The 105,555-nt window shown below is 43.4% G+C and overlaps 1 protein-coding gene across 2 annotated transcripts; it reads right to left on the reverse strand.

Annotated features, from left to right (window-relative positions):
* Positions 1–250: 250 nt before the first annotated feature.
* On the reverse strand, positions 251–89,469 carry cntn5 (contactin 5). 2 transcript variants are annotated; one of them, XM_040186206.2, is made up of 24 exons: positions 88,944–89,469; positions 62,053–62,169; positions 50,332–50,538; positions 46,093–46,216; positions 45,815–45,990; positions 39,473–39,568; positions 35,662–35,865; positions 31,116–31,218; positions 26,583–26,764; positions 23,625–23,761; positions 23,337–23,466; positions 20,127–20,271; positions 15,974–16,101; positions 15,400–15,575; positions 13,956–14,073; positions 12,566–12,724; positions 10,143–10,292; positions 9,075–9,145; positions 3,513–3,747; positions 3,306–3,415; positions 3,030–3,216; positions 2,762–2,874; positions 1,576–1,744; positions 251–1,159 (listed from the first exon to the last, which is right to left on the reverse strand). In XM_040186206.2, exons 2-24 carry the CDS (start codon positions 62,105–62,107, stop codon positions 1,056–1,058), a joined length of 3,279 nt encoding a protein of 1,092 aa, XP_040042140.2. In that variant the 5' UTR covers positions 62,108–62,169; positions 88,944–89,469; the 3' UTR covers positions 251–1,055. The 2 variants fall into 2 exon arrangements, with proteins under 2 accessions (XP_040042140.2, XP_040042122.2); XM_040186188.2 differs by having other exon boundaries at positions 13,956–14,076.
* Positions 89,470–105,555: the final 16,086 nt, after the last annotated feature.

The raw sequence follows: 105,555 nt of genomic DNA on the forward strand, positions 1-105,555 counted from the left end.
AGCGCAGAACTGTCTGATGAACATTTAGAGATAAAGTTTTCTCCATCAATTTATCACCAGACAGTCTCCACCTTGTCAAATTTGGGAATTTGATCCTTTCTTTGTTGCATTTAATTAGAAATTGGACTTCTGGTCAGACAAAGTAAGCAGTTTAGAGATTTGGGAGAGGCTGTATGGACACAATGATTATAAAATAAGCCTTTATGTGATGCCCGAAAAAAAAGAAGAAGGAAAAAATACAAACGGGCGGTTGAAAAATATACATCACATTTATTTGTACTGACACCAAGAGTCCGTACAGAGTTGTCTTTGTCTATCGATGTGTTAAGAACCCGTTTCCTATCTCCTTACATCCAACAGTATCACCAAGCGTTGCTTAATCACTACCAAGAAACAGAGAGTTTGACATAGCTGACACACACATTGTTTTTTTTGCTGTTGTTGTTTTGCTCTAAACGTAACACAATGTACAAAAAGCAAGTCTGGAAATATTCAGATTCTCAGTTCCATAAAAAACTTTTTCCTCAATGTGTGAATAAGAAAACAATGCACTTATCTCTACAGAGCTTCTGCTGCATTGCTTGTTAGGCAGCCAAGGGGCAAATTGACGCAGATAAGTAATGAAAAGAAACAGGCCGGCTGATCCCTGTATTACTACCAAAGCAGCTTTTCGAGGAATTGTTCATGCTCTGTGGAGCCACGGAGCCGTGGGAGCCGCCTGGAAGTGGTTTCGACGCCAGTCAATGAGAGGAGCACTCGTTAAAGTAAACGATTAAAACAAATCTTTCCACGCAATGTACACCACAGCTCCGCACTGTCGTGACGTCGGAAAGAGCCGCGCAAATCAAACACCCGGCGGGGGGGGGGGGCCTCTAAAATATCAGGGAACTTGAATGGATGACCGCGGCAGACTCAACCCCCCCCTCTCCCCCACTTTGGCAGACCTTCGGGCCCGTCGGTGCCGGGTAAGGCCAAAGCAAGCAGGCAGTCAGAGGGAAATGGGGGAGCTGAAGACTGGTGGCTCCCTCCGTGGGAATGAGGACGCCACCGTGGCCTCACCAAGAAGCTGAAGGCACCAGAAGAACTAGGAGCATTGCCGCCCACGTCAGGCCCGGCGGCGCGCAGTGCACCGAGCGCTGGCTGCTCTTTGCTCGTACTCCTGGGAGGAGGGAGGAGGACGAAGAAAAACACAATGTCGGAACTGCATTAATGTTTATCGCCTAATTACTCCATTGATCTTTCAAAGAAAATCGAAAAAAACAAAATGGACATTGCGCGTGAAAGGAAACAAAGACACGGGAGAAAAGCTGCAATCCGTTGTCAATGCCGCAAGCTTTCTGTCCATTTCGTCGCTTAGAAGTTAATTGGCTGTGTAAGAGTAGGAAGATTTGTGTGGGCACAAAGGTAAGGTAATTAAAAGAGTATAAGCCAAAGACATAGAAGACATCTGCAATTACTCAATTAAAGGCAGAAAATAAGATGGCTGCAAAGAGAAAAGCGCCTGTGCATAGAGAAACAGAGGTCATGCAATGGGGTGAGGGGCCAAACATGGGGGAAGGCCACCGATTGGCTTACCAGAGGAGGTGACCACTCGGGCTTGGGCGCTGACCGCTCCCTCTCCCCCCTCGCTGAGGGCGCGCACCTCGATGGTATAGGTGCCTCCCTCTGGCAGCAGGAGCATGGTGGAAGGGTTGATGGTTCTTGTCACCTGGTTGTGGCCTCTTCCCTCCTGTTTGAGTAACACCTGCAGGACACGAGCAAAAAGCCACATTGGGTTTTCCAGAGGCCCGGTTACATCGGCGAACTCTTTCCCGGTTCCAGAGGACTCTGCGATCCCCCGGGGATTCCTCCCACTCTCGTCGGGGGTCTGTCGGGAACTGCCACTCCGCCAAGAGGCCGCGTGTTAAAACAATACAAGCACACATACACTTTCTCTTGGAATTGAATGAGAGAATGTGGCCTAACTTTTAGCTGGTACTTCAAATTGATAAAGAAACGTGATAAACACCGTCACACATGTGATGAGAAGATTGAATTTGACCGACATTGCTGGTGATGAAGATGGGTTCTGGAGCTTTGCAGGGTAGTAACTTTGGGTTTACATATACTTTTAGAGGTTTTAAAAATATAAAATATTGTAATTACGGTAACCTTTAACGGTAATAGAGCAACAAAAATACACATGTCCTGCTAATTCACTACATAGACAATGCAGTTTGAGCACTGTTGAGCAGTGTTGATCCAATGTTAATAAACAGTACAAAAGCTGAGCATCTTTGTCAGAAATCATTTGAAATTATTAAATACGAAAATAAGTTACAGGACTGTGAGCATGCAAAGGTTAGTACACAAGAGTCTGCAGTGATCGCCGAGGGGCATTTCAATAAAAAATGTCCAAACACTGAACCGAATATGGTTCTCCAAGACGATAAAGGCGAGCTGAAACTGAAGTTTACACTTCCGATTAGCCTCATAATATATTCAGCAGTTCAAATTGACTCACTCTATAGATACTGAGTCACTGTTGTTATATGAAATTGGCAATAAAAGCATGATTTCTCAGAAACAAGGTAGAAACAATAGTAACTAAAAGCCATAACCTAAACCTTTTGCATCGTTCTTGTATCTCGGAGACTTATTTTGGTAAAAAGTGCTGGAACAAGCTTCCTCCCAATTAGCAAATCTATCAAATTTGCATAATGTTTATCTTATCTTGTTTTCATGCGGTTGAAGTAACGTGACTTTTAGGAGCGATCATTACCATGTACCCGATGACGTCCGACTCGTTGTCCTTAGCCTTCACCGGCTCCCAGTTTAAGGACACGTTGTTGCCCTCCTGAATCCACACCAGGTTGGCTGGAGGCTGAGCAGGAGCTGAGAAGAGAACGCAACGCTCTGGGTGCAAAATCGAGCGGCCTTTTGAGCAGAGTTTCAACCACCTTTTTTTAAAGGGGGATTTAGAGCGACCTGCACAGGTGTCCTCTATTCCAGGTCTAGTGTTGCATGATTAGTGTCGGTGCTGTACTCACGGGCTTTCCTGGTGTTGGCTGCGACTGCTGCAGCGGTAGGACCCGGGCCGATGCTGTTGAAGCCCTTTACGGTGACGCGGTACAGACTGTTGCCCTCTAGTCCCGTCAGGACCATGGACGTCTCGTTTTTCACAGTCCTTTGTTTTGTCCCCGACTCCTCTTGCTCCATGTCTTTCCAGTAGCTGACCTGTTGACACAAACTTCATGAAACCCCCCCCCAAAAAAAATCCAACCCCAACGCGCAATGGTTCTCATGCGTGTGCCATTTGGAAGCACCTCGTATCCTCTCGGTCTCCCGGGGCCAGGATTGGGCGCTTTCCAAGTGACCCTGATTTCCGATGAAGAAATGCCGTAAGCCTTCACGTCGCCCGGTGCCTCCCTCGGCTCTGTGAAAACAAATTTGAAATGGTGAACGCCGTGAAACACCCGAAGACCTTTTCCTCTGTACTTTGAAAATCGATGCGGCCACATGCATGAACCCACCGCCCTCGGCGGAGTGGATGACGACAACCCTGCTGAACGGCCCGTCTCCCTTGTTGTTGTACACGCCGACCTTCACTTCAAACGGGGTGAGCGGAGGGAAGGTCTCGTCTCGGTATTTGTACGTCGTGGAGTCCGCCGACGTCACCATCTTCTCCTTCCAGCCTCTGGTTCCGTTGGCGCGGAAGGCGACGATGTACCCAAAGCCCTCGCCGTTTTGGAACTCTTCGGACACGGGCTGAAGTACGGTGGAAAGAGAGAGGAGCCGATCACCAGTGAGATAAAGTCTGACTGTGGCGGCAGCAGCAGCGTACAGCTCAGTGGCTCAGGGTGGATTACCTTCTCATTTAAATAGCCTCTTCTGTGCAAGTGAGCTCTCATTAAACAAAACAGGCCTTTTTTTTTCCTCTGGTCGTCCTGTATTACCAGCTTTTGATTTGCTACCGCCTGTAACTGTTGTCTGCCACTGTTAATGAAGAAGCAGTCAGTCTTGAGTAATGGAAACAAATCAGATCTGGCTCAGTTGTCCCCATTATGCGGCGCATTTATCTTTCCATGTCTGACGGGAGGATTTTTCTTCAGGGACGCAGGTGTTGTGAGCTGGATTCAACGCTTAGCTGGGGTTTTTCCTAAAGTGGCCAGACTGGGGAATATCTTCCACAGCTGCTCTGTGCTTAATCAAATCAAATGCCAATTCATTAAGTGAGCTCCAATTTAATAAAAAAAAACGGGCTGCTGGGTTTTAATTCTAAATGTAATAAATGAAAAACACCTGTACACCTGCTCTTTTGGCTACAACAACTCGAGCGAGCTCTAATGTGTTGATTTGCATAGGCTTTAAAGTACCTTTGGACCTGGAAGGCATCACCCAAATTAGCCATGTAGTCCACAGAGGCATTTGTGGTAGATGGACACGTGCTTCACATTTCGTTCAAACACCCGGACTGCCTAATTACGGGGATGATCAGTAGAAATGGATTAACTCCCATCAAAGTTCTCATCGGAGCTGGCAGGGCTTTTAAAGACGTGCCGAGGAACATAGATCTTTAAGAAAGAAAAACACCATCAACAAATTAGCTAGTTAAGCCGAGACGCACTCGGAGGGTTTGGGAATTGAGATAGTCGTGGCTAAGCGCGGACGCGATGCGAGGGGGCTGATTGAGCCGAGGTAAGTGTTGCGGATGAAATCGCTGGGCACGGCGCGCTCAGTCACGATGACTGTAGGGGCCTCACTAATGGTCCTCCCAATGGCTCCCCGAGAAAAAGGAGTAAAAAAAAAAAAAAAAATGCTCACCCACCGTCTACTCTAATGAGACGGCTGAATGAAGCTGCAGAGACTGTTTAGTCATTCATCTTGCTTAATAACCCTGCTCGCCGCGGCCGTCCGGGGCTCAGACGACTCGCCACAGATGATTGGAGAGGCAGAACTGTCGCACGCCTCGACTGCCAGAAGACGGGGCTGACGTTCCTGCTCAGTCTCCTCTAATATCCACCGGCATTGATCACTGACGTGGTCGACCGATTTATTTCCAAGAGCATTTGGCAGAAAGTAGGAGAAAAAGGGCAGAGCTTAAAATGACCTGGAATGTTTAGTGCCGACAGGAGGACAAAGCGTCAAAGTGGAGCGTCTCGCCATCGTCCAGAGATGCTCCTGCAGACTTGTCAGATTTGTCGATGGGCAACCAACCACAGCACTACAGGCCCACAGTGTGATGAAAACGGTCGAGCAGACCCAAGGATGCTCGGGCATTACCAGGTGCCTGTTGAAGAAGGCTAATTGTTCCCATCCACTCTGTGGCGAGTCGCTAAAACTCAAATAGCTGCAGCCATGTTGTGGTGTCGGGCGTTGGGCGGGATGGGGGAGTGGCTCAGCGGACGGTGCCAGGTGGAGGTGTAATTGCCCTCGGCCGCATTCCATGAATTGTTTTTCTCCCCGTCCTACATAAGCAGTAGATCCGGCGGAGGAGAGGAAAAAGCCAGACGAGGAGTCCCGACGCCGACGAAAACTATTGCCAGTTCGAAAATTAAGTTTAATTACTAACCAGCAACTTGTTGTACTTTGTCTTCCCCAACAGAACCCCCTGGTAACCACGCACGTTACGTATGTATTTTCTTGAGTGGTGCTGCACAAAGAAATCGTATCGCTTTTCGTAATTATACTAAAATTGATTCCCGGTTTGTAAGGAATCTTGTCTGGCTTCGCGTAACCTAAAGTATCCCGTTGGTTTACTCTCCAACCTGTGCATTTATTCTTAAGGAGGTCGACATTGTGTTATGCATGCTACTCTAATGACACTCTTTATACAGCATAATTCTCATTTATAAACAGGAAACGGCCTGCCACCAAACACCATCCCATCTGGAATGGACATTATCCCCCATAATGTGCCACGGGGGGCACTTCTCCTCATGTGAAGGTTATCCTCCCAGTGGCAGTTGGGCTCCCATACTTAATAACTACAAGAATAACTGTCAGTTGCTTCCACATCTGTTCACCCTTCCCCTGTTAATATATCCTTCAACTGATCTCCATTGCAAATTCTCTGCGTTGCTCATAGCAATTCTGCACACGCACACCTGGCTGAAAGCCAAGCTGTCCGCTGATATCCTCTTTACTCGCCGCCCAGAGTTATTACGTTCTCCGCGCTACCCTCTTCAAGATATATACTGCAAACAGTTATTCACAAACATCCGTCGGATTTATTGGGAACGACTCTGAGACTCAAGGTTAATCATTATGGCGCCGCTCTGGTGGGACCCAAATCGTCTTCGTCCCCGGGCCGGCTCGAGGGGCTTTGTGAAACACGCGGCGCGGCCGGCCTCGTTTCAGCCTCGTCAGCAAATTTCGGAGTCGTGACCAAGTCGTGCCGTCAAACTCTGAGACCATGAGTGGTTAGACAAATTCCCAACAGAACAAAGAGGGGTCCTGATTAGAATAGAATGAGTCATGTGTGTATCACATGTTCTGATTCCGCCTTTCCTTCTTCCTTCGACACGACCTCGTCTGACGGACAGAAAAACAGCTTTCACAAATACTGGAAAATACAAATACAGCTGCCTTGCCTTTATTTCCCTAAAGCCCTTTCCTGTCTGGTTTGATCCACGTTGGAACAGTTGACGACTTTTCTTCCAGGTTCAAAGTGCTCAAACTTTTGAATGTGTGGAACTAAATCACAGATAACCATTTAGAATGCAGCAGTCCATAGGGCCCACCCAGCCCTCCCTTTCAAAGAATTCTTTAAAAGTACCAACGATGGGCGCTGACCGGACCCCCCCTGTGTTGTTACACTGGATATAATGGCCATCCTTTTCAACGTGAGTTAAGAGCATCCACGCCTGGGTCATTTGACCTGTTTCTTGGCTGTGGTGCTGACCCGTTTGTCGGTAAAAATACTGCTACACCTGCCACAGTATGAACAACTGTTTGTGTGTGTGTGTGTGTGAGAGAGGGGGGCACTAATTCAACAACAAATGAAGATATTAACGCTTTGTTTCCACACAGTTCTTTGTGGGGTGGTTGTGGTTTTAAAGCGCGTCATACTTTAGTTTTTTATTCTTTTTTGTTGCATGCAATCAATATGTTACACAGGAGGTATGCTAACAGTGTTCCATAAGAAATCATTTGTTGATTGTCACTTGCACTTCTTTGTTATGGTGAGTAAAAAAAAGCATTACTTTAGAAATGAGGTAATATGTCAAACAAAAATTTTGTCAATGTCTATTTGGAAATAGATTAGTCAATTTGAGTCCAATGACATTTCTGGAGAATTTAAAGCTTTCGCTCCTCTCCCCAATATAAATTGATTGGCAAACCTCTAGTGCTCAACCCAACTTAAATACTCCCAGTGAATCCCTCGATACCTCTCTCCTCCTACCTTGAAGAACATCTGCAGACTGGTCTCATTATTCTCTCACTTGAAGGTCTGAAACATTCCTCTATGTTTTAATTAGATCCCACTTTGATGGTTGTGGAAATCGGCCTGCGTGCGAGATCCTGTCCCCAGCATACGAGGAGGGGAAACTGCATCTACTCGTCATTTCTCTTCTCGAGTGGAAGCAACTGGCTGTAAACTGTAAACGCAATCATCTGTATATCTTCAAGTCATTAAACCGTTTCCTTCAAGCTCAGGAGCCACGAGGACCTGCGTCTTCCATCAACCATGCTTTATCCTCCTTAATAATGTCTGACAGGTATTCCCAGGCAACCAAATGTGAAGGTTTTTAATGAATGGCACATGCAGTAACAACCTCGACATGATTATTAAGTCACATTTCCATGCAGGATTTATTGCTTAGTGACAGTTTAATCCCTAAGGGAACATTGGCTCAGCTGTTTCAGCCCGATGTTTAAAGGGACCCTTGTTTTCACTCTTTTCATAAATACATTTATAACACCGACTCCCAGGTTCAGAAATGCTCTAAAAGCAGCAGCTCTGAGAGGATAAATTCACATAACATACACATGTATTATCAATTAATTTGTGTTGAGTGAATATGTACACCGCGTTTCTTTCCCCATCTAATTATGTGGAAATTACTGAAATGAATAATTCCTGTGTTTTATGCATGGGGGTTTTCAACACTGCACGCACTGCTCTTTCTCAAGTCACAGGAAAGAACGAAAGGTGGAAAAATGGTTTACTGGATCAACGTGTTCATTTCAGAAAATGTCAAACGTAAAATCTGAATGGATGTTTATTATCTTTTGGATACAGTTCAACGTCGGCATGCCTATTATCACCACTGTGATACTAAAGATGACTGTGAACCTGCTTTAAAGGTAACATGCATCTTCACTAAAACGTTACTGTACTCAACACAAGTTTTCTTCAACTGGATGAGTAACTTTTAGACAAATAGTCATTATCTGTGTGTATCAAATATGCCATATGCCCTTTTACATGAAATACTGCCTAAACAAATGTATTTTTCATACTTAGTTATTAGCAGGTAATCCCAAAGCACCTCCCCTGAGAACTGGCATCTTTAGACTGCCTTACCATATTTCGGTTTACATAATGCAACATATTGACATTCAACAGAGTGCGTCTTTAGCGCTCAAAATGTTAATGTATGTATTGACTGGAAAGACATTGATTTTTATTTGCATTTCTATTAGTACTACTGGTAAAGTTTCACATCCAGCCCTCGAATCTAGCCGGAAACGCCAGTGAACTCTTCCTAATAATCAGGATTCCGGTATAATTAATGCATGACTTTTGGCAACTTCTGAATCATCTTTCTCTATAAAGCGAGCGAGCGTTTAGAGAAGTAAGCATCTTAAATTTCAAGGAGCTTAAAGCCTTCTGTCGAGATATACTTATATCATATCCTCTCTGATGACTTTCCGAAATACCACACAGTGTTAATGTTGTTGACATTCTTCGGAAAAACAGGGAGCCCTAATGAATATTTTAGTGACAGTAGACTAAATAAAAGCTTCAATTAACTGCTATTTATTCAACAAACATCTCAGTTTGCTCGTTCGGAACAGCGCTTCCAAAGTTTTCTGTTTTTTAATGCACAGATGTTAGTGCTACAGAAGCAGTTTGGCAGAGGACCTACCTCCCATGAGATGACCAGTTCGTGCCTGCGGCCGTTTCCTCCGCTAACGTTGGACGGTGCCACCGACGGGACTGTGTGAGGCAGAAAGGTTAACAAAGCATCACTGCAAACACACTTTAACATGTCTCTGACAGGAAGACGGGATGAAAATACAGTGTTCTTTAAGGTCATGACCACATATATTAATATTATAATATTTTTTGAGTCTACAGATCATGAATACAAAAAGGCACTTCTTAAAAACATTGCTGAAGTAAACAAACCTTTTACTGCATTACAAAACATTAAAAAAGTAATCGATTCCACTTTCTATTCGATGCATTCGAATAGAACGTGGCGGGCCGTCCTTCTCTGCTGGCCTTGACAGAAGTTAAGAGCTATTTTATACATTTATTTTTTATTTTGTATAAATACATGTAGAGCATTATAATTACTTTTACCATTAGCTTATTTTCTCCTTCCACAGCTCCTCTTTCTCTGTTGCTCTGCTTCCAGTGAGGCTTATTTTAAAGAGAGCTTTTATCCAATCAGATTCAGGTGGAAAATGCACGGCCCGCCACTACCTGTCAATCAAACAGAGTAGGTTTCACGGCTCTTTTTGTTAATCTACTCATCACGGATTATAACTTTTATGATGAATTACCACAGCCGTGTGCTGATGCAGTAATTAGTCAGATAATTACGCTGAAGAGATAGGACAGATTAAATAAGGCACTTGCAAATGACCATTGACCTTTGTAATTATTAGGTTTTATAGACGAGAATGAGCAGCTAGTGGAGCGGCACGCCTAATGCACACGGTCACAGTCCATTTCTGCTGCCACCAATGTGTATTCTGCTGTGTCTTTTCCTTGGGGCATTAAAGGACAGGCGCCTTCAGTGGAAACGACCGCTTGTGTTGAAATTCACGAGAGCAGCTTATTTTTTCCTAATCAAAATGGAGTTTATTAACATTGGAAATGTAAAGTGGTCACGTCAATGCCATGGTCAATAAATCACCGGCACTCAGTAGATTCTATGCATTTCCGGACTCAAACGTAGTGCACACGAGTGCCTTGGCGGGTTTACCTGCTTCTGTTGTCCGAACGCCCCTCGACGGTGCACTGGGGTCCCCGGTACCGATGGCATTGCTGGCCACCACCCTGAACTCATACTCCACCCAGGGGTTGAGCTCCACCGCCATGGCTGACTCCATGTCCCCTGTCACTGGTTCTGGGTCTGCAGACAAGAGTGTATTTATTCAGCATCACTCACACACTGTTGTGCTGCCTCGAGTGCAAACTCAAAGCTTCATGGGGTGTTTTTGAGTGAGGGGTCGAGCAGGATAATGATGTTCAACACGCAAATCAGGGAGGTTTTCTTTTCACGGCTGAACATTTGAAAGTGGGGAGTCCCAAGGGGAGTCACCTGACCTCAATCAACCAAGTGAGCATAAACTGTAATGGTAAAATATAATGATGTCATAATGTTTCTTTAGATTAATGTCTGTCAATCCTGACTTTAATTCTGAGGAAGTTCCACGACACCAGCGGTGTGGGAACCATCTGAGCAGAAGAATCTCAGAGCACCTCTTTCTCTTGATTCACAAGAGACTTTACAACTGATTCCCGATTGCATGAGAACATCTTCCACAACAAAACACCGGCATTAGAAAGACGGCTAATAGATGTCTGCGGGCTTTGGGCCGACAGGCAGTCTCTAACTACAGAACGTACCATTAAATATGATGACTTGGTGTAATTACTTTCCGTCCCCTAAATCTGGGGAGTAATTGGTAACAGTTTACATCTGTACACGTTAACCCCACTGCTTCTGTGTCACTGCAAATCTGGTGTTCTCCAGTTCAGACGCCAGTAAAAAACACGCCACAGTCTCAGTCCCCTCCACGTTCCCTGTGCCCTGGTACACTGCTTCACCATGCACAGTTCACCTGACACGATGAGAACTTCGTGTCAGAGCACTGGCCCGCTCGCAGCTTTACGGCACGTCAGCAGGGCGAACTCCTTACACTGAGTGAAGCGGATTTCAATCAATCACTCGCAGTATCTACAGAGGATTTAGCGAGCGATGTCATTACAAATCGCATCCCGGGAGTAAAAAAAAAAAAGGAAAACGGCAAGATTTATGAATGCGCGCTGCCACAGTCGAGCTTTGTCAATATTGATCCCGCCAGAACAAACAAACGTTGACTGAGAGCCTATCTGTGTCGCAGGCGAGCCGGGGGTCTCGCTATGCTAACGGAGGGGCGACGGTCGGGGGGCCCGATGGAGCTGGCGCTCTTATCGTCTGAAGCAGCTCGCGATGAGACCACTCTGTCAAAGCGCAGCGCTCTTCAAACATCAGCTGGTAACTCGGTTTGAAAGGAGCGGGAGCTTAAACCCCCCCTCGCCCCCTCCAAGCTCAACACTGACGATACATCAGAGTCCTAATTGTGCTTTATCAAATTAAATTTTGGTTGAACAGACATGATGTGAGAGGAGTGTATACAAAATGTGAGTTATGTATCTGTGGGGATGAATCATTATGGCACCTTAAACTCTGCTATTATTATCACACCGCATATTAAGATGGATCACACACAATGCTTAGCCAGCCTTTGTCCTTTAAATGCTAAGTGATAGTAATTTATGGTCTTTCTGTCAAGTACAGGAAAGAAAGGGCGGTAATTCAGTTTCTTAAGCAGCGGGAGTGCACCTATATCCAACGGACATGGACAAGTCTTATAGTACCGAGCCAAAAGGTTCATTTTCCAGTAACTGCTGATATGACAGAAGAAAATTCAAAGAGGTGACATTTGATGTCACCTCTTTGAATTTTGTGCGCCCAAGTTGCTTTTTGTAACAGTTTCTCTGAACAGCCAAGTTCAAACATTAAACATCAGCTTGGAAGAAAACTGTATTTTAGATTTTGGATTATTGTTAAAAAGCTGTGTGGCCGACACAAGCTTATGACACGTGCCTGTTTTGTACAGCAAGAAAAATCTTCTTCAAACAAACACCTCCTGCATGATCTTTGAAGCATTAAAGCAATCGGCAGAAGCAAAAAGTATTTGGCTATAAACAAACCACACATCACTTCACACGATCACAGTGCAGTTTCATTTAGCTATTTGTTAACAACCGCCATTTACAACACATTAAAATTGTTTACGCTTGTGTTAACCACATATCTTATTTCAGACATCCAACCCAAACCACATTAATAAAATGAAAAAGATGGGACTTTGAGACGGGAGAATCCTAAGTGCAAAAACGCTGACTCGTCCTCTGTTTTTAAGACTCTTTCAGCCGTTTCTGGATCATGAAGTGCGATTGTGTTAATACATAAAAGAACCTTGCCGAAGGAATGTGTAGTTATATCTTTTGACAACAGTAGCCGTGTTCTTGTTGGGGTGATTTACCATCTGTGTACTTGACTCTGGGCAGGATTAAGGCCTTTGTATACGGCCCCACATTAACCTCACGGATCTAGAGCCCGAAATCATTGATTACCTGTTTTGACAGTTTGCCAGCCTAATGAAAAGGGGCTGCGGGCCTGTAAATTATAGGTGCTGATCGGGCTGTGGTTGTCCAGGCCGCGGGTCCACGACAGCGTGGCCGTGGTGTCCGTGATCTCCTCCACTATCACCACTCCGGGCGGTCCAGGAGGGCCTGGGGGAAAGAAGATTAGGACGCAGATTCAATCGCAGGCTGTGACGGATGAACCCTTACCGCTTCAGAACAAAAACAATCTTGGTTGCTGTTGAGGATGGCCCACATTGTGATGTCTACGTCACTGTGCATCGTCGCCGTTAGATACACCAATGGATGCAAGCATTAAGCAGGTTGTGTGCGCATAGTGACAACATCTGTAAGTCTCTGCTGTAATCTTTGCACAAACACACAACAGAAAGACACAGATCTGCCGCCGAGCACTTCCTGACAATTAAGGGACATTGGAGAACTCTCGGTGTTGGGGGGGGTCAGAGGCAGTTTACCAGTACTGCTGAGCATGACTGTGTGGTAAACGCTCCTGTGTTCCAATAGAGCTAAGCATATGTTTCCCTCAGTCTTCAAAAGTAAATGTAATCTGCAAGAGCAGCAAATGTCTAAAGACTCCAGGGGGAACAGCTGTAAATGAAAAGCTGGCAGCTGGTTCGCTCAATGAAAACCAATGTACCGTGTCCTCAAAAGTGCCCATTACAAGGTGGCACTGAGAGGGGCATTTGCATTTTGGGACATTGTGATGCATATTGTGTCACTGTAGGAACAACATTCTCTTTATAGTGTGGCCAGCACACAGCAGACTTCTTCCCCTTTAGCAGAGCGTGTCCATTTTTTTATTAAATACTAGAAATTGGTTATGTAGTGGAAGTGAATATTCACATTTTGTGATAAAGGTATATCAAATTATTTGGAAAAAAGACATCAAAGGATTAATGTAAGACAATTCAACAATATTAATAGTTAAGAACCCTTCCGTATTCAATCCTTGGACAAAACGAAAAGTCCTAGCATGTCATCTAAAATGAAACCATAGGAGAAGTAACAGTCGGAAATATGAGCAGTGGCAGCGTGGACAATAACCGTTATACCACATTATCAGTAACAAGAGGAAACAGCCACAAAATCTCATCACTAAACATTCCAGCCAATCAGTTTCAAACCCGTTCTTGCAGCGAGACCGTCTGTCCAGCAAAACCCACAGCGGCCATAAAGAAAAGTGTCAGGACCGAAGGGTCAACAATCGTGTTTGCGCCACATGTTTCAACATAGAAACCAGTGGTGCTCATAACAAATTGGAGCCATAGATTCACAGATTCACATGAAGCGTTGATGTGAGGAGTCAACTGAGTACACAAGGGGCCGCGTGCTGGATGCTGAAAAAAAACACCAAGCTCACCTCGTACGAGGAGTTCGGCCGCAACGGAAACCATGTCAGCACTGGTCTGCGCCCGGCACCCGTACTTCCCGGCATGCTTCAACAAAATGCTCCTTATCATCAGATCCACTGCTGACGACTGCTGCAAATGGGAGCGAAAAGGACAAAGAGGAAAAGAGGGAAAAGTTTGGTATTCAGCAGGCCTAAATGCTCTTGACTTGATTCCTTTACATCTTGTAGCGGCTCATGTGGCTCGAGAGATTCCTGTTTAATCCAGGTGCTCGCTTGCTGCTACAATTCTTCAGCTGCCTGTATTTCCTCTCCCTGTTGAAATGAGAAAACGCCGAAGGCAAGTCTGGGAATAATTCAGGGTCCACAGGCAGCTGTTTAGCACACAACCTGATTAAAATTACAAACCATGCATCAGCCAGGAATCTGTTGTGCTTGTAACGAGTGTCACTGCAAATACTCTGTCTCCTGAGCACAGGTAGCAGTAGAGGACACATCAGGAAGGATGTGTCTGTTGATAAAGGAATGGTGGACTACCTACTCCCTGGCTTGGTCACTAATGATTTTATTCATGTATTATGGAAAGGAGGAATGGAACTAAATTCACCACTTACTCGACATTGACTTCTAAAAGGGGTTGTTCAGCTTAGTTCAACACATCATTGTTTGTGTGTACAAGTGGCATTTAGCATAACAATGTTACTGTGCAGTTAGTCTTTTTTTTCTCGGGGGAAGGTTAAAACGACGAGGCTAACAATGTCCCGGATATGTTTCAGGGAGGCAAAGGTTAAGTGAGTCCTTGTTGAGGTAGCTTTTGTTTTTTTTTCGCTGGGAGAATTTATATGACGTCTTTCTCAGAGGATCCCTGAACCTGCTCTAGACGATTAAACTCATACAGGTCGGGGGCATAATTTCACAAGGACAGCAATAAACATGAAATACCTAAACCCTTTGAACATATTCAAGTTTGTTTTTTTGTACACTTATTTTAAATGATTATTGCTTATTCAATAATCACTATTGTACTGCTTATCTTTAAGAGGGCTGCGGGGGGCTGGAGTCGATACCAGCTGGCATTGGGTACACGACAGACGGACATAGAGACCCAAACGTTTACTCTGCCATTCATACAACTGTGGGCAGTTACATGGACCCATGGTACCTATCCTGCATGTCTTGGGACTGTGGAGGAGGCCACAGTACCCCTGGAGAACAGTAAGGTGAAACAGAAAGGTGCTGGGCCGGTTTGAAGAGGCGGGAGCGCTAACCGCCCCACCATGTGCCGCCCTGCAAATCAACAACAGACTACCACTTTGACCTTAAATTAAACAGATTATAGATTGTTCAAATGGAGAAAAAAACCCCGAGATGGATGTAGATAAAGCTAGAATGACGGACGGACAGACAAACAGGACAGGACCATAAACAACATGACCAATATTTTATCTGCTCTTACTGTTTGGATGTATTCGAAGTGGCCGCCGTGCTGGTGAAAGTTGATGGGCTTCTGGTTGAAGAGCCACTGGAAGGCCACATCCAGCGACGTGTCGTGTGCGGCCTTGCAGCTCAGCACCACGCTCTCCCCCACAGTCACTTCCACTCTGCTCGGGCTGAGCTCCACGCGCATGGCCTCTGGAAGCACAAAGCTGCTACACTGTCACCTCAGGCTAACCAAAAGCGAGCGTCGAGCCGCTGCGTTCCACTTTGACGTCACTGCCGGAGCAATTGCGAGGATCCTGCACCCAAGCTTGGGCAAAAAAAACACTCACCTTAGTTTGGATAAAGACCCGCGCTGGGCTCTGATCTAGTGTACAGTGCATCTATAGGACCAAGGCCTTTACGCTTTGCCCTTGTAATACGATCCCTGAAAGCGAGAGCCCTTGGTTCACGGCTGGGAGAGCACAATAACTTCCCTGGCACACGAGCAGAAGGTATGGGGGGAGGGGCGGGATTGACATTGGGGACCGTTTACTGGTGGCAGGCTTGTGCTAATTTGGCAGAAAACAAAAGGCCCTCGAGGCATCACTTACCTTTTACCCACAGAACGGCAGTCATCTCTGCCGAGCCCAGCTGATTCTCTGCCCGGCACACGTAGCTCCCCTCATCTGCTCGGCTGGAGTTGACAATCCTCAGAGTGTTGTTCCGTAGCAACATAAACCTGCCAGACAGGACACGAAGATCGATACCAGCGTGATAAACAAATACACTTACGAAAAAGTTGCTCGGCAAGTTTTTTTTGGGGGCAAAAGGGCTGCGTGTGTTTTTCGGTTGCGTTGCCTTACAAGAATAGCAATAGTCGCGCGGGAGGAGATGAAACGAACTGCTCGGATGGTCTCAAAATAATCATCCGTTGGAGATTCATGTGGAAACACCTTAAAATAAAACAGTGCTGACAGCGAGCAACTCTTTGACAAGAGAAATGGAGGACAACAAGCGGCTGACGGTGCGTTGTCTGTGTGAGGACGGAGCTCACGGGACCGTAGGATGCGGAGTCAAACAAGTGTTTGTGATCGTTGCACAACCTTCGGCAAAAGGAAGGTGGACATGAAGCCCTGTCAGGAGCGATCAATCAATAATGTAAATGTGTTAATGAATGTGATTTGCAGATAGCACTAAGTAGCCCTATCTGGAACAGGATTACAACCCAGATGTTGTTGAAGATACCAAGTAAGGTAATGGGGACACGTTTTCCGTAGATCAAAAAATGTATTGATGTCGAGAACAAAGAAACAGTGTTGCGTCGGATTTTGATACAACGATGCACTTTATCTGATTTTGTGGCGCCAAAAGAGCATCTGAGTAATTGCCGTATAATTTAAATCCATTAAAGGACATTTCAGAACATAACCTGCAGAGAGGCCGCTACTCGACATGAACAAAATAGGTTCTTTGTTCCTCTGCATCAATATTTCCATTAATCTAAATAAGCGCTGATGGATCCACCCGACAAAACCTAAACATTAGAGAGTTCAATGGATGTAAAAAACTAAAGCTGTCGAACCGAGGCATGCACATCCCTGCACCGTCCTCCTGGGAAACACAGGCGTAATAGAGAGAGGAGGGGAAAAAGAACAACAACATCCCCACACCTGCATTTATAAGTAGCCCCTCATCCAGCTGAAGGACACGAGCGATACAGAATCAACATCTCACTCCGAGTCGTGAAAACCAGCTGGGGAATTGAGCACTCGACATGGGAGACAATAGAGTGTAACCACACCGGGGTGAGGCGCGTGAGCAGATGGCTGCAGAGGGGGAATCAGATGAAAGAATATCCCCGTGGTGGCTGGTGAAAAACCCTTTCATTCAAAATCCAAATATTTACATCACATTTCATTTCAGCGTTGGCTTACAGAGGCGGGGACGAATGCGAGTTCAAACTGAAGTGTGTATGGTGCATTGTCGATTTATAATCTTATTTGTGTTGTTTGGGTTTCACATGTGCAACATTAAGCTCTTTCATCAAAGGCGAGGGGATTGAAATCCACGGTGGCGTGACAAAATCGTGTCACACATAAGGCCATTCAGAGGCGTAAGACAATTCAGAGGCAGAGACATTTCTCAAATTAGGGTGGAAATTCCCAGCTGGCAAGGTCACTGAGGCAGAGAGGACACGGTGGGAGACATGCAAACACGTTTAACCTTCGCAAATGTACAGGAAACTTCTAGAACACTTTTTAATTATTGATGGGGTAGTCTGAGGTGAAGCCAAAAAGGCCGCTGCAAAATACTTGAAGACACAAGAAATCAGAAATTTCATTTTTTTTTCCCATAGACAAAATGTGTAATTACAGTAGGCAGTCTGAATCTGTGGGCTTCAACTGAGTCCGCCACATACTTTCAAACTAATGGGATTATTACTTTCTGTTTAAGAGACAAAAGCCCTGAACATTAGCGGAAATCCATGTTAATTACAAACCTTCATTAAGTCAGCGCAGCTGTCAATGCCAGATAAACGGGCCGCTGCTTCGTTTCCTCCTTCTGTTCCCCCTAGAACGTCTCTCTCCAGCCTTTAACCCCTTTCTTCACTACAGGTAACGGCAGAAAATCCTTTGCCGGAGTCACCCGGGCCAAGACCTGCAATTCCCCCCCTCCCCCACCCCCGGTTTATTTACGCTCGCTCAGATAAGAATCGCCCTCTCACAAGGTTGATATCCGGTCGGGCGGTCAAGCCTTAAACACCGTCTTCTCCGGATCGTTAACTCACCACACAGTCGGACCGGTAATCTGCATCAAACATGCCCGTGTTTTACAAAAGCAGCGCGTGTACTGCTAAGGAGTCAGAAAGTTACTGAATGATGGACTTCTTTGAGATTATAAAGAACATGGACATCACGCTGTATTATAGCTTCAGCACTCGCAGTGGATGATGAATTACTGTTGAGTGAGAATAAACTGCTTTTTCCAATATCGGGTGGTAACAATGTTGTGCCCTCTTAAGATATGGCTTTATCTAGTCCGATAAAAACAAGATCAAGGTTTTTCGGACAGGTATGAATCTCCCCCTGCAGCGTGCGCCAACAACCTACACACAAACACACACACCCTCACACAAAAATAGATTTGTGAGGGGTTTGACAAATACCTCAAAGGCTTTATCAGATCCAGACGAGCCGGGGTCATTAATCACCATTTTAGGGCAACGCATTCTCTAACTTCTCCCCATCCATCAGTTCTACTGAAGCCAGCTCTTTTATAGAAAAACAGACATCCAAAATTAGCCGAGGGTACCTTTTCCTTTTATTCTTTTCAAACACGTGCAGCGACCTCTGAAAGCGGCGTGTTAAACTCATTTGCCTCCGTTCACCTGTTGGGGGCTGTTTTGGAGGAGCAGCACACGGAGGATCTTATTATCAACCGGCTGCCCTTGCTGCGAGGCTGTCGAACAGACGCCTGAGTCTCGGCTGATAAACAAAGGTCCCGTTCCTCTCACACAAAACTGGAGATGCTCAGCGGTGACTGATAATCTCAGCGGCGACGCTCAGTTTGATTGATGGACCGTCGCCCCTGCTCAGCCCCGCTCAGCCCCCCCCGCCCGAGGTGCAACAGAGGGAAGTTGCTCATAAAAGATGATGCATCCAACTGCATGTGAAATTCAAAATGCAATTGTGCCGATCTAAATTGTCAGCATCCCCGAGAAGGAGGCGGGGTTGAGGAGGAGCCTCCAGAGCTTTGTCGGTACCTGAAGGTGTTTTGTTTTATTCTGGTAGTGCCACTTCATTTCAGTTTCAGTAATGAAACGGTGATGTGTTACAATGAGACGTGTGCGCAATTCCCAAAGAGGCCTGAGCCAGAATGGTGACACTTTAAGTAAAGCAATGTGATGTAAAAACACCATGAAGACGTTGTGGGGGGACAGACTTTTCATGACTTCATGCGTATTTTAAAGATTCTCTGATAATGAGCGAACTCTAAAGTGTGCGGATGAAAAGGTGAATAAGTGGGATCCTACTCATAACGAGGGTAGGGTACCAAAAAGCGGTTCCAAATTGGCAAAACGCTACGCAGATTTTGATGCTTCCTTTCGGCGCCTGAGCGGATTGAAATCCTTTTTTTTTACTCCACTCTGAGGATTCCGTCCAGGCAGCAGCTAGCAATAGCCTACTGTTTGCAAAGCGACAGTACGAAGCTAGTCATCTACCTTCTATTTATATTTATTTAAGTCAGTGTTTCCCCTCCGTTATTAAAGTCTGGAAGCTGTAATTGAGCTGCAGACACGTGACCTCATTTCCTCACGCGACTGACTGATTGTTTCATTCTTTTATTGAATTACAAGATATGAAATCACAATTTCCATCTGGACATTTTTAGAGAAAACTGTTTTAGAATACAAAATAATAAATAAGTAAAAGATGATCATAGCAGTAGTGTGTTTCTATGAACTTACTGCTGAATAGTAAGTGTGCTCTGCAGTTTGGTGTGATGAAGTGCGTAGACCCGGGTGCAAACAGCAAGCTTGAACACCCTGAACACCCGTCAGCTTTGAAAAAGCCGCTGCTTAAATGGACTATTTTCTGACTAACCAAAAACGTATCTTTTGCCACATGCCGGAAGTGAATTGGCTCATAGCTAACGCTAGTACAGCTTGGAAGCCGTGCATCGTCTCAGTCAAAGTGACATAAATAAATAAACACCAATGTCTGTTGGAGAGTGAAACGTGAAGCCTCTGGAGAGCTGCCGTACCTTCTGCTTTGCTGTATCCTTCGGTCTGCTCTCTTCCACGTTATCCGCGGTTTGGGCGACGCTCTGGGTTTGCACTCCAGCGACACGTCTTTTCCCAGCGTGGCAATGACCCGTACGGGATTGTGGAGAAAGACGGGAGCCGACGCTGTGCAAGACAGATGCATTGGCATTTCAATGTTCAAAAAATAATAATCATACAGAAAATGATGCAGTCATATCAACGATAAAACATACTGGTGTTCTGACATCTTGGGATTTCTTATTTGAAGATTTTCCAAGAATAAACCAAGAGTTCTTAAACTGTTTGAGATGAGGCGTCTCATTTTTAATGTGTAATCGATGATCTATCAAACTGCTGATAAAAAGGTAGAAGACCAGTAATCTTTCTCATCAAATGAATGAACCAAAATGAAAACAATTCTGCCTTGCTGGATATGTGATCAGCTGTCTTCACCATGAGCTACTTCCTGCTAAAAGGAAATGACACTATTGGGATCTTCACGTTTCTCCTCCAGCTTCAATTTGCTTGATTTAGTCTTTTTGCCCCTCTAGTGGTTTTGAAGCAGCTTTCCAATAATTGTGTGGTTGCTAAACTGTTAAGCATTCGTACACGTAACACAAGTCACACGTCTTCCACTGTGACATTTCAAAGTCATTATTTAAAAAATGCTGGAGGGTTTAGACTGACACATCATGACTCAAAGTGCTTGATCGGAATGCTAATTTGTTTCAAAGTATTAACTAGATTTTCTACGTGAAGTATAACAAAGCCTCTACGTGCTTTGATATGCCATACGGTGTCTCAATCGTGTGCTAATTCAGTATTCACAACGGTTCTGTAATAATACATAGTGTTGTTCCGCCAAATTACAAAATAATTGTCATGTCAATGACGACAAGCTTGGATGATTCACAGTGATTTTCTAAGAAATTAGTGTTAACCCATATTTAACCAAGCAGCCTGATTGAATAATAAATGTGTTTTTTAACCACCACGGCTTACTCCAGAGAATGAATTAGGCTTTAATGGTTTAAATAATGCTTTAGGCACCAAAGTAGACGTGCTACTGGTTTGCAGCTGTGTTGCACATCAAGGCCATCTAGAGGCTTCAAGGCTTTAGTCAGCCGCGATTATTCTAATCCTGAATGACGCTTCATAGGTGACATTATGCACAATGACAATTCAATCCCATCTGTGGCTACAGGCCGACCCCTGTCCCAGGAACACTGGTGTCTTTGAGGCTGAGTAGTTGCCCGAGTGGCAGAGCTCCCTCTAGACACGGAAAGCCGCGGAAAGCAGAGCAGTTGCTGTTTTAATCAAAATAAGAGCAGGCCTGCAGCCGGTGGCGGCCGTACCCTTATTGCTTCACCCGCCACCCTCCCAGAGGAGCTGGATCTGGGACAAGATCACGAGGGCGAGGGCGGCCGCTGCCCCCCGCGCAGCCTCAAGTGATCGCTCATCTGCAGGCTGTTATTAGCCGTGTAATCTGTCCTGATAGTGTTTGCTTGTGGACATGTGCACAGAGCACAGGTCACTGGGACGACATGGCTGGGGGGTGTAGTTATGAAAGCATTCATCACCAGCTTCCAAACATCATCATCGGGACGGTGACTCTAAGGAAGGCAAAGGGACTTCATCATCAGCTCACGGAAAGCACATTAAATACGTGACTCTCTGACTCTTCTAGACAACACGTAGCATTCACATCGACGAAAAACTCGATTTTGTAAATTTTAAACTGATGAGTGTGGGGACAGAAAAAACCTATTTCTTGGATCTTCCACAAAATACTTTGTACGTGTCAAATAAGATTTGAAAAATGTCACACATACCGCCTCGAAAAAGGGCATGTCACACGGACAGTAAATGAAATGGGTCCCTCTGGGTAACATGAAGGGGGAATGGATGTCAGCAGATGTATCCCATATAGGAGATGACAAGGAGAAAATAGTGCACAGAACAGTGGGCAGCCGTTCAGTAGGACTATTGTGAGATTGGTCCGGAGTGTCTGAAGAGCGCGGTTTCCTTTGCTTTCAGTGTTTCAACTCACAAAACAAAAGTCCCGCTTGAAAGTGTTACTTTGGTTCAGGTAGTCATGTAGTGATACTCCTCGCACATGGTGCACTATCCGCGGTGAAACGCGTCGAGCTGACCCTAGCAGAGTATTCACGGAGTAGCACTTCTACGCCATGCTCGCTGCTGAAGGTTTACTGAATGTGAGCACATTCTGTTATTCCATTTTAAAGAACAGTGTTGGTATTTCTTTTCTCGATTTAATCTTCAGTATCGATCGCCAAGTGATGTGGTGATTGACTTTCACGCTGTAATCTGGAGGATTTAGCTTCTGCCCTCATCCTTATGAACTGTTTTCACTGCTGCAGCAGTCCCACATCCCGGATAAATCCTCCTGTCTGCTTCCCTGGGAAATTACTTTTGGTTTTTCCAATAATTTGATAACTGATACGCTGCGAGCCCAGTTAGTGACGGAGTGGGCTCCACGTCAGCTTGGCGGAGGAGCGGAAGGGGGCGTGGCTTAGTGACCGTTGGTAAAACTGTCCGATTAATTTAGTTCCTTGAATCTGTACTCAAGTACAGTACTTGAACAGGCGTTTCTGCTTATTCTCCACCACTGCAAATAATCCTAATTGATTATCGACGACTATAGAGAACAATGGCTGACAGATGGAAGTCAAGCTGATGTGATGAGGACTGGGATGTACACTGTGCTTTGAAGACAACGCATACAGCGGAGATAACACTAATGGAGTCATTAAACTCCATCAAAGACACCATTGCCTTTCTCTTGGTGTTTGCTCCCCATTAGTATAAAGTCATCGCTTTTCATTCTCCGCTGATATAACAAAAGAACTGTTCCAGACTCTCCTCAGCTTGATCCAGGGCGGACACCTCATTGAATATAACCATGATGGCCCTTCTTTTATTCATGCCGTCCCCGGCCTAGGTTAAATCAGGAACCATTGATTGGCAATCAGAAAATCTAACTGTTCAGCGTTCCCCACTTGCATTTCAATCTCCCTTACCTATCATCCAGTACCTCATTCAAACGCCAATACTCAGTCTGCGATCGCAACCTCTGCAGAGCTTCAAGAAATATGCTCGCCTGAAAAGAATGGCTGAAAGTGGCATAAAGCTTCCTTTTGAATGCCATGTTTTGTCTAATTTAAATCATAAACCAAACATGCAGTTACCTAATATCTTGAGTTCGGCGTTCGAGTAGATGGCCCCGTATTTATTTCCTGCGACACACTGGTACATTCCTGAGTCCGCCTGCTGCACTCTGTGAATGATCAGCTCTCCGTTCACTATTTCAACTCGACCCTGGAGCAGAAAGAACGCATCAACAAACCTCTACATATAAACACGCTGTACATAATTAAGCATACATAAGGGATGTTTACTTTCGTCGGGATACATCACATGTTGCGTGGTGCAATTACCAAAAGGAGAGAGAGCACTGTGTAGTACAGAAAAGGTACCTGGGATGTCAAGGGCAACCCATTAAGAAGCCAGTGATAGGTGGGCCGGGGCCTCCCCATGGCCTTGCACTCCCACTGGAGCTTCTCCCCGCTATCCATCTGGGTGTCATTAATCATTCTGACCCACTGAGGGAGGGCTTGAAGAAAGAAGAAAAAAGAACAATCTAGAATAGGTCATTTATCCTTGAAACACACAACAGGCAAAGGTAAAGTAACCTGTGCATAGAGGAGAACATACACTTTCAACACACTATGTGCACAGTTGTTGTAATGTAGTTACGCCTTTCATGGTAGTATTTCAATGCATAGTGTTTATGCCTCCTCCTTTTGGTGCAGCTTTGTTGTACCGCAATCACACCGGAGCACTAAATCTGTGAGTCTCATATGCTCAGAAAACGTAGCACTTATTAATCCATTGATTCCAAACAGAAAAGGGAAAACTTTTCTTCCGTTTCAAAAACAATTGAATCTCTTTATTTGAACACACATTTTATTTATTGTCTCTTATTTTGAAATGCACCCCTATTTTTATTTAGTGAGTGGAAGAACATTATTTATATTTCCAGTCATACATATATCTCAGTTCTCTCTAAATGCTGTCAATTAGTTTTTTAATCATACTGAAGTCATTAAGATTCCTGTGTCGTTTATAGATTACATACAGATGTTGATACAACTCGATCCATCTATCACATAATATCTTGTTTTTCTGATCCTCTCTGGTGCTCGTCAGCTCTATAAAACTAAAAGACAATACAGAGGCTCATAGGCAGAAATCAAATAAAGGAGGGGAGAGGTTTATAATGGTGTCCAGTACTAAGACAACCGGTACCATGCAAGTACAGATGCATGGTCATCGGCCCGCCTTTAGCCTCTTCATAACCAGCTGTGTTCCCCCACCATTATAACCCCCCCACCCCTGAAAAGAATTAAGTTTCTTCCGCACCAGAGGACAGAGAGCACCACTCCTGGTGCTCTCTGATTACTATGAGATTACTATGATCCGTATACTTATTAAGACACTTGGAGAGACTGAAGTAGTATAAAGCACGAGTAGTGTGGGTGGAGTTGAGGTTGGACAGGTCAGTCAGATAAAAGGACTTTCACCTGTAGACCGCTCTCCATGTCCTGTGGGAGGGCAAGGCTCCATACACTTGTTCTTTTTTAACATAACTCACATTGGAACTAACGCCACATGCAGATATGTAACATGCGTTTTTTTAAGGCTAAACCACACTCTTTTCTTTGTTGCTTAAATTTTAAAGTGCTTTGTGGCGCAAGTAAACCTAAAATGAAATAAAAACCTGCATTTATTTTTTGAGATCAGGATTACAAATATACTGTTTTGGTCCAGACAAATCCTCATTGACAGCAGCAACACATTCAATAAATTGGATTCAATTTCTTTTGAATATCAACCGAAAATGCAGAGGACATTGTCCTCGATGGAGGACTTGCATTGTTCTTACATTCGGATCACATTCAGGTTTTTTTCCATTATTTTCAGGAACATTTCTTCTTTCTTTTCTACTGCACAACTTGCCCGTGTATAAGGCAGGATGGGGGACTTCCCTTCCTGGGAGCCCCTTAACCGTTTTCTGTCTGTAACCTCCTCGCTCGTGTTCCCAGTTATTTCCCAACTACACATGCTGCAAAGAATCTGTCACCAGTGAAGATCTGAGCACTCTACAGGCTGGATGCATTTTCTTTTCATCTGCTGGATCCTATTATTCATATGGATGTCAGTTTTCCAGTTCCTGCACATTTCGCTGTCAGCTTTATGATGGCTGAGGGATGTTAACTGAAGCCTTTTTTTATTTCACTCTAATGACACATTCCTCAATTGTTGTATAGCAATAAAGTTGGATGATTGAAATTTTCCAAAAATAAAACTATGAATATAAAAATAACATCTGCAGCCAAAACGTAATAACCTATTTGTGTAGACTACACACGACTTATGACAAAGACGTGGTATTATTTCAGGGTCAATGTGCTAAATGAGTACAAAGTTTCATTACGGAGTGTATTTCATGGGTGGTGTGCAGAAAAAGAAGGAAAACCCGTTATTGAGCCGCTACTCCTACAGTAACATGCCAAGCACGTCCTTTTCTCTTTTCTTTGCATACGGCGCCTTGGTAGAATACTACTATACTATTGTGTATGTGCTTTGATTGAATGATCACGGTCAGGAAGGTCTCCCTCACAATGCGAGTTCAAACTTCCAGCTGACCTGTGTAAATTACATTAAGCGTGAGGCTGCTACAAATTAGCTCTCTATTCTCCTTGTGATGTCAACAGAATGGAGGTTGCCACTTGCCAAGTGCAGGGCCTTGGGAATGTGTCCCACCAAGGCTGAGGCGGTCCATTATCTTGCTCCTGTGCACACGGCGCAGACAGAGAGGAATGGAGGACGCACCCGCTGGTAGGTAAGTCTATGATAATGGGTTGGTAATTCATACAAGTGGCCGGGAAACAAAAAGCTGTCATTTTAGAGAGGTCTGCACTGAAACTGATATCACCGAGAAACCCCTGTTTTGTGTTGATAAGCCTGAATTTAGTCAAATGAATTATGAATTATAGTGCGTACCTGCATTTGAACCGATTAACTGAAATATATGTTATGGAAGTGATAAAAACAATAAGAAACTCAGCATAGATATTCAACAGTCTGTTAAACAACAGAAAAGCAGTTGAGGTATTTTTTTTTAAGAAATCAGCTGATCCATTATTTGCTGTGGATGTATAATTTTGGACTGTTAAGGAAATGACAATACAGTAACTAAATCTTTTAATGGTGTGCAGGACGGCCAAAAACAGAAGAGGTAAAATGAGAGGGTATTTGTTGTTTGAGCGACAATGTTAACACCGATATTCCTGGCATGAAAGCCGGTTCTGATGTCTGACACCGAGTCAGAGGTGAACTAACGAGCAGTGAACCAGCATGCTGGGACTCACTGTAGACCTGCAGGTGTCCCTTGAAGGCAGTGCCTCCTCTTGGATTCTCCGCTTTGCATTCGTAGGTTCCCGAGTCCTCCAGTTGGATGTTGGGAATTTCCAGCACAGCCTGGGACTTCCGAAGTCTTGCTTTTTTGGGGATATTGCCATTGATCTTCCTCCATGTGATTGTTGGCACTGGACTGCGAGGAGAGAAGAGTGGGATTACAAACCCAACAGAACAATGTGACATAAGAACAAAAGGGCCGTTCATTGTAACGTTAATAATTGAAATTGCTATTTATTTTCATATAATTTCCCCTTGATACAAACAATAGAAATTAACCTAAATAGATTCTCTCTTTAGAAAATAGACAATTCAGCCCTTTTACAGTTTTGGGTGAACAATTAAAGCTTTAATTTGTTTCTAATCCTCCATTCATTAATTCCTTAATCAAGTTAAGTCTGCACATTACTATGGGTATTTCCACATTTCTTTTCTGAATACATGAGTAATTAAACAAATATCATCAATAATGACAAGAATTGTAATTTTTTAATTTGTTCAACGAGGTTTAAAAAGCTGTAACAAATATCGCCGATGAGGCTCAGACTGCGGAAGTCCTTGATTTGTGATTATGTTTTGACACACCACGATGAGTATGTAACGTTGCTTCTGCTCCATGAGCAATTCACTGCCCTGTTGACCACTCGTGACACTGTGACTGTACCCAGCACATGACAGCCGGGCTTCAGGGAGACAGACACAACATTCAACTCAGGCTATTAGCAGCCGAGATGTTTCATGATTAGCGTCCAAGCAATGTCATCTATCCCTATTCATTCTTGGCCTGCCCTATAGATCTGTGTTATGGACGACGTGTGTATGTAGAGAGAGAGGTCGTGCGCTCAGTATCAGTGGTGCTCTTGTATGACAACTAGATTTGACAGGTGTCTGAAAGATGGAAATGTGGCACCACACAAACCTCCGGTGAACCCATCAATCATTGAATCGGGATGAAAATGTTACATCCCTGAGCTTTTTTATCTGCTCTAAATTCACAAGGACATTGAAGTGCTCTCGGCTGCAATGGACTCAAATTAGTATTCTGAGCATGTTCTGCATTAAACAAAGCAATTCTTCATTTCATTTTTGGACACATTTTCTTTTGGTTCGGTTTCAACTTTTTTCCTGCTCCGTATTGTTGAATAGCTAACTCATTACCTTAACGGCATGCATTTAGGTTTCCTCACGTCATTGTGACTGTCGAGCGACACACTGAATAGTTGTCAGTGGTGTCAAACATACTGCACATAAATGTGGGCACAAAGTTCCATTGGTGAGTTTCTCGATCCAAAGTTTGAGAAACGAAGCATGGAAATCACTGAATACCAGACGTGGGATGATGTATGACATTCATAGAGTCATAATTATTTCTATTTATCATACCTAAAAACTCATGAGGGGTGAGAAAGATGACAAACAAATACAGGTGTTTGAAATGGAGGTTTCCATAGCAACACCAGATACCAGAGAGAAAACAAACTGCTTAACTTCCTGTTTTTTTCCCCCAAAATGATATGATTGCAAAATGTGTATGAGCAAAGTAGCACAGGCTTTGGTTGCTCGGGGCAACATCTGGTGCCTACGGTAAAATCAAATATCTGTGGCCTAACGCGGGTCCATTTGTTAGGACGTGGCATTTTTATATCAACGCCCCTGTGGTGTATGCAAACCACATGTGCCATCGACAGATTGAATCAGTACTCATGCATACGGCATGGGGTTGTTTTGAAGCGCTTCCTCATATGTTATCGATGAAGGGTTTTGCGAGAGACCTTTGCTCCAAATAAGCTCCCAACCGGCCGTAGAACAGAACAAATCCATCGGGGCCCTCCAGGCCATTGGATTCAATCCCTCCAGGCCCCGATGGATTTGTGCCTTTTGGGCCTGTCGTTGTGGGGTTTCTGTCCACAGGACTCACTAAGTTTAGAAACTCGAACCTGTGGCCGTCAGCGACTTCGCTACCTGACTGCAGCCATTGACTCCTAAAACCCTGAAGCCGATGTGCTACACACACACACACCGGTGTTCATGTAGCTGTTTGCAATTTAAGACAAGCCCATAGGCAGGCTCTTCATTAGCAATCCACACAATCACTGTGCCCTCATTTTGTTCTATAATAAAGGTGAAAAATGAAATCTAACAGCAAAATACAAAGGGGAACTGATCATTACAATCTGGATGTTATTCCAGCATTTAGCTCAGCTTTCAATGTTTTAGAGCCTACTTTTAATGGGAAATCTAAAGTCACATTTCACCTGTATTATGTGAGTAAAAACCTTAACATTGTACTCGGGGTATGAAATGTGTTGTTGTTAAGAGACACTTAACAACAACACATTTCTGCTGACAATGTGGTCCAGCATTATTTAAAGAGGAACGGAACTGCACGGTTTTAAGAGTTTGATTCCCTCTGGGGTCACTAAAGCTAAAAGTATATCCACTCCTCAAAGGCAATTTGGATGAAAGCCTCCACCACATATTGTATTTTAAGTGGAAATGAGTGGGAGAATGTGTAACCCATCAAATTGACAAGGCCTTTGAACCACCTACTCCAACATCCCTTGAAATGAAGGCAGCTAAAAGCAGTGCAGTTTCTCGTACTTTTTGTGAAGCCGAGGTTTTAAATTGAATTAGTTTTGTTTGAAAATCTAAAGGTAGTGTATCATCATCATCTGTCAAAATGCATGTTCTGTTTTTAAGTCCTTTAAGATGTTATGATTCGAATGTATATGACTATTATTTCAACCTTTCAATCCTTATTATTGATCAAGTAAGTCCCCTGGTTTACTTTGTCTAGGGTTCTTCTCTGTTATTGTTGTTGTTGCTGTTCCACCTGTAAAGGTACTGTCTTGTCCATGAATAAACAAAATCTTTCATGGCAATTATCCTGATAATCCTCTATACAAATAATTTTGTAATACAATACAAAATTATATACAATAATTTGGCTTGACAACAACTGTTTTGCATCAGCAGACCATAAAAATATCAAACCAACATGCATGTGAGAACACCACACAATAATTAAATGAATGAAAGCATAGAATGAAGCTCCTGTTTCAGCCAAAGTTGTACGTGTATTAATGTATGTTCTCATGTATATGACCTGAGAAGCATAGTGATGCTCTATGAAAGAAAACAAACAGAAAATGTCACAAAGCCAAACTATTACACTTACTACTACACTTATTCATCGGGATTTTCTCTTTGCCCTCGACTCCGGCCTACACAGCAGTGTCACAGGTAAATATGACAACAGACAATCACATCAAGGAGCTCTGGCATTCACACACAGAGAGCTGTGCTGCCCCGTCCCGGCTAGCGGGGCCTTCATCAATATTGAACAACAGGAGAACAAAAGCCATTTCAACTTCAGTTTCTGTGCTCTATACAGACTGGCTTTTCTTAATAGGGGGTATTGATAAATCATTCATCTCCACAGTATGTAAAAGGGTAAGTCAAGACTATTACTGTCTGACGGAAAGCCATCGTACACACAAAAGGTTTCACTGACGGAAGCGCAGAGAGACGACTGTTCTACAGGCACCAACAAAAAAAACAGGAGTGAGATCAGAATGCAGTGTCTATGTATTGGGGGAAGGATTTAGCATAATGTGGATAATTGATTGAAATGAAGGAAAGCAATTAGGAGGTCCTCAGTCATCAGCAGATCAGAGACTGTTTGCACTGATGATACGAGCCAGCAATGAATGACTATAAACAAAATTGGGGGGTGATAAAAGATTCCTTGCAAAACTAAACACCATGCTCAAAAATATATAGACAGACACACACACACACACATGTGTGTGTATATATATATATATATAGATCTATATATCTATAGATATATAGATCTATATCTATATATATATATATATATATCTATAGATATATAGATCTATATATATATAGTATATATAGACATACATACACACAATGTTGATACTTGACATTGTCCTATATATCCATCTTTCCATGCAGTGGTTTGGTAAAGCCTTCAATGCTAACTTTAGTAACTGTGGTAATTGGTTTGGATTGAAGTCTCTAAGGACAAAAGTGCTTTTTCCCTCCTGGCAAACAACTATCGCCAATTTCATCTTCCCATAGACATAACCTTGACTTCCGACATTCATAACAGAGCCCGAAAGCACCCAGGAAACACAGATACATTTGGTCACTCAATTATGAGAGTACATGGGTCCCTTGGGCGGAATTCTCTATCACCCCCCCATACCCACCCCCGCCTGCTGCACTAACATGCCATCTAACAGCAGCGCTGCGGTGGTGCACTTCTCTACACTCACTTAACATCCCGCCTGAAGACAATATACGCCTGGTCCCCTTTCAGGTAATGGAATTCAAAAAAGGGGGGAAGGCACAAGGGGGTGTTATCAGAGGGGCATTATACTTCTCATGGTGATTAAGATGATGTTGCAGTAATAAACAACTGCCCATATTTGTGCAATATGTCCTCGTTTACTTACTTCCCCAGAGCGAAGCACTCCAGCCTGACAGCGACTCCTCTGGCCGCCAGAACAGATGTCGCAAAATGCACTTCAATTTTGGGCTCATATTCACCCATGATGCCTGGAAAAGGGTTAGGAAAGAGGAATCACAGACATTAAAACCCAAGCAGATGGAAGTGTTACTGACCCCCTGTCCCTCCCTCTTTCTCCCCCCCATCATCATCTAAATCTTTTCCTGCAGTGAGCTACACAAAGACTGGGCGTAGGGATTCGCTCCGCTATCGGTTTTATGAAAAGACACAATTGAAGAAATGGAGAAAAAAAAAAACTACATTTCTTGAGGATTCCCTGATGCAAAAGGCCTCACAAAGGATACACAGGTGTGCTGAATAATGCAGTGGGCCAATGCGGGACTGCACATTATGCACACCATCTGGCACATCCACCTTTATTTTACACACGGTTTATTAATACGGCTAGTGATACTGATGTAGCCTGAATAATCCAGTTTAGCACACAGTACATTACATTTCAAAATGTTTGTTATGTAATCAAAGTCAGTTTAAAAATGTGAGCAAAATTCTGCAAAGGCAGCATATTGCCACCGATGCACAATGACACATGTGTGCATCGAGCAAGTCCACCAGGCACGGTGGAAAAAACCCTACGAGGCCGCAGCTTCACAGCAAGTAAACCATTAAGATGATGCGCAAACACAGACTCTCCAGCGACAACAGGCTGAGGTGGTGCATTGTCTCCAGGAATTAGTGAGCCACTCAACAAACGCCGCGCAAAGGACACAAGCGATAATGTGTTATCAGTTTTGCTAAGTGCCGCCGAGCCTTAACACCTGGGCTCAAAGTCGAGAGCCAGACAACGCGCTTTCTTTTGTCCTCCCTCCGTACGTCTAGGCGGCCGTTTGCACACCGCGAGGTGTCAGATGGAACTGAGCAAAGGAGCATTGAAGAACACATTCATCCGGGATGTAATTACTATTAGCGGTGTTATTAAATGGTTTGACGACTTGAATATTGCATGAGCGTTACACTCTTTACAGGACAATGTTGAATGTAAACAATTGCTAAAACAAACACCAAAACACAGCGGAACACATCCACTGCTTCTCCACGTGATCGGCATGACAAATGGCCGGCATGACATTTGCGAAACCATAATTACACCTCCTACCTGTACCTGACACTTTTATGTGGGAAAATGAATGCAGCAGAGAGGAATTGTTGCCCACTATGTATGGTAAAAGAGTTTTATGATATTTGTTCCAGAACTTTTCAATTTCAATCTCATTCTCAACATTTATAGCTCCAAAGCAGCCCTTCACATAAAATGAATTTGCAATATTTCATCGACTCAATCCACAGTATAGAATATCATATTCAGCGGCTGGACCTGATGGAATTGGAAGAAAAACTGTCTCAGTGTGCTAAAACATTAACAGCCCTCATTTGAAGTGTAGCTTTATATTTTATGCTCTGGGTTTATTATTAATCACATAAAAATTGCATTTTTCTGTTGTGCTTTGTTCCTCTGCAAACTCATTTAAAGCAAAATAGCTGACCTGAAATCTACTGGGATCCAAGTTAATAGCAGAGAAAAAGTAGATTTATTTGCTCTCCGATCCAGTAATACACAGGTGTTTTCTCTTTTTGAAACTTAGTTAATAGAACACATACACAGCTTTTAGTAGGTATTATTAAAAGTGTTAACCTGTAAAATATATATAAAAAATCTAATCCAATTCCCTAATGCAATAGTAACAACTCCCTCTTGGGCCGGCTTATTCCTGGAAAACTAGTCCGCCTAATTGTGATTGCATTGTGTCGCCCCCACTGCTGAGCTCATTGAGCAAGTTACCCTGCAGGCATCGATCCTCCGTCTGCTCTGCAATAGCAATGTGGCCGTGCTTTATACAAGGAACATGATTGAGAAAACACACAATGTTCTAATAAAGCAGTCACACTCTGATAATGTGACGCTAAACATTGATTCATGTTGATCCCATTTTTCAAAACCCTTTTCTATTAACGTAAAAGGTAAAAGTAGGGAAACTGTCCGGCTTACGTCTTAAATAAAAATAAATAGAAAGAATATTTACATCCATTGTGACAAATGGAGAATCCACATGGTGCTGTAAATAAATCATATTGAATGAACTGTCAATCAGCTAAATGACACCTTTCATTAGAATACATAGAGCAGTAGCGACCTGTCAATCACACGGTAGCCACGCCCTAATGCGTATTTTATGGTCTATTGCAGCGATTCCCAAAGTGTGGGCCGCGAAGGTACTGCAGGTGGGCCGCGAGAGGTAATTTACAATAAATAAATGAAGTTTTTTAATTTTCAATTTTTAAGTTGATGAATTAGTTGATGAAGCACAAACAATTTAAACGGACAGATTAATAAAACATTAAGGCTCTCGCTCGAAACGGCTGCTCTTGTCCGCCTGTCGTTGTTCAACAAACAAATAACAAATAAGTTATTCTAAAAGCAGCCGAAGATTTAAGGCGTGGATGGCGAGGGGGGCGGCGGTAGCGGACGCACCTCGCAGCATCGATCGGACCCTGAAAGCACCGTCTCCACCTTACTGTCAGAAAGAACAACAGCGAGCGCGTAGAAAACTCCTTCGAGCGCGAGCAGAGATTCTCCTCGCGAGCAACGAAGTTCACGTTTTGCGAGCGAGCAAATACCTCACGGAGACGGACTTTTGCTCGCGGATGTTTGATTTCGGTTAAATTCTTGTCATTTAATCATTATGTTTTGATCAGAGTTGTAATTAAAGGTTTGGGTGGGCTGCGAAAGATTTTCAGATTTCAAACTCTTGAGTTTGGGAACCGCTGGTCAATTGGATTCTTAAGGGCACAACAGTTCACTAAATGAACAACTTTGGACCACAAATTCATGTATTGTCAGAAACAGGAATTGTTTTACTAAAATCTGGGATTCAAACTACCTTTCACAAAAGTGAACAACATGCAGGATCTAAACCCTCTGAGGCTGGTGATCCTTTAATCAAAAGAACATTACTTTAACTTGGATACAAAAGGCAAAATATGTCTTTTTTAAATTACATTTCAATTTCATTTGACTGTAAAAGTCCTTCTATTAATAAAAATACACTCCACGTGTGTTGTGGCTCAGACCTGTTTAAAAGTAAACCAATAAATCAAAAGGTGAGTGTTTCCTGAGATGAATTGGGTACCTGTATTAAAGCGGCGCATTGGGGCAGAGTGTAGCACTCAGCACCGCTGTGCTCTGCTCAAGGTGGATTGTGAATGGACGATCAATGGCTTCCAGCAGGCTGTAACGGAGCCCAGATGCTTGTTTTGATTAAGAGACTCGGTGTCGGCGCTGACAGTGGTGAGCAACACACTCACGGATCTAGATTGAACCGTCCACTGTGGAATAATCTCTCACTTATACCGAGGCAGATTGCAGCGTCTCATCGGTCCGACTCCAACGCACGCCGCAGGGGGAAATTCGGAGGTGTCTGACGCAAGTTGTGCCAGTGCAATTTTAAAGCATTTCAGGACCCAAATTCACAATACTGGCGCCCGCTGAACATCATGTGATTTACAGGGCGAGAGATGCCAATGCATTCCTTGGCACAATGGACCTACAGCTGCAGGGATTTGATTTGTACGCGCCGTGTTGCCTGTGAAAGGGTTGTTCTCCGGGATGGACAATATGGACGCTCCCCTTCCATCACAGATGAAGCAGAGGGAAAACAACCTTTACCCAAGCACAAGCCCCATTAGAGCACTGACAGCAGACTGACCGCGTGCCCCTCTGACTGTATTTTGCATCTCAGTTTAATGAGACACAAACCAATTTAGCATGGTTATGTGCTAAGTATTATGTGTGTCCCCGAGGGCCATCCTCATACAAGTTATGCAAATACAGAGCAGGGATGTTGCTGAAAGGGATGTGATTCTTAAGAGGCAGACTCGTGTCGCAACATTTGGAACAAATCTGGTTTCCGCTGCAGAGAGGGGCCTTTCACGGCCTCACCCGAGGTGCCTTCTCAGCGGCTCTTTGAAAAGCTCGACAATGGCGGCCACCCGGGTGAAGTGATGGGACGTCTCTCTGTGCGGCCGGGCGCCAAGAAAAAAAGAGCGTGTAGGTGAAATGTACACCTGAATCTGGCAAACAGCTCCGCGGCATGACTCCCGAGGGGCTAGTATAAAGGAGCCGAATCCCATTCACAGCAAGCGCCATTGATTCAGTTAATTTTATGCCGGAAAATGATTTCCCTTACGGCCAGTTTTAACGACGCACATTGTGAGCGAAGAAGGCTCCCAACACTAATGTTAAGGCATTGCTCACTATCTGTTTACAGAGTGTGTACGGACTTCCTGGCGCCCTCCGCCAACCCGAGGCTCAGGGGAAAGCAAAAAAACAAAACAAAGAGTTGGATTTCAAATGAACAGAGGAAAATGTTCTGTGTGGTTTACGCTCTGTAGTCCATTCGATTGCTCTGTCTAGAGGACTCATACAAATCATGGCCAATCGTGTGCGAGAGGTGCGACGAATCCGAGGGGCTCACCGTCGGTTTTGAGTGTCAGCGGGGTCGGAGGGCTCAGGACCCTCGCATTCGTCACCGTGTTCTTCACCAGGCAGATGTAGCTTCCCACGTCGGAGGGCTGCACCTTGGAGATGTACAGGTTTCCTGTGTCCTGGGAGATGAAGCGACGACTGTCCTCGGCCACGAATGAGGGGAACTCATTAAACACCCAGCTGTAGATGATCTCTGTAGAGGCCCGTCGCACAGAAAATGAGGATTAGAAAAGAGCAAAAGCTATCTTTGGGTTCGCCGTGGCTTTGTGTCGGTCCTCCACGCAATCCCGGGCATTACAAAGCAAAGTAGTAGAGTATTATATCTCAAGAGACAAGAAAGACTTGTTTGTACACTAAAAATAACCCCAGACTGTATCACTTTTTCACACCTTCCAGTCTTATTGGAAGCAATCAAAAGTCCTAAATGTCAACATTCTCAGAGCAATAGTTGGTGAAATATAATTTTCCTGCTACTTTGCTATTGTGATGGGACGCTGATTGATCAACGGCATTCTGTGATCTTCTGTCAATAACAGAAAATAATTTGTACACAAATCAAATAATTTGTAAACCAATAAAATCAGTTTTAAATCAATCCTCCTCCTTGCTGGGGTTCACTTGACAATAACGACCGGCTTGCAGTACATCCGTTACTAACTCCGTTAATGACAGTGTGCGCAGTGTTTTTTGTAACGCCACTGTGGAGTAGAGTTCAAGGTTTGTGGCTAATCATGAAAATAATCACTGAAACACCCCAAATGAACGCGTGGTCTCACTGCGTCCAGCAGGTTGACTATTGCTGAGCTCTGAACTATAGTTTGACTCAGTTACATTCTAGCAGAATGCCGGATGTACGACTTCATGTGAGGAATAACAAACTCAGTCAGTTATTAGGCCGCGATAATTTTACCGTTGATAATGCCACCACTGTTAATCACAGCTGAAAACTAATGTACAATAATCCAACGAACTAATGAGGTTGGGAGTTGTACAATAACAAAGGATCAGGTGCTCGTCAGCCTTAAAAGACTGCTAGTGTGTATGAAGTGTAGAAAAAAAACGACAAAGGCCCCTTAAGGTGAGAGAATAATTACACGGGGCCTTAAAGAGGCGGTTATTAGCAGCAGGGTTATTTCACTTAATTAGTGATACAATCAGAAAGGTAAAAGAGGCAAATGATAGGCTGTGTGTGTAACTATTATATATCTGACCCCAAAAGATAAGAAAGGGCTTTTCTGACTTCAGCGCTAATAATCCTTGACAGATTAGTCGTCAATCGTTTATATTTTATTCATGAATGTGTGATGGTGTGGAATATCAACTCCTGATCTCCGGTAGACTTGGCAGCACAGCTGTGCTTCTGTATTTAGTATTCTTCACCGTGCATGCCGATACACAAATTGGTCAAAAACTGAAGAATTCACAAAGAATTTGCAGCTGCTGAGCAGGAAATATTTTGGCACTTTGTCTTCAACAGTCGGCAAAGCGACCCTGACAACACGGATGGATGTGTGGATGGAGTAAAACAGTACACAGATATACACCATAAAAAACATCAAGGAACATCATACTCAAGGAAAATCTATTGAGTATTACCCAACTATACAACTCCTTGATTGTGCATCCCTAATCGTTTCTCCTTCAGACGATCAATGTCCTCATTTTAAATAATTAACATCTGCTGTTTCCAATATGCGCACATCAGAAAGTCAATTCTCCGTGTGTGTGCATGAGGCCAGAAAACGGACCCAAAAGAAGACAATATCAAATGTCAACAGATGAATTTGCAATGTGGCCATCGTTTGTTTACTGCCGAGAGGGCTCCATGGCAACGAGACACACAGCCGTCGGCTACGACGCGAACCAACCGTACTTCATAAAGTGGAGAAGGACAAAAGGTTCCAACAAAGCAAAAACAATACTTACCAAAGACAAATAAAAGCTGGTCACAGGCGCTCAGAGCCATGAAATGGAAAACAATTAACATTTCACATCTCGGCGATTCCAAATTATTTTCACTCATGAGACCTATCTGAGTTAACCGCCATTGTAATGCCTTTGAATCCTCCCACAACCAATTTAACCAGAACATTGTTTAACACTGCCTATGCAATGTGAATTTCAAGCGTGACTCGGCCCGCCTCAGCGAGGCGTTCATCAGACGGGCAAATTTTAGGGTCGTGGCATTTTTTAAATCATTCCTGCTGTCGGAGATCATTTTTCATTTCATGTCAGCACTGCTGAACAAATACATTACAATCTCACCTGTATTGTGAATCCCAGCATTCTCTGTAATCATTAAAAAAAATAAGCATCGCAGTAACATCTCTCCAGCCTGTGGAGGCGGGCCGGCCATTGCGCAGTATACTGTCTTTGTGTGATGAGTGTGGTCTGGTTATCACAAGGCCCCTGTTTGTACTGATCAACAGAGACAGAATGAGGATTTCCTCCTACAGTTTTAGTTGAGGGTTGATTCCAGCTTGAAAATAACCAACAACATCAATCACGTTGCGTTAGCGTGGACTTTGTATCCCCAAGTGGTTTCCACATTAAATACATTTCTATTTCAGTGGAGAGAAGCAGCACTCCTTACAAAACCTTTGATAGAGTCACAATGTGACGACATGGCAGTAATATCTAATGTACTTCAGCTCTTGGGTGGGATTTAGGTTTCTATGTATCGTTTTGAAGATATGATTTTTCTGATCTTGTGCCATTGGAAAACCTCCTCACAATGAATTTAAGCATTTAACATGGTATAATTTAAGTGTTTCACCTCGCCAAGCGTTTGACTTTAGATTCTTTGTTTTGACAGTAACCGATGTCATTGTTTCCAACTGCACTTTCACTATTTGAAGGACTTTATATATGACATATTCTGTATTGATCTAGTCAGTCAATCGAATAGAAGCAATGTAACACCGTATTTCATCGGGACTGAAACCTCGGTCCATTCTCACAGCGTACAGCAGCATGGCTGTAACCAACCCTAAACGACAGAAAATCTCCTTTTCCATTACACTGATCCCACTCCACCACTCTGTAGTGTTTAAATTCTAATTTTATGTCAATTACTCCTTCAACCTCCTCGCCAACCAATTTTGGTTGGTGAGGACGAATAAAAGCATGCACGTTCTGGAGAACTCTAAAGATGAGAATCATCTGCCCTCCTCTTACCTCTGTCAATCATTGGGCGCCGTTAATCATAAATGATCTGTTGGGGTTTTCTTTTATCAGCCATCATCATCTATCACTGACTCTCTGGCTGCTATCGTGTCATTCAAAACGGCATCCAGACACAGGAGCTGAAGAGCACTTAGCAAACGTTCCCACGGGCGCAGTGCAGCGGTGCGGCGGAGCAGATGCAAACAAAGCGCGGGTGATTCATGGCCCGCATGAGCTTACATTAGAGGACGACTGCGGAGAGGGGTAGACGAGATGTGCCATTAAAGAGCGCTGCTTGTGCTGTGTTTACGGGGAATAATTGTGTGTGTAACATTTCTCCTCACTTCTAATGATTGAGCAAATTTGATCTGTGAGAATCTGCGCTGTGGCTCTGTTGCCGCCATAAGTTACCGCCTACTGGATGGAGATCAGGACGAACGCTGAGCAGCAAAATACAAAGCAATAAATGAATAAATAATAAAAGCAATCATTCGTACTGGCACAATAATACCATCACTTGTTGTCATAGGATTCGTGATGAATAGCGAGGGCTTTATTGACAACCCCAGAGTGCAGTGGAGAGGAGACAATATCCGGCTTCCCCTCCGGCTTTGACTGAAGGTCTACTTTCTTACCTGGGGAATGAGGCGGAGGGGTACACATGAGCACCACGCCTTGGCCTTCACGCACAGAAACACCGCCTCTCGTCTTCCCGCTGAACGCGCCGAGATCTGGAACGGCACAAAGCGACGCACACTTCTCAGCAACACAGTCAGTACGGTAATGACACGCGTCGGAGGCAGTGGGGGACATCACACACGTGGGTCGTGTATGTAAATAGACTGTGTATTTACATGTATGTGGGCGGGCCCCCCTCCCCCCATAATCACTGAGATGTCACTCACAAATCAGTTATTTTCGAGGCCGATCACTGTTGAATTGTGGGTCTCCGGCATCAAACTGCCCATCCACCACCACCAGTTCCAAACCTCTAAATCCACAAAATACCGTATTCTGCATCTGCATATCATGTAATATTGTCCAATGATAAGAACAGACCTCGGCGAGAACAAGTAAACGAGGAAGTTGTTAGAATGATCGTTCAATAAAAGTCCTTCTTTGAACTGATGTCGAAGTTTTAAAAGAGAATTATTACTGACTGATCTTTAATTCAGAGAACGTTTGCACAGCTCGCATGCTGTTTGGAAAAATGGATTTTGACGGGGAGCAATTTTTAGCTGTAGAATTGACAGAAATTAACCATGATTAAATTCATGACGAATGAATCGTTAGATTAAATCATCTGTCATATAATAATGTTTTCTTAACCCAACTCCATTTGAAGGTGTGTGGTATTTTTTGTGTTTCACCTGGTTATTTATTCCGTGCCAGCAGAACAAAGCCGGTTTAATCGGAAATCCCTGTACGGCAGCCTTCTAGACCCTGATACCAGCTGCTTAATTTATAGTTGAGGCGATGCCAAAGTGTGGAAATAAAGCGGCAGGCTGCTGACCCAGGACGTGTCTCTGTGTCTCCACCACTTCCATCTCATCACTTTGAGAGCCAGTGTTGTTTACCGTCAAACTGGAACTGTACAATAATTATGCACGAAGGGCTTGTGAAACGTGCTTTTACTACAAACTACTGGCAGTTTATTTATCACAGTCAATCTTTCTGCTGGTGTATTATTTTTCTTTTTAAAAATGTTCTTGCAAGAAAAAAAGAGAAGATAAAAAGTAATCATGGAAAAGTTATGAATACAAAAGGTTAATTTAAAGTATTTAAAAAAAATAGGTAAGAAAGAAAAGAAGAGCAGGAGTAAATATTTCATGCGATTCAGTGCGCTTCTTTAGTGGAATGAACCAGCAGAGTGGAACGTCATGGACCATTGTGCTTAAAATAAGGCATTTCCTCACTGAATAGTGTGCAAGGCTGGAACAACAACACGGCAGGCTGAAATGTAGGAAAACGCACTGTGCCAACCCTCTCTTTGCCCCCAATGTTTTTTAAAGGACGCTTGAGTGATCGGACCTTTGACCTTGAATTGATTTCCCACATGTTGGACTGTCAATTCACAGTTAAAACGTGTCTGCTGTGCCATGTGTTGGGCTATTGGACCTCGACTTGTGGTCTTGGACTGGTTTCCTAGCGATACTCCCTCCCGGCATCATGCTGCGTGGAACCAGTGCTGATGCTTTATTTGTCCTAACAAGCTGCAAGCGGAGCCGCTGACTGTCCCCGTGTTTGCTGTCGCTCACCAGCGCCCGTCCCCGCCGGGTCATTTCTGCCGCTGCCGCCTCCTCGTTTGGCTTTTAAATTTGCGGATCAATAAAAGGAGACTGAAGCTTTAATTGTGCAAATGGAATGCAACACTAAATCATCCCCTCACCTGAGAAGTGGATGTGAGAGTACAAAATGAAATATATCACTCAAATGCAGAAACACCAGCTGTAAGTCCAACTGCAGGAGTAGAACGACACAGGGGACGTTATTGACAGCAACAGCTGTGCGTTTCTGTAGATATTTCGTCCCCTTCAATTATTTAGTCATGGCTACATATGTTATAAACACAAGTCTTCTTAGAATGCTCACCATAAATATTGATGCATTTCCATTCTGTTGCTATGTATAATCCACAACTATAGAGCTATAAAAATACAACCCACTGTACGCTGTATCCAGTTTAAGAGACCCATTACACTTGTGTCAAAAACACATGTAAATAGGGGAGATCCTTCCTGGGAAACGAAACATCTCTGGGCAAACTACACATTACACATTTTGAATTTCAGGCAGCGGCAACGCTGGTTGTTTGGAATGAATAGGTCCTGGTTGGCATGAGCGATAACAGTCATCATGGAGAAAGAACTGCATGCTCCTCCAGTGCTGAGTGATTAACTCATGAGAACAAAGTTGAAACCGCGGCAATGATCACTTCACGTTTAAATGAAAAAAAGAAAAACCTCACATTCACACAAAGGTCCCAGTGGATGTTTTCAGTGTATCAAAAATAAGACTTATTCAGTTATTAAGTCTTACATTAAGCATTCATATCTACTGTACCAGATTTTCTGACCTATCGTTTCATCCTTTTTAAACTACAATAATGTAAGTAAGTCAATATTAATGACTTTTTAATCGTGTGAAAACAGCATGGTTGTTATCCAGACACGCAGTGATGAAAATTGCAGTAAGCACCGGAGCAGGTGCTCAATGCAAATGAGTTACTTCAAGATCAGTATGAATTTGATTAATGAGCATTATCCACTGATCATCTCACATTAGTAGAACATTTCAGAGGTGTGTGAGTGTGTGTCTTCTGATGCTCCGAAGTCAAAGCATCCCATTAATTTCGTTACTGCTGTACTGCTCGTAGTGGCTCGATACCTCGGCCTCAGCCAGACTCACGTCTGCAGAGAGAGCGACAGAGAGACAGAGACAGAGACAGAGACACAGAGAGAGAGAGAGAGAGAGAGAGAGAGAGAGAGAGAGAGAGAAAACTCTTTGGGGAGAGAGATCAGAGGGCTCCTCTCTGCCTGCTGCCTTCAAAGTCCCAGCTGAAAAACAGTCCAAGTGTGAGTTCAGCTTGGGATTTCAAAACAAAGCGGGGAGGGAAAGGTAAGGCCTCCTACAGAAACGTCTTTGGAGCAGAGTATGCGACCAGGGGACAGAATACATAGATCCCTGGTTGAGCCTTTTCCTCGTGCACTCAGGGGAGGAGATTCGCTCTACTTTTGTTTTGATTCCCTGCATAAAGGCGGTGCTGTGTTCAATTTGACAGCTTGACTCAACAACCCTCTGGACAAGAGCGGATCCAGTCGAGTGATGCAAATAGGGCACGCGACCTCAAACAGTGCTCAAAACAAACAACTTTTATTCATATAATAAATATATGATTTTATATTTCTAAATAAATATTGTTTTATTCATAAGAACATGCAACGTAAAAATCCTCTCCAAAGTAGTGAAAATAATAGAATCCCCCCCAACAATGTTAACTCAGCAATACATTGTATGCACGGAGGAAACTTCTCTCCAACAAATCAAAGCTCGGCAGGAACCATCGACAGATTACAACCAGGATTGTAATGTTCATCGACTAAAAACAAGTTAACGCAAAGTAAGTTACTCATTCTACTTCAAGTTTCAGCAACACGTAAAATGATACCATTAGAACCGCCCGTGTGTATCATCGTATTTGCCGATGCATGAAAACGCGCAGTGCCGACATGAAACGGGCCGAAAAAAGTTGAGCTGCGCGCTGAGTGATAAACGCCCACCATTTGTTATGCCCAAGGAGAGAGGGAGGGTTCTGCATCCTAATGTGTGCTGTGGGGCACATCTCTGTTCCTGTGGCTGTCCTTTCTAAAGAGATGTAGACCGAGTGTGAGGCCATTCCACATTGATGCCCATGAATATTTGCACGTGTCGACTGCACAAAACCGCCATGGATAGAAAATTAAGCCGCAACTACTAAAGAGCAACCAAACCACCATTACCCAAAGAATTAATCATTTCCCCACACAGACATATCTGAGTGTCTCGCCACAACACCAGCTGGTAATATGCTGGATTTGTTGCCGAGTGAATGTCAATCTCAACCGAGATGGGCACGCATATTTAAATAGGGGGAGATTTTTTTCCAGGGCAGTGCCTCCAAACCCTTCAGGCCACTGAAAATGTGCGTCCGTGCTGCGTGAGGAAGTGATGCGATCTGGCAACAGAGCGGAATATTAATGATAGAATTTTATAACTGACCAGGCCATTGCTGCTGAAATACCTTGAACTCGGCACGGCCTGTCTGTGCTGCATCCTCCCACATCACGCCGTATCGAGCCCCCCCTCCCCCCAACAGGATCCTCACTGGCCTGGGTCTGTCATTAGGAAAATCCAATTTCATGCGAAGGGGACTCGGGTGCGTCTGTTGTGCGACAAACAAGAGGCCGTTGTCTCAGCTGACACACTGGCCAATAAAATGACCCCAAACATAACTTATGCTGTACGTTTCCTACTTCAAGACCAACATTCTTCCAAGGAGCATTAGATCCATTGCAATTAACTGTAGAGCCCAAACCAATAAGGATTACGACTAAACAACAGAACAAAACATAGTCATGTTTTCCATTTCACTCAATATATTCAGATTTTGCCGGAGCCGAGATCAAGCAGCTATAGTTGCTCATTCTAATGTGACGTCATTCTTTATAAAAAACATAGTTTAAGCTCTAATCTTTTAATTTGAGGAACACAGAAAAAACGTACCAATTCTACAGCTGTTTGCAATATACGCCACACCTGTAATTCAGTGCGCTTTGCTATCTCTGCTCGGCGTGAGAGGTGATGGCTTGTTTGGTCCCGTGTGTACCTGTCCGTCTGTCTGTCTGTCTGTCTGTCCACTGTTTACATCCATTCCTTCAAACAGGGCTGGTGGCAGAAACAGCAGGAGGGGATCTGCACTCTACTAAGTGCACCTTTCCAGCTGTCGAACCACATTTAGTCGGTCTGACAAATAAAGAAGCAGAGCGTAACGACAGAAACGCAAACCTCGGCACATTCGCAGTAAAACAGGGAGTCTTCACTACGAAGCAGATGGGTAACCCTGCGTCACGCTAACGCGCAGCATTTGTGGAAAACTCCAAAAAAAGCTGACCCCGCCTCAGCCTGAAAGTTGGACTGAAACATTAAGTGCCGTCATGATACACTGCAGATATTCAGGCGAGCTTAATTTTTCGGAAAATAAAATAAGATATTAGAGAAGATATAATTTTTAAAAAGGCAGAGTTTCTGTTTTTTGTACAGATTTGACACCCGAGTGGAGCGAGGGGGGTGGAAAAGATCAGTGTACACGCTGAGCAGCTTCTGGTCCTCAATTTTTAAATGCTAGCTGTGTTTCACCAGTGTGGTCCGGCTACATGTAATTCATGTCTTCTTTTTTTTATCACTTTAACACATAAAACTTTACAAAGGAAAAAGAGCTTTTGTCCATCCCTCTTCTGTTTACATGGCTCCGGGCTAATCTAGCCATTTGTTTCCAAAGTCGTTCCTCTAATAACCGTGAGTCCATATAACAACACATGAGACCACATATGTACATTCTAGCAACATTTTGCAGGGTAAGCTCCCTGTAGACGTTCCATTAACGCAATGTTGGCCTATTCTACTGAGGAAACTGTATAGAAACGAGATCAATACATTTTCCCCCGGAGCCCGCGGCGTGTGATGACGTTGTGGACTTGTGCCAGGGGATTACAGCAGGAGGAAACAGGCCTCTTGCTCTCATTTACCATTGAGACGTGGCATTTGAGGGCACATGCCCTGTTAGCATTGCAACTCAACAGCATCAGATGGAACTAAACTCAAAAGCCTCGCTGTAGACAGCGGGGTGTTTATTTACCCCTGGAACCAAACCGGTTTATTTTAACTCAGAGAGACACAGCTCGGAGCTAATTATTTACTTCATATGAAAGCCATGATCTTCTCCCCGCTGAAGGCCTTCACACCGGCGGCGTGAAGGATAAACAACACGAAAATGCAAAACACTTATATATTTTGCATAAAAACTATCCAAAACGGCAGCAACGAGACTTAGAAGAATTGCTTCCAAGTAAAAGGTTTGCATTGATTGGTAGAGAACCAGGATAGAAGTTCTAGTATAATATTGACCCAGAGCATCTGATTCATACTGACATACTGCACAGCTTAAGCGATTGTGAGCCTTTTTATTGAGATTCTTCTCAGAGACGCTCCGAGTGAATTTAAGTTCCTTCTGGTAAACAGTTACGTGGCGTATTCGTGAGGCTTTTATTGTGAAAGGTAGAACCTGAAAGAGTGGATCTGTTCTGTGGTGCTTTTGTCAGGTTTGAAAGGAGCCACAAAGTCTGCAGGCACGTTTTGAATATGTGCAATGATTCAAATCAAATACAACACGAGACCCTTGTGTACAAAAGCTTTTTATAAATACATTCAAGTCTACTCACATGCAAACTGGAGGAGCGCTTCTCGCCCCAGGACGCTCCCGAGGACGTTCTCCGCTTTGCACTGGTACTTCCCATAGTCGGTGCGCTCACTTGCGTTGGTGATAATTAAGTTCCCATCAACGAAGCTGTAGCGGTAGTCTGCCGCGCCGTCCACTTCTGTCCCATTGATGTACCAACTGGAAAACATGAGAGGAATCGCGGATTCGAACACATTGGAGATGAGCGACACACTAATGAGCTGTGAAAGCAGGACTGCAGTTTGGAGACATGTGTCACACCTGTATGTGGGTGGTGGATTCCCCCGTGCCTCACAGCGCAGCACCACTTTCCTCTCATCCGAGTCCAAAGGAAAAAGAACGTCGCCTGGCTCGTGGAGGAAAACGGGCCCAAAGTCTTCGTTTTCTACCAGGAAAATAAGAAAAGGAAGATTTATCACGTCATGATCGCCAATCGGTTTCAACATCCGATTGCTTTTTCTATTATCCCCCCCGCCCGGTTTGGGGAAATATTCTAGCGATCCACAAAACCAGAGTTGAAATGTATTTTGGCCCGAGGAAGCCTGGAGGCGTTCAGAACTTAGAAAAGAAATAATAACTTCTCGTCTTCGCAGTCAAACAGTTAACCTTATTCGGCCGTGATTCCGTGAAGCTCGACCTCGCTTGACTTGCAAGATCTGTTGTCTGCCGTTAGGTGCCAAGTGATGCAAACATGCTGTTAGCGTGTGGTGTGACACAGCGAGCGCCAGCTTTGTGGTAACAGTTGCTGATGTCTCCAATGACCCCGACTCACATGTGTGCAAACAGTAAGGACGTGGTGACGCAACATTAGTCAGACCTGGTTTGTACACTTCAAGCTAAAATTATATTCATCGTTTCCAACTCATATTTTTCCATTATTTCAAAGAATAATTTAACCAACACACTGTTGAAAATAGCAACAGTGCAATATTTTTCAAAGAGGGATTGTTACAATTCAACACTGTGTCTTGTCCTCGTAATGGTCCGTGGCAAGCCTCTATTCTTTATATAACAAGCTCTACGAGCAGAAGTACAAGACATGAAACAGGCCTGTGGTAAAGATCAGCCGTTTGGGACGTTACACTCTGAGGCACCTTTTGTCCATAAATATCGCTCATTTATAGCCTTTAAGACATAGCAAAGGCATCCCCAAAGTAATAGAACATTTGAGTGATTGCCGCTGGAAGTGTACACTTTGGGTTTAAAAGGGTTTTATTCGTTTTAAGAGCAGCAGATACAGTAATACGGCACAAACATTAAACTGTTTAGTAGCGTTGTCTCGTTATTTTGGTTTCAGATTTATTTACACAGCTTGTCTAGAAACACAGATGTTCTTGCAATGTTTGCAACGGGTTGTTTGACCCGTGACTCCAGATGGTTTTATGTTTAGCTCACAATACATCGCTGCTTTACACAATTGCCATACACAAGAAAAAGACAACCACACTACTTTAGACCACGCAGTACCACAATTAAGAGGAGTCAAATAACTAAATTAATTCAATACAACTAAAAATGGAAAGAATGCCATTTTTTTCACAGGCTGTAGGCGATAACTATTCAAGTTGTGAATGGCACGCAAACAGAGAATGTGATGCAGAACATGACTGTAAAACTTTCCCCGACACAAATGCGTCCACGTATTATATATCTTCCGCTTCACAGTCTCTGCTGCAATTTCCTTTTTGTTCCTTCCGAGTGCGTTACTCTTTGTTCCAGCCAGTGTTAACACAGACGTGGAGCACTTATTGTACAAGTGATCCTTAGGTACAGGCTACTGCATCTCAGATTTTCAAAATCCCCAACAGACATATTGTGTTCTTCCCAAGAATCGTTTGCGCGTGAGATAAATGACGAATGAAGAATACAAACCGTGCGGACGGCGAGTCAATGATGTGCTCTCTGTTTAAAGAGATCAATACATTGAGCATTTAAGTGTGCATTACATTGGATCGGTTTCATAAGTAATACAACAAAGCAAGTCACCAGTCGTGAGTACTAATCTGATGACAAAAAGAAAAGAAGGATGGCTTTTTGTTTCCTCGGGTATGTATAATCTCACCCGACGCTTTGTCAGCAATTTACTGCTCTGCAGGGAAATCAAAAAGCTTTTGAAATAATACCCTAATCAGAGGAGGGAAATGAACTGTTATTAAGTTGCAAACGTTGCCGCGCATATAAAACAAAGTAATTTGGTGTGTATGTTTTTGTGGTGCTAACAAATAGCAGGAGATTTCTACATTTCTTCCCACAGCTCTCTCCATTGTCTGAATAAACACACACACACACACACACACACACACAACAATACCAGCATGCTCCATCGGTCCCCTTTTGGTGGAGTGGGACATGCTGCACAATGGAATAATCTCCATTTCAGGTGTGACAATAAGCAGTCACTTTAAACCAGTTAAGAAACTATAAAGACCCAGCAGAGAATCACTAAGGAGGATCCTGCCTGACTGCTGATGACTATAAATAACTAGGGTTCATTAAATATGACTCATATTCTAGTTCCACTTTGTGTCATGTTTTGCCTGAAAAAGGGCAATTCATACAATAACTGTCTATTGGGAATTTTAAAAAAGATACAGGTTTTACTTTTGACTTATTGTTTAAATTGAAATCCTGTGTTGAAAAAACAAAAATGCCACATCAACAAAGACTGCTTCCCTGACTGCACTGTAGTTATTGAAAATATTTGTGTTTTAGAAAACACTTTGAGCGTCAGATGTGTAACTAACTGTGGATTAGCTATTAGGATTTCATAATAAAAGGACAACTGAAACAAAAGACATTGTAGGTATCTCAACATTGCAATTAATAGCATTCTCCAAGTTCATTTGGACTTTTTGCTTTCTGCTTAGATTTCTGAAGCTGTGTCACCCTGCAACCCATTCTGTTACCATCTGAAAATATGTATAGAGTCAAGTGGAATAAAACATTTCAATGCATGAGGACATATGCTGTGTGCGTGTGTGTGTGTGTCTATGCTATACAAACACAAAGGATTAGTGATTGTTTAAATCGCTCAACTTCAAGTGCCGGGTCCATCTGTCAGTCACGCAGCCCGGAGAAAAAGCGGTATCCCCTCTAAGGCACAAAGGTGTATCACTTTTTGGCATCCATTTCTTCCCCGGAACATCAATCCAGTGCAATGGTATAATGCCTTTGTTATCACTGACAACGGAGAGACATTCCTCTCACCTTGGTCATAGAGACGCGAGTCACTTTGTGGCCATATATTGATAATGCTGTCAGAATGTAGAAGAAAAAAAAAATGGGAGTGTCAAAAATAAGGAAGGTGGGAAACGACTGAGACAAAAAAAGTGCATTGCGATTCTTAGTCGTTCCCGGTTTTTAATGTCTGTTAAGATCCTTTTCCGGCAATTCAGCAGCTACTTAAAATGTCCATTAACTAGGCCGTCCATACGCTGTAAGCATGATGGGATTAAGCCTATATTAAAGCTAATGTGTCATTATAGCCGCGAGAAGTATTCATTCTGTAATACAGGATGCAAGTAAGTGATCCATGTAGATTTATGACCGTGTGTTTCCATGCTGCTGTTTGGGGATATAAACTCTTCCCCCGTAAAAAGACATCCATCACATCTATAGTGTCTGCACAGACAGGAACACAGAGAGAGCTGGATATTGCCGTGATCCCACTTCAATTTCCTAAAGGGCACAACCCTGGTGACTGCAGACCATGCACAGTGTTGAAGGATAGGCGAGATTCATTTCCAGACCAACTTAACAGGAACGAGGTCTCCGGGCTCAAAGTGAGTCCAGAGATGGCAGACCTCACAGCAATCACGCTCGGTGTGCTTTTCTCTTTCCATCTGTCGGGTGTCCTTTCTTTTAAATTGGTTCATTTTGGCAGGTGAGAACAATGTCATCTGAACCCGGGTCAGAATCCAGGTCCCAGCCGTGCAGGATGTGACTACCAGGCAGTCGGTCGGAACCGATGATGTCATCCGGGGGCCAGTGACAGGAAATGACACGAGGGACACAGCTGTCCGGGTAGGAGGAGGCAGATGCTGACATTCGATTGACAGAAACAACTCCTAATCATATAAACAGAAGGCCAACCACTCTCTACGGATAATCACAACCAGCTCTCCATTTCTGTTCAATGAAACGTCCTAAATTCAACATTCAGAGCTGATCCGTTGTCTCCACGCGGCTCTCAACCTGGCGACCGACTCTCGGCGCTGAGAGCAGCAACGGTGCTGCCAGAGCCGAGAGGGTTTACCAGAGGGGGGATCACAACATCTTGTAATAGTCGTTTGATGCTGCATCCATGCTCCTTATGTCATGGAAGGGAATCTTTAACTAAACCACACAACGGCGGGTAAATGATGCCAGTATAGTAAAGTATACACGGCTGCTGTACGTTTACACACAGTTGAACTTCCACAAACCTGAGAGCAACAACTTTTCACGAGACGAGAGCAGAGCAGAAAGAAACTGTGGCTTTGGCCACATCATTAGCTCTACCTTCACTGCGGTAGTCCTCCTGAGAGCTGAGCAGACTCAGGGCTGACAGGGGATGACTGGAGAAAGCCGGCCAGTCGGGAGTCACCAGCCCGCCACCGTGGTGTTGTCGAGGTCTGCTGCGCGAGTCGAGCCCTGACGAGCTGTCCGCTTTCATTCGTAACAGCGCGGCGTATGATATGGGCCGCGCTGCGACGGCTCTTGCAAAGTCTGGGGGAAAAAAAGAAAAACAGAAAAAAACGGGTGAAACACACCGAAAATCCCCTCATGAATGTTGTTATTCGTGCCCGTGGTCGTTTTTTGTACACACATTTATACATTTCGGTCAATAGTCGTTATTTAGAGTAGAATTTGTTGAACATTTTAACTCACAGAATGGACAGAATGACTTCTTATATTGATCTACAAATGGAGAAAGAGAGAATCATGTGAATATCTCTAATGGAGTATTCTCCTTCTCCTCTGGGAAGGTGATTAGCTTGAGTCGAGTCCCCATGTTCACTGTAAGAGGACTCATTTGGAACAAACTGGGGTTCCTGCCGAACAGAAGTAAAAATAGTAGAGTAGAGACAGCTGGAAGAGGAGGTGTCAAATCCATAGACAGCAGAGTGGAAATCCTAGAATGCACATCCTGCCGTCTGCAGAAAGCTCATGTACTACTGTCGAGAACCACATATCGTGTACTTGCAGGTCTGCAGACTTTTTCTATCGGTTACACACAATATTTCTTTGGTATATATTTTAAGCGTTGAGCATTTTCCATCGACATAGTTTCTTCATACATTATGTGAAGATTGTAAACAGGAATAAAAGTAATAGTGTCAAAAGATTACGTGCACGTCCCGTTTACATATTGCGTTGCTATAAGGGTGCAGCAGTGTGTGCAAAGTGAACAAAAGACACAGGGACGGCAATCAGAGCAGAACAACTGGAACACTTTGAGGTTGATGTTTTTATCACACACACACACACACACACACACCTATTTTATTCTCTATTTCTAGAACATCTCTTTATCTGCCTGTCAGTCTTTGTCTGGAGCCGCCTGTAGTCACCATTCAGGTGGAAACACGCACTTCTAATAAGGTACAACAGATACTCTGCGTATCCTGAACATCACCGTCATCAAAGCCTCATATTGAATACAATGGTTCTGCAACACGGGAGAAAGACAGCCTCCTTTTAAGTAAAAGAGTACAGCGGTTCAGAATAATATCCTCTCTGATATGTAAACTGTCACTAGTCGTTGCTGTCATTCTCATTCTCCCACTGCTTACATTTGAGAAATTCAATACGAAGGGTAATGCGCCAGTTCGTTGTCTTTTATGATACTATAAATGTAACAACTCAAGATTACACACACAATTAGTTTGTCCGTGACGGCTGATCATCAACACATATTTCCCCCCCCCCAAAAAAAGAGTATAATCCAGCGAAGGCAAATACAGAGAATTCGGAACCCTCACTGTTAACGGGTATAATGCTTAAGAAAGAAAATGCAAAAAGGAGAGAAGCGTGAAACTCAGCAAGAGTCTAATCAGAGTTCTGCGAGGGAGGGGGGCAGGGAGTGTTTTGCACTACGTGATATAGTCCTGTGAAAGAACTGAACATAACTGAGAAATAATTATGTCCCCTTGGGGACCAGTCAGCTGCAAAAAAAAATACTTCCATCTATAAATGGAGTGCGGGCAATTACTGTATTACACACTATGAGGAGAAGCAAAGTATTGGGCTCCGTTTGAAATTAGAAGCTATTGTGAGTTTGAAAACTGATAAAGCGAAGCAATTAGCTGGTCGGCACTTAGTTAAATCATTTATCTTGCAGGGAATCGGCTGGATTGAGGCGTCTGCCACATTCCCGCTGCCGAAGCCCCCCGGTTTGCTAAACAATGCGTCTCTTTTGACAGCTGGGAAAGTTAAAAGGCCATTTCAACTTCAAGTAGTAGACATGAGACTCCGTCGGGTGACTGACGATGACCCCTTAATCATAAAAAATTACACACCATGTTCGGTTATGTCCAACAAACTGTACATTTAACATGGCACAGCAATTATCTCACATTTAAAAATGCTCCACAATGGTTTTGCTGAACAATTGCTTCCCAGGTATCTAATTAGTCCCTATGTGCAGCTTTGGGACATTTCTGAAAGAACATGGTGCTGGGTTAGATGCCTCGTTATTCTAGCTACCGCTTTCCCGTTGGATCTGTTCTAATGACCGGTTAGCAAGACCTTTTTTTTTTTCATTCAAGTTATTATTATTGTAGTTAAATTGTTTCATGTGTTTGGAATTGTTTTGTGTTTCTCACTTCCACGCCTCTTAGGCTTAGCTAGTTTGTCCCTCGCGTGAAGTTCTGGTGCAATTATTAGTTTTTTCCCCAGAAAAAAACCTGATTAGGAGACAGATGTACAAATGAATATTCAGGAATGAAATCGCTGAGACATACTCGGATGGCAGAGCGGGCAGGACTATTGATTGAGAGCGGCTTCCTGTTTGGTTGAACCACGGATAATTTAGCTGTACTATTTGGAAGTGAGCCTGGATCTCCGTGGTAACCAAAAGTTTGGTTGAGTGCATCGTTAAGGGAGGAATGATGGTAAATCATTAGGTTAACACTTCATAGACTTACACTATTATATTATTTATGCATCTTAAACACATCTCCAGCTGTTTTATCTGAATGAGAGCGAACTGTCAGACTTAACTTAATTCACTTTGTTGTGCACCTGTTCAGGCAACAGCACCACCCAGTATGTCTTCCAACAATTACAGTGTGGTAGAGACAAGCAGCGAGGGACGACAAAGAAACAGCCTGTTGTAACATAAGTTGATCCCGTTAAAAGATGACAGCCGCACTGACTTCATTTAATCAAGGTTCAAAAATCTGTCGGTACAAAAGGCTCATTCTGCTTGCAGTAATAGATGTGAGATGTATGCACGCCTTATTACCTCAAGCCAGTAGGCAAACTTCTGCCGTGGTATTGAGTAAGAACATCGGAAAGATCATCAAAAATATCCACGTGACTGTGATTGTGCTGTGCAAAGCAAAGAATGACATGCATCAATAATATAAAGAACTCCTATTCTAAATGATTCACATCATCCCTGAATCCAAATTAAAGTTACACCATTTCATCCCCACTGGACATGGATAAAAAACTGTAGGAGGATCTCACAGGAAATTGGGCACGGCAGTTTGCTGCAAGGATGAAAAAAGAGGCACACACACACACACACACACACACACACACACGCACAGAGCACTGCAACCAAAACCCAGGCAAAAACTACAGGTTCAAATAGGGCTGAGCGCAGTGGCGGCTTGTGGATTTCTTTTTGGGTCCAGCCGTTTTACCTCTTGTTTCTCTGGCAAAGTTCTTCTCTCATACCAAGGTCGGGTGTTGGAAGGACAGTGCCAGTGGGGCTTGTTATGTTGTTAAACGGCGCGTCGCGAGACTCGCCGTGACGAATAATACATTATACATATTCAATCAAGTTTTTGTCATTTAATAGTTTTACTAAGTGACACCAACATTCTGTGACCGTTCTTCCTTTTTGTGGGGTTCACCAGAGCTTTGTGTACCTTATTTATCCCAAACCTGAATGCTCTGCTACAGTATACCAATTTGTGGGAAAATGGAAAAATTCAGAAAAGTATTTCCGATATTTTACTGTAAATACAAAATTCTGATCAAATATGTATTTTGTTCAAAATACACAGAAAAGACAGACAAAAATACATTACTTGTATTTTGTTGCATTTCTGGCATCAGTATTTTGTGTTTTATTTTAATACTTTTATTTAAAATTAAAACATTTTTTACCATCTCTAATTATGATAATATATTACAGTGCTATACAGATTATATAGTCTTTTCATTTACAAAGTGATTATATCCGTTTCTTCTTCTTCTTCCTCCTTGCGTTTTTCGTAAAGACCGTAACGACAGAACGACAGTAACACATATATTCACATCATATTGCGTAGACACCATTACATAGACACACACAGCTAGACGCGCACACGTAGTAGACGCCATCACGCGGACGCCCTCACATAGACACCCTTACGTAGACACCATCATCTAGACGCGCACGCGTAAATGCTCGCGTAGTAGACGCCCTCGTGTAGACGCCATCACGTAGTAGACGCCATCACATAGACGCCATCACATAGACGCGCACAAGTAGTTTGATTATTTTCGTTTTCTCTTACGTAGGAAGAACTAAATATACAAATAATACATTCTGTCACATGGTAGAAAAACAATATGCTCTTGTGCTTAAAGCAGCTCTTAGGTTGCAGAACAACATCAGTTGTTACGGCTGAACACCAGTATGATGGTACGTTAAAAACTCATACCGTAGGGAAACCTGATACCGGCTGAAACGGTACACCGTCCCGCCCTCGGTTCAAGTGACATTTCCTTGTTCCCCGTTAAGTATATAGAGGTGGGTTTACTTATTCCTGCTGTGTAGAGTTTGGAGCACGGCACTGTTATACATCCAGTGTTTCCCCAGCCTTACAGCTTTGGGGTACGGGAGGTGGTGGGTGGGCCGAGGGCGCGGGGGGTGGGGGGGGTCCCGGAAAGTTATCAATGTCCATTTGCTTTATCTGGGAAAACAACATTTCACACGCTGAACCCTGATACATGAGAAGAGACCTTTTTGTTTGTCTGACCACTGAAGCCGACAGGCGCTCAGCTGTAACCTTCATCTGATAAAAGCGACGGACCTTGCAGAACCCATTGATCCCCTTGATCTTTCAGAGGGGGCAGAATCTCAACCCTCATTGTTGTTGAAAGGGCTTCACCTGCTGCTATTTAGGGAGCCGTCTGTGATCTTTTCAACCCCGCCTCGGTGATAACATCAGTGCAGGAGACCGGGGCCATTCTACACTGGAATCAAAGAAGAAAGAAGCCAAACGTTCCTGTTAGCTCGCCGTTATTATATCACCTATGTTAAACCATGGCGTTACCGACAGGGAGATGACCTTTTACTAAGCAATAGCATACAGAGAAGTCTAAATGATCATGAAGTACTGCCAGTTGAGGGGATTGGGGGGATGGGGGAGGACAAGCTAACTAGCTTAAAACAGAAGTGAAGGACTGACAGCGTCCGGTCTCGGTCCACTTGCATTCGGTCAGCGGGTCGTCCCGGCGTGCGGGTCCCGGGCTTGTCTGCAGCGTCTGGACAGTGGCGGAGTGACGGATTAATTAAAATAACATACAGTAGGTAGGTGAGACACTCACGGGGACTCAAGTGGACCGACATGATTAGACATAGCCTGTGAGATTAATGAAGACCTTCACGGAGAGATTATATTGACTGAAGCTGATTATGCTTGAGACCATTTATTCAGAGGGATATCATTACGGATAGAACAATCCATACATCACAGGCGGCCGCTCCTCGCCTCCCATCACAGCCAACTACTTCCTAAACCGTGTTCCCTTTTTAGTCTTTTTTTTTCCTACAGGGACTGTATGAGCTGCTTCAACCTTTCCCGGGTAACAATGTCAGCGCGGCGGTGTTCGTATGATGTACGGCATTGCGCTGTGGAGCCTCACAATGAGAAGTATGGAGGTCTCTAAGCAGCCTGCTGTGATACCGATACTCACTCTGTCTCTCTGCAGGTAAAAGGTAATTATACTGCGACGTGACGCAAAATCCGATGCCACGCGTTTTATCTCTATCTTAAATATGAAGCTAATGACGACAAACTTTTTGTAATTGGCTCCAGACAGCGTGGCGCGGCAGCAGGACACAAGCGTTGGCGTCCGCACACAGGCTCATTGTACATACTGCCTGGCAACTAAAATACCAAAACTCCCGAGGGAGCCATTGTAGTGTCGATCACTGTACTCACCCAGAGACGCTTCACTGCCAAGACTTGAGTGTTGATCCCCACTTCTAATGACGCAGGAATCCAAAGTGACATTTCTTTATCATTTCATCTCCTTGGCCCACGTTGTGAGCGAGAGAGAGGCGGCTGTGGTTGGCCTGCCAGTTGGAGAAAGTCCACAAGTGCCCGAGAGTGGGAGCCAAATATAGATCCCAAAGTTTGTGTGTTTGTTCCCGGAGATAATAACCAGTAGCATTCAGTGAGGTTTCAGACATTGATTTTGTTATTTGGGTTAATGGGATCTTGGGAATTTGGGAATTGCAGTTAAACCCCCCCCCTCCTCGCTTCGGAGGGACGCCGTATTTCAAGGTATACGTTTCAACACAAACAATTCCGTATTCATTGCCTGGTCCCTCTCTGTGTAGTTTTTGCAAATACTCCATTTCCCTGTATTTCTAGTGCGCGACTCTTGTGCCCTTGGTGGAAATGACTCCATGCATCAGTGATACGGTTCTGCACATCTGTATTCCCCGCAAACCTCTTTTAATATCGAGATACCTCCGACTTAGATGAGGAATATTTGAATTGCCATTCCACACTTAACACTCCAAGCAGGATTGTATTTCAATCAGAGGTGGGTGGTGGGGGGGGGTGGACACAGACATACCTGGCGAGCACGCCTTTTATAAATGAGAGAAATCTCACAGTGCTGCCCCTCTCTGCTGCTGCATGGATGAAATAAATGTGAACAAAATAGAGCAGTATGGTGGGCATTCTCAGAATATTTAGAGCAAAAAGCGGGTCAATAATCCATTACATCCGGTCGAAAGTATGATAACAGACAAAGACGGCATCGCTCCCCTTGCAGTGGCCCTTTGTGGCTCCTGTTTTTCGTAACATTGAGAAACACGGCGCTCTTACTGAAATGTGACATTTTTCTGACAGTTGTGAGCTTTAAAAGTGCGCTCATCTCCAAGCGTCGCTTTTTCTTTTTTGGAAAATGACAGCTTTTCTTGCATATTCGACGTTGTGGCGTCAACGTGCGCTGTTTAGCAGTTACAGTTCAGCAGGTGGTATTTTGCTTTATTATGACGTCTTTCACAGTTTAACAGCCAATGCATTACCATTTATCATTTAGCCGACTCTCTTATCGGAAGCAACTCCCAATAAGTGCGTTCAATCAAGAGGGAACAGAAGCAGAACAACAAGGACCGAGATGGCATGAGAGCTGCAGACAAACTAATTGAGTGATTCCCTTTCAGTAATTGATGTGGCAATATATCTGCTGTTATTTTCAGGATGGATGACGGCAGGAAGTGCAAGTTCCTCCAAGAAATCTGATAAAAGTCCATTGAGAGTCATCCCTCTAAAATCAGGCTCAGAAAATGTCTCCCAAGGCATAATAACTAAGACAACACACATTGAGTAAAGTAAAGTCCTGTCATTGCTTGTTATACGTCAACAAGATGCCTGCGGGCGATGCTGATGAATGGAGTGTTTTCCTTCTTTCGCTACGCCAGTAAAATCTCATTCACTGCTGTATGCTTCTACTGGCTTTCTCATCCTACAACAGCTTTACAGAGGAAGAACCGTCGTGTACCAATGGACAAAATGGGATGGGAGTGTGTAATGGAAATATTGTGATCATGAATGTGGGCAACATTCGTATGCATTTCTCTAAGGCCACATTTACCTTGTCCATCAAATTAAAATGAAATGATTGGACCTGAAAGTACTGCATAATGTGCCTGCAGTGGCCACACAATCGGAATTATAAATACAGGGAGGAATGGGTCACTCATAGAGTCTGTGGGCTTAAAAAAAACAGTACCTCTTCTATTATTTTTGGAAATAGGCGACAAACAATGCCACTGAAATGTGTAATCGGTTGTGCTAATGTGAAATGGGAATTATTTAGTGAAATCATTTGCTGACAGGTTAATGACTTGCAGTGTGTGAATGTGCATATTATCATATTTAATTGAATGTAAAAACATGAACAGAATTCCTTGCGTCTCCTTTAATCCATCCACCTACACAGTGTGCTTTATAGGAGTCTGGTTTCATGAGCTTCATCTGAAACTTAAGATTTATTGTAATTGCTCGGTCCCCTGACTATCTAGATGTTCCCCCCGCCGACGGCAATTTGAAAGAAAAAAGTAGTTATGGTCACAAAGGCAGAAAAATCTCTCCAATAATAAAGTTCTTTACGGCTTTTCAGAAAGAGACATCCTGTATTTTTTTTTTGAGAGGCAATTACGTTGCCAAGCAGTTAGACAACAGGAGCCATCGCAGACACACAGAACTGAGATGCCAATAATGAACAAGGGGAGCAAACTGTCAAGTTCATCCACCCAAGGCACCACGGAACCGAATCCCCGGATTAAAAATCACTGGACAGCATTTACTCTACTGAAACAAATGACCTGGAAGGACCTTTTTTATAAAATCTATTTACATTTTATGAGCAACGACATCTTTTTCGATGCAATGCTCAGTTTAAGGGTTTAACCTCGACACGAGGAGTCCAAGAGCCAGTGAGACACTCTACTGCACTACTACTACTTCGATATTAAAAGAAATAACATTTCAAACTTTTATATTTTAAATAATACAAATGTTGAACAAACCCTTTTGCTGAGAATTTGATAAAGGGTAATGATCAGAAGTAAAACTGTTGCATTACACTTGGCTACATTCAAAGTGGTCAAACATTCGGTATTCAACATTAGTGCACGGCTCTCCTTGCGTTGCTGTCGTGGCTGACTGGGAACCCACAGGCCGAGTGTGTGTATGCTCGTTGTCATCATTTACCAAACATTATATTGAAGTATCACGCCGCTCTACGTTGACAGTTCGGTTCTAGCAGCACACAACATTTTCAATAACTGGGGCTCAAGCTAAAAAACCTATTCGTATATCTTGTGTGCATCTCTCATTTTAAAGTTACTTGCCGTATGAATGGTGAAGCTAGAAAAACAGAACATAGCTTGAATATATAAAAATTACAAAATAAGAGGAGCGGTTAACAATGTGTCGGTGTACACACATCCACTTCAGGTTTCCAACTTTGTATAAATGTCAATAATGCATATGGTTTGGAAATACCGATAGTAGCGCAGATACTTTACGGTAGTGTCTATGCATTTTCTCATTTCTTAATTGATGTTGGTCTGCACTGTGGCAGTCACGGTCATTGCTGTAATCTCAATAGTCTTTGCACGTTGCACAGTTGAGAAAGTTTTTAAGTAAGTCAGTCTTCAATCTGATTAACGTGGAAAAACTGAACATTTTTTCTACATAATGGGTTACAAACCATTTTATTACATTACATTACATTACAGGTCATTTAGCAGACGCTTTTATCCAAAGCGACATACATTACACTTTAAACCCATGGCTTTTTCACATTTTTGCCCGGGGAGCAATTAGGGGTTAGGTGTCTTGCTCAGGGACACTTCAACATGGAACATGGGGCAGTCTGGAATCGAACCTACAACCTTGTGCTTCCCAGCACACCTTCTCTAACCCCTGCGCCACGACGACCCCGCCATTTATTATATAAGCATCTTTTAAAAAAAAAATTAAAATCTGATTAAAAAAAAGGAACTAGCTTTTCAAACATTTCTTTGTGTTTTGAACTTAGAGAGGCTGTCAGAGCAGAGTGCACATGTGACAACTACATGATGAATGCGTCTTGAACAGTACACAGAAGTTGGGCTGTCAGCCTGCAATTTACTTAAATGTCCAAAGTCCTGTTCTCTGCCGTCTCTCTGAGGCCAGATGAGCTTCTTGAGCAGAGCTGACATGAGCAAGATATGAAAGCACACAATCACAATCAAGGCGGAGCGGGACTGTAACAGCGGCAGCAGGTTTGCGCTCTCTAATCAAACTCTTTGATTATTCTATTATTTTATTTGTTTTACATTCCAAATGCATATGCAAAATGAAAACACAGCCCGGTCTTCATATTATAGGACATTTTGAAGAGTAAAGGCTACAAACAGAAGCGTATGCATCATGGAATTGGGCTGTCACACTGCCTCCCTCCCTTCTTTTCAGGGAACAAAGACGTGTCACCCTTAAACAGCTCTGCGGCTGTTTTCTATGGTATTGTTTCTTTCTGTGCAGTGCATTGTGGCCCCACATCTAAGCAGGGAATATAACCCCAAAACTCCCTCCCACACATATGTGAAGAAAATCAGCCGCCTTTAGTGAGGAATGCGCCACCGCATTGCAAGCTTCGACGGGCGCTTGGCCACTGAATGCTGCGTCGGAAAAAGAAGCTCCTCCTCTTAAGCTTCAGCCACCTCTCGACGTCATCGAGGTTCATTTGCAAATGTAACGTTATCAGCGCCGCGGCAAACGCGCTTGCTGTGATACTTCAGTTTACGTCACATTAACAAAACCTGCAGCTCATCAGGTGATCGGCGCCTTTCTCCGCCCACTACACCGCATATGATTGTGGTTTAGACCCGCTTTTAAGAATTGGAGTATTTTCACCGCAAAACGGAGGCGCGCTTTCACGGGTGGTTTCTGTACATACCGCGGAATACGTAACTAGGCGCACTTCACGCACGCCGTGAATGCATGACACGGAAATGCGCAATTTATCCTTTTCAGTTTCCGCTTTTGAGAATAATTAAAAATAATTCATTACGTTGCATGATTGATACGTGAGGATCCTTTACCTTATAGCCATTTTGTTTCTTTGGTGTGAAGCCATAAAAAAACAACACCTTTTGCACTGTCTTGGATGTAAAACACCATAAATCAATGCATTGAACATTGCCTACCATTGAACATTGAATTGTATCAACACTTTCGCCCCTTCGCACTACCCTGCGTCGGCCGGTCGAAGGTGGAAAATGTTTGCATCAGCAGTTCTTGAGAAGACGATTGAGAAGCAGAAGACTTAGATGGAAATGAACCATTGCTAAATGCACAATATGACCAAGAGAAACAGTCCTATTAAAACCAATTGGTGTCTCAACCCGAGACCAGCATCATGAAAGTTAACGACTGAAAGAGCAGAAGTGAGGCAGTGTCAGAGATTACAGCGAACTTTCCCTACAATAAATAACCTTACTGCTAATTCATGCAGGTTTTGCCCTATAAAAGCCTTTAAAAGTTATAGTGCAGCCAGGAAGAACGCAGCACAGTGAGCCATTAACCTGTAGCAGGTAGAATGTCACCTTATGAATACTCCCCCGCTTTGGCTATAAGCATGTAACCAACCTGTATATGTAGTGCTTTTAAAGACCAATCCTGTCTCTCCCTTCTAAGAATGTGCACAATTTATTCAGAATTCAAACAGTCCCCCAGAAAGAGGAATCAAAAGTACCGAAACAGTAGTTTCCATTTAATAGTGTGGTTTAACGAGGAGATGATGGAGGTCAGCCCTGTGTGTCAGACTACCACAGACGAAGCTCCGAGAGAACCGCCGAGTGCGTGAACCGTCCTCATGTGGCTTTCAAAGAATCATTAGAAAGTGCAGCTGCTGTTGAATCGGCAGACACACCACATGGAGACACTTCAACCGCGTCACATAGATATTCTATGAGAAAAACGCACTCGGTGGACGGACCAGAGCGCTGCCATGGTGGTTTTTATTTCCTATTGAATCCATAGAACATATCAATTGTTTTTTGTCAAGCTATAAGACGTTTACAATGGAAATTGGACCCAGCCGTCGGGTGACACAAAACACCTCCCGCATAGTAAATGATGATCGCCCAGCTGTGTCACCTTTGCGACGGGCGTGTCATGGCGGCCGGTATCGGCCGAACTCGCTTCTAGTATCAGTGCTTAGGAGGAAGATTCTGTGCAACTGTTTCGTGGTACCATCTCTCAACACTGCCTGCTGATTATTGCTTACCTGAAAGGCCACTGATGACAGACAGGAGGAGAAATGGTTTCCATGGTGACCCCATACTGGTTGGAGAGGGTCCCTTCTGCGAGGGTGTTAGCAGGTCTGCGTCTTCATTAAAGCTGCCTGCAAACAGAGACATAATAAAGAGTTGGTGGGAGCGCGCGCATCTGTTCATCACAAAGGCTCCAATCTCACCGGATGACGTCTCTCGCATCAATCAGCATCAGGATGGGTCTTAAAGGACACAAATAGCTCCACTACACTTGTAGTAGTGTAAAGAAATGAAACTGGTTGGACAAAATGTAGCGCCACATGTTTTTTTTTCTTGTTTTTTTTTACCTCTGCAGCAACTGCAGGAAAGAGAAGCTGGTGGTTAAAAGAGCCGATGAGTTTCTTGTTATTTATAAAAACAAATTGTATGTGGAACAAACACATTATTAGCCAAACATTCGTTAATCGCCTGCTGTGGATGGATCCCAAATACTACCTGACTGTCGATTATGAATCTCACAGAACTATCCGGGCTCTGAAATGGACTATTGCATATTTTATCGCTAACTAAATTCCAATGGATTCATATAATTATCACATCTCAGCATATTCAGGTCCAAACGTTACACTTCGATGCAACCTGCCTGACCGGATAGAAACAGGTTATGTTTCAAAAGAGCCTGTGAAACAATGGATCCACGCATGTATTTTGCTATGAAAGCCTTCACAATAAAAATCTCACTTTTGTTGCTTAATCTTCTTCCTTGTACAATAAGTTGATTTGTTTTATTGAAGAAGCTCTGCTAGCTCGGTGATTAACACATTTTAATATGTTACAAATTCCTCACAATAAAAGTTATTCGTGCAGCCTATTCTTCCTGTCTGGGGTGTTCGTCCTCTTTTTATTGAGATTCTGTGGTATATAAATCCTTCATAATAGTCCACCTTCATCTCAACATTTAAAAGCTTTTTTTTGGGGCTGGCAGCAAAATCGGGAAAATGTAGGGTTTTTGTCAATGGTAAATGAGGAGGACTGAGGGAGCCGGTCTGAGCTGTGCCTGAGTCTCTCTGGCTTGGCGGGGGGTAGAAGGGGGGGAGGACCAGTGTTTGATATATTGTCTGCATTGTCCCCACATGCTGTCCACACCTCACTGAGATCCAAATTCATTGCGAGCCAGGCCACCTCAGGCCCAGCGGTCCGGCTGATCGGATCCCACCGAGAGCCGAGATCGGATTTTCAGTGTAAACATTTGACAGTTAATGCATCCTACCATGATCGGGTGTGACGAAGCACCACTGCCTACGTTAAATCGGTTTCCAAAATCTGCCTCCAGCCTTCAAAGCATATATAATGTAAAATGATCAGTGATATATCAAGTTGTTAAAATAGGTTGTTGACAAACGCACATGCACACGTGCTTCAAACGCAGTGTGAACCATGTGTGAGCCTGAGGAATGTGTTGCTGCTGCTGTGAATAAATCACTCTGAAAATGACATGTACCTTTATCCTATTGCTCAAACATTTAAGCACAAGCAAGGTGTCCCACAAATAATGGACCAGGTGGAGCCTCCGTATATAGCGGAATGGCTTTGAGCTGGTTATTTTCTGTACCAGATGATTCTCAAGGTCAAACCGTACAAACTGTCTTCAAATCCCGATTCATTTGTGTGTGTGTTGTTGTTGCTATTTGTATCTGGTCGGACGCACCAGATGGAAACAGTTTGCTGGGAGGCACTTTCAGGAAGCACTTGGAAGATGAGTGGATGACGGATCTTTAACTTCAAGGATGAATGTTTTAAAAGCATCTCTTTCATTGGGATAAAACGTTTTTTGTCTACTAAAATACTCTCATGGTTTCGAAATGACTACTATTGTAAATACGCTAACTGGCACACACGTACACACTCAGGCCACGACACGGGAGACCAATCGCTCTGAACCACTTGTTAAAGCTCGACCAGATGGATTTTCATGTGATCTTGCAACAATCCTGCCGTGCAATTAAAATAACATGATCTGCATTTTAACAAACGGGCTGATACATGAAAATCAGACCCGTTATGCACACACATGACACGCGTCATGTCAAGCGACCTCTACCAGGTACCAAGCGGACCTTGGTCTTACCAGCAGTAATGATGCATTGTAAAGTTTTTAGAATCAGATTTTTTAGGTTACTCATTTCCTTCAAACGAAAGGTATTCATTCCCTCAAACAAAACTATTCAAGATTAAACTGGAATTACATTACATTACATGGCATTTAGCTGACGCTTTTATCCAAAGCGACTTACCATAAGTGCATTCAACCATAGGGTACAAACTCAGGAGAACAAGAAACAAGACAGTGCAATTTCATCAAATAAGCCAATTTACAATTTGCTATAGATGAGTGACGTTACAAGTACAATTTAAGTGCTACAATTTGTTAGTCTTTTAGTCGAGGTAGAGTCTGAAGAGGTGTGTCTTTAGTTTGCGGCGGAAGATGTGAAGGCTCTCTGTGGTCCTGATGTCATCAGAGAGCTCGTTCCAGCACTTAGGAGCAAGGACAACAAAGAGTCGTGATCTAGTCGAGTGCTTTGCTCTCAGTGAGGGAGGGACGAGGGAGGGACATGGTACGTGAGCACCAACGTTTTGAACTGGATGCGGGCAGACACCGGTAGCCAGTGAAGAGAGCGGAGGTGTGGAGTAGTGTGGGAGAATTTCGGAATCCATCACAGTTTGGCTTCGCCCACCTCCAAGTGTCGACGCCGTCATCAAACGCTGATGTGTGAAACACCACATCTGATTTACGGACGCTATTCTATTTCTAAACACTGCTAACAGAAAAAACACCTCTCTCTCCGCACAGACAGCTCAGTGGGTTGAGGGAGGCATGGTGCATTCATCACTTATGCCACCTTGTCTTGGCCTCAACCCGTTTCCTCTCCCTCTTCTCCCAGAATGCACTGGCAGTAGGACTGGTGGCTCAAAACAATCAGCCGTGTAGCAATTAGGCGGCTAAAGAAACCGGAGTATCTCCTTCCTTGCAGTGTGAGATGTCTTTTCTCAGTTTATTTGCCATATGTAATCTGCTATGCTTTTCTGCAACTTTCTAGCCGCTTTCTCTGTAGCTAGATTATTTATCGAGATTCTCCGCGTTTCTTCTCTTTGAAGCAAACAGCTGACGAGCAGCTAGACAGCTGTCTGCACAAGCGGGTGACAACTGCCTTTCTATTTGGACCCAAGTCCTCACCCTGCTTCACCTCGCTGTCGCTCTCCACTCGCGCACAGCAGCATGGAAATAAGACATGGCTGTGCGGTGGAATAAGAGCAGAGGCACAGCGGTCCCCTCAGGAAAGGAAGCCTTCCCCGTCTCTCCGTAGCAGCACTCTTCCAGCCTGCTTCCGAAAATGTTCCAAACAACAGTTGGCACGTTGGGCTTGCTTCATTTTAGATAAGCGGCATTGAGCTTCAGGGAAAACCAAGAGCTTTTTTTCTAGAAACGAAAGGCCGAATTTCAAGCCTCTGTATGAGAATTAACTAATGGCGCTGATAAGACTGGCGTACAGGTTGCCGTGACAACACCAGAAGTTAATACGTGCAATTTATATTATATTACAAGTTGTTGATATTAAGCCATTTTAACATATCTTTTTTTATTCTATTATTTATATTTAGTAATTTGAGTTGGACTTTCTTCTACTCACTAACAAGCCAGTTGTTGTCACGTGACCATATATGGGCGAGAGAATGGGGAGGCTGGGGACAGGGGGAGGGGAGGTGGGGGGCATTATTTATGGAGTTAAAATGATTAGGTGCTGTCATGCTTGATGTAGGAAAAGGGTGACAGTATTTCTTTGTGGATCAGCTGGTTTCCATCCAGAGGACAAGAATACATGGGAACATGAATAATAAGCCCGGACTCCTTTAGGACCAGTGTGGAAGAAACAGCCATAGTGGTCACTCCGACATGACGACACGGATTGTGTGGCAGGTGCAGTCCTGACGGTGCATTAAGTCACAGGCTTCTCCAGGGGGGAACAAGGTGACAGGATATGAAAATAAATAAAGGAGGGTCCGCGTATGGAAATGATCGTAATTCCAAAACACAAAGAAGCCTTTTGGGGCATTTAGAGACTGGTTGTTACTGCATAATAATAAATACTGCTGCTAAATATGGAGCCAATTTTAATTTTAGAAATATGTTTAATGTGTAAATGTTCAATCACAGATAACTGAGTTGAGCTGACGTCACACGTTGGGACTTCCTAAGTTGTTGTTCCATCATTTTCTGTTGTTTCCATTTTATTTGCTTGGACTAAAAGGAGCTTCAGGTGACATTGCTTTCAAAATATAATCGTGGTTAGTTTTGAAATTGCAAAAGCAGAGATACAGAACAACAGTAGAGTAAGAATGCACACAAAATGAGAGGTATTATCTCTAAAATACTAGACTCCCACTTGAAACGCTGTGACTAACAGTAACTTGCTAACAAGGACTTGAGATGGGAATCGGGTGCACTCAAGTATTTATCAGCGAGCAGGGGTCTCCTGTGTGTATCAAATAAAGTTGGTCTGCACTCAGACAACTTAAAGTTCACCCTCTTTCACTGCTCGGCGTCTCACAGGACTCTGCCAGACGGGTCCTTTGTGGTCTCGGATTTCACTTCCCAGTCCAACCAAATACCTTAAACAGGGCTGATAAAACTGCAAAGTTGTTTCTGATTCACAAGCTGAGCCAAACCCACGCAAAGCATACAGACGTATAGACACAGAGGCAGGATGACGATGGCCCCATTAGGCAGCGACACCCGCCAGCGAAACATGACATTGACAGGAAGTGGCAGCCAAAACATAATGAAAAGTGTTGTCAACGGCACGCGAGACAGCCAATGAAATACCTTTCAGTGGTATTTTAGGTATTTAAAGAATACACTTTGTGCTGGGTTTGTCAGCGCCAACACTTTGTGTTGTTCACCAACCAGTTGAGGTGTACATTTTTGTTTCTTGGGGTCACAGACTGGTTCCTAAAAGCACGGGTTGTGTACTGAAGGCTGGCAGTATTGTGAATGTGGCGAATGGCGGCACGATAGTCAAATATGTGTTACTTTATGGAGCTTTGATGTTTAAAAAGTTCAACGGTTTACAATCAAGTAAACATAAAGAAGGTATTTGTCTATTCATGATGAACTTTAAAAATACAAAAAATGTGAATGCTGCCAGTTAAATAAATGAAGTTGGTAGGACACCTGCTTTGCAATAAAAAAAAAAAGATTATGCACAAAAAAAACAATACATGTGATTAATTTTTGAGGGAAAAAAATACTTGAATCAATTCAGAATCTTAGACAATAAATCTCAATGACATAATCGATACAAATGGATTATGGATTATTTAACAGCCAGCCTTTTTTACTCAGTTTCTGCTCGTGCAAAGACAGGTTGAGGAGGGCGAGCGTGGGCCACGATGACGCACGCCGTGCTCAGGTGGACCCAGAGCCTGTAATCAGCGCCTTCGGGCTCTCACCCATTGCAATTAGCATACATCTTGTGTATCAAGGAAGAAAAGTCTACCTCGGTAGGCCACCGCAAATATAATCAGCGCCGATGTGGTCGAGTACAGCACTTATTACGGTCACAGAAAATAAAACACACTCATACACTTGCGTTAAATTACAGCAAACAAAGGTAGAAGGAAATCGTTTGTCATTTGTGAAATAAGCTTTTCTTGTAGTGATTGATTTTGAAGTGCAATCTTATTTTTGTTTTCGCACTTCATGTAAACGGCATTGTGTTTATATCTATAAAATCACCAGGGGTAGTAACATGACATCAGCAGTTCTGGATAGCAAAATGCAAGCACATACGCCTTCGTGCGGTGATGACGGTAATCATGGGGAGAGCTGGTGGGATTACAGTAGTGGTAATGACGGTAATATCGTAGTATAGTTGCATCTGTAATGATACCAATATCAATAGCACAAGGGCCTTGCGGTAGTGGAGGGAAAACATCTGCTTTCTCATCAGTAACCATTTCACTATAATCAGCCTAAAAAATATGTGCAACAGCCAGTGAGTGAACGCGCTCCCCTGCTCTCCATGGTGCTTATCTCTGCGGCGCCGGCTCCTTCATCCGTGGATATTCCGACGTAAACACTTGAAGACATGTGTGTATTATTGATATTTTATACAAATCCATATTAGCATTTGCGCTACTAATGTTAAGAGCGGAATGGCTTTCTGCCCGGATTGAATTCATTAGAATGCAGCAATGTAATTGAAATGGTATAGATCTAAAATACTGTAGAATACGATACGTCTTCCTGCCGGCTAAATGGACTGCGGACAGGAACAAACCAGACACAGAAGCACCACATGCGACCGTAGCAGCATTTATAGGAGCTACCGGGACTTCAAAAGCTTTCCTTTACAGCGACACAGTTTCCTGGACAATCCAGGGTCTCTGGGATACTTTCATCAAACGCTAAGGCAATTGAACATGTCATTGTAGACCAACCGGAGCTGGAGTCCATTTTCCCCCTTTGAGCTACTCTGCCAACTCTGCACCGCAGTTGATTTGTGCAGCTCTCCCTTCCTCCGTTCCTCTGGTGTGGACAAAGGCAGCACACGAGGTTATGGATTAACGCTTTCCTGGCAGGAAGCTTCATGCGATGCAAAGATACACGTCAAAACCTTCCAAAACTGGGATATGACACTATCAATATTGTATTAGAATATAATTGCGCGTGAGTTGAGGTGGCTGTGGCTCCAAAAGGCAGAGCGGGTCCACTATCCAGAAGATCGGCGGCTCGAGTCCCTCCGGTCTACATGTGCCAACGATACCGTGTGAGCGAGCATTTAGCTCACATCCCGACGAGCTGGTGGAACCTTGTAAAGCAGCGTCTGCCATCAGAGTGTGTGTGTGTGTGTGTGTGTGTCAACTATCAACTTCAGCTCACACATTCTACCTGGTCATGTCATTCTCAGTAGAAAAGGAAGCATTATTACATTATAACACACAAATATTGGAATGTGTAGTTGGAAACAGCTTGGAGATTTTTACTTTTTTGTCTACACATGCCGCTCGACTCCTTAGAATGAGTCTCGGTACACACACCACGGATTTTAATCCCCGGAGAAGAAGTTTAAACATTAAAGTACGGGGATTACCCTCACCGCGGTTTCACTCCTTTGAACAAAACAAGCCGTTTTGTTAAATGGACATGTTTACAAGATTAGCCTTTAGCAGAGTCCTGTTAAAACCATGGTAAACAAAAAATAGGGGGGAGCAGGTGCAGGATGGTTTAACGTAGAAAATGTAGCAGTAAAGATACAACAACGCTATAGTATTAAAGCTACAGACATGATGCTCTGAGACGTATGGGGGCACATGAGGGGTGGAGCAGCCAATCAGCGAGCAGTGGCAATGTTTATACTCCAGAACGGCTCCTGGGTGCTGCACATTTACACATGTGTTGTGCGTATGTTATTTTATACCATTGTTACGTACTTTACGTAACTCGCGGTTACAGTCGTCAGCACCTCATAAAGGATTAAAGAGCTTGGAACAAAATCAATGCTTTACAAGCTCTGCTTAAATTCATTTATTTTTCAAATAGTCCACTTTAACTGAGTTCATAGTCTTGTCAAACATCACAAAACTCATGTGGAATTTGATATTTCACCATCAGCAACCCTCTGCATTGCAGCTGGCGGGCTGGCTCTGCTGCTGCTGCAGCCAAGCCATCATGACGGTTCAAATGGAGCCATTTTCGCAAAGAAAAACGTATTCTCCTCAGAGCTAATGACCAACTGTCACAAAAAGGAGGAGACAAGATGCAGTGGGGAGACTTTGTGCTCCTCGCGTCCGCTTGTGTCTTCTCTCGAAGCAACACAAAACAGTCGTGGGCGTTGCTGAGGGAGACGGAGGGCGCGGGGAGAGCACCTGGGGTCCGAGCCACGTCTGAAACATCTGTACGGCGCTTTGAAGCAGTCGATAAAACAGCAACGCTGTCTTTGTTACGTTAGATTCATGTAATGGATATACAAATGTCAATTACACGGTAAGCGGCAACAAAAAACCCATCTAGTTGTGATAATTACCCGCTCATTGTCAATTGACATGATCACTGTCAGTGGTTTCTGCTGTGAAAAAACATGGAAAAACGTTTCAGGCAAACAGCAGGACGCAAAATGTATTTCTTTGCATAATTTAGTGGTGGAAAAAGCATATCATTTTGTCATTACCTTCGTGTTTTTTTTCCATCCCCTCAACATGCTGCATGTGTCTGACCGGGGTCCAGCATCAATTAAATATCAAACAATGTCCACGCTAAATGCAGTCGTTATTTTTCCCTTACACTCGGGAGCATCACAGTATCATCGGCCCCGGCTTTCAAAAACAGACCGACGCCACTCAAAACTGCATTTTGCACCGGAGCGGCCGGTGGCAGACCTGCATTAACGCAATCCTTCACCAACGGAGCGTGCACTTGATTCTGAAAGCAAAATCTGAAGAGGGCTTCCTGCAACGACTCGTACAATGAACTAAGCAGCGTAGCGGGAATGAGTCATTAAACATTTAATGCCATGTTTACATGTTGCTATTCTTGGAACACAGTCTTTGTGTGAGTAAGGAAACAGCCGCTTTGGTTGTTGTAGAGAGAAAAAGTCGACACTGGATAAGGGCTTGGTTGTGCAGAGAAGGTCCAAGCACGGTTTGTAATCAAGTAGCACTCCTAAAGTAACTGCAGGATTCAACCAAAAGCTTTACTTGCTTTAATAACATGTTACAATATGATTATTTTTAATAAACTAATGAGTTTCCCCTCTGGAAGCTTTTTTCTAATTGAATCTAATTTTAGACTTAATTAAACTAAATATTCACAGTGGTTAGAAATCAGATTTTTTTTCCTGTGTAGTTTATTCTAATTTGTGGGAAATCATTAAAGCAGGTTGTCAACAAGTGCAACATGAAGCTAATTCAGTACACTGCTTGTGATATGCGTAATGACAGGCCTGTGGATGACATTTCTATTTTGTCTGAGGGAATCCAGGCGATGCCACATGCAACAGAAGCAGGAAAAGCTCTAAAAGGGTTGACCGTTTGTTTCACAACAGAATAAAGATTTAGGAAATATCTTTAACTAGAATATTGAAAAATTGTCAACACGTAATTGATTTAATTCAGTACATTAATGAGTATTAGTCGGCATTATTGCAATTCATGCATCTTTTAAACAGGCTTTTTGTAAAACTGTCCCCCGGCCAAACCGACTGAATTAGAGTCGGAATGTAGTGATAATGTCGTCGACAGACAAATCCTGTAGCTGCTTCATAGACAGTGAATAATGACACAAATCCCGGGACGCCCTGAGAGCACCCATGGTGATGTGACTGGGACAAGGGGACATTCTGTGAATCACAGCAGAAAGCCCACATTCGAATGGATGCAATATTTAGAAGTGAAAACCCTCTGAGCCCACAGCATTATTCATTAATTCGGTCTCGCTGGATGAGCTCCAAAAAGGTCACCTGATGACATCACGATTCAAAGTCTCCATGCTCGGCTTTGCAGCAAAGCGAGGCGCTGTGTTTGTAGGTACCGAGTTGGCTGTGCAAAATGTTCCGAATATAATATATTCAGAACATGACGGCGCTTTGAAATGGTTTGATGCAAATAACCTTCAATCCAAAACAGGTTGAGGCCCGATTCACTCCCCATTCAGAGTCAGTGTCACACTGATGACAACGATCTAAGAAGAGCAACGAGGACCTAACCGATCTGTGTGTTATCGTCTCCAATGAACAATAGAGGCAATCAGCATCCCCAAGAAAGATGACATCCCCGCACGAGGACCCCTCACAATAATTCTCCACCGAGTGTGAAGACAGACCCTAACCCCTCATAACAATATCCAATCACGCTCCAGGGGAAGAGGTCTTTTTAAATGAGGCCACTGAGGGTTATCCAGGTGGTAAATTAAAGTCTAATTGGGGTAAACACTTACTTACTTTCATTATTTGGTGTTTAGGAAACACGCCATGCATTGAGAGTCAGTCGGAAGGCCTGCGTTTGCTGCTTTCACGTATCTGCTTTTTGATGCCCAGTCGTCCATCCAGCCGGAGAGCATGTCTGCAAGTACGTGTCAAATTGTGGCCCGAAACCGTGCAAATGGGGAGTGAGAGTGTGAACTGGATGGTCGCTGCTGCCGCTTGAAACGGAGGCAATTGTTTGTGTTTTTTCCACAAAAAAACGTCGCCCCTCTCCCCCGGAGAAATGGTTCTCGTACACTAGTTGGTGTGCGTTAGAAGTCTCCCACGCAGAGTTGGAACAGACACCTCGGCCCACGCTTCACTGGCACACGTTCACACAGAACGGCCACTGCAGATCAAATAAGAAAAGAAATGCGATTGTCACACAAAACAGGTGGAATTCCTGGACTGACATTCAGCCGAGGAAGAGGAAGAGGCGCTTTCCTATTCATTATTTCAACAGTGTGTTCGTCTCCATATCTTCGGCGTCACGGGCGACGTGTCAGAAGCCGCTGACCCGATTTTGACGGAACTCGCCGGAGTGATGCTTCAAAATGACAAAATGTTAAAACCATTGGTTTAAACGCGATGGAAAGGGGACGTTGACTTTTGTTTTGTGACGTTTGTTACATTTCTCAGTTGTTTTTTAACAAAGCAGCATCCTCTTGTATGTTGGGGGGGGGGGGCGGACTGGCGCGTCGGTTCTCATTAATAAAAAAGTGCATTGTCGTTGTGATATTCAAGCTCAGGTCTGATTGAATTGATAAGACATTTAACTTAAGACGGAGCGTTAAGCTCCTGCGACGCCCAACGACACCCTTCTGCTACCTCCAGTAGATTCCTTCAATGACGTAACAATGAACACGGCGAGATAAAGCGGCCCCGCCCCCAGTTAAATCGCGTTCCACAAAAGATGGAGCACACCTTCTCCGCCGGTGACGGCTGTCGCGGTGAGGTGTGTTCCTGAAATCCTCATGTGTTCTTAGAGCGGGGCGAGCGCAAGAAGAAACAGACACTTCAAAGCGCGGTGAGCAAGGGGCTCCCGTTTGAAGCGCGTACGTGAAGTTATGTGGAAGAATTGAGGGCAAGCCGAGATGAGTTGGAAAATAGGTTAAGAGGGACTGCAAGCATGCACACAGTTCTGCTCCCCTATAAAAGCAACTGAATCTGATTTTCTCCGAATTCTGTAGAAATGACTTTGCAGTCCACCAATTGTTGATTGCAGAGATGGGCATTGCAGTAGAAATGAGGCCTACTCCGAGGACCGGAATCATCATGAAATGCCATTATTGTGTCAGGAGGTGATGCAGGGAAGCACATGGAGGCTGCTGATGAACAAATGTCCTGGACTGGGGCAGAAGAAAGCCACAGATGTGTTCATCATCTCTGCAGCTGCTGGGATTATGGGAAGGGAACCCTTATTCTGAAGGCCCAAATCCATGTCACAAACAAACAAAAAGGAAATCCCTTTCTAAATGACATAAACGTACATAATATGTTATTATATTAAGCCATAAACTTCATGAAGAATTTATATACTCAACATTATTAGCAATTAAATGCTTTATAATGTGTTAATGCAAATGGTTATAAAGCCTTATGAATGTGTATGGGGGTTAGAACTTTAATTATACAGCACAATTAGAAACAATTTTGCCGATTCTCTTCCATCTCGACTTCTGAGACCAGTAAAAAGTATTTGACCAAACACAAAACATCCTAAAATAAACCAACCTAGTGATTTATTGTAACTGATGCCCCCTTCAGCATGTTTCCCCTCACCCCTCTCTCCCAAACAATGTACTATATTATTTTCTTGAAATAACAAGGATGTCAAGTCATCTTAGCGTTGGATTGGTTGCGCAGGCCACCGAGAGGATTACACAGACTTGAGGTAGAGATGGTTGCCAGGGGAGCAACACGCCACCATGACGCCTGTTAAAGGTTGAATAGTAGCATGCAAATGATGCACCCAGCTACTCCACCACGACTCATGAATCCAAATGTTGTCTCCATAATATCAGAGGTCTGAACAGTAAGTGCAAATACAAATGGTCATGTTCATGAACATTTGAGGGTACAGTGACACAGGGCAGTGTAGTCGGCACACTAGGAGTGTGTATTCGCGCAGTGCATACATGGCGAAGGGCCCGCCCTTAAATGAGCATGTCTGGTCAAGACTAATATTAATGGTAACGTTAATTGATACCACTGAGAAACACCTCATCAGTGCAAAGCTCATTCAGTCCAACATCAACTCACATTTTAACAAGCATATATTTACTTTATAATCCTGTAGATAGTGTTTTAACTAGATAAAAGACTAATAAATAAACGTTGTGAAAGCGATCAATAAGCCTTCGATGAAATGTTTCTTTGGATCCGACGTGGTCATGCCGGCAGACCAATCCCACACCATTTTTGTCATGGCGGAGAAACAGTGTGCATTTTCCTCACTTATCTCCCCTTTAAAAGACAGCAGCAGATAACAACATGGATACCGAGCATCAGCACTTTGCTCTTTTTATTGGAGAGATTGGAGATTCGAATTTAGTTTAAAATGTGGCTATCTGGTCAGAACTTGTGTTAACGCCTGAAGAAAAAGTACTTCCTTATTGCGTGATTGTGCCGCTGGCAGCAGGAGTACCGGACATCAGCCATGATTTTTATCTGACACAATGGCTATAAAAGGGAGTTGTAACTTGTAGCATAATGAATAGTGCCATTGCTTGAGATTAAACAAACTGGAAACTACTGAGAATAATGAACACCCATAGTGCCTAAAAACTCCAGAGGGGAAGGCTGGAGCTTGTGGTGAGGACCCGGACTAAGATCAAGTTCCATCTGGACCACTGAGCAATATCTGATAAACCAAAGAGTACAAATCGGTTCTTGTTTTGTTTTTTTCAACCGCCTTGGTTCAGGGCCGCGGGCACCGCTAATCCAGCGATAGCTTCACTCAACTGAACCAATCAATTGGATTGTTTACTGTGCAGAGACGGTTCAGTAGAGAGAGAAGACGGCATGAAGCAACTGGCCGGCTACTTGCAGGCTACAGGCGGCCAAAGCTGCCGGACACATCTGGACCACGTTTGGATCACCTTACAGCTGTGAGTCACCGTTCTTTGCTATAAACAATGTTCCCAACTATGATAATAAATACAAATTGAAATTTGTTCAAAGCATATTTACTCAGAAAAGGTAGTGTCACTTTCCTTTAATTAAAATTACGGTCTTAACCACTTTTGTATTCGTACCTCTAATTATTTATACCTTCATTTTGCACAGGACCCTTAAATTAATACCGGTGGTGAATGTCCGAGCGTGATAAAGACAACCGTGTGTCTTAGTAAGCACAATTAATGGCCCAATAAGACCGTCTACTGGACAACTATACGTCCTGCTACTTCAGATCAATAACGGAATCTCTTTCTTTTTTAACAGCGTTAGCAGAAGAATTAGGGGACCTTCTGAAGCCAAAGAATCAAGACAAATAAACAGGGCTGATTATGTTGCGTCACCTGAGAGTTGTACGGTCACCGAAATGAAGAAGTAATGGTTCAATATAAAGAAGGCTTTGCCGCAGCAAGGCGATCAATGACTTCAACGGGCGGGGGTCAAATCATTTGAAGATGTTTGTATTGATTGTACAGTTATATAATACAACCAATGGGCCAAATATTTTGAATTGCATCGTCAAAAGGTCATCATAATTAAATGACTAATGGAAAATATAATTTGTAATCTATTTAATGATTTCCAAGCTCAATATTGCTTCAACATAATGATATATACAATATTATTGGTGAATATTGTGAGCCATCTAGTTGCACATACAAAGTACAAATGTGCTTGTATTACAACTAAATAATGAATCCTCTCTGCCAAGAGTAACTATGGTATTACATAATTGATTCAGATTCTACAAGTACCATGCAACTTAAATATCTCTGTAAAATCCAACGATTCCTACTTTGCACATTGATAATTAATACTGTTGGAGTTATATGGAAATGTATGCAGTGCAGATCTCTACGGGTTCTGTCCTTTGCTGGGAGAACATTTTGAAAAGACGAGGATAACTGCAGCTGTAGACTTTCCCTAAAGAAGGTAGTAGAAGTACTTCCAAAACGGAGGTCATAAAAAGTACGCCACGTATACAGAGGTCTAAGGGATCCAACTGATAATTCATTTATTCTGACAAATAATCAATGTTTCTATTAAGCGACACGTTTACCTCCAGCGATAGACTGACTGGCCACAGCCGAGCTTCGGTTCATCGATCAACGTGCTGGCTTGTTAGGATACACTTCAAACTCAGTAAGTTTAAATTATTTTAGGTTAACTGGGGTTCAGTCAATAACTTTATCACAGGGTTTTAATCAACCCTTTTATTCCACAAAGGTCTGATAAGAACCTTTTCTTGATAAAACACCTGCAAACTCATAAAGGTTGAAAAAGGTAACAGGGGGAGGGGGGCGCCGAAACATGCACCTAGGGGATTTTTAGTTAATTCGCAATCCAAAAAGTTAGCCAATGTAGAATAATATATCATTCAAATTGGGCTGGGTGCAGTTTGGTTTTATTAAACACACTATATGCACTAAAATAATCCACTATCGGCCGTAATGTCAATTTAAAGCTGATCCATGTTTTATTGTGAAGATCACAAAATCACCAAAAGAAAACTCTTTGGGAAAAGCGTTAAGTTTGCAGGTATGTAAAAAGGGAAAGGTGACACTTTCTCACTCTAATTGAAAGATAAGAACATTCTAGCAGCTACATGTTGGTTAACAGTTTTCCTCTGCGAGGCAACTCTGTGGCTCACCATCTTGAGCCAGAAGACTTTCTGATGCACCACTTACTCCTCCAACGTCTGTCTCAAACACACACTGTCGCCCACTTCTCTGGGTGTTGCATCTTCCCCAGGGATCTTTGTACATGTGTGGTTACTGGTTCCTGGGAGATAAACTGAGAAAATATGAAATTTCTTTTTTACGTTACGTGATGATTTGTATGATTAACTGTACATTTGCACACATAGGACAAAAATCTCTACACCGCGCCCCCCCCCCCCCCCCCCCCCCTGTAAATGCCTTGAGGGGCTACATCTGCTCATGTTCAATAATGTAGATTATGCAACGCAGCCCGATATGAATTACATTTTTCAGCGACATAATTGTTGTAATTAAAATGAAACCCGTTTACAGCATCACATCCGAATCAGAAAAACTAAAAAAAGATACAGCCTCTTAAAGACATCTACCTGTTTTAAGGTCTTGGACAATTACTTTCTAAGTAGAATACGTATGAATGAATCAATTTGTCTTAATTGAAGAAATATCTGTGCCTTTTATTTATCTCTGTTGGCTAGTTTGTCTGTGCCCGCACACAGCTGGCAATCAGTCTGCTGCAGACTGGTTTTGAACACCTGAGGTTAAGCACTTGAAGTTGCTCCGATTCACAGAAATCTTCAGAACACTGGCTCTGTGTGTCACACCAGCGTTGTCCCTCAATGATGAACATCATAGATTTAATGGGTATGCAATCACGCGCATGAGGGTCCTGTCTCAAGGCTCGTTGGTGGATGTCTACAGCTACGGTAGAGCAGCTAAAACACCCACATGTGCATGACTTGCATGCTGCTCAAAATCAAAAGATGACGGGCAACTTCAAATGGTACAGAGGTGCCGGTAATACTTTATTCTGTAAAGTGGCACGCGCACTACCACTAACTGGTGCATCCATCGTAATGGTTCAACATAGTAGAAAAAAATATTGCATGATGAAGGATGATTGGCCAGCTGAGAGGCTAAACTCTATCCTGTCTCAGACTCCAACCCTGAAGAAAATCACCCCCTTTATGGTCCGGGAAAGCCAGAATAACAGAATATTGTAACGTAGCACATACTAACTATCTGCTATTCACTGAAAACTTAATCTCTAGTAGGGCAGTCAAAATTGCTCAAAAATGACATTTGAATATTCGCTATAAAAAAACATATATTCGAATCTCTGTTTGCGCATTAGGCACGTCAATAACAGGACAAATTAATACAACGAGACTACATACATAACTACTTGTATAGGTAATTTATTCAAGCTTACACATATTTAACAACATATTACCTGCACAAAAGTAAATGAATGGTCCAAGACCGCCAATATCTCCGTACTATTAGTGTGTACTGATGTTACATACTCCCACTTATTCTCCCAAATCCATGAAACAATGAAAAAGCAGAGGCACAAAGGGAAATCTCCCCTGATGACATTCTGAAGGCAAAGAGGAAAAATGAAGACACAGATGGTCTTTTAAAAACCCTTGCTTTAATGGTGCCGTCTTTGTAAATTAGCCAAGATGCTTTCCATCCAGACTAAAATTAATGCAATTAAGTTGATATCCTCCTGAATGCAGCGGTGCTCGCTGAGCGGCAGGTCGGCAAGACCAAAACCAACCATTAGATTTGTTGTGAAGTAAAGGTCGCATCTAACATAGCAATCATGGGGTCCGATTTTCCCCCGCCCAAATCAAAGTTGCCATGGTAACTGTAGTAAAAAGTACGACATAGTAGTAAAAGGTGGAAAACCTGCGCAATCTCCCTTCAACTTCAACTTTCATAGAAGTTACGTTGTGGCAGAGATCGGTTCAAGAGCCGCTGAAATGCAGCTGTGTGGTGTGCTGCTGTTTGTTACAGCCTCACGCCCAAGATGGGGACGAGCAGTTGCGTGGTGCATTCGTAGCAATGACTCATGTGAGCTCTGATAGAAAGATAGAAGTTTGATTGCTTACATGAACCAAAGCACCCGGCACAGAATTTTTCCTACAAAGTTACAGTAACCTCGTCGCCCGCTCCAGTGTTTCCCCTACAGTTGTGGGGGGGGGGAGAAGGCAGTGGCCCAGGGAGCCAGTGAATAGCAAAGATAATGTGGTATCCAATAAGTAAACAAAATAAATCAAGATTCAGGAACATTTGTTGCCAAATTATGTTTGACATACAAGGAATTTGACATGGCGGTGGCTGCAAATGACAATATGCTGGAAATCTACAGTGGGGAGAAGAGTTTGATACTCACAAAGCATGTCGGAGTCTGTCATTTTAATTATAGGTACCCTTCAACTGTGAGTGACTGTAAGCAACTGAATTATGGATTTTCCTTTTTTTTTGAATAACGATTAACTTATATGAACCAATTATTGGTATTTTTTTTTTTTAGGTAACTGTGATTTTCATGCACAAATAAAAACACTTGAAGCACACTTTCTCCTTAACCTGCATTTTAACAGCCACATTGAGCCACATGTTTTTTTTCAGTGGGCTTGGCCAGTATAGCTGTGTTTCTACAGGTCCCCCTAAAAAATAAGTAATTAGAGACCTGCAGTTGATTCCTTGCTAAGACCAAGGAGGTCTTCCCACTGACTTCCTGTCTGTCAAAGAATCACCTTTAAAATATTGCAGATGGTTCATGAGGTTTTTGGGTCGTTCTCTTTTCAAAGCTTGCTTTTGGGCCAAATCACATCTCTGATCTTCTCCATCTTGACCTCTCAGGTCTGCTTTCTGTCCCCAAAGTCTAAAGATGGAGAAGCAGCGCTCCGCCTTTATACACCATGGATCTGGACTAAAAGCACCCAGATAACTGCAGATAAGTTGCGGCTCACACTCCAGCTCAATCAATGCTAATGACTTCTGTTTTTTTCTTCTCCGCTGCGTTTGAACAAATCAAATAAATAACCATATATCACACTACGGTGTAAATGTATGCCGGCATGTGATACCTGTCGTCATTTTTTTAGCTTGTTTTCATACTATATCATCTACACCAGGGGTCTCAAACTCGCGGCCCGCAGGCCAATTGCGGCCCTCGGGCCGATATTTTGTGGCCCCATCCTTAATATGAAAGTGTAATGTTAGTGTGGCCCGCAAGTTTTATACGGTAACCCCACTGTCAGCTGCTGTGTGGGACATGTTATGATGTTCTGGTTTCCTGCTGTGTGCTTGTCCAGTGAACGTGGCATGCATGTGACTGACATGGGGGGCGGGTCGTGTGTGTCGGCCGAGGTGCAGAGAGCAGGAGGGTGAAATTCAGTTTCCTGCCCTCTTTCGCGCAGGTGATCATGTGACTAACCGTTAGCATCGCTCGTTTAATAAAGTTTTCCTTTACGACTCACACTAACAACACATGAAGCATCTGACGTCACCGACGAGCGTCTCCGTCCATTACTACGCAGCTTCGATTCACGTAACTTCACGTTTGGCTATAAAGGAATTCCACGGTCACATGACCTTAGGTCTCCCCCGCTGAGTTAAAGGAGGACTAGTGTTGTAGTCTCATTCGGACCGATCCCCCAGGGTGGGGTTCAATGACTGCTTTTGAAAGTGAGTGTTAAGTTGTGTTATTGTCGACCATGCCGTTCGGACGCTAGTCTGGCCCGCGTTCGGTTGAAGTGGGCTGCATCTGGCCCGCAGCTGATTTGAGTTTGAGACCCCTGATCTACACTCTTCAATGACAGATTTAGAATCTCCTTTGAGGTGTTTTTCCTTTGCATTTTGTTTAAATGCGTTATTGTTTTATGTAAAGCACTTCTCAACTGGGCAAAATAAACTCTCTCTTTCCTCATCCAAGATCACAAATGCATTCGACCAAATCATTAAGATGATTGCATTAGATGAAACAGACAACATAATCAACATGGCTTGAATTTAACTCTTCTTTGGGCTGTATTTACAACACAACGGCACACTTTAAATCGCCTCACCATATGTAGCCACAGCACGGTGTATGAATAAATAAAGTCAACAGCTAAGGACCTCAACTGGAGCTAAAACTTACAAACAGACATAGAAAGCATTTAAACAAACCCAAGTCTTACGCTTCCTCTCTTTATACTTAAAGAAATGCAGACGCGTACTGCTCCTCAGTTTTTCTCGTCCCGGTTAGCACTGTAATCTATTGTCGGGCTCCCAACATGGCATTAAAAAACCGTTTCTGAATGCATTGCTACAAGACGTAAAACATGAAAGGAAAAGTTCGATCAGCACGGGGCGTTTTGGTTGTCTTTTTTTACGGCGACTGTGTACGTTTATGAACTGCGTGAAGGTGTGATGACGTTAACCGTATCTCACTGTGGAATATAAGATCTGCTTTGCTTCGAGTCTTTCCTTCTTTCTTTCGATTTATCATTGACTGACCAATGCACCGGTCCCTCCACACACAGGGTGAACAGCAACACCTCTGCCAGCACCTAACCACACATGGCCTGCCATGCTGTCGGTAACGTAGCCCCCACCTAGCTCCCTTCCTCACTCACATCTTCCCCTCCTTATCTGACACACGCACACACACACACACACAACACACACACACACACACTCCTATCGGCTAGAATTTGGCTCAGTCGTCGCTTCTGAATCCCGTATGTAGCGCCTTTAACAAGATGTCCATGAAACAGATTAGAGCAATATTGGCCACATGGTCTGACTGATAGTGAGTGAGGCCTGTAACTCACAGTCACCCGTGTGGGGCGGTATGGCCAAAGATTCATATCACAGAATTTTGTATGATTCTGGCAGTATCACGGTATTTTTCTATAAGGGTTGTTCCTCCTGCATCGCTCTTTTCCGTTTGTCAACGTAGCGAGTTTCTTCTTGTTGTGATAGGGCGCGAGCTGTCCCAGCATGCAGTTTGGGGGTGTAATTATGAATGTACAATTACTAGTGTCACAAACTGTTGTGTCTTGGTGTTTGTTGTGGGTTATTAATCATTGTTATAAAGATGGAACCATGACTCAATCGCAATACACGTAAGACGAGCAGCTCTGACAGCAGCGCCGCGGCGCTGAGTGCAGCTCGTACCTTTCGCTCCCTCTCCCGACTGCCTCTACACACGTTACAGTTGAACTCTTGAAAGCCGCTGCCGAAGCCAGGGGCGGTCGAGCCAGCCGCCATTTGTGTTCTGATGAGTGTCTCTTCGTGCAGTTAAAAAGCCTGGGGCGACCAAAAAGGATGAATTTCAGCAATAACTTCGCTAATGTTGTAAACCAAAAGACCCCAACGTTATATTAAGCCTACATATTATATATTAAATAAGGTGAGTAGAAAATGTGACATCCCCACCAGAGCAGTTCCAATATATGAAAACACAACGGCGTCCAGCTCAAAATCTTTCTATTAAGTAGTTAACTGCACATTACTGTTATGGGAAAGTCACATCATTTGGACAATTTCCTTTACGGTCTATTTCTGTGGAAATATCACGACCGCACATATCTTCAGCGGATTAAGACACTGACAGGAATGATATGCAGTCTGTGTGGTGAGGCCGGGCTGAGTGACGTTCTCTTCAGTTTGCAGGTTACGTATGAATCACATATACAGTATATACATAAGATTGTCATTGAATAACAAATCGGACCGCAAAATGCATCTAAATCTGCTTCCTTTTTCATTGTTCTAGCTCCTTAGACTTTGGTTAGTGGGAACTGGTTGACCACTACTGATGCTTGTTTGTGCAAATAGGAGAAGACACGCAATAATTAGTGAGAAGGTTTCTGAGGCCGCTGCTTAAATGTTCTCCCTTTGGAAACAAACTAATTCAATTCACCAGATCCAGAGGATACACAAGCGTCTGATCCAGACAGCATAATCAACTAGCTGATAAATTGTTGACCAATTAAAAAAGTCTTTATCGAAGGCTCAGATGAGACTTCAGCAAGTGAGTGGAACAATATTAATGCTGCACTCTTGATTTATTTTCGTTTTGTTATAAACAAGCTGTGGCCTTAACGGTTTCAGTTATTTTGATAGTGAAAGCTCTTCTAGGTTTCAATTTACATGTAAACAGAGCTGCTGTTTGATCTCATTAATCTGCCAATATCTTACCTATTACATGTATTGATCTATCGTGCTGCTGGGAGACCAGACCATTCAGTAGCATTTCACCCGTTGCTCACAGGTTGCTTATCTTACTGTTTTGACACAAGCAAATCATTTCGAAGGACATACGGGGAAGGTTGAACTTTGACTCGTTAATTAAAATGCCCCCTGTGGATACATGATGATGAGATGCATGTTAAAATAAAATCTACTAATAATCTAAAATCATTTGTAACAATACGATTCCGTTCTTGTGTGGGATGCCACCCACAGCAAGATGACAGCCAATAAAAAAAGCAAACAGTCATCATGATTCCCCACACAAGCCGCTTTACCTCCTTTTATTTCCTATAAAACACGGCAGAGTCTCGTCTCAATGGCTAATGAAGCTTCCCATCTTCCTGGTATCGTATGCCAGTTTTAATTCCTGCATTCGTAAAAGCATGCCTTCTTTGTACCGATGTATTCCTGTGGTTATTTCAGTTATTTCTACAGCCAGTCCACATCAAGTTGTTCAAACACTACCGTTAATGTATCAGATCTAGACCCTTCACTAGAAATTCCCTGTTTGAAGAACTTGACATTGCTGAACACATCCATCATTATCCATTTGTATTCTCGCAATTATGCCGTAGCATCACAGAGCGACGCTAAAGAAGCGATTGGCCATCTCTGTCACTTAGGTAGAACAAATCCAGCCTGTGTCACGAGGCGATGAGCGGGGAGGTGCTGCACGAGCACGCCCGAGCAGCCCAGTTAGTGGCGTTCTGACAGACACCGCTGCACACATTTCATCTCTCGGGAGAGAACGGAGGCACGGGACTGGAACGCACAGTAGCCACTCACAGCGGGCCTGCGGGATGCACGACTTACTGTAGTGAGGGAAAGGTGACCCTAAAACAGTGCTTGCCCGGTTAGTGTGCAGCGCGCCGGCTCTCTTCTCAAAGAAAGCCCACCGGGTTGCATCTTCACCATGACTTTGTGGACAATAACATGGAAAAAACATCTGCTCTGACATAATAAGTGGGTTTGGGGGAGGAGGAGGGGGGGGGACATGGTAATACACTCTATTTGGTAAAACAACAACAACTGGTGAGAGCCTTTCTACAGTCTGTCTTCACATGAGCCAAACTGACTCATGTGACGCTTCCACACTGAGAACTTATTTATATACCGCACAAATATTTAAATATACTGTATATTCAAAAATATATATTGCGTTCCGGAAGGTGAAATCAATAATGCACCCCACAACACAGGACGTGAGATCCAATTCTTAATTGAAGAACATAATAGGCGAGGGTGAAGCGTGGTTTTAGGGCCGGCTTTTAGAAGAAGCTGCAGAGAAGCAAACGCTGCATTAATGAGCAGCCAAAGAGGATTATTAACAAGGGCCTGGAGACGTTTTCATTAGGGTTAAAGATCACAATGTAAAAAGGTAATTATACATAATCAGGAATATTAGCAGATGTTACATGAAATCTCATTGATCTCCGGAGCCCCTGGTTTCAGCCGGCAGAGTAGCTCTCTGTGTTTGTTGAGGTCTGACTTATTAAGACACCGCAGAAATGGAGACAGACTTGTTAAGAAAGGTTTGGGCTCCAATGAATGTTAAGTGCGGGAAGAAAAAAAGTCCCCTTAAGCCATTCTTTAGGGGATCAATGGCTCGCCCGACGTGGTGAGAAACATAAATAAATCTTCAAAAGAGTCAGATGCCCTCTTGTGCGTTGCCACTGGAAACAAAACAAACAAGACCGACTGCTTTACGTTCCACTAAAGATCATGCATGCTGTCAACCAGTTACCCCATTTACTGCCTGCCACACATTGGATTATTATTATTGACTTGCGCGTTAATAATGAAATTGTTACAATATTTGAATCATATTTTTTGACTGTGTTGAACCTGAAGGTCAAAAGTACATCAGTGATTGCTAATCCTTCATTTATTACTATCAGCGTGGTGCACATGTAGCCTTAAACCCTGTATTTGACTCCCCTGAAACCACACAGCCCGTTTTGTTGTTGTTTACACCTTCATCTCCCTAATCGGGACTACAGCATGAGATTGTTAAGACGTTTGGAAAGATAAGAAAAAAAGAAAAAGAAATCAAAGAACGCCGTGCTTCATCGCGGCTCTGGAAGATAAGGCCCTTTACTGTCACATAAAATCAGGAGCTGCCTCCTGAAAAACACTCATCCCCAGGCTATTCCCCACCATCAGCGCTATTCTCTCTGTACCATCTCCACCATGTACCACTTCTCCGACAAACTACTTGCAAACACACAGCACATCTTCCACCAGCACCACCTCTTCCAGCTCATTAATAACGGGACTGGAGCAGGAATCCTTTGTGTAAATGGTGCTACTGTACAGAGAGTGACTTCGCAGACGAAAGCTTCGCCATCGTTTCAATATGAGAGGCGATTGAAGCAGGTGCATAGAGGTATCTGCAGATGACTAGCTCAAAAGGTTACACAACGAGGACATCAGAAAGACAAACAGATAAAAGGGCTCCGCGTAATTAACCAACCCGAGGCTTCAGAACCTATTAGCTAACCAAAACAAGATATTGCAGCCAATTAGATCAGCTGTTGACTACATGGGTTGTAGTGAAGCGAGAAGGGCCACTTCTGTTGTCCCTCATCAGACCTTGCTTTTTCGAAATGAGATATACATACATTTTCTGATCCTGTTTAATGATGGTTGGTTGTCAATTATAACTTAATGAAATTTAATTTAAATAATGCAATTTTTCACTTAGTTTTGTTCCACGCACAAGTGTAATTGGATCAAACCCGATGCGTTTACATGTGTATATATTCTATGTGTGGCTCAAAAAGGATCTTTTTCACTGTTTTCAGTTTTCCCCCGGAAAGGTCCCTTAGCTGTCCCCCGGAAGGCCTCTCTATTAGATTACCGCTCGACATACACACCCATTTGTCATAGTGCAGGGATTTATTGGCCAATCCACTGACTGCATCAGCAGATCGAAACATCGACTCAAATGAAAGATGGAGAGGCTGAAACTTTTTGAAAGGATGAAACACTTTAATCCAATTAACAGCGCTTCTTCCTTAGTATGACGACGTCGCCGGGATTTGCGATTGTCTGTTTGACTCATTAAACGTCAAATCGCAGTCCTTCACGGCTGTGACAAGTGGAGGGGGGGGGCTGACAGTCAGTCTTTCTTACGCAGATGCTTCCGAGCAATTATAAAAATTAAGATGTCAGATGGGGAGGGGGGACGTTTGTCTCCTGGGCTGTGTTACAAACTAGAGTGCTGGATATCAGGGCAGTCAAGGATCAAGACTTTTCTCCTTTAATCCAACAAATATATATCATCTCAAATCTCACCCGGGGAAGATGCCCACGACCTCCAACTCTTAGTCACTGTTATGTTTCACTAGAAAATTACACCCTTGTATTTTCTGGATGTGGCGGTGGAGGGTGTACCCTCCCCCCCTGACATGTTGTTTAAAGAATTCAGGATGTCCAGCAATTTTCCGACACTTGCTATCTTCACCGTAGAGGCGTAAACACAGTGTGCTTTGTGACTCTGCGTGATACCATAACACTGCCTTTGGATACGTAGCAGCTAACGCCGTATAGACGTCTCTAGCGCTAAGTGTGAACCACAAGACACCCTTTGTACATCGCCCTCTTATTAGTCTCAGATTTGTCAGTAAAAATAGGACTCCCTTCGGTGCCATTTTCTTGGTCAAGACAGTTTTTTTTTTCTTTCTTGCCACTGTTGGTATGCTTTTTCTTTTCCTCCTCGAGTCTCCCAAGTGTCTTGGGCGGCTACCTTTGCAGGGGTTGTCATTTTCTATTAGCTGTACGTCTTTAAATCCAAGCCCGTTGCACCACATCAATAACGCTTCCTTTTAAGAAGATGGGGCAGCTGGGACATCGAGAGGTATTCAATTTCCATCTAGGCTAGCAAATCAACTGATTTGCATTACAGCTCACACGTGTCCCCCCCCCCCGAGTGGATTGACAAATATTTGCGAGCAAATAACTGATTTACATCCGATAAGGATAGAGGTAAACTCAATGTAAAACCCAGCTTTTCATTCCCTACATCGATTCCTCTGACGTGCAGGTGAAGCTTCCTTGATTAGGCCCGTGTCTGGCCACTTTCACGACAAGATTAACCTTTTTTACCTTGGAAATTAAGTTGAGTGGGCCGATTCGAAAACCGTTTAGGCACATTAGGTCTCCGGAAATATATTTCTAGGGTAACATTATGGCAAATGATAGCACATTTTAAAATCACAAGCATGCCTTCAAGTTAGACGCTTGTCATTAAGTCTTAATGAATAGTGTATAACACCAACAGGAAACCAAGGTAGCATTAGACTGTGATGCAGGTTGCATGATCTTAATACGGATTTACAGTCATGCAGGTAAGATTCAAAGACGGTAGAGATAGCTCTGAAGTCGAACTCATATTTAGCATTTTTGTATGAAAAAAACACTGTCTAGTATTGTGTCAGTCAACACAAAATGGAACACCAGCTGCAGATCAATGTTTGGCAGAAAACAACGAAGCAAGACAATTCTGCTGAGCTTGAATTTCTTTAAATCAGAGCAAAATTGAATATGTAGCACGTCCATGTTGCAAACGATATGGTACGACTACAGCATGGCAGTGCGACATAACAGGTGGGGATGGATGTGCTCAGCGCACAATGCGTCACTGGTAGCAGACACTAACTTGGGGGTCAGGGCGCTGCCTGTCACAAGACAGGTTTGAGCACCACGGTTCATGCAAACGAATAAATGTATATATAATCTTCGGTAAATCAAATTATTATCACATTGTCGTTTCTTGTGAAAGCTCCACCTCGTGTTGGAATTGCCCATCTGTATCTGATGCAGTTTACATTCCGTGACGTTTCAATCAGCCCTGTTTCACATTATACATGACCACAAATTTTCTTCAGATTCTAAAGCTTGAGCGAATAAGTGCCTGTAGATTTAGCAGCGGAAACCGGTCGTAGGGTTGGGGGTTTAAATCCGCAGGAGTGTTGAATATTGTAGTGACACGCTAAGTGACTTTCAATTAGAGACTGGCCTTAAAATAGTATGATGATGTTTCTTGGATTCTCTCAATGGACCCGCATTAAAAATGCAGAGACGCCACAGCAGCCGGGGGATCTACTGACAGGAGACACACTTTAAAAGGTTGCATTTCCCTCTGGCAGACTCTATTATTTCTGCCACCACTCAATTAATTACTGTCGCTGAAAAAAAAAAAAAAAGTCACCCAAACTTCCAGGAACAATTTGAAAATATTAGGCATAATTGTCGGGTGGTTTAATAATACTCCTTGCTCTATGTGCAACATTCAAACGCAACACCGAAAAGAAAAAAAAAGAAAAAACAGTAAGACCAAAATAAGAGCCCCCCCCAAGGCACAATGCACCACCTGGGTGTCACCAGCACAGTCAGAAGATGGCAGTGCACGAAACAACCAGCCGCAACAAAGCCGCGAAAATATAGAGCTATGGGGGAAATGTGCATATCTGTGAACAGGTCATCCCAGTGGGTCTCCTGGTGTGGTTAGTGGGGTGTTGGATGCCTCTGAACCTCGCAGCGGAGCTCCTTTCTTTCACGAAATAGGACCGAGCATCCCTTTCAGCTGCTCTCCAGGGCAGCTGGGTCTCAGCCCCGTGAATACTATTCTGAAGCCTCTGAGACACCTTTAATTTGACCTCAGTCCTTGTCTCCCCAGTGCGACATAAAAGAGGACAATCGTTTCATTTCATCACTTTCAACAGTCCCGATGGCTCGCGTGCTTAAACGCCACGCACTCTTTCTGGAAAAAGGGAGAAGTTATCGGAACAACATGGGCTGTCAATCAAAAAAGGACAATAAACTCTCTAGATTATCTATATAATGTGGCTCAATGCCCCCCCCTCTGCATCCAAAAGTATCGTTCACTCACACGTTACACCCCCAACAAGAACAAACAATAAAAGAAGAGCAAAGTGAAAACAGTTCACTCACGGAGATGATAAAGTCGTCCCTCCGCAGGTGATTCCCGCTCGCGCTGTCTCTCCCCCCCGACGCACGCGGAGGAACGGCGGCGGTACGTAAGAAATGCAAAAGTCCGGGTCCTCGTCTCCGTCGCTCTAGCTGCTCAGCCGGCGGAGACAGTACATCCTCGAGCGAAAATTACAATGTGCCACCGGTTCTCTCGGTGTCCAGCTCTCTTCTCCCCCTCTCCCTCCTTCCGTCGCCCCCTCCTCGGGAGAAAACCAACCTTGTTTCTTCCTTCGGGGGAGCTTGGTGCTGTGCGTCGTGGCGGACGGAGCTTTGGTTTGGTCTCGTTTCTCTGTCAAGCCTCCACCGCTGCAGCCGGCTGAGGCGCCGTGTCTGCAGCATCCCGCCTCACTGGGCGGGGGGGGGGGGCATCAGTTACTACGGAGCGGCATCGTTTTCGGTATCAGGCCGCTGCGTAACGTTATAATAAGCTTAATCAAAAGCTGCTTTGTGGCTGTTTACTTTGCAGGTTTGTTGTGGTTGCATTTCTGTAAATTGAAAATGGTAAAGTTGGATTGATAAAAGAAAAGAAAAAAAAAACCTTACCTGTGCGGCTGTTCTCCTAAATCTCCAAACAGGTGCAGATATAAAGGCGGATTTTCGCTAATTCCACAATTTACATTACATTACTTAATTAAATAATTTAACGTTAGATAATACAACAATCTAACTTCAATTGTTTTGGCAATATTTTTATTGTTATTTATTACGGCAATACGTTGTTTAGCTAAGGTCAACTAACGTTAAGTTAAATGTTAACTTTTCACCCACGCGCACCTAGCTTAACGTTTTCTGTAACTCAGTAGCTAACGTTAAAACCATCAAGTTTCTGAAGAAGCGGCGTCAGCTAACTTAACCTTAGTAACGTTACGCCGTTGTGTCTGACTACGGAGAGTGATGCACTCTAGTTGAATATTTTAAGTGGAAACGACCCAACTTTTCCTGGAGCTGCCGTTGTTGTTGTTGTTTAAGGATTGTCGTCCCTATTCCCGGTTAGCTTGCTCACCTAGCCTGCGTCTGTAGTGGACGGTAACTCCTCGCATCGACCGGCCCGCGCACCGGTTTCCCGGGTACAAGTGTAACGTCACTTGAACCCCAACGAGAGTCATCTGTATTCCCGCAATTGTCACGTAACATCGCGAGAGTAGACCTTTTCAGTTAATGGGGAAAAAACAATTACCTGGTTGAAGGTTTTCGCTTGTTAGCTTGGCTGTCAGAGTCTGCGTGACAATGACTTAAAAATAAGACATTACCTAGGCCTATCCAGAAAATCCCTATTAGCTAATGTAATGGCATTTTCTTATTAAAGAAAGCAACGATATAGACGTTAACATGCCATTCTTTTAGTTTGGTTACTTTTTCTTTTACAGCACTGAACAAAAAGTAATGTGATAAAACAGCTGCAGCGATGCTGGCTTGATTAATATAATGATCTCCACCAGGAAAGTCACAAATGCACACATGCAACGCAAAAATGCAACGCACAATTGAGTGATGACACTTTTGTGTGCATGTTTTTGCTTGTGCATGGGTGAAATAACATGCTTCTCTATATTGTCCACTGCTATCTTGCTATCTGCCACAGCAAAATGCATGAAAATCTGACGTTGCAATGATCAAAACTTCTTCAAAACACCTTTTGTTGACTCTTTCATACTGCCATATCCTCTGATGGTTCACTCTTTACTCTACATCGGCCATTGGTCCACAAGTGATAACACAGCTGAGAGCATCGGCTAACCCCAGCCACTGCTGTGTGGCCAGGAACAGTTATTCTGTGTGTTCACTCATTATGTCTTGGTTTCATGTCAAATTATTTTCACAATTTAGCCATTCACTGCAAACTGACTTCTTAGCCTGAGGAGTTTAAGGACTTGCCCAAGATTTGACTAGACAAGTGTCCTTGTAGGGTCACAATTGTCTGTAGCTCAATGCAGGCTTCGCCAATCAATAGGCCAATTTCCCACCTCATTGAGCTTCAAAATGAGATTTGTGGAGTTTTCTAATGGGACACACTTTTATTTTGTTGAATTGAGATCTTTTCAAATTTTGAAACAGTTCAGACGGCTATACGTTTATTCAATCACAACTTCATTTAGCGACTCGGCGGAACAATGAACAATGGCTGTTAAAAATAAACAGGCGAATTAAAAAGGAGGAGCACCCATTTTCACCATGTGAACAGGCACACAAACATAATCTAGAGGATAGATAACGTGAGAAAGATAAAGAATAATTTCTGTCAATGAAATAAAACAACAGCGGACAAGATAACAAACAATTTTTTCACAATCCAAAGGAGCTCGAAAAATCTTTCTGGAATTCATTAAAATGTATTCATTAACTCTGGGTCTTTTGAATTCAGAGGAAATTAAAAAATTGCACGTGTCATGCAGCAGCCCTCTTTACAAAACATTAATGGTACTCGACTGGAGAGTATGGATTAGTTCCTTCTGTTTCGTGTATCAGTTACAAAGCTCATATTGCCACCCTGTGCAGTCAGTGTCTGACTGACAATATGGAGTGAACAGCCTATCTCTAGCCACCATCATTAATTAAACAGTACCCATGACTGAGTGCTCTTCCTTTTGCACGATTGATCCATTCCAATGCTTGTAGCTCTTATCAGCTCTTAGATGGCATCGTTTTTCTTAAGCAGTATCTTTGAGGTCATTTCTACAGCTTTGCTACTTGGCGTTGACACCACTTGGAGAGCTTTGCTCACAGTATGCCAAGTGAAATATATTTGAGAGGACAGGAATATAATTTCTCATGTCTGCTACTTCATGCTTAGCAGTTTTAGGCTCTGCCTCCAAGTGATGAATAATGCTTTAGATTGAAAGGATATGGTATGTTCAATTTGTCTTGTACTTTAAGACAGATGTGGCAGCGTTATTGTTTCAACAGTGAAAATACTGTGCAATGTCTCAAATACAGTTGCATCCATTCAGCAGAAAAGTGTTACATGTACAAAAATGAGCCCAAAAAAACAAGCAGAAATCCGAGGCAGAATACTGATAACATGCTTCAGCCATGAAAACAACCCATTCTTTACGTTTCTCTGTTTTCGATGGATGTGAAGTGGGGAAAAAAATGGTCTTTACAAACTTGGGGACCAGAGTGGGTTTTCTGCGGCCGATCCATCACGCTGGTCCACCTACCCACAATGCAAATAAGATAAGGAGGGAGTAATTAAACTGAAGATAAACCAGAAACGTGCCCCCCAAAGGCCAAATATTGAAAACACCATTAATGCAGTTATTTACCTGGCAACAGGAAGAAGATGACAATCCTGCTAACACTTAAGACAAAGTCCACGGCCAATGTTGATATTGCATCCTATAAGGTAGATACACAAAGGTAAAAGGGGTAAAGGACTTCAGCTGACGTTGTACTCTTTAATCCCTTACCTTTGTCTGATTTTTTTTTTTTCTCTTGAACTCCAGACCGGTAACACATCATTTTCCTGTGAAAGATAATTACGGTTAACGACAATGGCCAAGAATTAAAGCTTCAACTTCAATCGTATAGTTTAGTTGAGCCTTGATGCTCCATTATTGGTGTCCTACAAAAAATAACATGTTGGTGAAAACACTTCAGTCACACACTCTATAATTAGAAAGCGTTTTTAGAAATTAGAGCCTGACAACTCATGTCAAGTGTTAACATGATGAGTTGCATGGGAAAGATGCAGGACTTTCCGGGCGGTTGGCTAAACTCTTTAACATTGACGGGGGAAAATTCTGTCAGCTGCTGACAGAAGAGAGGCAGCTATGACAAACACATTTCCTCCTTGACCTGAACGCGTTATCCCAATTTTATGTGTATGTATTTTAGGTCTTTCTCATTCTCTTGTGAAGCGGGATGAATGCTGGACTTGTATTTCAACGAGCGGTACTCTATGTAGGTTTATGCTGTCCTCCCTTGTAATTAAGATGAAAGTACATCCAAATGAACTGTTCTGACAGCAGCCAGTCCTCTGAGCTAACGTAGCTGTGTCTGATGGGAATCAACAGCGTGCCTGGAACACCTGTCTGATCCATCCTCGCGCTTGGCAGAACCTGTTCTTTACATAACCTTCCTTCAGTCTCTCAGTGTGGGATATGAACACTTTCACACTTCTAACGACGTAAATATCTGACATTTGCAGTTTTTTGCAAGGTGGGGTGAGATGTCGCAGCTGACTGAATCCTAATTTTCCAAGAAAAGGCTAAGGGGGTGGCAACCCCAAGCAATGGAGCAAACGCAGCACTATTCACGAACAAAACGTCTTAATTTATCTTCGTTACACACCCTGAGAGCTGTGTTGTGCCACACTGCTCTCCACCTCGCCACTGCTCAGACAGCAGCTCCAGCTTCAGATTCAAACATGGAAGACGGCTTGTATTTTTAGCTGCAATCTCATGTCATGTTTTTTCATATGTTACACGCTTCTGTGGAAATATGTGATACTTCACTTCACATACTTCACATACTTAAGTCAAGTGTGCTTTATGTGCTGAGTGTAAGTCTTGCATCTCCCTGGCTTTCACAGACTGCAGCTTTATAAATGCCAGGAAAGCATCAAGGTATACCAGTGCAGATGGTAATGTACATTAACATGCTTAGCAAATTTGAGCAATCTGTATTTATTGCTCGGCAGATGCTGAAAAGATAGAGGTGGTAAATTACAATTTGGTTGGTAGACTGATTCCTTTCATTATTGGTAACGCCAACATCTGCTGTGTAGAGTGCCTATGTAAGTGTCTGCGAGGAGTCTCTCTGGAGGATGGAAGATTTAGAGTCTATTTAAAGCAAGGGTGTGTGTGTGTGTGTGTACTTAAAAAGTAAAGGATGCTAAGTTTTCATTAGTAGGTTGCTTCCAGTATTTCTTTAAAAGCCATTTGTGATCCATCCCCGCAGAGCATGAATTTTGTGCCAATATTTAGAACGCAGAATGTAACAAAACCAATACACGATGCATTATTTGAGCAAGGGTATGTGGATCATTACCTCCCTGAAATGTCAAAGACCCTGCTCCGTAAAGTGAATGGACACAGGAAACAAAACATCCGATCTGGCCCGCTCACAGCACTGATCAGGATTTTCTTTTAATATCTTTATAATATCTGTTTTCATTGATCTGAGAATAAGGCATTCTTTTGTATTAAAATGTCTTCAAATCAATCTTTTGTTCTTATAATTGATAAGACATGGAAGGTGGGGTGCATATTTGATTTTGGACATTGCAATATAAAAATCTCAAAATATTTGATCCCATCTATTTAATAGTAATCTCCTTGAGGCATGTTTTTTTGTAGAAACACATACAATACATACAATACATTTATTTTAATTTTTTTGTGTTTCTGTCTTCCTCTTATCCCTTCCATCAGATTTACAGTGTAAAGCGTCTTTGTGTACCAAGAAAAATGCTATAAACAACGTATAATAATAAAAGTATTATTATATTATTATTATTAGTAGTAGTAACCCTATCAAACATGGCCCAATGACAATCAAGGCAGAGTGTAGCTGAATGTCCACAGCGCTTTCACCAAGTACCATTAAAATAATTTACTAGAATAATTATGCATCAAACAAACCGACAGACTCGGTTAACAACTAGCTGGTAAACAGAGTGGAGCATTTAGCAGCTAAAGTGCCAGAGTCCTCCTTTCAGGAATTGTCAAAGACCAAAAACAGAACTAAAAGAGAGTGAATAAATGGACTTATAATCACAATTAGCTAGAAACATGACCCCAATTCAATGCAACGTAAATGGCACTGCTGTGACGGCTTATACGTCAACTTTAAAGGACTCATCGCATTACTAGATAGTTTGGTCCAATCAGCACTTGTATTTTTGTTAATCATCTGTTTCTAACCGATTCGAGTGGAAATGTATAAAATCTAGGAAGACTTTAAAGCCTTAAAGGATCATTTTAAACACGTATACGATTTGAACACGCCCTGTAGCATAATAGCCCCCGGGATACCTCTACCCACAACCCACCAGCCGGTCATCCTGCTGCCTCAGTGTCCGATATATCAACCGGCAGAGAATGTGTGATTGCCTGCCTCCTCTCTGCGGGAATACAGAATGCATTTGTCAGTGCTTGTGCCAGCAGAACGCTTGTCTCTCAAATGGCCCCCATTAGAATCATCTAGCGTGGATAGTCACTCCGGTGCTGTCTCTGCCGCTGACATAACACACTTTGACTCCATTCAGCTGTGATTGGAAATAACAATCATAATTACTACAGCGTAATCATATCCCTGAGCAATGACTGTCACCGGAAAAATAACATTAATCGTATCAAATCGGATGGTTTTAAGTACAAGAGCACCAAAAAGAAGGAGGGGAGATTGAACTCTGTAATTGGAAAAGTTTAGCATAATGTCTCACGCAATGTCAAGTTGTGCTGAAAAGATTGTGTCAGAATTGTTTTGGCTACGTCTGAAATTGGCTTTAGGCTTAAGTCTGTTGGAGGAGATTTGTGTCTTTGCCTCCATTTCAGAAGACCCCCCCCCCAACCATTCACACAACCCCAACCATCCTAGTCTATTTAGAAAAGAAGAAAAAACATCTCTTCAGTATAACGAAGTTGAGTGTTAGTGGATGCTAACATTCACCCTCTAGCTCTTTCTGGGAGGATTCCTCATCTCTCATGTGGCGGCCCATTTGTCCTGGAGTAATTCATTACCTGTTCACTCGATGGTGACAACACCTCAATTCCATCTGTGCTCTGCTGTCTCCCGCGGCCCCCACCAGCCCCAGAAATGATAAGGACAGCCACCGGGAAACATATTTGCTCACCTATTACCTCAGTAACTATGTGATGATTGATCCCCTGTTGGATTATCCGCGTGTCACAGCACAGCGGAGAGCCTCTTCAAGCAGAGAGGCACCGCTCGCTCCACCTGTGACTCAGTTCCAAGTCGCAGACATAAAAGTGAGCCAAATGAGTAGCGAAGAATATTTGACTATAATTGCGGGAGTCACGTCAATGGCAGGTGGGTTATGTAGAAACAAGTTAAGTTGTCTCAGCTCATGCAAAAGTGGTTCTGTACTGAGAGCCTGAACAGGGAAAATTGTGTCTCAGCAAACAAAAACAAAAACACACGTTCCCTGCCGTCAATGAGACAACTGGCCAATTTCTCCCCCGGGGTGTAAAAGAAATCACAAAAAGGACAATAATTTCTGCCTTGAAATCACTTGTCCTTCTCCAAATAGAGCAGTGTTTGCCTCCAACAAACGCTCACTGGAGCACACCAACTGACTGTCGAAAGGGGAAAACAGAGAAGCCATAATATTATGTAAGAATAATAATAGCGGCAGACAAACCCAAGGATGCATTCATATTTAACGGGGTGGCAGCACTGTAACGGCCCCACTGATTAGGCCACCTCACAAGTTGTGTTGTGCAGCCACCAACTTGGAGGCTGCATCCACCCGGGGTGTCTCTTCAGAGGCCGGCAGCTGTGACTGACAGCTGGACGGTCGTTGTCCTCCTTCCCCCTGCAGGAAGCTCAGGAAAGGCTCTCTGTGTCCAGGAGCCAACGCTTTGACTCTGCGCTTGATCACAGCATCTCCGCCGCAGAGCTGTGAAAACTAAAGCACAAGGCGCGACGCCTCCTGTGGTGGCAGCCATTTCACACTCAGCTTAAATTCTAGCCGTGTAAATCATGCTTTCGTCTTTGGGTGCAGACACGGGAATAAGCTGCTGATCACAAAAAAACAAAAATAATTGTTTTTAAGAATGAAGTGGGGGGCAAGCATCAGGGGATCTTCCATGGGATTGTTTCACAGCGTATATCGATCCATCGGCTGTTGTTATGGTGCATTTATGGTCTACGTTAGTATTGGAATTTGCCATCTCTGCACCCACACATACCTCAGGGTTATGCGCTTAGGACAATGCGCCTGGGACCTGTTCCAGGTCAGCTAAAATTAATTAATAGTGGCTCTAATTCCACAGAATGCTGACTGCAGACTCTGCAACTGTGTGTCCAGAAACATTCTCCTTCCAGTCTCATCATCAAGAGTGTGTGTGTTTTGGAAAAGCTAATGAATAAGCCATTAGGAGTTGACTATGATTGATGCGTTGGAAACAAGCTACCATGGGCTGGTGCCCAAATCAGCGTGGAGCCAGACAAACTGCAGAGGAATCAACAGCAGAATTAAGCAGAGGACTATTAATGTGGGGTTATGCTTTTTAAACCTGCGTGCACCTCGTGGGATCTCTCATCGTGTGAAATCAGAGTTCTTTTACTGAGATTACTGTCGTTCTGCTTTCCTAAAAAAAACCAGTCAAACACTCAGACCTAAGCAGAGGATAAGATTAACGCTCTGATCTGTGCCGTCTTTACATGAGTTGTTACTCATGGTCAGGCCTTGCTGTGATAAGCAATTAACATGAGAAAGGCTGAAGGTTTTGGTGCACATTCTGAAATCTGTGCAAACAAGCAAGGTTCCCCTCTGCAACTAGTCAGCAGCCTTGAAAAGGTTCCAAAAATCACTTAGATAACAGAAGGCTTCAACTTTCCACTGAAACCTTCGTGGAGGTTCTTTTGGCAGTTTGCAGCTCTCTAGGTCAGGGTGGTAAGAAGAACATGCATACTTTATCACCCCAATCTAAACCCAAAGATTAGATCTGACTCGGGATCAGGTCACGTTTCGCCTGTGGCGCACAGAGCCGCAAACTGTCGTACACAGCAAAAGGGAAGACAGCCTGCCGCAAATCTTGTGTCACGAAATGTGTGCATGTACAGTTTGTAAAAATGACCCTCTCTATGTTGGAGAGAGAGGCAAATATTAAATATATATCGAGTGTGTGGAAATCAATGAGCGATGTCTGGAAACAACTTTCTCTTTGTCGTGGAGAGAATTTGGATGGAAAATACAAAAGTATTGAAATACATATCAAGATACGAGGTCTAGGAGACTCTGTGGTGCAAATAAAGCAGATAGTTATCATATTTTTGGGGAGTTTCTCCTCTTTTAGCCGCTACTGGTTAGAGTTACAGGCTCCACTTACATTAGAGGAGCTGTGTCATATATAGATTTGGAGACAGATATATATAGATATAGATGTATGTTAAAAGTTTAAAAAAAATTTAACTTTGGGGAAAAAAGCAACCTTATTGTTTTATCTGTTTAAAAAAGGAAAAATGTATTAACATGAAAATACTAGTTAATCTAGCTCAATAAAACAAGATTGAAAGAAAAGAAGAAAACGTGTTTCACAGTCAGTGTCACTCTGCAATATCACAAAGACACCTGGTGATCTAAACTACCCACTAGATCCCAAAACCTCCTCAAAACGTGTCTTACAGTTGCAAACTCCACATTCTGCCCGCCCCATGCTATCATACAGCACCAAAAGGTAATAAGCAGCTCTGAAAACAAGAATTCATAACAGAAATAGTTAGTTGCATTGCACCCAACCCTTCAGCAAAACAAGTTTAAATGAATAACTGCCGTGTAAAACATACGCTCGTATAATTGCACCCTGCATTTTAAAGTGCCTTATAAAAAATAAAAAAGTAGGCAGAAATGTTGCGAAGGGGAACGCTGCAGTCATTACGGATGATTATGTTGAACCAGGGTGATGTCGAATGAACATAAGGACTGTTAAGGTCACTGCTCTCAATCCCAAAACAAATTCCTTTAACACAAACCAGTCATGTGTCCTCTGAAACGGCTCCCTTGAGCTGATACCAGCACAGACTGGTGGTCGTACTGGGCGGCCTCCAGATGTAACGTGGATGTGTGGAGCCGGTTGAGTGTGAAACAAGCGCTGCAGGAAGCGTGTTTGTATGTACACAAACTATTATTTCTCAGTGACTCAAGGTTTGTTTGTAAACAAATGGATGCAAACATTGTTTTTCCAGAGTTCATCTGGAACGTGGAAAGCAGTTACATTTCAAATGCACACCTTCCTGCTGCACAATTTGGTGCTAAGATGAGAAGACATTTCAGATCCAGTGAACTGTGGACTCTTCAATTGCTGCACATGTCTGAGAGGCGCAGTCACCGGATCCACGCCGATCCGAGCAGATACAGGTCAGCGTACGTATCAACAAACAATCACTTCCTGCTGAGGTTTTGTCGCCATTGCTGGAATGTGTCCAATCAGGTTCTTGTTAGTAGCTGAACTGGTGCTAATGTAGTTTATTTTACACAAACATCGAGGTGCATGGAGACCTTTGATTGTCAGAAACGACTAAGTCCCACGTCTCTAAATAAAGGACATTAGTTCGCTAATTGGTTTAATAGTTGATTGGAGCAGAGAACCCTATGGCTTCCACACAGCTGCAAGTGCCTAAATCATCACATAACACAAAAAGCACACTGCTTATATGTTATCAGAATCTGTTCAAATATGTTCAGATATTATCATTTCATTCAGCCCACAGACTATTTGTGTTGACATCTTTATTTCCCAGCAGACTGTTTGTGTACGCGCAAACGTTATGAGCGTAAAACAGGTCAGAGAGTCGCTGCATTTCCCCCCCACACACACTTTTTACTCTCTGAACCTCCTGGAAGCAGGTGGAGTTCGGCTACACTCAGATCAAGCTGCGTCACTGCATTACCCAACCCGAGTCGCTGACTCCGTCCAGCTGTGGTGGTTTCCTGATCTTGCCTTCAAACCGAAAGTGTCATTGTTCCGCTTCCTTCTCGCCTACCTTAAGTCTCCCCCCACCGCACCTCCACCACCCGGCAATAGGAAACCTTCTTCCTGCGGCTCAAAGGGAATTATTCACAGTCTCCTCGGGGCTCTGACAAGGTCGCGGGCTGCGTGTCTCCCTTCTCTCTTGGCTTCTGTTCTGAACCGTAATTGATTGGGTTAAGCAGTGAGAGAGAGAAGGTCACGCCTGCAGCGGCAGATCTGGAGTGCTCGACAGGACGCGTGGCCGCAGACACATGCTCTCCATCACCCGCAGACAGCCACGGCGGTGGACGGGGATGAACCCCACCTGTGAAATGGATCTGCACAAAACCAAGATCCGTTGCGAGACGCTTTTTGAGATTTAACACGGCATAACAAAAGCATCAAGCATATCAAAGGAACACTGGGATCTGGTCTTTTATCCTTCTGTAATGAAGATTTTTGGTCTTAGGATGCGCACATCGGGAGAACAGCATCCGGTCACGCATATGTGCACAAAGAAAGTCTCAAAATAACTCCCAAACGAGAGCAATGGTAGGAGATGGAATGAAAGGGACGCTTGCCTCAATTTGTGCAGCTTCATTAGCCATGAGACATGAAGCTCAGCGAATTGGGGGGTGGGCATGATGCGGGTACGGTAAGATCTAGGGAAAGATCTGAGTATCGTCCTCTCCTGCTTTGGAATCAGTGAGCCAACACAGCCAGCACAGAGGCACAGCTGCTGGCCTGAATGAACAAAGAGATTTCACTCTTCAAAAACAAAGCACATAGTACAAATATTAGTTTGTTTTTTTCTTTCTGTTGTCTGACGCTGTTCGAGAGAAGGTTTGTTTCAGTACGAGGTGACAGCGAAAAATAATTCATGTTTTGTTCAACCATGTGGGTTGTTTCTGGAGGGAAATTACACGTCTTCTTCCATCCTTGCAGCTCATGAGCAGAGGAAAACCACTACACCTTGTTGTGAAGGTAAATATGGGACGTCTCAGTCTGAGTGCTTGGTTGACATTCCTCTTTTGTCCCTCTGCATAGTCAGGAGCATTCACGCTGTTGTTCGACACATTACCGCCTGATGTTATTCACAAACAGCTTCACAAACACGTTGTTATACGTGTTTTTCTCTGGACCGGAGCCAACGTGATTCAGAAGCATTTCCCTTTTCCCACAAAACCAGCAAAAGCTTGAAGGGTCAGTTCACACAAAGTACAACAAGAAAAACACATCACTCTCTGCTACAGGGGTATTTACCTCTGCGATATTGCCGGTTCATTAGCACAACAAAACCTGTCCGAGAGATTTCTGCTTCCGGCCCAAATACAATGAGTGTGAGTTTGATTCCATTAACTGGTGCTCTGAGAAAATTAAAAGTATCATAAAAATAAATCATCATGGGCAATTAGAAGCACTGCTAAAGGAAACTGCTGGTTTGTCAGATGGAACCCTTATTGGTGACAGAATGCTCTACAGAAAGACACAGAACAGATGTCGTTGGTATCATTCGAGTTATTAATAGCAGCTGGGGTCTTTAATCCACTCTGACTGACCAGGAACCGCTGAGACACAGAGTCCAGATTTATATACGACATAGAGCCTCAAGAGCTGCATGTGAATGAGCAGCAGGGCCCCGTTAACCGCATGCATGCAGAGTGGAGCTCGCACAAAGAGAGAGAGAGGCAGCGCCGGAGCGATGATGAGTCCATCCCCGGCGAATAAATTGGGGTTGACTTTGTGAGGGCCTTGAAGGAAAGGAGAGGGAATGGAATGAGAATGCGGCGTTGCTACGCTGCAGAATGATATTCATGGCAGATGAGAAGCCGCGGTAATGTTAGGTGAGGGGAGGCGGGGAAGCTTCATGAACCCTTGGTGAGGGTGGAGGGCGGCTGACCCCAGCTGCTGCTGCCGCCTTTGCCGCCAAAGAGGACGTAGATTCTTATTCGAACAGCAGCGTCAAGCTGAGTTAAAGGTTTTAATCAGTGATCCGGGAGGACAAAGAAAATATAAACGTTTGGGTCGTGGGACCCTGCTTCGTGTCACCACGTTGCATAGCAAAAGCTTGAAAATCTAAACAACTGAAAAAACAGAAAGTAGCCGTGTAATATTCCTGGTAAACGTCTTTCTTTTCTTTTTTTTTCCCTTGACAGTTAAGGCTGTTCCCTTTTTCTTTTTTTAGCTGAAAAGGGCAAAGTCTGATATGAATATTCATGAACATGGTCTGTAGACCTGTGTTCGAATGGATAAATACAACTAAACTATCTTTTTTTAAATAAATGCTGCAGGATAAAAATGCAAAAAAATGCACGACTTTCTGAGGGTCATTAAAAATTGAATCCTTTTGGAGGAATGGATCTCTGAATTCAGCAACGAAGTTGAGCAATTAAATTATTTAGACCTCCCGCAGTGAGAAATGGTGCTAATTAGCATCAAACTACTTTGGTATGATGAGATGAGCCAGTATCACACAGGTGCAATTGTCACTTTGTGCTGTTAAATTATGAAGGAGCTGACACTTGTTTCAAGGGCTTGTTACTTCTTCCACCTCAGATCTGTACAGGGAAGTCACACCTGCCTGCTGAAAAAATGTGGAAATGTCAGCCGAATGTGTGTGTGTGTGTGTGTGTGTGTGTAGATGTGTTTGCGATCTTGACAGAGCTGCATTCTTTGGCCGTGAAAAAACAAGATTTCTTTGAAAGCAATCATTTAATTGTGCTTGAAGCATTGAGTAAAACAGCAAAGTGAGTGTTCTGTTAATGACTTGGGAATAGAAAAAGAGTTATGTGATGGGCCGTGTCAGGAGGTGCTGGTCTGCACATATCTGACTCGGCCATATTTCGGAGCCTTGTGTGTTGTGGGTAATCCTGTCACGGTGCGTCTCCGGGTGCATGAGTGTGACAGTAAAGCAGGGAGTAGGGGGATGGACGGGGGGCTGCTGGGGTTCTTAACACACGACACGTTACCCAGACACGGCTACGAGTGGCCGGCTGCACAGAGAGGAAGAGGAGCATCCTGCTGGGGGAGTGAAGGCTTCACGCGCAGGGACAGCATGATGGATGAGGGGAGAAAGCTGCGGGAGGAAATAAATCAATACCCCACCCATTCCTCCATTCTTTCCAGTGGATAGTCCCATACTTGGTGTTTTGACCGGTTTTATTTTAAGGATACGCCCCCTGAAATTGACCTTGCAGCTATTAGATATTCCGCTCCCTAAATAGCATTTCCTGTACAATATGGTGGCTTTTCAGCAGAAGAAAAGCAAACAAATGAAGTCCCCCTCGGGGGTGGGGGGGGGGGGGGGGGTTCTTATAGGACTGAGTGCTCTACCGCTAAATGCATGCATCTGACTCCATGAATGATTTATTAAATGGTTTGTAGCTCATATTAGAGCTGTTGTGTCTCCTGAGCCGAGCTCTGAAAACATTAATCTCATCCCCATTAAGCGTTCCTCTTTACAACATATTGCTGAATAAATACACCGTCTGCAACTCCTTGTGACATGTACAAACTCATTTGGAGGGACAACTTCTGAATTGAAATGAGCGTTTTTGTGTGTTACACTGGGTATGTTTTGAGGCTCTTTTTAGGCCACCTTTGAAAAAGGTGGTCATTAAAATATCATTTAAAATAATTATATCCTGATTTTCCCAATTATTTCAGACCTAAAAATAAATTCCACCTTATGGAATTGTTAACTCTTCTTTAAGCTGTTTATGCGTAAGTAGGTCAGAAATTACATGTATTACAGCTAATATATTTAAATGAATAATATCTTCATCATTTTGAAAAATAATTATTTGAATAACTGACTAGACTTATGTAAGGTTTGTAATGACAGATATCTAGTCCAGCCTATAAGCAACTTAATTACTGATGTAGCGTTAGAGTTCAGGTAGCTATGGCAACAGTTCATTCACATCTAATCTAAATATGTGGTGTGAACATTCTGCAGTACAGTTAGCTACATTTTTCTTTGGTGAATTAAGAAGTACTGAAGGTGAAGCTTCAGCCGTCTGAGCCAGTCAACTCAAGTCGGTGTGTTCAGATACGTAACAGCCTTTTTAATACAAAATTCCTTATCCTAAAAACTGTTTTAGAGCAGAGAATACCATCTCTGTCTCTCGATCATTCAACTTCACAGCAAAACATCTGGCTGTTGTGAAGAGTGGCACAGAAAGGGCTAAATTGTATGCGAGGGGTTGCAAGCCTGGCAGCTCATAAAAGCAGAAAACATGCCGCATCCCCTTTTGCCCCCAGCAGCAGCACACTAAACGTGTTTTGAAACCACCACTGCAACGTTGTACCGTTCAAACAATTTCAAATGATCCCCTTCATGTGCTAATTGTTCATGACGCACTTGCACAGTCACAGCATGAACGCTCATCCTACAAGTCCTACAATATTTAACACGTTGGAAGCTGAAATCTCCGATAATGCCACACAACCACAATATCTAGAGATATCTCTGTAGATATAGATATAAAGAGATTTTAAATGCCTTAAAATGCCACCTCTCAGAAGACATTTGGCCAGTCAAGCCTTGTCTGCTCCGGTCCTTCCTCCATTATTGACCGGTGTGTATCAGGACTCCCCAAGAGTATCGAGCAAACACAGTGGCCTGCAGAGAGCTGTCTCTCATCATTCCTCCGCTCTTTACTCTCCTCGACAGCATCTACGCGCAAATATTTGAGTCGGGATAAGCTTCACATTACCAGGAGATCTTAACTTGCTGGGGGAAATGCCATGGATCTACAGTTGGGGGCCGAAATGGGGCTGAGACGTCGGAGCATCCCGGGCAGGGAGACCAGCGCATGGGGACACTGATTAGATTCTGTTTACGTACTCTAATTCTATAAAAATCGTTTAACGTATAACATTGCAAGGAGGAAGTTTTCCAGAAATGGAAAATCTAGTCCGATGATTCAGTTTTTTTGTTTCCAAAATGATGCTCATATCAGCATGGGAATCGTCTCCTGACTGTGTTCCTCACACCGTGTGCAGACTCTGTAACTGATGTGTCAATAACATCTAACAAGCTCTTGGTTTATTCTCGCGTTTCTTACGCCGCAATAATAATCACCAGAACAGAACTGTCTTCAGTGGAAAACAGCAAACTTCCGTTCTAATCTCAGTGGACAGTCATCTCGCTAATGCTCGGAAGGGACAAAAAATAGTTTGTGCTGGAGGCACCGGAGGAAGGAGTCAATGAAGCAACAAGAAAACTTAACTTGAAGTTCAAAATTTTAATGAAGCCCAAGGTTGTTCGTGAAACGAAGTTTGGGTTCTGACAAGGGTTAATATCCTATTAATATGAATCTGACATGAAAAATAACTTGACAATAATTTAAAACAAGCCCTCCTCAATGGAATAGGCAAAGCCCTAAAAACATCAAACATCTGCCGACAGCAAATTGATGATATCAAATTCTAAACACACAGAGAACTACACTTAACCTTTTATCTTTTTATATTTGGAGAACAAAGCGTTCATACTTCAGAAAGACAAAACTCACCTGCAGCTGAATGGCTTTTCATTCAGCTGCTAAAAGCTCGTCTTTACAATCTGCAGCCCAGAATGTTTTTTATCTCATATGTCAATATCAAGACTGGACTCGGAAAAGAACCAAAGGAGTGGAAACACAGAACAGCAGGCGGTCGACTTGTGGTTCAAAGCAATCAATATACGTATCAATGGGCTTCTTCCAACTGCTGACTGAAATCAAAGACTTGCTGCAGGGGCTTCTAGCCTCACGCAATGCAAATTGTGCACTGAACAGTGGTGGAAATACAGACACAGAGATAGATGTGACTACGCTGTTCTAAAAATGCTCTTGTGTGCCTAAGCATTTGTATATTTTTGCATTCATTGAACATATGACGCCAAGAACTCAAACAGTTCTAATATTTTTCCTTTTCTTTATCTTTTTTTC

This window comes from Gasterosteus aculeatus, chromosome 1 (assembly GCF_964276395.1).
Source record: "Gasterosteus aculeatus chromosome 1, fGasAcu3.hap1.1, whole genome shotgun sequence".
In the NCBI taxonomy this organism is placed as follows: Eukaryota; Metazoa; Chordata; class Actinopteri; order Perciformes; family Gasterosteidae; genus Gasterosteus; species Gasterosteus aculeatus.

Coding starts and splice junctions, on each gene's coding strand:
- cntn5 (XM_040186188.2), bottom strand. CDS start 62,107: ATGGGGTCACCATGGAAACCATTTCTCCTCCTGTCTGTCATCAGTGGC. Junction 35,866..39,472: donor CCCTCCGCCTCATTCCCCAG/GTAAGAAAGTAG, acceptor GGGCCTCTACAG/AGATCATCTACAGCTGGGTG. Junction 16,102..20,126: donor AGGATACAGCAAAGCAGAAG/GTACGGCAGCTC, acceptor CCTGTCTGGCAG/GTTTATGTTGCTACGGAACA.